General features: G+C 36.8%; 1 protein-coding gene across 1 annotated transcript; it reads right to left on the bottom strand.

The window, feature by feature from the left end:
- Positions 1–20,451: 20,451 nt before the first annotated feature.
- Positions 20,452–75,258, bottom strand: ADGRA3 (adhesion G protein-coupled receptor A3). The gene is made up of 19 exons (XM_036382267.2): positions 74,791–75,258; positions 60,316–60,387; positions 52,648–52,719; positions 50,718–50,789; positions 49,731–49,802; positions 48,161–48,321; positions 47,061–47,274; positions 45,975–46,139; positions 39,528–39,729; positions 36,256–36,405; positions 33,705–33,866; positions 33,221–33,424; positions 31,911–32,124; positions 31,582–31,790; positions 26,882–27,006; positions 26,226–26,349; positions 24,452–24,597; positions 22,219–22,314; positions 20,452–22,030 (listed from the first exon to the last, which is right to left on the bottom strand). The coding sequence occupies exons 1-19, from the start codon at positions 75,057–75,059 to the stop codon at positions 20,788–20,790; spliced, it is 3,972 nt and encodes a 1,323-aa protein (XP_036238160.1). The 5' UTR covers positions 75,060–75,258; the 3' UTR covers positions 20,452–20,787.
- Between the last annotated feature and the right edge of the window lie 54,680 nt (positions 75,259–129,938).

The following is a 129,938-nucleotide window of genomic DNA, read 5'->3' as shown; positions in this document are numbered from 1 at the left end:
TAAAACTCAAACTTTCCAAGAGAAATTACCTGTGTTATTCAGTCCAGAGCAAGAGATGTAACTAAATCTGCAAATGAAGTCAACAGATGTTCAAAGCTCTACAAGCTACCAGCCATGGTGAAACTATTTCATACCCAGCTCATTACACATAATTTGTAGCATGTCGTGAAGTACAGTAACAGTGAGTGACATCTAATACCCCTTGGAAGCAAGAGTTTGAAAGAGTTTCCCAGTCTGGACAGTGTTCAGTTTTCCTTGTGATATTCACAAAATTTATTAAAAAGCAAAGACACATTTCTTGGCCAGGTTAGGGCTGACTGAGAATATCAAAAACCCTAAAGCTGTCATCACTCAAATATAGCAGATGAAACATCTGTAGGATGGTCCTGCTTATATGCTATTTCCTTTTACCTGTTCCTCAAACTCCTATGTCTGGCCACCATCCTGTCAGCTTTGTGTGTTAATTTTGTTGTATATTCAGCTGGGAAAATGGTATTCAAGAATAATTGGGAAAACCTGATTTTAATCTTTAAATGAAGCAACCAATAGAATTCAAGCTGCCACAGAAGAAACAATTACTGAATGAAGGTTTTCTAATATTCCTCTTATTAGATCAGATTATTAATAACAATGGCTTGTTCTTTTTGTAGAAAAATATAAAAGCAGCAGGAAATTGATTCTTTGAAATAATCATGAAGTTCTGCCTGACAGCAAAAAAAGATCTGTTTCTCTTCAGGACAGATGACTTTAAATTTATGAATTATATCTATGCTCCACCCTTACCACGTTAGTATTAACACCTAGCTATAAACACCACACCCATAAATATTTGATACATTTCACCCCATAGGAATACACCATCAGATTTCAAAAGCAACTCTTAAGTCATGTTGTACATATTTGCAGTAGGGATAATAATAGTTAGCCAGCAGGAAAGAAAGATTTAATAAGTTTTAGAATTAAAACCGAAGAATACAATATAAATTTACTATTCTGTTCAAGAAAACATTAACATTTTATAGGTCTTTGGTCTTGTTTTCCATTTTCTCAGTTTAGGCTCCAGGCAGTTCAGGATGTTTGATTTATACCAATTACATGTGACTGCCTTGTGTACTCTGGAATGCTTGGAACAATAAGGGGATGTAAACATCTCTGTTTCTGAAGCAATAATAGGTTTCATTTCAAATATGTTCATTATACAGCACATGCATTGAAAGATAGATAAATCTGATTACTTTTTGTTTACATCCAACTTACAAGGTAGGAAATTGCTTGCCTCTTAGCACTCTGGTTGTGAATTCTTGGCAAGGGAAAAATCAAAGAAAAACAAAGCTCTGACAGGTTTTCCCTTTTTTTTTAAATATTAGAGACATAACCCAGTCAATAAAATACTTCATTTACCTGGGAGTGAATGTGTTCATCTAACAAAAATCCAACGTTAACAATATTGTAAGAATGGGCTATGCACCAGCTAACGCTGCTTCAATGACTCTTCTTCAATTCAATCTATTTCTCTATTAACTGGTAAAGAGGTCCATATTATTTAGATATTTATTTATTAATTAGATATTTATTATTTAGATATTTAGATAAAATCTACCTTTATTTTTAATCTTCTTATTATAAATGAAGGATTTGTATTTTGCTTTTTTAACACCAAATCCCCTCTTGACTGGGTCTCCTGAAACTGATTTTTTCTGCTCTGTGGAAAAGCAGAAATCAGACTGTTCTTGCTGGTATCTCTGCTAATCTTGTTCCCATATGTGGTCTTGGTGCCTCCCCAGCTCAATCATATTCCTTAAAACTATTCCCTCTTCTTCACACTCCCTGCCCATGCACACTCTCCCCCCTCAACACCTCTTTGTAAAAAAATAAAATAAAAAAATGTCTCAGCAGCCCTGTCCTTGCCTCCCATTCCTGGTGCAGGCTGGTGCATGCCATGGCAGGGACACACACAGCCTGGGCCCCTCATCTCCTCTGCACAGCAAGGAGAAGTGAAAAGCACCTTAAAGTACCTTCTAGAGCTTTCAAGACAGAAAACATGAATGCAGCAATGTCTGAAATTCCTTCCTTTCTCAGAATAGAGATATAGCAGTCCTGTGAGAGATCTCTGTCCTTAGCAATAATTGTTCCTAGATGTAAGTGGATACTTGCTTGTCTCAAAACCTTTCTGGGTTATGGAAGCAAGGAAAGGACAGCAAAAGGGAGTCTTATTTTGTTATTTCTTAATGAAGTTTCTCCAGTACTTTGCCTGGTAGGGAGACACTATTTCATTTTCCAGGTCTGCATGGAAGTAGACTCTGGTTGTTCTCCTGGAGCAGTGCTGGAAATGCCAGGCTTTGAGTGTGAGCCATTATCTGCCTCTGCTCTGTGACTGTGGTTCCCACCCTGGCAGTGTGTGTCAGAAGGTGCAAGATGAAGCATGGAGATGCTGCTCTTGCTGCTCAGAGCACACTCATGGAGCAGGGGTGAGCACCAGCAAGGACCATGTCTCACCTGAGCTGAACAGAAGCAGAGCTCCCAACAGAACCCTGGAGGTCTCCTCCTCTGCCCAGAATTGCATTTACAACTGCTTTTAATTGTATTGCACTCCCTTGTGTATCTGCTCCTCTGTTTTCTTGTGCTTGGTTGATCTTGGGTTCCTTTTCCTCTGGCCACAGGGAGGGGTGGCTCCCTCTGAGCACAGAAGCTTTCTCCTGCCAGCTGGTGTGAATTTGAGCTCCTCAGCCTGAGAGTAGGGACTGAACACAGCATTCCTGCTTCCTTGCACTCTGCTCTTACAGAGGACATTGCTGTTTCTGTCCAAAATACAACAGCCAGAACTGTTTGCTGTGTGTAATATGTCTCCACAGTAAATATTGTGCATGCTGTGAGGACACACAGTATTTGACACCCCAGCACAAAAACACCCACTAATTTGTATGAGTATTGACTCTGCAACAGCCAGGTATTCCCAGAAACTTTTAAATACTGCATTATTGTTATTGAAGCAGTAGCTGGAAAGAAGAGGATCAGAAAAGCAGAAGAAGGAGTGAGACCACATATGTACCAAACCCCCCAGATATTTACAAGGGACTGAGGCAGGGGGCAAGGGCTGGTGAACTTAAGAGAACAGATCAGCCACATGGCAACCTCCTGACTCCCTAATAACTTGAGGACTTGCTTTTTCACAAGTCTTATCAATGAATAAAATCCCCTTTTATCATCCATAACTCCAGGCTATTTGATTTGAAAATATTTTATTTTAACCAGAATTTCTTTTCAGTACCAGAGGTATAAGGCCTTTGGAACACATCCCCCTGTATATGAATACCAACTTCATTCTTTGCAGGAACAAAGATGTTCTGAACAGAATTAACTTTAGGAATTATTAATAGTGACTCATACTATCTCATAGTCACAAGGAAAATGAAATTGATTGAGAAAATAAATACTCAGCATAAGGGTTTATAAGAGCAGGGAACAGGACACAGCCTTTGTCACTTCATTTCAGATAGTTACTTAGCAAAAAGTGCATTGAGACTCTAGCTTGTTTTTCAGAGATTAAGTTAAAATACTTTTATGCAATTCATCAAGAGGAATTTTCAAAGGTCAGATGGCCAGCTGGAAAAAAAGTAGATCTTTTCTCTGAGCAGAAAAATAGTCCTGTCTAGCTAATCCACTAGTGATTTTCTTTTTGTGCTCCACAGCACTTAGGCTGATTTTATTCATCCTGTGTTTCTAAATGTCTGCAAATATGAAAACAAATGGTATGATTTTTTATAAAGGGAAACTTAGTATTATAATAATTCACATTTACCAAAGTGTATCAGCATGGTTCATGGCATTCCCCTTTCCTCTCATTCCACTCTGTTCCACAAACCTACTCAATTACTTAATTTAAATAATCACAAATTTCTTATTAATAATGTACAAGTTTCCCAAACACTAAATTGTCCTTGTTAAAAATATTAAAAACAGGTTAATATCCAAATTTCAAATGCTGAAAGGTCAAGTGCCCCAAGTGCTGCCTCAGGTGTTGGTGACTGTCACCAAGTTCCCCACAATGCAGACTGAAAGTGCCTGCTGCTGTTTCTTCTCCCTTTGGTATCAGCTCCTGGTTTGTTTGCATGTTTTGTACCTGGTTTCCACTGGCCATTCTCTGTAGTGACTGCACTGCATGCATTGGCAGTGGGAGGGTATTTTCACACTTCCTGCAGGGCTCACATGGGGTGAGATCAGTAGTGCTCTGTTACTGCTCTGTCATTGCTCCTCAGCAATTAATTGTGGCTCCTGAGGCTGGGCTGGTGCTTTCTGATTCCTCTGGACACAGCAGGTTCTGTTAATCCCGTCATAAGCCAGGCTGTTAGTTTGCTATGATAAAAGACGTAGATTTCAAATTCTATATTTCCTGATTATCAGACAATCCTTAAAGGCTACTGAATGACATATGCTAAAGATGACTTCACACGTACCAAGAATTTATTGTGTAGGAGTCTTGTGAAAGTAATGAACAGAACAAGCACTCATTCCAGCTCTTTTTCTGTATTTTTGACATTATAGTTTCTACTTTTTTTTTCTGGAAATAACATCTGGAGACTGCAGATTTAACTGTTGCTCAGTGTTTCATTATCATGACAAGTGTCTGAATTAAACAAAATTGACTAAAGGAGAAGCATTGAAGCAAATTGCATGACAGAATTTGGCTTAGAAGCCTGACTGTCTAATGCTTAAATTGTGAGAAATAGATTTTGGTACTGAAAAATCTTTTGTGTCTAGAAGTGTATCCTGAAAGTTTAAACTTGGAGAACTCTGCACACTGAAATGAGTTCTAGGAAAAGACAGAGAAAAAATGCACTGAATATGAGAACAGAATATTTTACTTTACTGTATCTGTGAGAACGAAGTTAAAGCATTGCAGAAAATAATTTGATGCCAACATCCTCTGAGACAAACCAGGAAAATGCTTCTGACCTGGTTTAGAGGCTCAGTGGAAGAGCAAGAGCAGTCACTTGGTTCTGTGGCTGCTCTCTGCAGCTCTGCAGCTTCACGTCCTGACAGCCCAGTGGCACATCTGCTTCAGTGGGCCTCAGCCCAGCTGCTTTAGCTGAAGTCACAATTTGTGACTCCTTTCTCTCTCTGCATTCCTTGCCAATGCCTTAGCTGTGATCATATTTTCTTCCTTGTGATTTCATCTTCTTTTAAATTAGACTAAGGTGGGTAGTGCAAATCCCACTGGACTATGCAGAAACATTTTCTGGCACAGTTGGTAAACTGGGAATTTTTAAGGGTATTTGTGGGAGGTGATGTTTTGGGGTTTTGTTTAACTTTGTTTTAACAGATTTTCTTCTCTCAGGTGATGTGACTGATGTGTCTGCAATGTCTTCAACACTGCTACCTCTCAATCAATCTTGGAGTCTCAAAGAATGTTTGCCAGTTCATAAAAAAACAAGTGTAGGATACTACAGAGGTTTTGCTGTAATCTTGAAAAACAAATGGTTCTCTCAACAGCAAAGCTTAAACATGTCTCAGAGGCTTTGTGCCTCATTGAACAGTATTGGTCCAGTAACAATATGGAAGGTCTGAACAGTTTTTCAGGCTGTTGGGATATTTCTAGGTTTATCTAGAAGCTTAGTCAATTCTCAGTATCTGCATTAAGTTGTTTGATTTCATCTGTGCTCGAACAGTGCAAAAATCTCCTGAGATATTCATCCCTTTTTAAGCAGAGAGGTCAGAATGTTCCATACAAACTGATACAGGTTAAGGTAGATACTTACCCAAAAGTAATGTGTCCCAAATGGATCTTTTTACCTTCTGCTTTTCTAAAAAAGAAGGGAGGTTTATGATATAGAAGATTATAAGAGGAGTTTAAAAGGCAGAGAGTATGAAGACTGAATTTCTTTATCTTCCTCAAGTGAAAAATTGCTTTAGATGCTAGCATGAAATTTCCCTGATATGAAAGCCTACAGAATATCCATAGGTCATCCCCTTCAAACATCTTCCACACCTCCAGAAAGGGAGAATGCTTTCCCTCATGCTACCTGCTAATTGCAAGCAGATGCTTAATTAGATGCATTATGGCCCTTCTCCAGGCTTGTCAGGCACCTTTAGCAGGAAAGGTAGAAAGACAGAGACATTTTACCATATCCACAATTGAAATTCTGTGGTTCCACTGGTTGCAAACACTTTTTGTGCCTGCTGGGACCTGGCAACCTCTCTGAACTACTACTGCCGATTCTTTGTCACCCATTTTGAAGTGCTGCATTAATTTGAGATAGCCCAGTAAATCATCTAGAAATCTTTAAGTTTGTTTCAAAACTTATTAACTCACTCTTTAGTAAGAGTCAGACTTGAAAAGTGCCTGCCAAAGTGGAAGGGTGTGACACTGAATGGGGCATTGCTGCAGGGTAGAGCACTGGCAATCCTGGTAAAGTAGCACTGAGCTGGCACAGCTTGGGGTGGCTGAGAGTCAGGGCTTGCCAACTCAAGCCCAGCACCTGCTGATGTAGTCCTGCTGTGTTGTTGTCCCAGACAGCATCTCTGAACAGTCCTGCCCAGAACATATTATGTGTGTATGCCATTGCAGCTAAAACTCCCTCAGAAGTCTGACCACTATATCCCAAATACCTCATTTTGTGATGTGGATGTGCTCCATAAGAGTAACTCCCCATGCTGCTCTTCAAAATGCTAGCCTTAAAGCAGCTGTCTTCTGAGTCAAATTCTAGTGGACAGAACACATTTGATCTTCTTTTCTTCTTCATAGGTTATCATTTACAGTTTGCCCCTTTCATAAAAGTATCTTTTCATTTTTTATCTTTCAAAAAAAGTTTATAAAACAATTTGGTAGTGCCATTTTATTACCCTGTCTAATTTTCTGAGAACAGTGCTGTTTCATGTGTTTCCATTTATTTTTCAGACTCTTCATGTTCCAGTGATTAAAAGAAGAGATTACATATCCAATGGCTTTATAAAGCAAACCCAATTTTTTTTAATAGAAAAGTCATTAAAATCATGTGTAAGTATGAGATAGACTCAAAAATATTCTGTTTTAAGGATTAGCAAGTGTTCATTCTGTGCATTTAGTCACATGATTCATTGTTACCCTTACAGTGTTTTGAAAGGGTCATGAAGATGACTTTCAGCAATACAAACCTCATACCAAACTCTATCTTCATATTTTAGTTAATATGCAATTCACATTCTTCCTGAGAAAATTTTGGCTAACATTTCAGAGACTAGCTTTGAAATTAATCTGACTTTTATGAGTTTTGAACAAGGAAAAAAAGGAAATTGCCTGCAATGCAAATATTTTCTTTAACAGTCCTCAGAAACAGAAGTATTAATAAACCAGATTGCAAAGTAAAGCAGAGGGACAGAATATTTTTAAGGATCAGTGAGGAAAACATTAAATTCTCTGTTCTGGTGCTGCCTCCAGGGTGCCATAGGGTCATTTTATCAAGTACAGAGTACCAAGTGCTGTGCTACAGAAGCCATCAGGAAGAAGATCTTGAGTTACCCTGAGTCAGATGTGAACTGCTCAGGAAGAGGCACCCCTGTAACATTCCCATTACAGTGACAAGAGGGAAAATCTCTGAAGGCATGTCTGGTTCTGTGTCAGTTGGTCGAGCCTTCTCAGGCAACAAATAATCCATTGCCATGCGACCTACGGATAGAAAAGAGAGGTTAGAGTTGTAACTTGATGGTCAGCTTGTCTGTGGTGAGTTCTAAAAAGACCTTTTTCAAACAAAATAAGAATTATATTAGTTTTCTTGGCAAACAACTTTATAATTTACCTAGATAAAAATTATTATTATTATTATTACTATTATTATTATTATTGTTGTTGTTGTTGTTGTTGTTGTTATTTGCATTGGCATTCAAATTCTCTGAAAAAATTCCTTCGCCCAGGAGTTTTCTCCTGGGAAGCTGAGAAGCCTCAGAGAAAAGGAAAACAACTTTTATCTCATTTGCTTCTCCTCTGTTTTGCTTATGTGGAATGTGTTTGGAGATTGTTTACCCACAGGTGATTGTTTCATTGGATTCTCTTGTGAGTTATTTTGACTCTTTGGCCAATCAGGGCCAAGCTGTGTTGAGACTCTGGAAAGAGTCACAAGTTTTCATTATTATCTTTTTAGAATTCAGTAAGTATTCTTTCTGTATTCTTTAGTATAGAACAGTATTCTTTAATATAATATAGTATCATAAAATAATAAATTAGCCTTCTGAGAATGTGGAGTCAGATGCATCATTCCTGCTTTCGTCGGGACATTCCCAGCAATTATTATTATTGTTGTTGTTGTTGTTGTTGTTGTTGCATTTAAGTTACAAATTCATATATGCATCCATAGTGCAAACCATATCCACCCTGACTTCTGCAATGCAAAATAAACCTGTAGCAGTTCTACTGAATGATTTCACCACACAGTTTCTTTCAAAGCAATTTTTGCAATGATACTAAATCCTAGAATTGACATTGTTGTTCTTAGGAAAATTAAAATGAGAACCTGAACCAGTAAGAAACAAGAAAATTTAAGGAAAGTTTTAACTGTTGCTGTTTTGTTTTAATTCATGTATTCTCTCACCTATTATTTTGGTCCAGCTAGCTTAGTGCCAGCTCTTTTCTTGGGGCAGTTCAATTTGAGACAATAGACCATGATCATATTTTTGTCTTCTTGGACATGGGCCGGAGGTAGAGAAAATTAAGTATTGCCAAAATACATTGTTCCTGTCCTCATTGCTGCTTTTCCTTAGCCAAGTAATAGGATTTACATTTTGGTGATTGCTCACGGGTGAGAGGTATAAAAATATTTTAATTAAACAATGAATCAAATTTTGGATGGTAGCCCTTCTCTCATCAAGATTAATATGAGACTTGACAGTGTTCCAAGGATTAGTGGTGACTTGGGAGAGAGAGCACCTCTTCATGCCACGTTATAGAGAGGAGGACAAGTCCAGGCAGTGATTCTGGGGAGAGCAGAGCTGCCCTTACACAGGTTACCCACACATTCTGCACAGATTCACTGACTGTGGTGTTTGCAGTAAGGCTACTGGGACAAAACAAAGAACTGTGATCTAGGAAATATTTGCATATTGGCTGCATATTCCTCTAGCTCAGCTCCCTGCAATATATCACACATGAAAGGATTTTATGCTGCAGCATGGAAAAAGTACACCCTGCAATATAGTCTTCAGAGCCATCTTCTGGGGAAAAAATCGACATCTGCCAATGTATTGAATATTATTTTATAAACAAAAAAGCAGCAGCAGCAAATAAAACTTTGATGACTTCTTAAAAAAATAAAAATACGAGAATGCAAGATGGGATTTTACAGTGTGAATTTTGATTCAGAAGCAAAGATATCCATGATCATTGTGGAAGTAATTTATTAGCTCATAAATCATCTGGGATCTTCTGAAAATATCCATAGGAAATTTTACATTCTTTAATTAACTACCAGGGGATATTTGAAAGAGGGTGAAGCTCATACATTTTGTACACGCACCCACACACATACTTGCATGCACACAACCCCTCTTTTAACTTGCAACAAATCCTAAGAAACTAGCAGAAACTATAGAATGAGTAGAATTATCCAGAGAATTTGTGTTCAGTTCTGAAATCAACAAACACAGGCTTTTGTTAGTCTGGACCCAAATTTCTGTTCTTTATTCTTAGCCCAAACAAAGCTTCTGTTCAGTAACAACAAAACCAACAACATTTCCTTGATATAGGTGACTGGTTTATTTTTTGTTCTTAGCTCTGTGCTTCATTGCTTATTTTTTATCTTAAGTTTCAGTGGCTTTTAAGGACACCTGAATATGTTTTCACCACTACTGTAAGACCTGCAGAACCACTAGTCTATCACATATACAACTTTATCATGACTTAACTGGGAAGGGTATGGCAAACATATATGCAATTTTGCATTAATGAGCAATTGTTCCAAAACTGTTGTTAGATATTATTCATCCGATGAATAATTGAAATGTCTGGTTTCATGCTTTAGGTGACTTAACATCAATTGACAGTATGTTTCTTGTATCTTGAAAGAAGTTTATGTGTAGGGGGATACAATTTAAGAAAATAAAGGTAGTATAGAAAGTAATTTTACCTCTTAAGGAGTTGCAGCTGAGCCAATTATTAGAGATTGGGAACAGGCCTGACTTTACCAGGCCACAGCTGTAGCCAATATGAAGGGTGTTATAAAAGAGTGGATTGGTTGGTTGAGGGGAAACTGGAGTCACTTGGCTGCTGTGAGAAGAAGGAAGAGTCAGTGCTTAGAGGAGTTGCCTATAAGAAATATTACGGAGGTACAAAACTCTAGCAATATGGAAACTTTGCAGTATAATGACAACATTTATGTGGTAAAATTTGTAATAATTGTCTGACTGCATGGCTTCAAGATTGGTATTACTTGGCTCAGCTGGTGCCTTCACCAGCAAATAATCCCATGAAACTGGCAGGACAACTCAAGACATAGGACACTCCTAAACAGAACTTAGAATTTACTCTTTTAGCTCATGCAAGATTGTAGGTACACAGTTTGTGGTGACTGGGAGTGGGGCTGTGGCCCAGCCTCATCCCCAATGGGCACAGCTGTGAGCAGCAGGTGAGCAGCATTGAAGGTCATGAGACCTGGAGTGCCCAGGGGCACTGAGCAACCACAAAGGGAACCGAGGGCACACAGGTGCAAGGCATCAACATGAGGGGTATGAAAGGCTGGGCTAAAGAAGGGCAGACACTTGAAGCTTTCTGATATGATATTTCTCTGTATGGGCAGACAGCTGAAGCCCTCTGAAGTGGTATGGTGTTACTCTCTAAGGGTTGAAGCCTTCTGATACTGCATGGTGACGCTCTGTGTATTGTGGCTGTCTTGACTGTGGCGTGTGCTGCAACACAAGATGTGTGTATGTATATGTTAAAATCCATTGTTTCCTGAGATTGTCTAAGGGAAGTTTTGGTTTCCTGGTGTTTCTTGATCCTTTTATGACCATTTCACTATTTTAGACAGAGTTTTAAAGAATGCTACACTTGTGTAAAAATGACCAGGAAAAGCCCAGAAGAACAAATTTGTTATGGTGTGGATTTTATGATAAGGGTTTTGTTATGGTTGCATCTCTTCTGAGATTGAAAGGTGAATATTTCAGCACTGTACTCCTTCAGGGGTGCTGGGTTTCACTGAGATGGACATTGAAATTATTCCAGAATCAGTGTCATTATATTACAGTTAATAACGTAAAAGAATGTCCTTTCATCTCCAGAAGCAATTTACAGCTTACAATAAACTGGCACATAAACTCTTCAGAAAGATCACTTTGGGCATTAACTTCTGCTGCACCTTAGAAATCTATTTAATCATGAGTCAAAATGTTTTTTCTGAGCAGACATAAGAGCCTGTGGCTCTTTGATTAAACTTATCACATTGTAGAGTGAATGTTAGAATAGCTCCTTAATACAGGTGCAGCATACCAAAAATACAGGTTATGCACATTGTAATTTTGAGGGAAAGCTTTGATTTTTGCTAATCTGATAATACAAGAATAGCATATGAGGGGTTATTTTGCTTTTTGCTGGTATTAACATTGGAACCAAAATTAAGCTTTAATACCAAGGCCAGCTGTTATCTCTTTCCTTACAGCTTTAAATGCAGTGTTTTTCTCATACATTTTAGGGAATGCTGATTTTTATTGATTATGGATTGCTTTAATTTATTTAATTCTCTGGCTCAGTTCTTAAGAGAAGATGCACATGCAAGATACAGATGTCAATTACCATAAATCAAGTTCTTTAATGCAATTGTTGTCTTTGGCAGGGCTGGGCAAGCAAGGCTGTTTTCTGTGTCTGGGATTCATAACTAGACCTTTTAAGTATTTGGGGTTTATTGTTCACTTGCTTCATAGGAGATCAGTGAAAGCATCAAAGTAATTGAATACATTATGTAAACCATAATACAATTATTGATTTGGGAATATATGTATGTTGTTGTTCTAAGAGGATTTCTGTAAGAACCCAAAAGCTAAGACTGGGAGTTTGGGTGGAGGTCACTGAGGTTTTTTCTAACTTTCTTTTTCTTCTAGTGCATCAGGTTTAGAATAGGTTTTCAGGGGTTGGTAGTGTAGGATTTTGCAAAGCTAGTAATGATACAAGGGCCAGAAAACATTACTTTGAAATCACACTGTTAAAAGTAAAAATAATAATAGGATTTATGAATGCAGTATTACTTGACAGTTTTCTCTGTTTTCTCTTTCTAATCACAGCTGCACTCCACTCACTCTTTTTCTCTGCCACCTCTATTATTGAAGCAGGCTTTAATTTCTGGAGATGATCTTGAGTGTGCTCATAAGTGGGAACTTTCTCCATTTTAATGTGACTGCAGGCAACTTTGAAAGTTTGCTCCCTGTTGAAATCTGTGGCAATGCTCTCTCCATGACTGAAACTGTGTGGCAGGCTTGCATTGCCTCCTTACTGTTCTGTTATTCGTCACATTGTAACTTCATAGCATTTATTTATTATGTCCTGTCCATATGTTTGTGATGAGTTTCTAAAATACATTACTATAATGTATTTTGCCCATGACTGATAGAAGTGGCACATCGCTAGCAACATAACAATATATTTAGAACTTTTTCTCAATACATTTTCTCCTCTATTCTCTCTTCTCAAATCTTCTGGGACCTTTCAGGCCCTTGAAGTTATTTCTGCACCAGTGGCCCTTAGGAGGTCGGGGAGGACTGGGAGAACAGTGGGCAGCAGAGTCTGGTCCTATTAACCACAGAGCCATGTCATAAATGTAAAATCTTTCTATAAGCCACATTTCTTTCACATGTTCTTCCATTCCAACTTCACCTATCCTTTTATGTTTCTTTGCTTCCTGCTCTTTTTTGCATTAATAAGTGGAGCACAGTTCTAGGAAATTTTTCTCTCCCCCCTATCAAATAGATTTGGTTGTAATGCTACTGAAAAGCCATAAGCATTATTTTAGCCTGAAGGAAGGAAATGTCACACAACTTTTAACTTGAAGCATAACCACTTTAGTTTTGTACTTGAAATGAGGAAGAGAATCTTTGCATTATTAAAGACCTGATTTTTTTTTTTAATAGCAAGTTTCCTTAAAACAAAGGCTGTCCATAGAGAACTAAACATTTCCCACTACTCTGGCTTCAATTCTTTATTCTTTGAAAGTATGAAGCCACTGGAGCTTATACTTCTGGAGGAACATAGGAGAGCTGAGACAGATGGAATACTGTACTCTGCATCTTATGCTCACTGTATGGAAAGGAGATGAATTTTCTTCCTGCTGAGTTTTTAGGATGCTGCTGTTCTGGGTGAGCAATACCTTACAGTTAGCAGGCAACCCTGATTGCCAAGGCTGGATTTGATCATGGCTAGTGTGAGACATCAGATCACTGAGATTCTACACCTGTGAAACGAGTTGGGGCCTCATTATCAAAAGGCACAGGGTACCAGCAGCTCCCCTTCAAAATGCCTTCCTGACAGCACCCTGACTTTGACTTCATCTGTACAGAACAGGCAATGGAAATGATAGAGCACAGGAGGCAAGATGTGAGCATTAAAAAGCATTCTTCACAGCTTTGTAGTTCTGGACATCTGTTCTGTAATTGAAAAAAAAAAATTGAAAAACTTGCCCTTATGCAAAAATGCGCTGTAACATGCGTTTTTGAATCTTTGCATATCTTGAATCTTTTCAGCAGGCACAGTTTGAACAGAACCAATTTCCTTATGGAGGTTTGTGTCTTTTTTTTTTAGTAGAGCTATATAAACAGCCTATTATGAATTATGTTGGCAAGTAGGCACATATTTAGAATTTCTGTCATGTGCTTTCAGAAATAAAAGGGTTGAGCTTTTTATTTTCTCTAGGTGTTCTTCTGTGCATTAAGAATGATGATATACTATTTGCTTGAGACAAGGCTAAGATGATGCTTGTTAAAAAGCAGAAACACTTAAGAAAAGTAAGAGGAATAATACAGCAGGTCTTAGAAACAGTTTCAGACAATCCCTCACATATCTATTTCAGACTCATAATGATACCATGCTACCAAAGGGCCCATCATCTTTACACAGGTGCACAGTTGTCTAACATAAGAAATACTGTGGCCTTGCAGAAATTTATCATCTATGCTTTAATTTCAATAGTATTGAATAAAGCTTTATAAAATGCTTCTCAGTTACATAAGGCCACCTTGCAGCAGAAGCCAGTATTCCAAGGGGAAAGGTGGGCAGGGGACTTGAGGCTTCTTGGGTTTTGCTCATTAGAATACACATCCTTAGGAAAAAAGATGTATATTGGGAACTCAGAAAATTTCCCATTAGGAAAGATACATGACATATGTGTTTGACAAGCTGAGTTAACTTGCTGAGTTAACAGCTGTTACCTATTAACTTCATGGGGGTGGGGAAGGGAAGAAGACCTCCAAGTGGGCAAATTTAAGATGCTCATAAGCAGCAGGGACCAAGTAATTTTACCGTGGTCCTAGGATTGTGGTAATTGCACTGTTCTAAAACATAGTGCTTTGGGAACACAGATTGCCCCTTGAATGGCTTTGGCCATTAAGTACTGTGGTATTTCTGGCACATAACCTTATTCTGAGTAATTTTTTCATGACACTCCTGGGTCTGCCTGCATGTTTGCAGACAAAAGCTTCAAAAAGAGGTTGGTAGGGGCTGAATTAGAACAGTCAGATGTCAGCAATTAAACTCTAGCATTATCACCATGTCTAGACACTAGGCACTCCTATGGCACCTCAGAGCAGCTTTATCTCTTGATCTTTACCACACTAAAGATATTTTTACCTATTAAGCTGTATTAAGATTTTGATCTTGTTACCCAAGCTTTCCTTTGTACATGAGGATACTTAGTCTTCTTCATTAGTCTCGCAAAGAAGTTCTTAGACTGGCTTTTGTTCCTGTTCTTGAAACCAGGAACACTGGATATAAGGTGGTAAATGTAACAGGCAAGAGGAACCACACCAGTTGAGCTGGTATCTTTTAATGAATTAGACTTTGCAAGCAGCTAACTTACATTAAAAAAAAAAAAGAGAAAAATCTCTAAGTATAGACCAGCTTTATCAAAAAGGTGGCTGTTGAAGGTGACAGGAAAGCTGAGCCATGAACTGAAAGGAGCAGCTGACACTACTCTACATGCTGTTATCATTGTTCAGCTGCCAGCATTTTACATGGAAAGATGCATGTCTTGGAAACAGTAACATGCAACTGTTCTAACTCCGAATGAGGCTTTCCTTCAAAGCTTGTTTGTGTCATCCACAAAGTTCAGATAAAACTACAGCTATGGGATAGCCAGATGACATTACTTCACAGGATAAGACAATGTAAGTCATCATCAGGGATGGTCCATTGACTGATGACAGTTCCCACATCCAGGTCATCTTTCAGCTGAGAGTACTGGCCAACTGTCTATGTCACTCCAAAATGGCAGCATTTTAGGACAGTCTTTTGGATTGTTCATTACCCATATGTGGAAGGAGCAAAGTATTGGTGATTGCACTCATTTTTGTTTATCAAATGTTGAGACTGTACTGGTCTGAGAAGATATTTTTCCATTTGGAACTGTATTTAATAAAGGTGTCCTTTCAACTACCCTCTTCTACTTCATATCAAAATCTTCCCTGCAAACACTACATATCTTGTAGTTACCAAGCCATAACTAAACTCAAGTACAGTTTCACTTGAAATCTGTAATAGTAGTACAGCTTCAGCCCATAAGAGCTGAAAATTAAACTGTGGCCTGATCCAGCTAAGTGCTATCTGTCAACAGAATTGACAAGTTCATGTATCACAGCTCCTCTAAGAGCCTGTCAAAGTTGCATGTCTGGCACCTTTAGAGATAAGCCTCTTACTCATTAGATGCACACTACACCTAAGTCTTTATTTTAAGTATCTTGCTCAGCAGCTCCAAATGTTACCAACGATGCCTCCTTCCCTGGGAAGGAAACTGTCCTTTCTACATGTTTCTATTTTACCAGCTGCATCCAATACAAACACCATCAGCCAACAGATGCAACAGAGTCCTTGCATACTGCACATTTTTGCTGTTCAGATTTGGATTCTGCCTTATAAAAACAACTTACTCATTTGTGAACTAAAGGGAAATTGTTGCAAAAAGTTCAGGAAGCTGCTCCACAGTGTCTCAACATAGAAGGGCTGTCAGGGAGGTCAGAAGACAATCTATGTTAATTTGAAGCTGGCAACAAATTGGGAAAAAGGCTGCAGGAGGAATATTTGATACTGAAACAGAATGATCACAGACAGCAAAAAGAACTTGTAAGAAAGGGTTCATTCTCTCAAGAATTACATAGTGATTCACACTTTAGGCCCTTTAGGCTCTCCAAGTGAGCTAAAGTCCTCCTCCTCTAGGTGAAAGCTGAAATTTACACTTAGAAGATAAAAAATTTATATGAAAGGTAAAAAAAATTATGTCTTTACTCATTTTATGAACAGTATGTCTCTGAAGCAATCTCTAAAATCAAGTCTAAAAATTAATCTCTACTAACATTTAGCATTCTCTTTCATTGACACAATTACTGGATTTGAGGCTATTCAGTGATGTCCCACTAGAAGAGGTATATCAAACCCTTAGTATATGCAGCAATTAAGTATCAAATGCAAAATTTCAAGAATCTTCATCTAATAGAAACTAAAAATTTCTCCTTGGTTTTATCTCACTAGTCTTGCCTCATCTATTTAATTACAAAGCTTAAAGAATATAAGAATTATAGGCACTATTCTACTGAGTAAATGCTGACTTCAGAGAAAATGCCACATTCAGCTAAGCACCTAATTTGTATACTCAAATTGTATACTTTGGGATTACAGGTGTTTAAAGGTTGTTTGGCTTTTTCATGATAAAGTCACATCAGCCATGTAATCAGCTGGCTTTGAGAATGTCAGCAAGCCCATTTCTGCACTGACCTTTTAGTTTCTGTCTTTCAGATCTCTAGAGCCATCCTCCACAATTCCATATTTTGTCTACAATGCATGGGGAAGCCACAACCTCAGCCAGCAGAGAAGCTGCTGTGAGCTCTGTGAGGGCTTTTCAGAAGTGGCCAGGTGAGTAGAGCAGGCAGATGGCTGCTTTCCTCACCTCTAGCCAAGGACTGCCACTCTCTGCCTGCTTACATGGAGCCAAGTTTCAGCTGTGATGTCGATGGGCTTGAAATACTTAAAATCTTACTAATTTGACAGTTTTCAAAACTTGACTGTTCTCTATAAAATAAATTGCACATTTGCATACATTCATTCACCATGTAATTTCCTCCTCCATCTTCCCGACTGTCCATATTCAACCAATCTGGGAAGCAAAGGTATATAAATCTAACTTAAACTAAAAGCAAACTCCTACAACACAACAGGTTCCCCTTTTTTGAAAGCAAGGATTAAAAATACAGTGTGTTCATTTAAATTAGATGCTTTTTTCATGTTTTATGTTAATCTTCAACTCCAAGGAGAACAGTACTTCTCACTGATGTCTATGCTATTAAGCTCTCTAAAACCTGGATACTGTGTCCTATAAAACCAACCCTTCACTTTGCTCAGGGATGTGAAAAGGCAGCAATACAAACCATCAACAGCTTCAGCAAGCAGCACAGTGCTAACAGAGCAGTGGTCAGAATTTAATTAAGTAAAAATGAAAGAACTTAATAAAAAAATCATTGTTTCTTCCAACATCTGAAGTGTTTCTTAACCTACGCAAAGCTTAAATTATTAGCATTGAAGGTGTTGATAATGGGTGAGATCCAATTAACAAAAGATGCCTTTGTCCAAATTAAGGTGCAAATGAGACCATATGCCAAGTCAATAGCATGCATTTAACAATTAACATGAGACAGAAAGATAGAAAATTCTGTGTAGACTTCATCACCTTCCAGATCTGAAGGGGCATACAGGGAAGTCAGAGAGGAACACTTTACTAGGAATTGTAGTGACAAGACAAGGAGTAAGGGGCACAAATTGGAAGAGGGGAAATTCTGGTTATGTATTAGGAAGAAATTGTTTACTCTAAGGGTGGTGAGATACTGAAACAGGATGCCCAGGAAGTTGTGGATGCTCCATCCCTGGCAGTGCTCAAGGCCAGGTTGGACATGGCCTTGAGTAACCTGGTCTAGTGGGAGGTGTCCCTGCCCATGGCAGGAGCAGCTGAAACTAGATTACCTTTAAGGTCCCTTCCAACCCTTAACGTTCTATGATAAAACCACCAAAACTTTTTAGCCATAAACAGGGTGTGCTTATACCCTTTTCCACTATACCCATGATGCTTTTCAAAGTCTGCCTCTGCCAGTAGTATGACTGCACAAATATATTCACTTTTATCATGGAGGAAACCAGCCCTAACTACTGCTTCTAGTCTCTCCATTCTTTTGTAGATAATACAAACTGCCCCCATAATAGCACTTTGTATTATCTGCTTTCCTTTATATATCTGATTAATGATTGTAGCAACTTTCTCATTGATCCACTTCCCATTTAGAAGGCCAAAATAAGCTTTTTGTGGTTTTGTTTTGGTGGATTTTTTTTTGCATTGGAGTGATTTAGGTGGTTTTTCATGTGAAGATTAATTACAATTCTGAAAATAAGCTTGCTTTACATTATTAGGAAAGTATGAAAAAGCCTGAAGATTTTCTGTTTCTAATTTTCCTAATAAGATACTATATTGAATATTCCCCCTTTTACAGAATCTAATAACCTGCCTTTCATGTTTCATTTACAGAAGTTCTTTCAATTTAAGATTCTTCATGAAAAATGCAGCAGATGAGAGTATCATTGTGTTTGTCAAGACTGTATCAGAGAACAATGTCTTATCATCTGAGCCAAAGCACTTGTTAGATGAAAAGCTATGTATATAGCAGTGAGTAAACTAAGCATGTTCATTAGAGTTTATCAGTGATGATTTAAGAAATATTTTACATTAATGACCCTGTCTGCACCAAGGCTAGTCAGAGTTTATTAGGTACTATGAGAAAAGCTTTTTCATCTCATCAAAACAGGGCAAACTATCAAGCTATGCAGAATTATTACACATAAAATTTATTTTAAAGGTGGGTTTCAAGAAATACAAGCAAACCTATGAAAAGGGGCAAGTGCTAAAAGCAATGGGAAAGCAGATTCTAAAGGATAACTGATCCTACCCTAAGTCCTTATCATATCTCATTCAGGTAATAAATAATCTATGGACTGTTTGAATATCTTTCATGTATATGTGAATTACAATTTTCCAGCACTATATTTTTAAAGATAAAATGTAGGCTTAAATTATTTGCATGAGTACATACATTTGTTACTGTAAAAAAACCACAGTATTGACACCTGATTAAATATACTGTAAGAGTACCTCAGTTTGAGCTACAGACTGTGAGTTGCTCCTAGCACATCCCCTTACTGTCTGCAGTTTAGTTTTCTTGACTTGTAGCATTTGGAATGGAATAAGATCAAGTTGCTGGTTTTGACTTCAAGGTCCAAAACGGCATTTCTGCCCCCAAAAGGAGCCCTCCTGTACCAAACAACAACCCATAAACAGCAATTACAAAGCAGTCAGTCAGTTGTCCAAAATGTGTAGATACCTTATCAAATAGATTTAAAACAGCTATTATATACTTTTATATTTAGTTAAAATTCTTTTCTTTGGTAATACCCATAAGCTCCTTTTTTTCTGAGAGTCTATCCTTATGGTAGCTGTAAGGTTGGATACAAGCTAAAAGCCACCTCTCCTAAAACCAGGAAAATAGAATAGCAATGAAAACTGAGTCATACACCTGTCAAAATGTTCCTGAAAGAATTCTTAAATGGTAACTACCCATGAGAAGTAAAAATAGAACCCAAACGCCAACAACACTGTCCTACTGCAGACGTTTGTACAAGAGGTTTGTACAAACTAATCAAAGATTAGTTCACACTGTCAGACTACTAGAGGCTGCAGTAAATCTGGCAAGCAGTAATTAAACATACCTGAATGAGTTTATAAATTATTTAACACAGTATTTGAATAGGGACAATGTTAGATCTGTATCATAACTCAGATACACTTAACTAAAACACCCAAAAGGGCCAAGTCTGAAGTGGGTACCCAACTAACCAAGCATATACAACCCAATTCTATTTGCTGTTTAAAGGCTGAGTTGTGGTATCTGTACTCAATTATACAGAAGCATGTTTTGCTATTTAATACATATAGCTTTAGCAAAATGGGTATAAGTGCTGGAAACAGGTACAACCTCAAGCACCTCTGCAACTACAACTTTAAATTGATCACAGCAGCAGAATGATACAAAATATTATCTTGTTTACACTGAGGTGCCAACAATCTAAGTGTAGAAAACTGTAACTTCAGTATTTTATCAGTAATAGAAGCTCATAAGTTTCAGATAATGAAACAGTAAAATCAATACAATATGCAGTGCAGCAGTAATTTAAATACCCAACAAAAAGGTGCAACTTTGGGCTGCTGGGGAAAATACTATTTATTATACATTTAAATACAAATTTGAAATGTGTTGTGGACACATCTGCAGGGTTACAGGTAAAAAAAAAAGTACAAAGTTGTGTTCTGCATCTCTCAAGACTGACACTTCAAAAAATTTCACAAAATACCAAACAAGAGTTCATCTTTGTAACAACAGCAAAGGTAATGTTGCATAAAAATTTTTGCTTGGCATATTATCTTTGTTCCCTCCCTGCATTAAGTACCTACAGTTTGTAAACAGTTTTAAAAGTGTTAATAGCTTTAAGGAATGTGTAATCACAGTTTATATGGATTCATCCCACAAAGAATTATAATGCTACACAGTAGTTTCATGTTTCCATAACCCAGTTCTAATATTACCAGTACTGTCTGCAGTGAGCAAAGGTCCATCCTGTCCACTGCTTTTCAGTGGCCCATTTTGGATGGCTAAATTTAAGCCGTAAGATTTTTGCTGGTTTTCAAGTTCGGCTGCTATTGGTTTCCTCAGAATATCTTTTTTGTTGTTGGTAGCTATTGTTTTCTCTGTATTTCTGCTACTTTTCGGAAGCGTACTGCAAGCATCACTGCTTTCTTGCTGGGACTGGTTATACTGACGTTCCCTGTATGCCAAATAGGCCCTTCTGCTCCTGGAGTGCCCTTCGCTGTTGCTCTGGCGAGTTTTGGGTAAGCCGTTTTGCACACTTCCTTCCACACTCGTGGGAACGTCGTAGGCATATTCCCTCAGCACTGCAAGCCTGCTGGCACGATGGCCCTTGCTCCTGTTCTTATGGTGCCGGCTGGGGTGTCCGTTCGTCCGGAACTGTACCTCTAATGGAGCTACGTGCATTTTGATATCATTATCTACTGAATGCTCAGTCAGACTGTTATCAAGTTGAGGACCTGTGTTTAATGGCAGAGAAGTAGGGTGGCATTGAGCTGCTGCAGCTTGTAAGTTAGTTAGTTTACAACCTTGAGACGAATTTTTTAGGCTTGAGGCACTTTTATTTGTGCATGAGGATTCTGCACTACTGTTGGTGCATTTTGGGGCCTCTCCGTTGGTTCCACTGGAACTGGAGGGTGGCACATTTACTTGCACTGAATATGTACTCCTTCCTGGGCAGCACGTTGTTATCCAAGCATGCCTGACATCTTCCCTGTTAATGCAATGGTGCACCATAAGAAAGGCACTGAGGCTTAAACATGTCACTCCAAAAAAACAGCTGAAGATCAGGTCCATAGGATAATACAGGGAGATGGACAGAGCTCCAAAGATCCACAGCGTCACATACAAAACCAAAGTAAGGCCCACTCCCAGAAGCTGTGCTGGAAAACTGTGCTCGTTCTCCAAAGCAGACGTGGACACCAGGGACACTGACAAGGAATCCTGATGGGCCAGTTCCCCATGCTCATTGGTGGCCAGACGCTGCTGCTCCTCAATGGGCTCCTTCAGCTCGTATTTGCGTTCAGGGTGACGCTTTAGTTGTACGAATATGCTGAGGAAATACATACAGTTTATGAAAATTATAAAACTAGCAGGTCCATAAAATGCTCCTAAGCTAGGTTCCCAAGCCATCCAGCAACTGCAAAAGAAACAAAGCAAAGAATAAATTAATACCTTGCACAAGTTACTTATGCTTTTTTCAGTTCATTGACATGATCTTGTCTGTGGTATGTTTTCAGAAAGAATCAGAATTAATTGCAACAAGTATTCAGAGAAAAGAAAACTTAAGAAATCTTAGGACAAAGCTCTAACTTATAGGGTACTTACTAAGGTGCATTAGGTCTACTGCCATAATTTCGGATGTTTGCTGCAGCTGTTATTCCACAAACTATGATAGGGATCCCTCCACCAATAAGGTAGAACCTAAAAAATAAGACAAATTTAGTAGCAGCTGCTTAAGTGAAATAGATTTTAAGTTACCATGAGGGAAATTAGAGCTTTCCAGGATTTGGGAAGCATACAAGCTCTTTATGAAACTAAATAGGGTGAATCAGGTTTAGGCTTTGGCAGTATCAATTGTTTTTTAAGTCTTCTTCACTACAGTTTTTCTCCTCCTGCTGTAAGCTGCCTCTCTCTCAAAGCTGCTTGCTCCCACCTCCCACTCGCAGACACTGAACAGAAGTATACAGTGCTAGAAGGAAGAAGCAAAAGCACTCAGAAGTTGTAAACTGCTGGAAAAGAATAAGGAAACTTAGAATAAAAACACTAAGTGGTTTTTATTAACACTAATTTATTTTAAATCCTGTGTTCCAGAGATGAACCTGCCTAATATTATATACACTGTTAATTGAAATTGTTTTGGGTGCAGGGGTTCAGCAGATAGCAGGTTGGTTTTGGTTTTTTTAAAATTTTTAATGGAGTCTCTAATTTTACAGTATATACTTCCTGCTTCCCTGTGGTGGTATTGATGAAAACTTTGAAGAAGAAAAAGGGCCTATGTTGTTGGAATATCTCACTTTTCATTCTGATTTGTATGAATTCACATTCCATTCATTAGTGGCAGATCAGTAATTACTGATCAGCAGTCAAATTAACAGCACTCAGTCCTGCAGCTTATACTAATTCACTCCAAATTCAGATCAGAACACAAAAGTGCAAACTCTTACTGTGACATGCGGATGAGCATTTGGTTTTTATCAACAGGGACACCTATTACCACCTATTACAGTGGTCCTGGAATTTTCCACTGCATTTCTGATAATTCACCAGAAATTACTCTTGTCTCTTTTGAGACACAAAACAACAGTCTAAAGCAAATTATGACTTTTTTGGAAATCAAGATACACTGAATTTATTATTTACTTGATGAATCCTACAAAGATCAGATTCTGACATTGGTTTATTCTGTATCTTGATGCAGTAATCAGGAGCTGGCCAGACAAACAAATCTTTATACAAGTACTACATTAATGGCAGTTTTATTTTGAACCTAAGTTTAAAAGACAGCTGAAAAAATAATCTTTCTGTGGCCTTTCCATACAAAAACATCACATATCTATCTGACTGAGAAAATTCCTGATCTGCAGGAAGCTGGACACTGAGTAAGTCTGAGAAATATAAAACCTGTTTGCTCCATTTTTCTCTTGGATACTTGCCTCCAGAGCTACTGCCAGTGTCAGAGATGAGGTGCTCAGACCTGAAATGGCATGTTCATGTCTGTGCAGAGCTGAGCCTGTGAGGCTGGTAATTTAACTGCAACGTTTTCCAAAGCAGGAACTTCATAATAAATGATAATGGATATAAAATGCTTGTATGTAGCATTGAAAATGTTACTTGAAAAGAATCAGAAAAGCACTTCTGTTTTTCTGCAGTCCCTGTACGTACAAAATCAAGTTCTTTAAATATTTGCCTGTAACTAATCAAAGTTAATCAACTTCTGCCACCTGGTGGAGAATTTCACAGTAGCAGTTTTTAATTAATATCCAGAAGCTGAGGAGGCAACATGAACAAGGTACGTCAGTATTTTCTAATAAGAACACTGCACATATGTGAATTTAACAGAGAATTAGTTTGTCTCATTTCTGGGATTTCAGAAATCAAAATTTTAGGAGGAACATCACACAAAGAACACTATTTCCATTTGATAATGAGTGACACTACTATTTTTCAAGTAATTTGTAAACAATCTTTGGAAAATATATTTGACTTTATCTACTGAAATTGCAGTGTTAAATTGTGTTAAGAGTTCTACACATTCTTTCTTCTGACAATTTAATGGGTTGTGTTGCTGTTTAAAGTCCTAAACAAACCTTCAGTGGTGATGCTGAAACACTACTGATTTTTAGTTTACCAATCAGCAACTCAGCATTGCATCTGTAATACACTATGACCAATAGTCTTTCAGCTCATCCTCCTTAACATAACACTGAGGAACAACAAAATCTAAAGGAACTTTACAGACCTGGAGAGAACACAAGGGGAGTGACTTTTTACATTTTCTAGTCAGAATATAAATGTATATAACCTGGGAAATAAGGAGCCACAGAAACAAACAACTCACCTCAGCATTGGCCTGGGTGGAGGAGGTGGCTCATCAGGATCTTGACACCTTTTTGCTTTTTTGGTTACCTGCTTGTAAATATTACGAGATGTCACTCCCAGCCACAGTACTGTTGCAAGAGTGGAATAATGGAGAATTATCCCAACCTTAAAACAAAAACAGACAACAAAAAAAAGAATTAACCCCCAAATATTTCCTTTCTACTAAGTTAATACAGAAATCATTAGACTCACAACTCACCATAAACCTGAAATTTTCAGAAGCTCAATTCAAGAGAAAAAAACCCTCTTATTTTATATGATCACTCTATCAAGTGATTGTCATTATATTTTTAAACAAAAGCAAAACATTATAGTTTAAAACAAAAAAAAATATGTAATGCAAACCTTTAAAACCTAGTAACAGGAGAAAAACACTTTCAGAAGTGTACATATCAATCATACACTTTAGGAAACTGTATTTTACAAAAGACTTAATTTAAAATGTCCTGTGTTAAAGATATTATTCAAATTGAAACAAGTAAGGGAACAGCAGACTTGTGATACTGTGATAAGTATGAAGCAGATGGCAAAACACAGACAGCCAACACTCATCAGCAATTTTGACATAATGCAAAGAAAAAGAAAGTGCATTAGATATTTAACCTGCCCAAACATTAATGCAGTCTACTTCACAGTGGAATCTCCTTATCCTCTACTGCCTTATTCCCAAGCCAACACTGCCATGACAGCACATGCACGAAGAAGGGGCAACACTTTAGTTCCAATTAAGCTGACTACAAGTGGGTTTTTTGCCTTTTTCAGTCATCAGTAAAAACACACAACTCTCAAACAGCCTATCTGTATCACAAGATTTCTTCTGGAGGATTTCTGTCTCCAGGAAGGTATGAAAAAAGGTGTGTGTATGTGTGCACACACATAGGAGAAAGATCAGGATAAGTTCAACTGCAACACTTTGAACAGTCAACGTAATAACTCCAGTAAATTCAAACAAAAAGCGTTACAGAATATAATGGTGAGGGATGTGTAAATTTTTGTAATCACTGGATTAAAACAAAAATTAAAAATTTCACTAACATTTTTTGAAAACAGCAACTATTGTTATACTGAAACACTGCAACTGAATTGAGATGGCCAAATTTTAGGAGGGCAAATCATTAAAAAGAAGGAGTCTCAATAAAGCATGGAGGCTTGAAACACTTCTCTCCCCTCCCCTTCAGTTATACTGAGCAAATGGAAATAGATATTTTAATACCTGTGAAAATCAGATCTCACATGGCCTGTAAAGGCCACATACAGGCCTATAAAATAATTTCATAGTAAGAAAGTCTCAAAACCAGAAATAACCAATAAAGTTAGTTTCTGTTGTAGCATTTTGGGAAAAAATATCTGTTGCACATTTTACAAGGGTATGTAGTGATAGGAGGAATGACTTTAAAATGAAAGACTGTTGATTTTTATTAGATGTAAGAAAGTTTGTTTTTTTACAATGAGGCTGGCAAAACACAGGCACAGGTTGCTCAGAGAGGAATTAGATGCCCCATCTCTGGAAACATTGCAGGTCAGGTTGGATGGGGCTCTAAGCAATCTGATCTAATTGAAAATGTCTGTCTTTACTGCAGGGGTGTTGGACTAGATGACTTAAAAAGCAAAACATTATTTTTTTCTAGATTTGATATTTTGATGAATGCCTATACAGCATTAGAGTTCTGTAAGTGGCAAGGAGGGCATATTCATATATAAGAGTACAAAACCAGTAACAAAGTTTTACTTACCGCTTGGCAAATACTGGCATTCCTGGTCTGAGTTATGCCTCCAATAAACACCACACATGTCAGGAAAATATGAAAGCTCAGGTTAACTAACATATGCCAGCTTTTAACACTGATCCTGATCACACTGTTAAAAGAAACAAATTAGACAATATAAAACACAGCTACAATACTATTTTCAGAAACTAGCATGATATTCTTGTGATAAACAACATATAATTCCTCTTAATGATTGTCTGACTACCACATGCTTTGTAATCAAATATGATCTTAAATTAAAACACCCACCTATTATCAACTTTATACATCTATTTGGGGCCCGAGTTAAAAATTTTAGGATTCAAGCTTTCACATCAACAGAAATGTAAAAGGCTGAACAGTTTGTTAAATTCTATCATTATTATTGAATGGCCTCCTCTTTTATCATTCATGAAGCAAAATGAAGAATTAAAGGAGAGACATGGTTATCACAGCTAAATTATCATACTCAAGAAAGACAAAATAGCTACTTGCATAACTGTTAGTTTGCATCAACAGATTTTATAGGGAAAAAAAAAACCACTGAAAGCATTTTACTATATCATGCTCTTACAAAATAGAAAAGGTAGTCCTAATCATGATCAAACTCATTTCCCTAGTCTGGTAATTTTGATTCCTACCTGTGATGGTATATGTAACTGACTATGATCATCAACAGGCACATCAGCAAAACCATGGCAGTGGCATAAATTACTGGATGCAGAAGGTCAGCTGGCTGTGTATATAACTCGGCTCCAGTCAAGTCCTGACAACAACAACAAAAAAAAAAACATTAGACCACTGTATCTATTTTTTGAGGGTGAGGCAATGACAAGGGGAACACAAGAAGTAACAGACACCTTCCAGATGAAATGTCTTCCTTCCTTTCCCACTGGTCCCGAAACAACTCTTCAATTATTTATTTGTTATTTCTGGGTTTCTTCTGCAATTATCTGATGTTCTGTCTGACCTTTATAAATGCAGTCACAATTCTTACAGAGCAGTTCAACTTCATATATTTTTGAAGATACAGAGAGGTCAGCAGCTTAAAGAAACACACCATTTTCTTCACCTTAAAATATTTCTATGTACAGACGTAGAATAACTGTGTGTTTCAGTTGTGATTATCTTCTTTACCAGCCCAAAGAACATCACAGACAGGAAAATGTTGAAGGATCTACATCTGGAATGGAATGACCCCATGCACATAAAAACAGAGGCTGGGCATTGGACTGATTAGAAAACAGCCTGAGTTGGTGGTAGACAAAAGCCAACCCCAAGTCAGCCATGTCACCTGTAGCCCAAGGCCACCGTTTGCTGTGTGAGCACTGACACAGCAAGTGGGTGAGCTGATCCTTCCCTTCTGCTAGCACTGAGAGACCACCCTGCAGAAGTTGCAGTTTGAGGCTCCCCAGCAAAAGACAGACACTGACATACTGGATGGAGCAAGTCTAACAGATCACCAGGATATTAGCAGTGTATCCTGAAGCATACACTGTCTGAGGCTGAAAGTGATGTCTTTTATCCTTAAGAAGAAAAGAGGGGATTATTGTATTAAACTACCTACTGGGATGGTATAAAGAAGACCAAGTCAAACTCTTTCAAACTCTTCTTGGAGCTGAACCATCCACTAATGAAAGGAACTGACACTACCAGCAACACAGAAAATTCTGATTAGACACAGGAGAAAAATTCTGAAGTGGTCACATACTGCCCAGAGAGACTGTGTCCCTGGAGATACTCAAAGATTGAATGAATGTGATCTGGAGCAGTAAGATCTGACTTTAAAAGCAGTCAAACTTTGAGCAGGTTAACTGGACCAAATGGCACCAGATGTTCCTACCAGACTGCTATTCTATGATTACTGTTTGACCAGAATAGATAGTTGATAATTCTAAGAGAATTCAACAGCTCCATAGCACCAATTAACTTTTCTGAATTCACCCAGATTTTAATTTACTCAGAAGAAGAAATAATTCTGTTTAGAAGCAGTTAAAATCTACTAAAGTTCCAGCAGTGGGGAGGGGACACAGACATGACATGACAACTCAAAAGAAACTGTAGCACCTAGCACAAAATACACAGTAAATTTTCTAACTATGATTAGTGAAAAAAATCAATTAAAAGTAATTTTTTGGAATGGACAGGATACAGAAAAAAATCTCTCCCTTATGATTCTGAGTAAGTTACTCTTAAACTTCTGGAGTTGGCAAAGTTCAAAAGTGTCCTGAAGAAAAGGAGAAAAAATTTAGCATTAAGAAAGAACAGTAAAAGATTGGGAAGAAGTTTCAGTCAGTTTTGAGAAAAAGCAGTGATATTTTTAAGCCTAAGAACAGTAATCTGATTTCATGGACAGGAAAAGTGTTTTTGAATTAAATTAAAGTCAACAGTCTCTTCACCATACCTTCAATTGTTCTTTCATCAGAATATAAATTCGTTATTCCTAACTAACTCAACAACCTCATTTCAAACTAATTTAATCAAGTTGTCAGTTTGATTCTTATCTATTTGGTTTTCTTTGGCACCTGGCAAAGGATCATAAGAATTTTTGCTTCAGGCAGCCAGTGTCATCTGATTTCAACACTACCCATGGCCTGGTTGTTATGCAGCTGGGGATCCCTGAGAACTCCCTGCTGTTACAAGCATAAGCAAATATTTAGTCACACCTGGCCCACGAGTACCACGCAACACAAACTATAGGGCAATTCTGCTTGCTGCTTCCAGACTGGTGCCAGGTATGTATTGGTGTGAATTTTGAGAATGAGAGCTACGAAATCACAAGATTTACAATAATTTTCTAAAACTTGTGAGGAAACTCAGTATATGCCTTGCCTAGATAGCTGAGGTCTTGACCCAATAGCCAATGGAATAAATCAATGTAATTCTTTATCCATTCCACTGACATTCTTCATCTAGTAAAAAGAGTAAGGGGAGCAAATAATGTTATTTCTGAGCTAAACTGATCCTAAATAATTACTGAGTAAAAAAGAATGACAGTAATAGTAGAGATGGCATTAAGAATACTGGGGAGTTTATAGTTAATTAGCAGAACTCTTGTTTCTTCTCAAGCACTATTGCTGGGTTTTTTTCTTCTGTTCAGTCTGTAATAATGAGTTTTCAACCAAGCCTTCTGCTTATCTCTTCTATTATTAAACAGTGGTGAAGATAATCTCCAAATAAACACAAAGTTTTACAACTGCATCTTCCTAATCATTAGATCAGAAAACCAGGCAATCAGTGATGTGTTTCCTTATCAGAGGACTTCACCTTCTGAAATGTATGAAGAGGGTCAGTACACTACAAATTCCTTTCTTCTACACATATAGGTACTAAAGTAAAGTAGATGAAAATAGAGTGAAATAGCTCTGGTTAAGTCATTCACCATCCAAGCCAGGATGATGAACCACCATGTTTGGGTCCCTCCTGCCTCTGCTGTTTCACATATTTGATGTTAATGACAACTGCTGGATTAAAGAGCAAACTTCTAAAACTGAACCCAAAAGAACTTCCTCTGAGCCTGAGACCAGAACCCAGACTTGCACAACATGATGGAAGTCTAGAAATGAAATAGGCTATTATGGCTTTTTTGGTTAATATATGGATAGGCATTATGAAAAGCTTTTTTAGCAGCACAGAGACATCCAGAGTTTCTGCAGTGTATTATCTGTGTGCAAAAAACATCTGTCAGATGAGTGTTATTCTGGGCCCCTCCTCTCCAGTCCCTACAGCCTAACATTTTGGTAAGTGGCTTAATATTTAAAGAATACCAGTTTTGAGTATACAACAAGACCTACTGACAGAAAAGGAAGAAAGCTGTCCCTTTCTCTAACTTGATTTCTGATTGTTAACAGTTCACTCTACAATTCACAAGAGGATACAATTCATATAATCTTCCCATGTGTTAATTCAGACCTAGTCTTCATAGAAGCAGATTGAGCATGCTTTTCATTTTTCTTCCTCCAGGTGACAGAAATGTGACCAATTTAAAGCATAATCTCTCTTTACATGCATATTATACATACAAATGAATTTTATTTCTGTTTTAACAAATGCTGCCAAATTTTAGGAAATTATTATATATTTTAAAAATATCAAAGAAACGAACACTACTTGTAAAAGTTTACTTGACTGCAGAAGTTTAAAGTAATTTAAAACACTACCCTCAAAAGTAAATTGAAAAGCTGCTCTCTTAAAGCTCTTTTAAAAAGCTTGGCATGTAAATCAATTTTATATAAGTTTAGCCTGGTAATTACCATTTTATTCTCTTCTGAGGAAGATCTTTAAAAATCTGAGTTGCTAAAGAAAAATATCAACTTCTAATCCACTAATCATCATAAAAGAGTGCTCTTTCTTCCATGTGTGAGTACATAAAAATATATATTTAATTCCACATGGAACACGTTAACTAGCCCAAAACCCATGCCAAATTTACATTTAACAGTATTTCCTAAATCTCGTAATATTTCACTCTACTACCAGTCCATCTTATGTATCACATTTTATAATTTAGCATCTGTAGGGATTACTGACGAGCAGGGTAGCAGTCACCATCTATAAAAAGGGAAATTTCCCAGGCCAGACTCTAGAATTAAGAATTTTGAGAGCAGACAAAGAAGAAATTCAGCTTCCCAAGTGAGGAGCACTAAAAGAAAGGGTCTCTTCTATCACCATGCTTCAGAACTGGTTAACCATTTTATTGATACCTATATGCTTAGACTAGATTTTGGATACTATTTTTCAGCAGTATTTTAAAAATATTTTTTATAGTTACTAAGTGTTTTGATCTTTTTTCCATTTCCACTGATGTCTTCAGGTAACAGACATACATACTAGTGAACTAACAGTTAATTTGGAGTAAAATAAATGTCTTTGGTTATGGATCACAGAAAAAATACCTGGGAAACACTCCTGGTGAACTGACAAAGTCAACAAATCTAACACAGAGAAGGTAGTTTAAAAAAGAGCAGTAACAGTTGAAGATAGCCTGTCATTCAGAGACTAAAGTTCATGAAAGTTCCTGAATTTGATTAAGTAACTCATTAAAATGTCTTCCTATAATACTTTGCATATGAAAATTCTTTTTTCCTAGCATATCCAGTTGTTCATTAATTATTTATTACCCAATTAATTACACTTTGAGATATTTCTGCTTAAACCTCACCTAACCTCAACGTTTACACCAACAAAAGTAAAAACTAAAGATGTATTTATTATGTCTAGTTTTATGTGAAATGGAGCATGGGAATGCTTGTTTTCCTTAACTCAAGAAAAAAAACAAACAGAATTGTATCTTGAAACATTTTTAAGTTCCAGAAAGAAATTGAATTCCCAAGTGTCATACCATTAAAACAGCATAGTTGCTGAGGGAGTGGCACTGAATGGTGGTAATATTTTCATCAGACAGAAGGATGCGACAGCCATCAGATTTCCATCCCCCTTGTCCGTTGAGGAGATCGAAGTCCCACTGAGCTGCAACAGCATCTGCTCCGTGTGCAATGCGCCGCAGTGTCACGTTGATAGGAACGTGGGGACTGGCTACGTTTAACCCATCTGTTACAAAGAAAGTGTATTTGAACATACATTTCTCAGCATGTAACTAACACATTAACCAAAATAAGGGAGTCCAAACTGTTTACTAAAGATCACAAAAAAGTAATAATAAAAACAAACCTATCTTGGTAAGAATAACTGGAGTCACAACTGTACGACGTTTCCCATCGTCAGCTAGATTTGTTGAATTTCCTGTTGCTGGGAAAAGCTTTCCATTGCGAAATGCAATAAGCTGAAGCTTGTAGACAGATTCATCTGCTGGTCTGATTTCTCTTTTTTGTTTTTGGGTGAAAAGAGAAGCTGGCAACTGGATGGAGGCCTCTACAATTGTGTTCTAGAAACAAACAGTTTTTAAAGTTCAAAACCAGTTTTTTTAAAGTTCAAAAGAGAAAACTATGTTCCTTACAGAGATTAAATTAGCAACTCTTCTATATGTACAGAGTCAGAGATGAATGCATTTAGCAGACTACACATTGTGACGAACCTATTTGACAGTGTTTTCAAGTAATCCGGGATAAAATAGCTTAATCAGGTTATTAAAGCCTTAAAACATTTTTAAAAGAAAAAAATGTTAAGATTCTGCAGTTATCTTACTTGTTACAGAGAGTAAAGTTAAAGTTGGTATCAGTAAAGTCTTATGAGAGTTTTTCAAGACTAGACTATTAGCAACTAGAAGCAGCAACCAACACAAGCAGAGAGAAATGCTGCAATTGTGCACTAGTACCATTCAAAACAAAATGCTGTGTACGAACAGGGTGGTTTTACTTGTATATAAATGATACTTGAGTGAGCATGCATATAATTTCATAGAATTACACAAGCATAAATTGTAATATACATCCTGCAGTGACATTCAAGCAAATTAAGTGCTAAAAACAAACTGGTGAGTTGGGGAATATAACTGAAAAAAATACTTTTACGGAATATGAGGAAGTGTTTCCATTTTATACACACCCATATAGAGATGTAATACACTTAGGTGAGTGTGTGTGTGTATATGCACATGCACACACAAAACTATCTTCTACTTCATGCTTAATTACAGTATTACTCTGAGCAGAATATTTCACATTTTTAAGGACACTGCTAATATCTGATTTAATATTTAATTAAGGTGAAAATACAGAAAAATAAAGATGTATTATTACAAATTAGGAAGCGTCTCAATTTCCATACTTATGAAAAAGTCAGAAAGGATCTTTCAACTTACGAAGTTACAATTAAGAAAACGACACCTACTTATTAAAATCTGTGTCCATTAAAACAGCTATTTTATAATCAAGCTTTATTATCCTTTATCCTTTTAATTCTTCTCACAGTCATTTTGGATTACATAAAAATGCTAATTTAAACTTAGTAACAATAAATTTGCTTGCCAAATTATTCATATATATTATTACAAATCAGTAGGGAAACAAAGAGCATCCCACCTTTAAAGCCAGGCTTGATAGTGTATTTGAAACATTGCACTTAAAGCTTAGTTGTTTATCTAGATTTCCATCTGGGTCCCTTCTCCCATAATCACTGAGTCCTGTACGGTCTGATGTAGCCACTTTCTGAAATACGGTGCAAGTCATCCCAGTGAAACCAGCAGCCTTTATTACATAGGCCTCAAGAGCAATATTTGGAGAATACTGTAACAACAAAAATCAAACATGAAATGATTTTACACACCACAGACAGGATAACAAATAATCTGAAAGGGATTCTCTGTCTTCACAGAAAAACACATTCAGAAAACCATCTTGGTTTATCTGGGAGGTATAAATGTTTTCAGAGTATTGCTCTACTCCCTTCAGAAATAGTAGGCATTTCAGGTAATGCCAGCATTTATTAAGAAAAATAAAAAGCTATTCAAACTCAAGAGCATGCAAAACCTCTTTTAAGTAAATACAGAAATAAATTCATGCTTACAGTAGAATAAACTTGAGCTCCATTTGCAAGCCGATACATAGCAATTTTCTGTAGACACTGTACAATTCTGGTGCAAGCCTTGGCTTCCCTTTGTGCCATCCACAGAACACGTTCATCAGCCAACATAATATTACTTGCTATGTCCACCATGACGTCGCCAAGCTAACATGGAAGAGAAGTGAGACTCTTTTATAGGAATGAAAGCATTCAGCAGGTAGGGTCATTGCCAGAAAACACACAGTGAGTTGGCAGCACAAAAAGCACAAAGAAAATGGTTGCTCCTATTTCAATCACCTCATCACACTGATACTGAAAAACTTTGACTTGGACACTTACTCCCACTGAAGAAAAATGTAGGGCCAACTGAATATGTCTGTTTATATAGTACTCAGGAAAAAACCCATGATAAATATTTTATTAAAAGGAAATGGAGCAATACTCCATCTTCTACTGTACTAAATGCTTAAGAGGACCATTTACCATCAACTTGGAAACCAAAACTATAAATCAACTAAAATACAGTTTGCATGTATGATAGAAGATAATAGGAAAACAGTAAAACAGGCAAAAATTAGCATACAACCCATCTGTTTTGCTTCCTTTTAGCAAGTCAAACTTTTTTTTAATTGCTTTCTTGTTTGTCTTCAAATTTGCATGACCTGTTTTAGGTCACAGGTTTACATGAGAGAGACAGCAAATATCCATAGGTACCAGTGCTGCTTTCAAACCATCAATTACATTGTTTTAAGTTTACAGTCCTTACCCTGCCTTCTGTATAAAAAACAAATAATAAAGGGAACTTACTTATTTAGGCCAATCTACCAAAAATAATGAGCAACATTGACAACATTGACCTATGCCTGATTTTCACATTTAAGGAGCAGTGACAAATACTGGACCAAAAGCAAAGATGAGTATAATTTTTAGTTGAATTGACCAAAATGCAATTGACAGTGCCTAAATTTAAGGACTGGAATTTTCAGCTTGAAGAGACAAAGGGTAGGGTGAAGAAGGCATGTCCTTTACTATGCAGGCTTCCCAATTTTATTTTCCCCAATATTACTAATAAGGAGAGAACACAGTAATTTGCTTTCCTCTTTAAAAATCTTCAAATATAAAGGCAAGAATTGGAATGAAAAAGTATTTGTTATTTTGAGAACTGGCTCTCTGAGGAACGTAATTTTCAATCAGTAAAAATTCTTGTAAATTCCTTAAGTAGCATTTGCAGGCTGTAGTCCTTTCATTAAATCTTTAACAACAAAGTTAAATTAACAGAAAGTATTTGTCATGACTTATTAATACTTAAGAAATGGTAACAAGTTTTACACATCAACACACAGTGACTTTAGAATAAACCAGCACAATTTGCAGAATTAAAGTTGCTTCATGCTTTTAAAATATATTACACATAATTCTTTCTCCTACTTATCGAGGTATGAGCAAGTTTTTCCAGCTGTATTCTAAATAAAGACAATCTGCTAAGAACTTTCTGAACAATTGTCTTGTTGCTTCTGATATGAAAGAGCTAATAATTTGTTATTTATTGTTCTAATCTTTTAAACAGCCCTTTTAGCACAAACTAGGGAATGAATAAGAGGATGGTATAACTGAATCAATATGAATAACAGGTTCAAGAACAAGTTCATAGAGTAACAACCTGAGAAGAAATCAAGCCTTATTAATAGCTACTAAAATTTTCACATGAATTTGTACTCATGTTCTTTAAATATACCAGCAAATCACAGGCTAGCTTTGAAACAAATCCACTGAGAAAAAAACCCCATTATCTAAGATAAAAATCCTCTAAGGAGTTCTTCAAAGGATGTAGAACCAGCATTTATGGTTTGCTGGAGGGTGGACAGGGAAAATTTGGCTTTTTTTTATGCACGAGTTTAAACTCGAGGCATTGTGGTCTCCAACTTCCCAACATGCACTGTACAGTGAGATCAATATAACCTCTGTTCAGCAGTGAAACAGAGAGTTTCAACCCACTGGTGGGACTATTCAACTACTTGCATTTTTCTCCCCAAAAATGAGCGTTCTCTAAGATTTTGTTTTAATATCTTATGTTATATCCTGCAAGACAGAGGAGTACTGAAAACCTTAGAGATATGGCTCAATACTGAATAAAGACAGTCTATCACAGTGGAAGGGGAGAAGATAAGTCTTGTTTTATTCATTATTGAGAGGATCTCTGAGGCTTTCATTATATGTGTTTTTAGATAAGAACATACCAATGAAAACCTGTGTGACCCACTCCATATTAAATAAAAACAGACTTACTGTACCTATCTCCCTGCTCCAGTGCTGACCAGAGGTGTTACTCACATTACAGGTCCAGTGAATGCTGGATCATCTCAGCGCGAATGCAAAGTCTGTGACCATGGGTCAGCAACTTCAGGGACCTACTAAACAAACAAAAACATGGAATAGAATCTGACAATCCACTAACTCAGGGCCTGCATCTAGTGTTGGGAAGATCTCACTGCTCAGAATACTTAAGGACAAACACTTTAGTTATCTTTAGAGTGATGGCAAATTATCCAGTTACCTCTTTATATTTTTCAGCAAATCTTCCAAATTTCTCTATCATTTCAGCCACAAAAATAACATCCATTTTATCAGAAAAATTTGCTGCTTCAACTGTGTAAGCCAAGAGCTGTCTTGCTGTTGCCACTGCATTAGTGAGGTTGAGAGGCATCTAAATAGAGAACAAACATGAGCATTTTTAAAAGAACAAGATAGAGACAACACTTCACCAATTAATAAATGAGGATTGATCCAAAGAGAAGAACAATTCCAAGAGGGCTCACAGTGTTTTGAGTAGCTAAGGACCACCACCTTATCTGTAAGCAAAAACATTTCCTACAAGCCAGAGAACTACTGTTTGTATTGGCAGCCAGGAACTGGGATTTGTGCTGTTTGTCCTAGAAGGGAGAGAGGTATTACATCAAAAAAAGGAAAAAAATTCCCCAAAACAGTATTGTCAACTGCTTATTTTCATTTTCACCGAAGCCAAGGCATGACAACACAAAGCTCTTTAAATATAGCAAGAGAAGCCAAAACCAATTCAAACACACCACTGCCACAGCATTCACTCTCAATTCTGTAATTATAGGAAACATTTGGAATGGCATACACACACAAAAAACAAGACAGATCTCACTATGACGAAGGTCATGATTTCACTCCTGAAACAAACCCCATGCTGGAAAATTCTTCACTAAATAATACACAACATCCACATGTCTGCGCCAGCAGGAACCAAAAATGGGAAATTTTACATAGTATACTGGAAATCTGTGCTAATGTTATCAGCTCATGTTCAGATGCTGTTTATCCATGATAATCCAAACCACAGAGGCTCTCTCTCTGGTTTTTGGTGTGGAGATATCTAGTCTGCCCTACTGAATTTGAAAAGTGCCACCTAAGCACAACTATATATCTGTCCTTGCCAGTCTTAGCACTTGTACATAAATTCCAATGTGAGTAATGGAAGTTAATTTTTTTGTCAATTTGCTGAAAGTTATGTATTTAAAGTGCCAATAAAGTTCAAAGTCATAACACATACTGAACAAAGATAACTTTTAAATTCAGACACTCTTTATGATTTCTTTGAACTTTTTCTCTAATCATGAATTTCTTGTCACCTAAAACTGTACTTGCTCAAGACACAAACAAGAACAGCAGAATATGAATGCTCTTGCAGAATGTTATAAAGGTTTTATTTTATTTTACATGTGAATCTTTATTTGATTTAAAATGCTTGGCAAAATTCTGATGTTCAAAACAGCTCAACTACCTTTGTTCAAAGGCTATGAACATGCTTGTAATATGATTACATTTAACATTAGTCTCAGAGACAAGAAACTTCTGTGCAGAATACTGCTAAAAATTCCAGGCCTACTACACATAAAAAGAAGGCAATTTTCATAAGTCAAAACAACTCCCAAACCCAAAACATTCCTCTTCTCCCTTTAAAAGAAGTTCAGCATAGAATAGAATACCTGTTTACATTTATTTTTGAGTAGATAATAGGAGGTTATCTACTTCACACATGAAAATTATTCTTCTGCTTTTCTGAAGATACCAGTCTGATGCTTACACTTTAAACTTCCTAACACAAAGCTGGCAGCATTTTTCCACAACCTGAAAATTGTTGGCTAACCAAAAAGCAGTTATAAAAACCTTAAGTTATATATGCTCTTGAGCATCTGGGCTATGGTAAATAGGCAGGAGTGGCATTGAGTTGTCACAGACCTTGCAGAAAAATACAAATTCCCAGATGAGGAAAAAGCAAACCAGCAGCATTGAAGCTCTATTTAAACTAACACTCAACCTTTCTGTGTCCCAGAAAAAGACAGAGTGATCCCAGCATCACCTCTCTCCTGTTAACCAGTCAGTAAGAAAGAACATTTGAGCCCTCAAACCTGTTTCATGTGACCAAGCCATGGCATACACCTCTAGTGCTAAGAATATAAAGGAGTAAAGCAAATAGTTATGTCAACCTTCAAGTTTTTCTTGGGCCAGAACAGGCATTCCATTTTTTTTTTTTTCCTTTTTTTTTTTCCTTCTCACCCCTGCCATCTCTGTTGGCCAGCACTCAGGGGTCCTCAGGGAACCAGAGAAGGAGAATAAAAAACAGTGTCAACATTATTAAGTACGGGAACACAGAGGGAGCAAGTCAGCCCACCTTACATAATGGGCAGTACAAATTTTTTGCCTCAAAAGAGTTAGCCCAATCAACTGGACATCAAGATCTCACTGTGTGTATAAATCTAAGGCATCTCAAAGGGGAACATACCAGTTTAGATCTGATTGCCCTGGTTGGGGGCTGAGGTGCTTCAGATAGGTAGTGTGAAGTTTTCCCTAAAAGAATGTGAGATGAACTGGAACACTCCAAACCCACACAACATGTAGAAATCCTACCCTGGGCTCAGACAAGCACCATAGCCCCATGTTAAACTTAAGTGGTGCTACCAACATCATCATCCAGTGACCAAGAATTATTAATAAAAAAACAAACAAAAAACCAACCACCAAACTCCAAAACACCACACCAAAAACTATCTCGTATTTCCATGGTTTCACCTCTTGCATGCAGACTAGTGATCTGACTGTACAAGTTGGAAAACAAGCTTAAACCAGAAGTCCAAAGCTTTATGGAGTAATTTCCAACAGAGCACCTATACAGACAAGGATGGGTACATTGCTGCAGAACGGCATTTGTGGAAGAGTGCATTAACTACATAAACCTCAAAAGGAACTTGTAGCTGAAAAATTTTGTTTCATAGCTACAATTTAAATTCTAGAATGCTCTCTTGAATCCTGGTAAGTACTACCAGATAAAGAAGCCTAGTTATTACTTACTACTTTCACTAGTTAACCCTTATCAATCACACCAAATCTACCAAAGGTTTACAGTAACAAAGGCAGAGCAGAGATTGACTACTCTCTACCACTATAATGAAAAGAGCTGTTCTCATTAGGGATTAAGCCTGCCTTGTTACTTTATAGCATGTGGGCATAACAGGGCATCCAGCTGACAAAAATAATCACGACAAGCCATTCTCTTATGCTTTAGATAAGTACAAAGAATAAAATCTTCCTTGCACTTTCAATCTAGGGCATTCAAAACAGATACTAAACCAAGCTTTTAACCTAAACCTACAAGTTTCAGTATTATACTCAGAGGCATGTGTCCACCATAACCTATCTAGACCACCAGTATTTCCAGCTTGGAGAAGATAAAGGGTCTTCTGAGTTTTTATTCTCATTAATCAGGTTTTCATAATTTGGTTTTTACAGAAATGCACAAATTACCTGATTGAACATATAAAGAACTCGAGTCACATCATTTGCATACTGGCACCTGGAGTAGTCCTCGTCTGCCCAGTACCCTCCCCTGTCGCATCTGCGCCAGGCTCTTCTCTCATCTTGGGAGTTGCCAGGATAAATCCCACTGCCAGCAGAGTAACGTGTACACAGCAGGTATGCTGTGATGCCTGCCAATGTTCTGGGCCACCTGGGGAGTCAAAAGGGAAAAAAACCCCTCACATTTAGACAAATTTACATGACAAGCAAATAAAAGGATTAAGCACTACAACATGAAATAAAGAGACACTCAAAACTAAGCCTCTCTAAACTATTTAAAGGGCCACCTTGGCTCATCTTCAGCATTTTCAAGCTGTTCATATTTCTGTCTATTAACAAAATGAGTTCTAATGCTAGTATGTTTTTTTGAATTCTTTCATGAGGTTTCAGGTGGAGAGAAGAAGGTGCTTATAAAACAACTAAAAATAATTTACAATTTTTTGATAAAAAACCTTACATCTGTAATACTCTGATCATTCATTAGAGCAGAACTGATCCAAGGAAAAAAAATAAGAATAGAAGAAAACCATGCCTGAATTAAGGTGCAATGCTGAGCAGACAAAAGGGACAAGGACAAGGAATGGCAATCAGTCTGCCTGCCCCTGCTTTTGGCTCTCTACCCTGTTATATGCATAAGCTTATATGCATAAGTGCTATTTTATCATTCAGAGCACTAATTTTTAAACTTGAGAAGTAAAAAGAATACATACCTAAATTGCAGAATGCTCAGTATCTCAAATTTAACAATCCAACATGTAAGGTTTAACTAAAACTGAGAGCAAGTGGGCTTCACTGATTCATCCCAGGCTTTCTGTAGTCTCATTATGTCAAGCTCCTTTAAGAGTCTTTAGAGCTAACATAGCTTTTCTAAATTTTAAGTATTTCAAAGGGCCTTGTACAAAGCATTCGAGTCCAAAAATTGGAACTGGTCAAACAAAAAGATTTAGTAGATTACACTGTGATTTTAAAGTTTGCTTTTATATCTGGACTGCATTATAGTAAATGGCTGTTTATTCACTACTATCATCTAAATTAAGAAATGCTAAGAACATATTGATATTTGAAAAAAAAAATTGTCTGTTGTCTGCAGGAAGATGAAGTAAACACCTTGAAAGATGTTCCACTTCCAGGAAATTAAAAATTTAAGTTATATTGCCAACACAAAGAAACTGAAGAAGTCAGTTTCTCTTACTGAAGATGCTAGAATTTATCACAATTCTTCTTTCTGAGAGAAGATAATTAACTCCAGAGATGGACTAAGGCAAAAAACTACACTTCTCAATTATTTTAAGTGATAGAAGATGGTAACCTTTTAGGGTATACTAGAAGTCTTCTCGATCTTAAATTCCCATTTATTCTTAATTAATTCATACAGAATAATTAACATGTAACAGTAATATGTTCAGTAATGGAAGAGAGACAGTTCAGGCCATTTTGACCATTACTTAAGTTTGGGCAAGAAGTAGCAAAAAGATAGTTGCTGGTGGCATCCCAGTATTACACAGGTCACTGCAACAACCATAAAAGAATTCTCAGTCAGTAAGAGAACTAATGTAAAAGACTAGATGATAAATACAACAAACTAAACTAGGAAACAAGGACTTAAATTTAACTACCTTTTGTAACAGCTTTGACATTACAGATCGGCTTTCCATATTGAAGTGACATAATTTCATTAAGAAATGGAGATTGTTATTATGGTCATTTCTAGACTATTTGAATACTTGAAGAGACAGAAGATTATTTGAGTATCCAGCAGAGCTTCATCCAGCCCAGCAAATATTAATTCACACACACTCAGAGCCTCAGCAGCCACTTGAAGAAAGTAAGAGAAAAGTCACCATCAACCAACACCGGAAAGTAAAACTTATACCAGATTTGGTGACAATGGAGGTAGTTAAAAGAAAGAAGAACAAAATTTAAAAATAATTAGCACAGATTTTAAATGCCTGGAATCATAATGAGGTATTTCAGAGAATGTAAATTAACTGAAAGAACAGATATAGATTTTGTAATGATAGCAAAAAGATTTTTACACCTTTTCAACTGCAAAAAAGGAAAAAGAAAGGACAAAAATCTTCCTCAGAAAGAATTTCAACAGTATTGTTGTGAATTGCCACAATTCCAGTAGTATCCTTAAGTGCAATGTTACATGCACCTCAGCAAGGTAAAATATCAGACTGGATCATGTCTGGCCAACCCTGCTCACGGAGAGAGCAAGTTATGCATCTGCTGGGAAGGGAGGGAGGGACAGCAGGATACAATACATGTACACTTATCCAAGTCTCTGAAATGTCAGTAGCAACAAATTGAAATAAACTCTGATTCAACACAGACTGGAAAAGCAAGTACAAAGATGAAATACTTCTGTGCTCCCAATTTTTATGTATTTATAATAAGCCTTCAGAGAACCAAGCCAAAAAGAAAACAGGCAGATGAGGACAACTAATAAATCAGCTGGCACAGCTGTTACGAGACATGCAGGCCCACAAATACCTTGCATAATACACTCAAACCTCCACTTCTAGAATGCAAAGTCAGGTTTCCAGAAACACTGCCACTGGAGTACCAAAACATAATTTCCAAAATCATTTATCAATGCTGAAATTTTTATATTAAGTTTCGACATCAAAGATGCCACTTTGAAAGGGATATTTGTCTGTCTTTACAGTTTTCTAGAAGTTGTATTTTTCCAAAGCATTTTCAGTAGAAGTGTGGTCAGCTCAGTTTTCACCGAATGTATCACCTTACAGACTGAGCGTCACATGGCCTTGGAATAATTTAAATTCTGTGGTCCTGACAGAGGTTTTATGACACAACCTCCAAGAAAAATATTTTAACTTAAATATGGCACATGCTGTTCCTTTTCTCACTATTCAAATCTAGTGTTAAAGAAGTAGAAAAAGACAAAACAGAGTTTCTCTCTGGTTTCTCAGACTAGGACTCAAATGTAAAACAGGTTTTTCAGGAGAGTTTTAATTACTATGCTTTTAAACAAGTAATATTTCTAAGCTATATATGTATCTTCTAGAACTTCTATAGCCATCAAACAGAAAAAAAATGAGAACACTACTTCAAAGGTTATTAGATTATCACAAGGTTATTTGCCTTTTCTCCCTCTTCTTATCTCCACTTTCCCTATTTTTATTACCACTCTCTTTCATTATTGTCCTTTCATTCTCCCTGAGTTTACTTTGCATTCATGTCCCTACACAGGATTTTATCATCTTTTGTCATGATCTTCTCAAAAGAATACAAGCAATACCAGGTAGCCTTTTAGTCTGCACTCCCTTTAGAATAAATTTAGATATGTACAGAAACATTTTACTGTTAAGACTAATGTATTATTTGTATAATGATTTAGAAAGCTTTCTACTAAACTGGACATAAAAAGGACAATTTAAAACTCAACAGCTCTGTGCCATAATCTCACATCACAAAAACAATACAAATGCACAGCACCATGGAGAGAAACACTTTCAAACCACAGCATCTCTTAGCCTCTTTCCTCTCCCACACAAAAAACCCCTTGCACAGGTACAAGTTTCTTTGCAGCCCAGTGGTGAAAGAGAGGGGAACTGATTTTAGCTTTAACTACATTTCCCTTATTCCCTAGTTTTGCTAAATGAATGTTAAGCTGTACCACTCTCAGTCATGAACTGTTTCTTCCCAATACCTGCATGACAGGAGCTAAAGAGTCATTCTCCAGTTTCCATGAAGGAAAGGAGGACATCCTTCCAGCAGAGCTCAAAAGGTGATTAATTCTTACCATGCAAACAAAGGCCACGTAAATTTGTATTCTTAATTTCTTGTGAGTCAAAGCTTGAATATCTTTCACAGTTCACCCAACTGCTAGCAGAAGTGCCAATCTGGGCTGTATTAACACTCTTATTTCATTACTCTGTATAATTAGGTGCTCAAAATTTATCACATATACATGAGTGTAGACAGCTGTGGGGGAAAAGATGGTTCATTTACGTTTAAGCACTTAATTTCATTTCAGAGGGGGGAAAAAAAAGGCAGACCATGACATTATAAAAGAATCCTTTCTTTCATACATATTAATTCTGTTTTGAAAGCATTAATTTCTTACATGAACAGTAACTTGCAGTTACAAAGTTACAATGAGTTTTTATATCATAATTTCATTAGCTAACAGATAGTCCAGTCTCTTTTTATTACATCTTAGTAAACCTCTAAATTCAGCATGACAATTACAATTTTAAAATATATTACACCCAATAAGTAACACTGTTCAAAAACATAATTCTTATATTTAAAAAATAATTCTATCAACTACCAGCATAAAATCATGCTAAGAACAACAGTTAAAATACTTCCACTTCAGTAAATCCTTTAACATGCAAACTGTATTTTCAATTTAATCATTGTAAAATACTCAGGGAGTTTATCTGAGTAAGACTTAGAATATTTAAATTAAAGAAAACATATTCCAGGATGGAGTTTCTGCCTAACCTTTGCAAACTATGCTGAACTAACACCAAGCCAAAGACATTGAAAACAAACACCCTCCTTTTCTACTCTTTGCTATCCCATCTCTGCAGGGATAAAAATCTAGATGCCAGTTTTGAAACACCATCCAAGCTAAAATGACTAACCAGTTCCAACTAAAAAAACCTATAAAATCAAATACACCTAGGATCATTTACAGCCATCTGCTCAGAACCATTTTCTCACTAGTCAAAGCCTTATTTCCATATGCTCTCAAAGGTGAAAAATTACTCTTTATTATTATCTACCCTAGCTACAAGAGGAAGTCTGTTATAGTAAACCCAGACACAGTGAACTTTTTGATAAGCTGAACATTTCCTGAAATCTTATTTCTTTCTACTGAATTCCAGAGGGGGTAAATCCTATTACATTGAACAGTCACTGAACAGCACAGGTTAATTTAATGGAAAACACTTTGAAATGAGCCTTTACCATCTGTTTTCACCTCTAATGGCAAATCAAAGAAGAACAATTCACACTAGTATCATAAAAAAATGCATAAGTGATTTAAATAGATGTGTTCTTTGATGAATACAACCTGTGTCTGTTTGACTTTCTTCGCCTTTTATCTAATGCAGGAAGTTCTCCTTTTCTAATGTAATGCTGCAGTTGAAACCACCACAGTGTAAAAAGACAACATGCACAAAGTTACTTATCTAAATAATTCCTTACAATGTGAAAGTGAACTTCTTTAGTAATTCTAAATTGCCTCTGTACAGCAAGCGATCTTAACACTAATTCCTTTACTAATGAGGGAATACTCAACACTTCTCAAATTGTCCAAGTGATGAACATAAAGGAGATCAGCTTGGAAATAATGCTCTCAGACAGGACTTTAAGTGATTTTTTGCTACAGCTGGAGGTCTTCTGCAGATGAAAGCTTGTTTTTCCCTCCCCCCAAAAACTATGTCCCTGCAACGTGGTTGACCTTACTTTCCATTTCTTAATATAAAAAATACATGGTCTTAGATCAGCTATATACAAAGAGCATGACTTTAAAAACTCTAATGCACACAGGGAAAGGAAAAGTTTCTAACTGTAAACAAAAGACCAGCAGAAGATCAACACAGACAAGCAGCATAAGAAAAGTGAAATGAGTGGATAAAAGCAGTTTATACAACATTAAGAAACCCTATGCACCATAGTGAACACAATGCTATTGCAGACACTAATTCTCAGTAGGAACTACTGCAGGGAGGTAAAACACAGAGTAGTCATAAAGGGAATTACCTTACATATAGAGAATCTATACAGAAGCTATCTGTTACAGCTGGCACCTCCAGGAGTAACGTGTTGTTAGAGTGACCAGCAGCAGAAAGATCAGAAAAGGGAAAACAGGTGAAGAGATAAGAACAAAAGATAAAATACTCTGCAACACTCAACACAATGGAATATCACAGCTACCTAACAATCATTAAAAGCAAGCAGCACCTCTCTTATCGTTTAATACTCATAGGGGGGAAAAAAGATCCAAATTATGTTGCATATTTCTTAAATATTTGTATATTTTACCATATAGGAGCAGAAGGCTTTTAAAAAGAGAATGATAACCTGGCAGAAATCCCCCTGTCAGTATGTGGTATAACTTGATCTTAGAGGTAATCTACAGAGCTTTAATTATTTAAATAACTTCATTTATATACTTCAAGTATCATAGGTTAGTTTCAGTATCTTTCAAGGATGTGTTACCTTGGCTCAGAGTTTAACATCAGTATACTTTGTTGTGCTTCTGTCGACACCCAGTAATTCAGAACAGATAAAAATCTGTTACACACCATTTACAAGCAAACATCCACATGGGCGCCTCTAATGCATAAAATCTTAGTTAGAAGCTAAATTAAAGGGACTTTTTTTACTCAGAAAAAAAAACCTGAGGTTACTAACCTGAAATCCCCTTTATTGTTCACAACCCTCTCTGGAGGGCAGTACTGTGCAGAACTTTCTAACACCACAATGTCTACTGTCCTTGTGTTATTCCCACGTCTGGTTTGTACATGACAACCCCAGTTTCCCGTGGAGCCAGCCTGAATGTTCGAGATTGTAAGTGCACTGGAAAGATAAAATAAAAGAATAAATCAAAACAGTCTTGCAATAACATTTATGCAAGCTTTTACCAAAAGATGAATTAAGTACAGAAAGACAATGGAAGAAAAATCAAATTACATACAGCTATGAGTGATCTTATAAAACCAGAGCTATTTACATCTCAAAGTACTGTAATTAACGTAGAAGTATTTATTATTCTTCGGGCTTTTAGTTTTTCCAAGCTAGGAAACAAAAAGAACAGCCATAGGAAAAAGTCCTAAGACTTCAGAAAGAAGAGAGAAGTCCAAATTCCTCAAATGTTATCATTACTATTCAAGACAAAGTTTTTTAGTTGTTTAGAAAGGCCAAACTAAAATAAATTCCCAAATGCATAATTTGTTATAAACATTGACACTCTAATTTGCCAATACAATTACAGGATATATAGCCACTCGGTAGATGCTGAATAAGTCAACAATCTGCTGCAGGCAGAACAAATTACACTTTTAGATCTCTGCTGGAGAACAATATTAACAACTGTGGTGTGCTCAAAAGGAAGAGTAAAGAATCCATGAGCAATTCAGTTAAATGCCTTGTTTCCAACATTTTTGTAATTTTAACATTCCATGAAAAAAAAGGTATCCTACGACAAACATATTTTAAATTAATGCATTGGGTGAAACTTGCAGAAAATTAAAACTCAACTGCAACTTCCTCTAGCTAATCCTATTTTAAGCATGTAGGTTTGACCTACCAAATCTCTAGACCTCCTCCTCCAACTTTATTGTTAATAGGAGATGTGGGAAGATTACTTCCCTACTAGAGATGTTTCTGTGTACATGTTCCCTCAGTGAGGGTATGAGAGGGCCTTACTGTTATGGTAACAGTCACTAAATCAGAGCAGAAAGGAAGAAGCAGAAAATAAATTTCTCACTATGGATTCACCTTGCAATCAATGAGCAGTTATGAATCATATTTTTTTCAACAAAAATACCCTGGGACTCATCAGTTTCCACTATCTTCCCATCCTGATACCACAAGACTTGCATGTCTTGATCAATATATGAAGCCATACATTGGAAGGGCAGACTGTCTCCTTCAAAGACCACCTGACGATGAGATGGAGTCATATAGAAAGACGGTAATTCAAGCGGTGGTTCTAGAATTCAAGACATAAAACCACAATTAACAGCAATAATCTGCTATAGACCTAATTTTCAAAAGAGGAGACAGATACACTAAATGAGTATCAATTATTTATATATCAATGTGAAGCTGCATCGGCCAAGAGGCATATAAAAACTACATTTACTGCATTGGATATTGAAAAATACAAATTATCATTATATTCTTTTTCAAAATGTGTATTTCTTTAATGTAATATATTTCAGGACTCTTTTGTTAGCCCCTATCTAAAGGAGTGAAAAACACAAATTTGAAGGAAAAAATTAATTATGCATTTTGGTTTTTCCCAGTTTTTCACCTGGACTTGAAAATCACAGTAACATATGAGTTTTTATTTTCACAGTTGGAATAATTCCAATATAAAAAAACGTTAAGGAAGTCGGTCACAGTTTTGTCACATAAAGAAGGCTAATCAAAAATAGAATCACCACACAGGAAAGCAACTCATAAAATGAACATCTTTTAACTTTAGAAATTTGGGGTTAGAATAATTGATGTATTTGAAATCACACAGCTAGACCTATGAAAGAAATTATCAGTTTCTGATTCCTCTTGTGGCATTTAGGTAAAGATCTCTGAAAAATACAGATTAGCTGGAAAAAGGAGTTTATCAAGAGAGCTACTTATCCTTAGTTTCTACAAACTAACATCCACCATCATCAATTTATTTATTATTCATTTCCAAATGCAAGCAATAATGAATCACAACTCAAGATCAACCTTTGAAAAGGAATTTGTTATTACCACTGTTATTCAACTCTTGAATATTAGGGAAATGAAATAAAGCGAAAAACTCGGCTCAATAATATTAGAACATGGAATGCATTAGAAAACAAATACCAGTTGCCTGCAGTGCTTACCACAGGTGAGAAGCTCCTGCTTAACACCAGTCACTGTCTGTGACTGAAGTGACTTGGGATAGGCACACTTAGTCTCACGTACAGTTATGTTTCTTTCCTTTAACCACTGATGCATCCACAGTATGTTGCAATCACAAAGAAGGTAATCAGTTTGAAATTCTCTGCAACAGAACACAGGCATTTACAGTGACACACTGCAGAATTCCAAGGTCTGAAAGCTTAACTTTAACAGTTGTGCCACGCCTCTCATTGTCAGCAGGAAAGCAACAAGTAAAGTCCAGACTACAGTGGATTTGCCTGCCTCTACCTACAGGAAGTTACTCTATCCCTCTGCAAGCTGTACTCTGAGAACAAAAGGACATACTCCCTCAGAAAAGGAATCTTCTCCATAAATATGAGGAATATCTAATATCAGTACATGAAAATAACACTGGTAATTTCTTTCATGGAAAGTGTTCATGCTACTTCAAGTGAGCAATAAGAAAGAATTGCTTGAATGCGCACCGTCATGACCTAAGAAGACACTTAATTGCTTCAATGTAGTGATCAAATGCTTTAGCAGTAAAATCAACTGAAATAAAAATAGCTCCTCAACTATTTCTCTTTTCAGAAGCACTATTCACACAATTTCATTCTGCTTTACAGGAAAATCATAAGGCTTTTAATTGACTCAGTCTTCTCTATATAATTCAGTACTTTCTAGTAAAAAGATATACTAAATCCCCTATAGATGTTAGCTGAAGTCAGCTAAATTAAGGGATTAATTAATTAATTTTATCTGTTCAAAAATTAATATTTTATCTGTTTAGAAACAGGTAAAAATGTAGCAAAACATATGGCTATGTCTACACTGGTTTTTACCTCTAGTGAAAACATTTTCTTTCTCTTTTTGCAAATGTCTAGAGGATAACACATCACAGGCAGAACATTACAAACACTAAATCAACATTCCTATGAAACCCCATTTGGCATTTCCTCGCATGAATTCCTCCAGATCAGTCACTATTTTAATAATAATGAGTTATATCCAGGTTCTTTTGTCATTTCTGTGGTGTTGTTGAATAGCAACCTTTATGCAGACAACTAAAATATCAGGAACACCACCTTATGAACAATTAAAGGGATGAAGGGAGGGAAAGAAATATTCTCCTTTATAAATATAAACAAGAAATTAACTCCGTGTCAAACTCAGAAACCAAAGCTTTTGATTAAGTCACAGAACAGTGAACCAACTGTCATAATTACCAGGAAAAAGCATAAGCTAGTCATCAGCACTTTTTTTAATTTACTTTCTTTCTTACACAAGATTACAACTCATGAAACCAAGAGAGAGCAAAGGAACATGAGGCTGATATTTACCCATTGTTATTTGTAACAACACTATACTGCTCATCAAGGTCTAAGATCTTGCACAGAAGTATTTGGTTCTTTTGCTATAAAGGTGTAAAATGCTATTTATTTACTATAAATTAATAAATGATACATATAGAATAAAACTTTTGGAAGCCCAGATGAGAAAATGGCTTTGTTTTTTCAGAATAATGTAGGACGAGATGCAGCAAGTACTTACAGAGACTTTAGTGAACCAAGATGATCAAATGTTCCCTGTGTAAGTGTAGAAAACAGATTTCCAGAAAGATTCCTGAGAAATAAAAGTATGTTCATGATTTGAAATCATCCTCAGATAAATGACATGTGAAATAAAAAAAAAAACTTGTCTTCAATATAACTCTATGTTTAAAAGTTACAAGGTACTATTACAACACTGTAATTAGTTCACAAGACTATAAGAATAATAATAGCCTAGCAATAGGCTCTCTCAATAGCCTAGCAAAAATCTCCAAATAAACTGTTCTTTAATACTCTTGGTTTAGGTGAAGAATTTTTAAGATTGGAAAAAAAGTAAATGCGGAGACTTTACTTTTATTTAAAGCATCAACTGGCAGATGTTGAGCACAGATTTCAAGAAGTGTAAAATTAATTTTGTTGTTCACAGTGAACTGCTGTCTTCCTATTAACATGCTCTAAGAAGCATGTTCAATCTATCAGAATGCTTTTTTAAAATATTATCCATAACACTTTCTATATATAAGTGAAAAAACTGTATGTAAGAAACTAACAACCAGGGCAATGAAATATTTCACAATCTTACATGTTATCCTCTTAAAGTAAATGAAGGACTCTTCAAAACATGCAAGACTGCCACCAAAACAGACTGACAGCAATGCCACTGTAGAAGGCATGGATACTGAAAGAGTCAACAAGGCTGAAATATTTTTTTAAAGGAAATATTTTGTACAGTCTCCGAGTCTCCATCTCAGCTACACATTCTAAGAAACTGGAAAACAGCTGCAAGGCCAACAGATCACTGAATAGCCTGGTTTGGGTTGGCCCCAGCACTTGTTTTTGAGCTTGCTACTGAGTCACAAACCACAACCATAGGCATTGGCTGTCTTTCAAGAGCACACTTAAATAAACTACTCCCCTTGAAACAAAGAAGGTTAACTTACACAAGGCTAAAACTTAAGTGTATTTATGTAAAACAAATTATACTTACAATCTAATAAGGTTTACAAGTCCTCTAAATATATCTGCATTCAGGCAGCCTATTCGGTTATTAGTTAAGTCTCTATAAATAGAAAAAAGGAAAAATTGGAACAAGCTGGTTTATTTCCAAATGACATACAGTCTGCTAATAGAAGCATTGGAACAAAAATTCATGAGTAACAGATTGCACCACATGCATATTTGGTCTTTCTCAGGAAAACCCAGAAGGTACTGCTATATGGGTGTCTACACATGCACACAGACTCCTTAATCCATCTCTTAACTAATTATAGTTTGTCCATACACAATTGAACAAGTCTAGACTTACCAATAAATTCCCTTAAACAGGCTTGGCTTACATCCCTACCTAGTAAATTTTCATATTTGTGTAGTATTTATATATGTGTGTGTATAAATATATATATACACACACAGAGAGAGTACCTCACTTGATTTTTAACATATCAGAGACCTATAATAGTGCATTTATTATACATAAGACCATTTCTAGAATTATACTTCAATAAATACTTAAAAGTTATATATTTTTCAGTATAGATCCTGAAATAAATGACCAAAAATTCTTAAAGTAATAAAAATTAAGCTTGCAAGTAATAATGATCCAGAATTAGTCCTTCAGTTTTATTTTTAAGGTTTTCAGAAGTGCAATTACCAACATACTTTCCTTTTAAGTGAGACAGATCATCTGATCAGTTATAAATTAACATATATACTCTAAAAATTTAAGAAAGAAACAGGGCAGGGGAGGTAGTACCAAAAATCACTAACACTTAAAAGGTGTAACAATATTACAAAAATCTGAAGAGTGCTTAAAAAAAGAAAAAAAAATAATGCTGAGTTTTTATTTTTCAAGTTTGATCTGGTACAGAACTTTCACAGCCAACACATAAATCTCCCAAAAATATGTTAATGGGAATGTTGGCAAAACCTTATATAAAGCAGCATAAATAGTACTGTAACTTCAGTGTAGTATTAATAGCAACTCTATGTTCCACTGTGACCTTTGGAAAATAAAAATCACGAGTTTAACATTCAACAAAACAAGACTTGATGGAATCAAAGCTCTGAAAAAGTCCACCCAGAGAGGTTTCAAGCCACTCAAGTACAAAAAAAAAGGAATACAAGCAACTGTCAGAACAAGGGAGGCTGCCAAGCCACAAGCAGCGGATGTTCTTCAGTCACAAGGCTGAAAGCAGACTTTGTTTTATACATGCGTGTATGCGATATAAAAAACATGTATGTTTACAAAAATTCAGAATTTTAGAAGCATATAATAATCTATTTAGGCGGGTGGAGGGAAACAGAAATATATATAGCTTATTTAGCAAGTTTGCAAAAGTAGAAAAAGCAATTTGTAACAGTACACATAGGAATGTAACTTGTTAGGTAGAAACAACTTGTAACAGAACACAAGAATATAGTTGCTAGGTAAAGGCCATAAAGCCAAGATATATTGTGAAAACTCAGTAAAGCAAGACTCAAGTATCGTAGAAAACCGATAAAGCAGAACCTTTTACTTAAGGAGCCAGCAAAAACCAGGCTCCTGGCCAGGACAAACTGACCTGAGAGTTAGCCAAACCTCCACTGCGCCTGCCCAAAGATGAGGTCAAAAAGCAACACCTGAGAAAGACCTCTTACTTCACCAAGAAGGCCCTGGCCCACGACCACCAAAGAAGACTAATTATAGCATGAAGAGCAACGAGGTGGAGAATGGGCAGGGAATGGGCAGACAGGGAGGTGTGAGCTTGTGGGATCAATGTGTAGTTAAACCTGGCACCTGTCTCACCAGGTACATATATATATTCAACTTTTTATATATAATAACTTTGCTGTCTAAACTTCCAGAAGCTAAGACTTACTCTCCCTGAGAAGTTTTTTATTTGTTTTGTTTAAACTGACTAGCTAGATATGCTACTTACAGTCTTTTCAAAGATGAAAGTCCCAGAAAAGCTCCAGGATCTATGGTGCTAATAAGATTGTTCTTAAGATCCCTGTGGAGAATTAAGACACAGCATTTACCAGAAATTACACTTTAAAACAAAGATATTTGTAAAGATACATGTAACTTGTCTCAATTTGCTTGAGAACCTCAAAAAACCCCCACCCAAACCAAATTGCCCCCCCTTCCCGCAAACAACCCAAAAACCAACCAAATCACTCCCCAAAAAAACTCAGAACAAAACACCAAGCAAAAAACTCAACAACACATTTTTACTTTCTCTAATACAGCATCTTTCAAGATTGGAAAAATCTGTATTTTACCTACAAGGAAGAACAGAAACAGCACATGTATTCCATTAAAAATTCTATCAGTTTGCATCACATGAAATTATATAGCCTCAAAGATACTTTGCCACAGTGTGAACAGTTTACAGCTATGCAGAGACACCTGTTTATTACACAGTATGATACTGTCTAGCACATGTTGTTTTCTGTAGCCTATCCAATTTTCAATACTTCAGTAATGCCCAACATCTACCAAAAAAAGCAAAATATGATCTTAAAAATACACTGAAGACCAAACACTAAAATTTTCCACTTATGTTGCTGGCACAATAGCAAAGCCCTCATTGAGAATCCCAAATACAGATGGTGAAAAAATTTCAAAGCAAATTTCTAAATCTTAAGTTTCCAGAGACCATAAGGAGAAATGTAAAGTAATCATTAAATTAAACTGTTTTATTAATTGTACAAGTGATATAGGAGTTGTAACTCCTAACTTGAGATATTCTGTAGATACAGCTTAATTTCAAAGGTCACAGAAAGCAGCTGATAGCACTTTCACAGTTTTGAACAAACGTTATCACTGCATGAATGCTAAAATTACTTCCACCTCCCTAGTCACACTTGATTTTTACTTTAGAATTATCTGAAACTTCACAGGTGCTTATTACTATATGTAAAGTTTCTCACTCCTTGGTCATATCCAAACATTCTAGATTTGAAAAGAAAAATAATACTTTCATTCAAAAGTAGTGATTAAATTTGCAAGAGTAGAAAAAAGATCTCCTACATCTACCACAACATTAATAATTCTGCTTGAAAGAGAACTGTACAAGAGGATTACATCTACCATCACACAGCTATACATGATTAAAAAAATAATTCATCCCAAGATTTCACAACAGAATTTCCTTCAGACAGATTAACAAATCATGGTACAACAGACAGCATCACAGCACATGGATCACACCTGAACGCTCTACCTAAACATCTGAAATACTTGAAATACGTTAAATTCACCTTGCAGTAAATTAATTTTCATATACACACTTCTCTTAACTTTATTTTCTTCCCTTGCTGTGGCAGCAGGAACTGCCAAGTACTTTCAGTGCAGTAGTACCAGGAGCATGAAGAACTGGCTCTTTAGGCATATAACACCCTGGAATACCAGATCATGGCAAATCTGAGACTAATAAAAGGTATTCATCACTCATTTACCATCAATCTTTGATGTAGGGAAGAAAAATTACACTTATTCTTCATATTTCAATTTTTTATTTAAAATTGTGTAATTCCCACTTAAAACCTCACTGATGAAACCACTGAGGGAGAAAAACCTTCAACACATGCCTTGGAAATCCACTAGTCTAGACTATCAGGGCTCTTTGATTTCACTCCATAAATTCAAAGAGTACTCCCTGATACACCTCTTTCATAAATCCACTGCAGTGGGTTCATATCAATTAATGTCCAACGTGTTAAGACTTTTCTCAACCTGCAACTACAACAGACGGGGAGTCTGTTTGGTTGGGCTTTTTTACCCTTTGCAGTGGCAGTCCTTGGGTAGGCACTAGCTGTATATCAAGCTACCAAAAGTATTTGCAGAGGAAATATGCAGAGGAAAATTTGTTTTGTTGTGAAACAAAAGAGATACCAAAAGATCTCAAAATTAACAGTGCTGACATGTCTAGCAGCTCCTCAGAAACAGAGAACGATGTTAATGCAACATAGGCTGGTACAACCACTGGGATTGCAGCATGTAGGACAGTTTTTAAATGAAGAAACTACAGTGGTGTTAAACCAAAAGACTTTTATTTCTCACATAAAAGAGAGGTGGGGGAAACAACCTTACTAGAAAGTTGTGTTTGGCTTTCATGTTTTTGCTGGTTTTAACACCAATGAATACATTTATATAAACTATATTTTAGCTTTAGCAAGAGGAAATTAAGCATTTCAGATGTTGATTTTTCTTTGGCAAAGCTCAACCAACAAGATGTACCTACAGACACATATTTGCCCAAATGGAAGAAAATCTCTCTAAAAAAATGCAAAAAAGGATTTGAGTTAGGGTAACATCATTTATATTATACTAACTTTATCTTCCACCATCAAGAATCCTTCTAAAAAACAAAACAAGGAAAACAAACAAAAAAACCCCAAACAAAAAAAATATGTCATCCCCCCCCCAAAACCCAACCAACCCACCCAAAAAACCAAACAAAAATCCCCACCCCCATAACAACACAAATCACAAGCCAGGCAGTAGAGCAATCTTACATTGAGAATCTAGTAACAGATTCTTAATTTTCTCCTAAATCTAAGTAACACCATATATAAGGGGTTCCCCATATTTATCAGTGAAGGCACTAACAGATGTTGGGAGAGCAGAAAACCAGGTTTCAAGGGATGCTTTAAGGTCAGTCACGTATTCCAAATTCTGGCTCAAATTGCAACTAAATCACGTCAACTGCTGCACTGTTACATCCAATGAAGGCCTGAAAACCTCACAGGATGCAGATTTCACCATCACACAACTCTGTTTAACCACTCTCATGACAGAAGATACTGTTGTGTCAAATTGGAACAGCCCTTTATCAAAGCCATAAAATAAGTGGACAAATAGCAATTCCCCAACAGAAATTTTTTTGCACCTTATGTTCTTGTTGAGATGTAAAAAGTATCTTAATGAAAGATTACTTATATTTAAATATGGTTTGCTATGCAAAAAATACCTTTTAATTTTATTATACTTTGTAATGAAACCTTTCAATAGCCAGTTACCTATGATTTAAAAGTGCATGGATACATAATTAAAAATTTACTGCTTTCTATCTCAGCACAATGAAGACTGTCTTCATTATTAATAAAGCATCCTGCAGTCACAAACTATGCCTATACATACATATTGATATGTATACATTATTAAGTTTTCTTACCTACCACTGGATAAATTATCTTTTCTTCCTTAACACTACTTGAAAGTAAATGTTAGACAGGAAACATATTAGCTACCATGGACTCTTCCTGTATGAAATGCTTTTTCAAGAGGGAAATGAAGGAAGAACAGGAGTTAAGAAATTACAGAAAGAGTAATTTCTGTAATAATAATAGTTATACATTACACACATTACAAAGTCAGCCTATCCTTTCATTGGCTCTCCGTGGTGTACATTTTGTGTGGGCAAGTCAAACAAATGCTTATGACTGAATTTTTACATTTCCCAGTACTACCCAGTGGGTCAGGTTGAAAGGGACTACAGTGGGTCACTGATCCAACCTCCTTGCCACATGCAGTCACCCCAGAGCACACGGAACAGGATTGCATCCAGATGGTTCTTGAGTATCTCCAGCGTAGGAGACTCCTGGGAAAGCTGTTCTATCTCCTGTCACCTGCACAGTAAAGAAGTGTTCTTCCTCGTGTTCAGGTGGAACTTCTGTGCATTGGTTTCTGACTGTTGCCTCTTGTCCTGTTGCTTGGCACCACAAAAAAGAGCCTTGCTCCATCCTCCTGCCACCCCCCCTTCAGGTACTGACAGACATTGATGAGCTCCCCTCCCAGTTGTGTCTTCTCAAGGCTGAACAGGCCCAGCTCCCTCAGCCTGTCCTCGTAACAGAGATGTTCCAGTCCCTTCAGCATCTTTGTCACCCTCCTCTGGGCCTGTTCCAGGAGCTCCATGTCTCTCTTGTACTGAGGAGCCCAGAACTGGACACAGAACTCCAGATGAGCTTCACCAGGGCTGAGTAGAGGGGCAGGATCACATCCCTCAGCCTGTTGGCAATGCTCTCCCTAATGCACCCCAGGGTACCACTGGCCCTCCTGGCTACAAGGACACTGCTGGCTCATGGACAATTTGGTGTCTACCAGGAGCCCAAGGTCATTCCCTACAGAGCTGCTTTGCAGCAGGTCAGTGCCAGCCTGTGCTGGTGCTTGGGGCTACGCTTCCCCTGGTGCAGGATCCTTTGCACTCACCTTTGTTGAATTTCAAATTAATATGAAAACAAAATGGACATTAAAATACTTGGCATCTTTTTGTACAGACACTTTCATTACCACTTAAGACATTTGTTAAAATTGTTGACCTGGTTACTCTTATTTGCATACTTTTTTCCTGTAAGAATAGACGTAGACATAGCATAGTCATTTTCTACTCTAATTAACATACATTTTACTTTCCAGTAAAATTAAGCTTCTATTTTTGTAAATTTATCACCCTCTTTACAAAATAATGCATTAGCGAATTCACATTATCATAAATTAACACATCTGTAAATATTTTTATTAAAACTATGACTTATTATGTCTACCCGGGGCTACCATTTTTAATGTACTTGCTCATTGTTTTATTTGTTGCTTGTATGCTCCAAAACTTACACCTTTCAATAGTAACACAGAAGAATTATCTGATGTGGATGAGGTCAAGTGATAACACGTTTGAGTAAAATGATAACCTGAAGTGCAACAAGTTGCCAGCTACAAATACCATGTCCCCAAATTTACTAGAAAAATTAATACAATGACAGAAACCATTTAAAAATATCTACATTTTCATTAAAATTTTCAAGAACTGAACAGGAGAAAAAAGGTTAGTATGTTAACAGATGAATTATAAAGTTGTCAGTATTGATTAAAATTCAATCAATTATTATGCAGATACATGTTCCTGACATATTCCTCTGATTTATTGTTCTGAAGGCTTTATTTAAATATATTACAGAATCACTAGGTTGGAAGAGACCTTCAAGATCATCAAGTCCATCCCAGCCCTAACACTTCAACTAAATTATGGCACCAAGTGCCACATTCAGTATTTTTTTAAACACATCCAGGGATGGTGACTCCACCACCTCCCCAGGCAAACCATTCCAATACTTTATCATTCTTTCCATAAAAACTTTTTCCTAATATCCAACCTAAACTTCCCTTGGCACAGCTTGAGACTGTGTCCTCTGGTTCTGTCAGTGCTGCCTGGAGAAAGAGACCAACTCCACCTGACTGCAAACACCTTTCTGGGAGTTGTAGAGAGTGATAAGCTCCCCCTTGAGTCTCCTTTTCTCCAGGCTGAAGCACCCCCAGCTCCCTCAGTCGTTCCTCACAGGGTTTGTGTTCCCAGCCCCGCTCCAGCCTCGTTTCCTCCTCTGGACAGACTCGAGTGTCCCAATGTCCTTCCCAAACTGAGGGGCCAGAACTGGACACAGCACTCGAGGTGTGGCCTCACCAGTGCCGAGTGCAGGGGCAGAATGACCTCCCTGCTCCTGCTGGCCACACTGTTCCTGATCCAGGCCAGATGCCCTTGGCCTTCTTGGCCACCAGGGCACACTGCTGGCTCATAACAACACATCTATAATCTCTGCCTGAAAACCACTACAGTGAAATGACAAATGTTTTTCCTATCAAGTGTAACATCACAAGGAATGAACAAAGAAACATGAAATGCATACTGAATCTCCCCCTTAGTAATCAGTAAGGTGACGATCATACTGTGTGAATTAACTATTTAAATACTGAGAATTTATTTCTGTTATCTCCATTTCATCTCTTAAATTAAATGTGGGGAAAGGAACTTCCCTACAAAGCACAAAACACTCATAAGGAAACAAGGGAAAGTATGAGTAGTAAGACAAAATAAAAATAAACGAGAAAATGTCAAAAAATGCAATTTTGAAGGCATGCAAGTTATTACAATGAACATCAGAAAAATAATTTGAAGCTACTTAACAATGTGAATGTTTAAAATACTTACTGTGACCTTCAACTGTTTTTCCTTTTACTACTGATTATCTATTTAAGTCTGAAAAACTATTTTAATTACAATAGTAGTTTCAGTCCAAGGTCACAAAACATTTAAAGAGGAAAAATTTACTGTGGTTAAATATCTATGTCTTTTAAACAAGTCTTGCAGGTACAAAAGGAAAAAAAGAGAAAGTACTATCATTAATAATTAGTGTACCACACTTGTTTTTCCTCCACTTATAATGAAGACACCTGGCCATTATTAATCTTTTGTTGATGCATTAACTCCTACAATAGTGCACAATAAAGAATGTTCTCATTCTGATGAGACTACCATACCCTCTAAAACACTGCTATCCCAGCTCACTTTAAATGCTCAAACTTGATGCCAGCCTTGCTGCTTTCTTTTCCTTTTCATGAAGATATTAAAATAACCTAAAAAAACCTTACAAATGACAGGAGTTAAATAGAAGAAAGCTGCATTCTTATGATTTTAAAGAAAATTAAGATTTGGATTATTGAAGAAAACTTAAATCATTATCTCAAACTAACTAGAGTTTAAAGTATTTCCTGTCTGAAAACTGTAATGAGTTTCAACAAATAACAACCATCAGCAGATGCCTTTATTAGCTAATCAAATGCCATCACTGCTGATAACCTTGCTTCTTTGGCACAGCAACTTACTTCTACAATAAAGTTCATCTGCCTGTGAAAAGATGCTTTCTTCTGGTACATGGGAGAGGGAATGGTAGAAGTGTTTGAATTTATTTAGGTCAGGTGACTGGGATTGGAGCCTTTGAGTTTTAGAGGAAGAATAAAATACTTTTAATTCCCTGAAGCCAAAAGCTGTTTGGAACTCTTCCTAGATGCTGTGAGATGATTATGAAGCTGGCTACTTTCCCAGTCAAATGGCCTAGAAAAATCCTTATCTCTAAAGTGTACGCTTGCTCCCAGGTAGATCAACCTGCCAATCCTGACCTTCTACCAGCTGGAAAAAGGCTGACTGTAAGAGAAGCTACAATGCTGTTTCTTATCTCATAGGCAATGTATCATCTGTAAGGGAAGTGAAAACAGGAAGCAAGAGATATCCAAGAAGTTACTCCCATCAGACTCAATCCCATCCCCCTGTACCTTTGGCATATACCAAAGCTGTGAAGTAAGCAGTAAAACTCTCAAAATAAATGTCAACAACAAATCTTTAATAAATCCAGCCTCTCTTAGGGGCTCTAATACATATGTTTCTCCTGCAAATATACTTTGCAACTGTTCAATAAATGGTTTGACACTTAAGAAATTAAAGAAGTAATTTTCTTTACAACACAGTGTTTGCATAATGAAACAACCAACAAAGCAAATCCAGCCATCATAACATTCCAGTAAAATTCCCACTGAAACTGCCCTCTCACCTGCAGGTGAGATCATCCCTTTTTTGCTGTTATGTTATTTATACTGTTGAATAATTAATTCATTCATATTAAGAGAACACTATGTTAACTCTTCAATCACAAAAAAAAGACATCAAAATAAAGCACAGATCCCTTATTTAAGACATTCTGTTCTTAGAATTATTAATGAAACAAACAGTATATCACTTGATTTTTAAAGTGAATATAGCTTTTCAAGAAGTACTTACAATCTTTCAAGAAGGTGTAATCCAGAGAAGGAACCGTTCTTCAACTCTGTTATTTTATTGTTACTCAAAATCCTGTAAACAAAACCAATCAAGAACAATGTATTATAAGTTTGGTAACAATTTTTTTTGCTACAGCTTACACTTCTTTTGTAACTCTTTGTTTAACAGCCTGTATCAAACTACAATGCCTAGCTCATTTTCTTGAGGTGTATACAAAAGCACTACTTAAATATTATGAAGGAGAAAAAAAAAAGCTTTGTATGTCATCTGTTTTAAGCACCATGAAAGCTTTCATATGTAACATCTGACAGGAAGTACACCCATCTAGGATTATCCTAATATGACCCAGAAGTGGTGTAGTAGGAATTAAGCATTAAAGAACAAATCACTACATTCAACATTCTTGTCTTCTATACCCATTTTGGTTTTCCAAACTAAGCAGCATCCTGTCTTCTTCCCACTTCCTCTGCTCCCCTTTTTAGCCACACACACATGTACTTCTCCCAGACTGTACTACCTTTCCCAGCCATCCTTCACACATTCATCCTATTCCTCAATGCAATCTTTTTAAAACATCTGCAAATAAGCTCAACAAGCACTCATCTATCCTTTCTTCTCCTAAAGGACAACACAACCACAAGTTCCTTCTTCCTTTGGAATAACTGGATCAGGTCGATCCTGCCAAGCACCCTATTATCCCATCACAGCCATCTGCACAGATCACAGCAGATCCTAATTATCCTCAAGGTAGGAATTTCTTTGTATGGCTGATATTTCCTCACTTAGAAGGACCTGCTTTCTACACAACCACATAGCTCTCTCTTGGACAAAAACCCAAACCAAAACAAAATAGCCTATTTTCCTTTTGACTCATGTCAAATTTTGGCATCTACAATACTCCTTACAAAAGGGTTCGCAATACAACTCTCCAATCCATAAAAAATGCTTCATTTCACTTGTTCTGAAAACACCTCCTGCCAGCTTTATTAACTGTTCCCCACTTCTAAAAAGTGAAACACACAGTAATCAATCCACTTACCCTCTTTTTACTATGTGCCATTATGTACAAAACTAGATGTCTTTTTTCCATTTGTAAAAATCTATGTTTTACTTAATTATTCTTTACACAAAAGCCATTTGTGACACCTTAATAATTTCTGAGTTCTTTCCAGCTTTATTACACTAAAAAATTTGTGAGGTAAGACCACCAGACCTGAAATAGTACACAACGCACAGACAAGTCACAAATCCACATACTGGAATAATGACATTCTGTTTCCTACAATTTCCTTAGCAATTCCTAACATATAATCTGCCTTTATCACTTATGCTAAGAATCTAAGATTTCTAGTCAGCTCAATGCCCATCATCTTATATAAGACAGCAGAGGCTTTGTCCCCAGTAAATTTTTCAATTTTTTACAGTGTGGCTGCTGCTGCCATTTTATTGCCCAATTACTTTCACAAACTTCTTCCAAAATTCTTCACTTTATACTCATCCTTATTACATCAATCAACTCACTCAACTATGTCAACCCCTTACTCACACTGTTTTACAGGTCATTAGGAAGTAAGTTGTGCATTACAGTTCTCTATGACTCCACTCCACTGAGAAGGATTTAGTTCCACACCCTCTTCTTATCCTTTAGCAAGTCAGCTGCTCATCTGATGATCCTCCATTTAAGACTGACGTACTTTTTTCATCAAATGCCTTTGGCAAGGGACAGACACACCTTTTAGAAAACCATGTTTCATTATAACAGCTAGATGAACCTTGTAAATATTTTGCTGACTCTGAAGAGCTCCAAAGGACTGTGAGGAAGAGCTTCTCATTACAGAAGATGTAAATTTCCCATGGTACCTTTATCTTTATCCAGGTATCCAATATATTTATTATAAGTTCTACTGATTTTTCAACACAAACATCAGACTTGGAACCATGCAAATGGTGATGCACTTTTAAAAATAAGCATTTGCTATCCTCCAGTCCTCAAAAATCATGTTCATTCTAAGCAAGACTTCAGAAATTTCATCCCCAAGTTCTTCTAAAAGCTCTTCAGTCACACCATCTTGTCCTGGAAATTTATTCACTGTCAGATAGTTCCACAACTTCTGCTACAGTCACCTCAATTTCAGACAGATCCTCTATCAAATGCATCCTTCATATCCAACATGTCCCCACAGTTCTTCACTTACACCAATTACATCTTCAGGCTGGATAACTACTTCTACACTTAAATGTGCCACACTATGAGTCCACCACATCTTTCAGATGTCTTTTAAAACAGCCATAAACCAAACACACACACACACATGCACTCTTTCCTCCAGTGCATAAAATTTACTACGTAATGACAAGGAATAATACTTCAAAACACACAATGAATAAGATTAAACTAAAATAGAGATCTAGCAATCTACAAAAACAGCATCATTTTGACACAGCTGTATATTACACTAAGTAGTTTTCTTCTCCAGGCTTCTCAAAGACTACCTCAAGTCTCTATAGTTTAGACAAACACAGATCAGGCATTTTTTGTCAAAAATTCTGGCTCTGACAATTTCTCTTTCTCATCTCACATACACAAAGTCAAGACAGTTGAACAAACTGTTTGAAAATCCTTTTATTTCCAGCCTGATGGTAAGAAGGTTTAAAAATTCTTAAAGTTAACCTTAAATCATTCAACAAAGGTAACAAGTTCTGATGCTAAAATGAGGAGATTCCATTCCTTCTTCTCACCTTCCAATCATACCATGTATTTCTGCAGCTCATGTCAACCCATCCCTGGTGCCCACTGCTCCACAAGCTGCAAATGTTAAACTACACATTTATCCAGGGCAATCCCCAGGAGACTGATTTATGTGTCAACTACACAAGAGTGATCAACCTCATATCCTACATGGTCAGATAATACCAGGTGAAGACTGATCACAGGAATGGTGGAAAGGAAGAAGGGGAAAAAATACTTACAAGTATACTGAGAAATTGCTATTGTATTGCTATAATGCCTGTAACATCTACTGGAGTGTCCGTCAAGAGCATTTGCTCTTGTGAAAACATAGTTCTGTACTCCAATACATTAAGCTACCTCACAGGAAGAAAATAAGGAATTTTTTCCCTTGCCTGCAGCTGTGATAAACTAGATGAACAAAAGAACCAGTGCTGGTTTTTAAAAACACACATAGAAACCAAGGAAGCACAGGTACTCTTAAAAAATGTACGTGTATTTCAATGACTCTTTCCATCAAGAATGGCACAACTTTTAACACAAAACTACTAAATACATTTGCAAGAGTGCAAGTTTGGTAGTAATAATAATAAACATCATCTACAAATTGGAATGCCCAAAAAACTAGTAAAATTTAACCTGAAGCATTAAAATTACACATCCTAAAGTCTTTCAAACTACTCCCCATTCTACTCAAAAACGTTTCAACTTAAATAATGAATTTTACTTGTAAAAATGGCAGGTACTGGGTACATTCACCAGAAAACCAAATAAAGTATATCTCTACTTCAACATCCTTCCTGGTTTCAGAAATGTATGCATGAAGAAAAATAGTAATTATATATAAAGTAAATGAAGGAGCTTATAAAAAATCATTAATAGTTAATGCAAACTGAGCATAAGGCATAACAGCAGCAGCAAGAAAAAAATGCATACCAATTCCACACTTCAGGAGAAATTAAGGAAAAAAAACCCATGATGTTCACAAGCAAACATTGATCTAAGTCAACACAAGCAAGCAAATTACAATCCTTAGTAGTACAGAAATTAAACTGTATCTTAGTTACAATTTACTTCATCTAAAGATTTATTGATATACCTGTGTTTTTTCCAGAAAAATAACTTGTTCAAAATGGACCTGGAACCACTTCAAAAGCAGCTATAACTGACTGAACTAAATTTAAACTAAATAAAAATAACAGTTCTGTAAGAAAAAAAAAAGTTTTCTGACATTGCCTGTAAAATAACAGGTCTAACGTAGATGCCTTTGAATATCTGGGTACAAGGTAAATTTCTCTCTTGAGTGTGATTTACAAATTACAGCCAGACTGATTAAGTATTTTCTCTGCAGAGGCTGTTAGTTGTTCAACCATAAAGGTTTAGTACAATAAATGATAGATTTTACAACACTCAATATAACTTAAAACACTTCATCACCCAAAAATGTTGTGTAATCTTAAAGAAATGCAGTTTAAAACTTGCTATTAATATATAGTCTATACATTATCTGAAGTATTAAGAGATGTGGCACAAGAAGACAAAATGTAATAAAGCATCCACCTCAAAGTAGATGTTTTATAGTCACTTTCAGTTTCTGTGCATTAATGTACAATGAAATGATGGACTATTATGTACCACTTAGGCAAAGGATATTATTTGTGATCAATAATAATTCTTAGTTACTAGTTTAAGACCATAATTTTTCCAAAGAGCCAAGTAATTCTGAAAATATGCTAACTTTTCCATCATTAAGAAGTCTAAAGAGAAAACAGTAGAGAGCTACCATTGAGATGAGAGCTGCACTCATCCCCATCTTATTCAACTCTTTAACAAATTACTTTGAAACATAAATGATGTCACTGAGGATTCACAAAGGGGTTTCCACAGCCCAATGTCACTGTTGCTCCATATTTCCTATGAGCTCCATATGAGGTTTTTTATTTTCTTTTCTTTTAAATAATCAACAACACCTGATTGGAACAAACACATTTTGCTTGTCCAACACTTATATATCCGAAAATAAAATGTGAAACTACTGCAGGCAATGATAGTTCCTGTGTTAAAAAAAACATGGCCATGGAATTAACACTAAAAAACCTGGAAGAACGAGCAGCTAAAAAGTAGGTTCTAGAAAGAATTATGGACATCTCAAGTCACCTTACAACAAAGCATTTCCCTCTTTCTCTGAGCAGAAGCTCTGAGAGACCAAGAGTTAATCTGAAACAATGTACCTCAAGAAAAGAAATGTACCAAACCCCTCAAACCCCCTTAATTCTCCCCAGCTTTTCACCTATTCCAAGAACATTGCTGAAATGTTTCTTTGTTGAATATAACTTGGATCAAAAGCCTGTTTTCCATTTTGCTCCACAAACTGGCAGACAACTTTGAAAAAACTGCAAAGAAACTCAACTATGACTATTAACTTATTGGCTAGACCTTTAGCAGTAGATGCTCAGCATGCAAAACATAAATGCAGCCAAACCCAAAGTCTGTTCTTTGTACTATAAGGAATTTTAGCAATAGGTACCAAAGATGATGTCCTAACTTTCCTTTCTCATACAGAGGGAGAATAAAATCACTGCTGGATCCATTTCTACCATTAGAATGCACTGAGTAGAAAACGTTTTGTTCTGTGAAACCATTTTGGCTTGTCAGCTATAAAACATCTATCACTAAGACATCAGTGATTTAGGCAGTAATTTAGAATGCATGTCCTAACATCACAAATGAATCCTAATCCAAAGAATATTATTAAAACACACACACATGCATTAACACTATTACCAAATAGTCAAAAAGGCCACTAAGAAGCCTGTATGAAGTGTAACTGTTAGCTGAACACTGAAGTAGCTTCCAAAACACATTTTAAAAGACTCAAATGGAGAGCCAGGAAATAGATAATAAATCAGATCAATTCATGGTGACTGCGTACTCTAAGAACTGGGAAAGTGGCCACCAGCAATAGTCAGATTAAAATAACCATCTCCAAACAACCAAGAAAAATGCTTTCTGCTGAAAGTTGTGAACATGGAAAAAGAAACACATTTCTCAAAGTTTTTCTTGTAGAAACTGTGATTTAACAAGGATATAAACCCAGTATTTTTCAACAGTTAGTATTTTGCCTTCTAGTGAGTTACTGGTATCAAAGCAAAAGAGACCTTGAAACCTAGACTGAACAGAACACAAACTGTACTTGGTTAATAGTAACTCTGAAATGAAAGCACTCCATAAGCTTTATACAGAGAAAGACCTATTATTAATTCCAAAACTCTAACAAAAGGAGACAGTATTTTCCAATTCAACAAAACCATTACAATTAAGGAAGCTTAGCAATGAAACATTTGCAAAATAGAAGTTTGCAACACATAAAAGATTTCCTGCAATATTTCATTATTATGCATATTAAACGATATTAAAATTGTAAACTAAACCTCCCAGAAGTAATGAAATTACAGAATTAAAACCGTGTCTACTTATACTGCTCCATTTTTACCTGGTAATGTGCTAAATTTATATCATCTAATGAGGAATCTTGATTTTTCCTACACAATCCCTGGATTGTTCAAGCAGCGATGCCCACTATGCAGTGCCATTAAAGAATTTTTTTCTTGATATTCAGTATGCAGCAACACACTTTATTTATTGCTTTTCATTAAAAACAAACTGTTCTTAAGGACAGAAATTATTTCTAGTGAAAAACACTGCCAATCACTGGAGCAACACAGCAAGTTTTCTAAGTTTTAATAGTACCAAATAAAAATCATCTTAGAAAAGGACAGAACAGAGGGGCAAAACAGAATGGGAGAATGAGCAGCAGCATTGCTGAAAATCATACTAATTTCAAAATAAATTATTGTGAAATTACAAAATTACCAACCAAATTTTGCTTTCTTTCCTGTACTTATGCCAGGTTCAAAAGCCTACCATGAAGAAAATTCAGAGGACACAGCTACACCCTATTTCTTCCAACATTAACTCTATGTTGCCATTTCTAAAGGAAACAGAAAGCACTGAAGTCTAACCCTTGTGACCACTTCATTCTAGAAAGCTTCCTCAAAGTTCTCTCCCCACTGGTTAGATCTGTAGCACCTGCATTATTTTAAGATATCATGATCAACTTTTTCTGTAATAACTGTCTTGGTTTACTAACTTCTGCTCCCTCCTGATTTTCCCACTTAGCTACCAGCTGTGTAAGTTTTAGGATTAGCACTGATTTGCAGTTCAGTGCAAGTTCACCTGACCCCAAAAAAATCCATACATACATGCAAGAATAACTTTCTTCACACAAAACAGCACACATGGATACCTTGCCAGCCACTTCCAACTTTACCTGCTATGGCAAATAAATTAATAAATTCTCTGTGTCATATCACAGTAGTACTAATTAGAACATAGATTGTCACACCCAGTCTCACATGTATTCACATTTCCTACCAGGTGTACCTGCTCTCTATGAAAGTGCTTTGTCTAGACACGTTAACAAGCACTTCCTGTCAGCTGCTGGCACACAAAGATACATTTACAAAAATTTATATCCTAATCCTACAGAAGTAAACAGTTTTTGGATAGCTTAGCTCCCTGAACTGACTAGGCATGGAGCCAGACAAATGCTAGTACTGCAGCCAGGGAGGGGAGGGGAAAAACCCACAAACATCCACACAGCGACAGACTGGGAGGCGAAGGTATGAACACACCAGCTCCAGTTTAGGCTACGGTTTTAGCGACAGCTGGATGCTGATGCAACATTCCCCACACAGGGGGGGAGATCTCCTCAGCCCTTGCATCTCATCATCCCTGTGTCAGGGAGAGAAGCTGAAGGGGATCTGCAGCCCACAGCCATAAGTCAGGTCACTGCAACCCACAGAAACATGAATGAGTCAATCAGCACACAAGTTAATTTGAGAATTGCTTAAAATTCCTGTTAACATCAGAGGCTGTTATCCTGAAACAACAGTCCGAGTATTGGAATAAGTTGTCCAGAATGTCTGACAGGACACTTTTAGAAACCTAAGTGTAATTTGCAAAAACTCTGCCTGATACTCAGTTTCAAGGTAAAACATACTCTATAACAACATGGGAGAGCTACTAAGGAGCTCTTGTATCTGACAGAAACAGCTCAGGTGGAAACAGCACATCATGTGGACAGCACCAGAAGAACTTTCCTGGACTATATATAGTGTTATACCACTACCATTCCTCATACGACCCATCTCTCTTACTGGCATAGAGATGTCAATAATGTCTAGTAATTTCAGGGTAGCTGCTGAATTTCCAAGAATGTTGCTGATCCCACATCAAGGCAGTTTACACTCAGCCTTTAGCACCTTATTTGCTCTGCCTTCATTCCCTCTTGAGGTTTCCAGTTTCCCACTGCCATAATTGACATATCAATTCAAGGAAACCCACACTTCCATCCCAACTCCCAGCAATAGCCTCCACCTCTTAATCCAATCTTTCTGTGTTCATTCTCCCTAGACTCTAACCTCCCTCCCCCTACCTTAAAGCACCTTCTTTTCCTAGATTGAGGTGACATAGCAGAGGGCACAGATTGTACTTTTAGACAAAACACTAGAAGACAGCACAGTCCTCAGCCACCTGGAGTCTGGATGAATCCTAGAACACACTGTCCAGTGCAGAAAGAACTGTGGAATTAAGCTGCCTATTTCTTAAACATCTTTAATCAGTCTGCATCTATTATGTTTGGGTTTCTTCCCTCTCCCCAAAAAGCTTTTGGTCTATCTTACCAAAAAGGTCAAGTTCCTACTCCAGAAGTGAAAACTCTGCAGCCCAGCCAAACCTGGCTGACCAGCCTGGATCACACACAACCAAAGCAGGCAGTCTGCTCCCTGGGGACCCAAAAGCTCCGCACAGCAGTGCCCTGGCATCTGCCTGGCCCCAGGGCAGCCTGGAGATCTGTGGGACAGTGCTGTCCCCCACCACTGGACACAGCCTGCAGCAGTGCACAAGGATCAGCCACAACACAGCGATCCAGTAAACAGTAATTCATACAGGATATGATCTCTAGCACTCTAGAGCAACAAGGCATTGCAGTTTTCACTGCTAAACACCCAAACAGTGAACACAAGGGGAAAATTAAATTCTCTATTTACGTAGTAAATTCAGCTATTTACTACGTAAAGACTAGAGACATTTGATAGATTATATAATTTTTAAAAATAAATTTAAAATTCATTATTCATCTAATTACAGAAAGAAAAACAAAATTACTCACAAAAACATACTTTATGTGACTGATGTTTTTAAACAGTTTATTATCACTGATGAAAAGAAATGCTCAACTGTTTTTAATCTTCATGGATTAACTAGTAGTACAAAAAATGCATTTACACTGAACAGATTCAAAAATTATAGACTGTAATGGTGAAGACAGACTATATAAGGCAGTAATGACAAATCCATGAACCTGCAACATATCTGGTCCATGCAAAGTACATATGGGAACCATTAAATTCTGAAAACTCTAAACTTGCAGCTCCATAGTTGTTTTAAATTACAAAAATAACCTCTGAAACATGAGCAAACTGCAAGCATAGAGACATAAGAAGTTATTAGTTCTTCATCACTGCAGCACAAATTCTAGTTCCATTCTTTTGCTCTTGGCATTAAATAAAAACAAAAATTTCAGTATCTTGTAGTTCTGAAGCAAACCCAGGAATACTACTGATCAAAAAAAGACAATAAAATAAAAAGTATTAATTATGAAGATTCAAATCTGCCTTCTTGAGGCTAGAAACAGCATAACACATTTGACATTTAATAGTCACTTTAGGGCTAATTGAAGGGCTAATGAACACATGAAGAGCATCGCTTAAATGGGTATCTACTTAGGAACAAAGGTATTGGGCAATTTTACATTAATATTGTAGCTCTGAGAATTTAAAAAAAAAGTTCCACTACAGAAATTTGCTCTCCAGAGTTATGCACAACTTAGCTCTGTCCTTATCCCTTATTTTCAACTCAACAGTAACCAATAGATAGCTCTGATGCAAAACCCGAGTCCCAGGCTTGTTAAAACTGCTACAGTTGTATCTGTGGTACAGAAGCCATATTTTTAATTGTCTCATGTATTTATTCAAAAGTAAAATCATCTCATTGAGAAAGGCACATAAGATAATTTTAAAATGCTTATACAGAAGAGTATTTTTATTAAAAAGAAATATGAATCAATATAATAATTGAATATTATTGCATGAAGACTATTGCCAGTTACAAAACCACCATGTATGTTAAAGTCATTACTGCAGCACTTCATGAAATAGGAAAACACTATTCAATCTTGACAGTGTATCCCAGTGGACACATACAAGCCATGCAACATGATGTCTTCCAAAGCTGAATAATTTTTCAGATAGAACTAAATATTGCTATTTAGAAGAAAACACTGTTCATATTGTGACATCAGAATCTTCTTGCAATAAGTGTACATAAGAGAATACTACACATACATATCTTGTAACAATCTCACAGCAATGAATCCATGTGGAAAAGTACATGCAGAAAAGCACAAAATTGGTTATCTTCTCAACAAGGTTAAAGACACACAAAATCTGACAGAAGTATAGAACACAAGCCTATCAGTAAATTACACACTAAGGATTTTTAGGAGTCAGATGTCACTGATACAGAGGCATGTACATGTACTTGTGAATTAGTACATTGTGGCTACAGTTCTCAAGTACTATCTCTGTACTGCCCTGTGTTCATAAATAAGATGCATTTTGCACAGCCTGTGTATCCACTGGCCAAAGAAAATTTTAACTTTTAATGGGGATTATTAGAACCTCGTACCTTCAAAAATGGTATCACTGCCCAAATTATTAGTACTCAGCACCTTAACAGTCTAAAACTGACTATTCCAACAAAATAAACAAAAAAACCAAACCCAAACCAATAGCTATCAAGAGTGTCATCAAATTAGTAAATAGAAATGTACTTTAAAACTTTAAAAGAGATAAACTTCCACAGAGGATATTTAAATTACATGACTCAGACACAATGTAATAACAGATTACAATACAAATGGCTTCTTGCAATATCAGTGACATTTTGCTTCGAAACTTTATAAATTTAAATTTGTGTCATAAACAGAAAAATTGCACAGCTATTTGGAAGTCCAAGTAAGTATGCATATGAGCTTCTTAATGGATGTAGTCTGATGTGATTTTATTTAGGAGCTGGATTAAAGCTGTAACGTTTTAAAATGTTTCCTAACAGCAATCCAGTTAAACGTATCTTTGAAAAGCTCTGAACATTAACCCAGGCAAATGCTCTGGCTTGTAAATCCTAACACTTTTTTAAGGGCAAACACTGATACTCCTGTGCTCCTATGAGGATATGTGCTTAAGCAAAGTTGTTTGCAGAGCAGTAAGCCTCCTGATCCAGAAATGCAATCCCTTCCTGAGTACATATGCTTTTCCTTTATTTAGATTCCTGTTCTAATAATATATGTAACAGGTAAATAATATTTGCAACAAATAATAAGTTTCATGGGCTTGTCTTCAGTGGACTTACACATTCTCTTCCAAAAAACAATGTAATGGCTAATAGCCAATAAGTTCAAACAAGTATCCACCATCATCATTTGAATTTGCATCAACAAACAACAGCAGCAGATATTTAATCTCAGGCTTCTATTACAAGAGTACAGGGCATTCCTCACTTAAATCATGGCAATGGCATCATGGCAATGGCTTCAATACCTACTGAAATAAAGAACATGTCAGACAAACCACAGTTACATTCACCCTGTTTTGGTATATTCAAACCAAAAGCATCTCATCTGTCTGCTTAACCTACAAATGTCAAAGCAATCGATGCTGTGCCTGTAGATACACCCTTCATTTGCATCCAAATCAGCTGTTATTATAAAATGCTAAGAAAAAAGTCTCTTCCTTAGCTAAAAATGAACTTGAACTCACCTTGGAATTTGACCTAAGTGCCCCATAAAGCAACAGCTAGTTCTACCTGGATTGTAAAGGAAAACCAATTTACAGTACTGCTAGAAATCCTACACATTACTTACTCTGCCATAAACACGTTTCCATACTTTAACAGTCCTCTTCCCGTGTCTGCTTTTCTTCCTCAATCATGAAACAACCATATCTGCTTTTCCTCCTCAGTCATGAAACAAATTTACTTCATCTCTTACCAGCTGAAATCAAATTAGGATTTTTTTTCTGAATTGTAACTGAAGATTGTCATGATACTGACCTAAATTACTGGGACAATAACATGTTTTGTGGCAAACACAAATTAAGTGACCTTGCCCAACTTGTATCATCATTAACCACTAACTACAATGGTGTGCAAGAATGAAAGAACCTTGCCAGCATCCTCAGATGCTACTCACTTATCCTAATTTCCACTATTTCTCACTTATTTGCTCACTTTCTAGAGACTATTGTCCTCAAAAGTATTTCACTGGGAAAAAAGAAATGGTAAATGCTAAAGGCACAGTAGCTAATCTGCTGAAAATCTAAGAACTTGACCAGTGATAAGGAAGAAACCAGTATTTCCAAAATGCATATAATCACTTCATTTGCATCATTCCTAATTCACTCAAAAAACAAGAAGTTATATAAAGCTATATAGGTCATTGTATTTAAAACTGGTTTGTGCTAAATACAGTCAACATAAAAGAAAATTAACTGAATTAAAATGCAGCTGATATACACAAAAGTGATCTATTTTCAGCTACATATCTCTGCAGTGATGCAATAATCCAAAAAGATCTAATAGAAGTAGTACTTATCTTAATAGATGAATCCCACAAGAATCAAGATAACTCAGGGCAGTTTGACTCTAATCAGACAACTGTTCACCAAGTGCTGCAATTTTAAGTATCAGCTTGGCAAAAAAACCCCATTATTTTTGGCAAAAGATTAGATACCAATTAATCCAGGCACTACCAATCAACACGTTAGTGAAGTGGCATTTGGTGACAAGCCCCACACAACACCAACACTTTCAATCTAGGTTAACATGGATTTGGTAATAAAAATTAAAAAACCAACCAAACACAACAAAACAAAACCTCAGAGAGAATGGAAAGCCATGCCTCAAGAGTCAACAAACAGGCAAGATTCTGAACCTGAACACAACAGCTAGGTTTGGAAAAAGGAGGTAATTGGTTTAACAATCCTTGTTTTATATTTAAGCAAAATTTTGAAGTGTATGTTCATTAAATTGCATCAACACAGTTATGATATCTCCTACAAATAACAATGAAAAATGACATTGTTTCTTGCTATGTCTACTAAAAAAGTTCAAATCAGAAAAATGTTTCAGAAGTTGTTATAAATTTCAAAGGCTAATTAATTGAAAGCTACTAATTAGTGTATGAAGATATGCTCTAGATATTTAAGGAGTATGAAAATCAAGATGAAAGATGAACCATTCTTCCAAATTCTTCTGTCACTACAATGATGAACAAAGATCCACTCACAGCAAGGCTGCTGTATTTGGAATCTGCTTGTCTTTCACAGCAATCATAGCTGTGATTCAAGTTTTTTGAACCAAAAGAACCCCACAGTGCACTTCAGCATATCAACCATACCAATATCTACTTGTATCAAAATTTTTATGGATAATACCATACTCATAAGTTGTAATCAGCTGCAAAGCATTTGAGGCCAACAAAGACTAAAAGAGATTTGCTATCAAACTACTGTCACTTCTACTTTTTGCCTTGTTTTCTAATTCAGAAACTTCAAGTAGGAACATCTATAATCATTTCTCACAAGTAATTTAGAAATGTTGGCTGAACCCTTGCAGACAAGTAAGAACAACTACTTTAGCCTTATTTAGCTCCCATTTTTTGCCTTCCCTTTTCACACCTCACTAAGACTTCTGGAAGAACACCGTTCCTTGGTGTGTCAGTGCTGTCAGTGCACACAAAAGCAGCAGATTGTTGTTCTCATGACAGCACATTCTGTACTTTTTAAATGTCAGGTTACTGGTAGATCTTTCAAACCCGCGACTTCCAGTTAAGTAGATAAATATCTTAAACTAGAACCTATATTTCAGTTCCTTTTCACTGACTTTCACTGACACTACTTGGTTGCACTTGAGTCTTCTCATGGCAGCACAGGCACAATAAGCCTCTCTAAAGAACAGGCAAGGGTTTCACTTTGGGAACACCCACGGATGAGATCAGGCTGAGCGATCTTATCCATGCCAGCGGGATTGGACCAGCAGATCTGGAGATCTCTCTTCCAATCCAAACCATTCTATGAACTTCTTTACTGGAGTCACGTCCCAGAAAGGAAAACAACTTGCAAAGCCTCTCTTTACACGTGCACGCTTAAGTTCTAAAGTAAGTGGCAACATACTTTTTACTTTGGATTAAGTTGCATATCCTGTTTGAAACTTGTTATTCAAATGGATAAGCACGAATTGCCTCCGCACAAAAACAGCCCGCCTACTGAGGGATGAAGCAGGGAGAGCTGGGGATGCTGCTCCACGGAGGGAGCTCCACGGGACGGTGCCCCCCCACCAGTGAGTTACAGGACACTTCGCCCCTTTCAAAAACGACCACCCCGGGAAACTACCGGAAAACATGAACAGTACATCCGCTCCCGGGGCTTTCTCCAGCACTGGAGGGGAGTCACCGACTCTCCCACTCCCCCCAGCTCACCCCATTTCACCTCGGACCGGCGCTCCCACTCCCCCTCCGCCCGTCCACGTCGCACCGAGGCTGCCCACCCCCCACGCGGGACGGTACTCACAGGGTGACCGTGCGGTTGGGCAGCGCCTCGGGAGGCAGGACCTGAACGAGCTCCAGGTTGCTACAAACCACCTTCACCTCCGCCGGGCCGCCGGCCGCCGCTTTGCCGGCGCTCTTGGGACGCCCGTCGTACTTGCAGCCCGGGGGCAGCGCGGCGCCGCCGCCGCTCAGCACCGCCAGCAGCAGCACCAGCACGGCGGGCACGACCCGCGCCGGGCGGCGGCGGCGGCGCGGCGGGCGGCAGAGAGCGCGGCGGCCCGGGGGCAGCATGGCAGGGCCGCGCAGGACCCTGCTCCGCTCCTCCCGGCGACGGACGGGCCGGCCGGGACAGGCCGGAGGGAGGGAGGGAAGAAGGGGGCTCCGGTCCGCCCTGGCCTAGCCCCGCGGGGGCGATGCCGCCGCCATGCGGTGCCGAGGGAGCGGCAGGCGGGCGGGAGCCGTGGCGGCCGCGGCCGCCTTTGTGTGGCGCGGGTCGGGCCGAGCGCGGCGGCAGCAGCGCCGCCTCCCGCCGGGGCCGGACCCCGCGGCACCGAGCGCGCCCGCCGGGCCGCGGCCTCACTGCGCAAGCGCCGCGGTGGTTACTGCGCCCCCGCGCATGCGCGGTGCCGGGCGGGGGCCGCGGCCGGGGGCGCGGGGCTGGGGGCGGCTCTGTGGGGACCGTGCCCTCAGGGGCAGAGCCTGTGCGCTCTCGCTTGCTGCAGCCCTGTGGGGCCCTGTGACTCTCCGTGAGCCCTGTCCTCCTCGATAAAGTGCTTTGGTTTCCCTCTCCTCTGCTTCCATGACTTGGCTCTTGCCCTACTGCTCCAGTTCCTTAGTTTTACAAGGACTGTTGCTGTTCTAGCTTCATGGAGGAAAGATAATCCCCTGCCTAGTTGCTAAATGGCTTCAAAATTCATAACGCCAAGTAAATAGTACTTAAAAACATTTTTCCTCAAATTGGCCCTGTAAGATGAGGTAACCAGTTATTCCCACTTGATAGCCAAAAGTTATTTGATTATGATTTATCTCAACGATACAAAAAACCCAATCACACAGATACACACACCAAATCCCACCTACCTACAATGTGTGTTTTCATTGCACACTTGAAACCACTTTCCGGAGTGTAATTGGGTCATGTTCTCACATTTCTCTGCAGCCAGGACAGCCAGGCACGAACACTTCCATGACAATGACAGCTGAGATCCTCAGTATGGTCTTTGCCTCTAGTAGGTGTGAGGATAATAAAATAACTGTTACCTAACAATCAAATTACAAGAAGTGGCAGGACCTACTTAAAATTTTAAGACAGATTTTGCCGAACCTAAAGGAAGTTCTGGTAACTAACCAAGAACTCACAGTGCCCCATCCTTTGAGAACTGGCAAATGGCACCCTGCAAACTACCTGCTATTACACAGAAACCTCATTTTAGATATTGTCAGTAACAGCTGCCAAAATGAGTCTTACAAAATCTCTAACCTAAGATGTCCTTGAATAATGCTGAACACTCAGGCTGTAACTCAGTTTTAACTGTAACCTAACAAAAGATTCTGGCAAACCATTGGAGTTGTAGATTGGAGCAAAAGGAACAAGATTACAGTAAAAATTCCACAATTATTCTTTACTCCTAGACTCTGTGTCTTCTTACAAATGAAGATGAAACATGTTCTAAGTAGTGAAATTTTTGACCAGAATGCAAAGAAGACACTGGTCCCTGAGCTTTAATATGATGTTTGTGTGCCACTGAGTCACTCAACAGGACCAACCTGATCTGCGTGAGATGTGAGGCCATTGTTACACTTGAACTAAATTAGGTCAGACACAAAATGCAAAGTTGACAATGCTTTTTTACTCTTATGCTGCAGTTATACTAACTGCAAGAGAAGAGAGGTCTAATTAACACGAAATTCACCAGTGTACAGAAAATTCTTTCATTTTGGGCTCTGTTTTAAACAAATTCAATTTGTACTGTTAATTTGTGTTGGATGGGTGCTTTTCATCATAGAAGGTTATCATTTTTGATCTGGCACCAAGAGTTGTAAAGCTGGATTAACTAAATCAAACCATGGCCCAAGATACCTTTTCCCTCAGAATAGTGCTGGGTTAAACAGTTCATCACTTTGGCTACCTTATTCCCAGAATTTTTACCTACATCAATAACATGACCCGATTCTCTTCATGGCCACATAAAAAGCTTCTGCTGGGTGATGGATCAGCATGGAGATAGGGCATAAAACTGGCAGTGGGAGCAGTAAATGCCAGTTTAGACTATTGATTCAACCAGAATTTTGGTTTGGCATCACCACAGCTTCCACATAGCTAATCAAGAGATTGCACTTCAGTGCTACTGAAAGAAACATTCTCATGTTTTTCTCAAGCTACTTGCTTCTCAACCTTGTCTTGTGCTCGTGGCAATGCATGTTTTGATCAGTTGTATCAGTGAGATGATCCATGTGGTCACATAATCCAAAGATGATGATGATGGAAATGGTGAATGTGGCTTCTGGTGTCTGTGATCACAGCCCATCATAATTTTCCATTCTCCTAAAGTCCTGAAGAGAAAAATTTCTTGTACTTCTTTTCATCTTAATGTCTTATCCAATTCCTTTCTAATGTACAGATTTGTGCATTAATTGCCCTTGAGGGTTCTGAACTATTTGCTCTGTTCTTTCATCTCTGCTGAAACCACTCCTGCTAAGATATCTCACTATGGATGCCAGTTGCAAAACTATGATTTTAAACTATGCCTCTGTTTAAATGCTACTATGGGAACCTACAAGTCTTGCACTCTGTTGATTTTTCTTCTTAGTTTGACTGCTTCTGCAGTGACTCTAATTCCACTCTTCTTTACCTGTTTTCAAAAGGCTTGAAGGCCTCAAGCACAAGTCTCTTGAAGGCTTATCCTTGTCCCTTCATCTTTCCTCTTTCATGCAAATTACTGCAACTTCCATTCTGTGCCAAATATTTGAAAATGTTTTTTCTTACATTGACTCAGGAAAGGCCTTAATCCAAAACATATGTCCCACAGGAGTCACTTAACAAGTTTCATGTGAGGGTTTGGGGTTTTTTGAACTGCAGTATACCTATGTCAAGTTTATTAGGTCACTACTTTTATTGTAGTTGTTGTGGTCTAAGGATATAAGAACAAAGCTACATAGTATAGCTGCTTCAGAAACCAGAAAGTCCTGTTGCATCTACCTTTCAACTACCTTACCTTTAGGATATATGCCCTCACTCTTGCTCCACATGCTGTAGTTACCTGATTGTTCAACAAACCAATTTAACCACAAAACTTTTTTGTGTTTAGTTTTCTGTCAGGTTATTGAGTTCAGTCAAGGCAGGAAAGGGTTAAAAGAATGTCAGAACTGAAGAGGGGGGTGGGAAGAGAGTGAAACCTCCCACCTGGGCAGCAAAGTAAGTAATCTTATGTAACTTCAAGAAAAACAAGATTTGTAGGGGGACAAATACCTTTTCTTATAATAGCTGATATAGATACAAAGAAAGAGCAAGTTGTTCCCAAAGCTTACTGGCTATAGCTGGGATAGCAGCTACTTTTAAATATCACTTCTTTCTGCGATTCTTGCTTCTTTTTCTGCGCTGAAAAATCTCAGGACTTTCTTTCCCTCAATCCCCTCATCCTCCACCAGTGTTGGTGATGTTGTTGGTGCGGGCGATGCTTTCTTTGTAGTGAGCCATGTAATTTGAACTTTTTTGAATGTGTTTTTCTTTTGGATTGCCAACAAGCACATTTTGTCCAGTTCTGTGGTTTCCCTTCCCTCCATAAAATTTGCTGCTAATACATTCACTTTAAATTACTTTTCAAAATTGAATGTACTAATGGCAAATTTTATGAAGGGATGGAAAACCACAGAAATGAAAAATTTTCCTCCCTTCTTTTTAGTCTACTAATTAGTAACTTTTTCTATCCAGTATATATAAGAAGAAGGGTGTGGGAAAGAGAGCAAGGCAACTAAATTCTTATTGGTGATTATGTGTAAACGAAGGTAGCCTTGGCAGCATTTCAAGTTCTTAATTTGTCCTCAGGTCAAAGAGATAAATAGGAACATTTACATTATGTCTGTCTTTCATTCTGATTCTTTTCTTTGCTTACTTCTTTTTTTTTATCATCTGTTATTTTACATCCCTGCATATTTTCCTGGGCTATCATCACCTTCACTGAAACGGTTACTCTCTAATTCTTCTCTCAAGGGACTCCCAGGCTACCTCTACCTTCATATCTTATGGGGTTTTTTTCTCACTGCCACAGAGTTTTTTTTACCAACCACATTTCATGGATTGGGATATTATCAGTTACATTTTGTTTGCTACAGCAATTGTCAAGAAAGAGGAAGCATTTGGTTGCCCTCAGCTTTGTCTGCAATACTGTGGTTATTTGATATTCCAAGTACAGGGAGGTGATGATAACTGCTGACACATGCTGGCTTGCTGTTGGTAATCACTAAATCTAAGCAGGCACAGAGTCACCTTTGTACAACCACTTCTTACACAGCTGCAGGTTGTACTACTGCACCCCTGCCTCTGTCAGCCAGTCACTGAGCTACCCCAAGCTCTGCTGTGTGAATTACACAGGTATTTCCAGATGCTTGGCTAATGTTTTTCAGGCTGGACATTCTCCATTTGTTCTCAGACACAGAGATATTCTCTGCAGCCACTCTCCCATTTGGCAGCAGTCAGTGGTCAGAGACCTTCAGCTTTAGTAGTATAATGGGGAAAATGGAGTTTTTAGCCTCTGTTGGGAGTCTGAGGAGAAACATTATTTCCCTCTACCTATGTTGCTCTTTAAGCAGACTTATTTCACCAATACTTTGGCAAAATACCAAACATTCATTGACTTAGTTTGTACACTTCTTATAGAAAACTTTTTTGAAATGTTTAAAAGACTGCTCTCCAAGCTGCTTATTTAGAGATCTCTGGGTTTGGTTGTCAATAATTCCAAATTAAGTTAGAATTATACACATAAATTTTGTATATTAGAACTTGAAATACCACCAGATTCACTTCCGTGAAGAGGACAGTCAGTCCTTGAATATTTTCATGCTTGATTTTCATTTTCTTTGCCATGACTGAAGGAAAAAACCCATTCTGTCTGGATTCAGTAGGCTCATACAGGGATCTCACTCCTCCTCTGCTGTTTTAGACTATAGTTGTAGATGGAGCACTGACTTTGAAACACAGTTCCATCCCATAATTTTAGAAATGTGAACGGCTCAAAAATATGTAAAATATGTTGTATGAGGTTTTTTTTTTAACATACAAATTCCATTAGCACTTTTTGTGTATTTAGCCTTCAAATAATTGTTTCATATAATTTTGAAATATTTTGATTTTCTATATATCTTACATAATTCCTCCCAAAAAATAAAGCTATAAAAATATATATTTGCATGGAAGAGGAAGAGATCAATATAGTTTTCATACAACTGAGCATTAAAAATTTTCTATAATGTGTAACAGTCATTCCAATCCCTTTTGAAATATTTTCATCTGTTAGGGACATTACTCAGCATTAATGTACTTACAGGTTTCTAAGCAATAATCTGCTAATAAAAATGGAAATAAAATAGTTTTCCTTCTACTCCTTGTCATACTTTGTTATATACTTCAATAGAGGTTACAATGTATGTAGGTTTCAAACACTCAGAATTGTGAGGAAAAATTATAAAGGAAAACAAAAATCTGGACTACTTCATTACTAACATAGCAGTGCTTATGGCTTAAAAGAAGGTGATGGTGTTCTGAGGTGGTGGTGGTTATGTCTAGGTAGATAGATGGGTATTACTGTTGTGTGAATAATGCATATGAAAGAAAAGCTGTCTGCTGCTTAAGCAATTCAAATGGTTCAGAAGTTAAGCTTCCTTAAGAGGAATAGTTTGAAGTATTTCCTTTATTCCCAAATCTTTTCACCTTAGATTTTACAGAACATTAGCCATAGAAAAGTCCCAAATTTATTGGCTGTATATTGTTGCCTGAAGCAAGAGATTCTCTTTTCTTCCCTGCATGATATCTTGAACTCAGGGAGAAAACTTAGATGGAAAAACAGGAGGGAAAATGCTATTGTGCTAACAAAGATAAAGAAGACTAAACTGGCCAGAAGCATGTGACAACTGAGTCCCACATTGACACAGGACTGTAGCTCAGACAATATGCTGCAGGACTGAGCCAGGCCTGGGCATAGTCAGAAAAGCAGAAAGGGAGGATGATAACAGTCTCCCCTGGACTCACGGGTATGCCCACAGCGATGGAGCAGGAGCCACGGGCACACTGATGACAATGAGTAAGATATTGCCTGTGAAACAGGGGTTGTCAGTACCCAAGATGCATGTCCCCTGTGTGTGGCACACGGACACAGGGCGCAGCCCTACCACGCAGAGATGCAAAAGGAGCAGTCAGTGGATGGGAGAAGCGCCCTGCCTCACTGTGGCACTCCTTCGGAACTCAAACCCATACCTTGCAGCAGGTGGAGCCACAGCAGTAGGTTATAGCTGCCTGTCTGCTTGCAGAGCTGTATCATCAAAGTGATCTCTGTGGCACCCTCAATTTCTACACAAAACTACAGTCTAAACTATCTGCTGTGAGACTTGTACTGATCTTTTCTCCCAATACGTTTTATCCATAGGATTATTTATAGTTCTGGTAAACAATCACAAGGCATAAAAAATTAAAAAATAGGAAGCATAATAATAAATAGCAATTAGTACATCATTAAAGTTTTTCTTCCCAAGACAGGAGGAAATGGAGAAAACAATGCATTTTGATGTCAACATCAGCAAAATTTCTGGATCTTGCTCTTTGAGTACTTAATCATCCTGACATCTAGGCACTTCCATGGGAGTTTTGGCAGTGAAACTATCCAGGGAAAACTTTTTGTTCAAGCAGGCGCTTCAGACTGCTTGCCTTTTTTTTTTTTCTTTTTTAATAACAATATTTTTAAATATCATGATTTTATCACGATAACACAGCATAGGAAACATAATTCAAATTGTGTCTTGTAGGCAATTGAGATTCAAGTCTTAATTTAAACTTCATTAAACAGTTAGTATATATAAAACAAATAGCAGCTATATACTAAAACATATTTGCAGAGTATTATGGCAATGCAATAGGTCCATATCAATTTCACTGTTATGAATCTATTACATAACTTTTAATCCTTGGTGAGTGTTTAATAATCAGTATTCATAAAACATACACTAACTGTCCTATTAAATCTAAATTAATTGTGGCTCAGGGAACATTAATTTAAAAGGTTGCCTATTTTCCCAGCAGATCTGATCTTTGTTTCATATTTTTCCATTAAAATTAGTGTTAAAGACTGAGTTTGTTTCATTTAGAATCTATTTACTAGGTGCTCTGAGTACCTGTGAATTACATTCTGCTAAACTTCTCTGCTAATAGCAATAATAAAGACTCTCACCCATTTTATTCCAGTGTAATTAGCATTATCTGGAGATAATAATGATAATAAAATATCACATATTTGTATAGGAAAAGCAGTCCCTATTGGCTGAAGGAGCTGACATTCAGCAGTTCATTAAAACCAGTGAGTCAAAATTTGTCAGTGGGATTTGCATAATTCTAGTTTGCAAAATGACCAACTCTCAGGAACGGATGTCAAATTAAAAAATTTGGAATGCTTTTCTTGTTTAAATGAATCATGATCCTCACAGTGATGACCTAAAAGTGACTCTATCCCTTGTCATCCTCTGCAACAAATGTTAGAATCTGCAATAACACTGCCTGTAGACCTTGATGAAGACTGCATTGCTGTGAGCAATAATTGGCATCAGAGTGTTTTGGTAAGAGAGCTGAGATATTTCTTCATTGGAGAAAGGGTCAAGAATCCTTGAAATTAATGTCAGAAGAAACTGTTCAGTCATATAGTCTAACATATAAGAAGCCATCACAAGTCCATATTGAACTCAGTGGATTGTAACTGATTCAAGCTTATGAAGATATTTCTGAGAACATCCAAAGCTAGAGAATTCATTGCTTCTATTAGTAATCTATTTCTAGTGATTGTTCACCTTCAGTTTTAAAAATCAGTTGTGCTTTTTTAAAAACCTAGTAAATAAATAAATAAATAAATAAAATATATTCATTTTTATTATTCATTATGATATATTTGTATAAAAATTTATTATTTCATTATTATAATATAATAAGTAAATAATAAAGAAATAAGGACATTATTCAGTACTCTTTATCTAATTCGCAGGAATTGTATCAATACATTGAAATCATAACTTCTCACAGTCTTTTTAGAGCCAAACCATCTCTGTCATACAAAGGCCTTCCCTTCTGTGGATCTCTGCTCCCTCCAGTTCCCAACCCCCATCCCCCCAAAAACAGTTGCCAAAGCTGAATACAGCATTCCAATACTAGCCTCATCAATGCCATATAACTTCTTTGTTCCTATTTACCATTATTTCCCATTACTGTGTTTTGTTTTTCTGTGATTGCACATTGAAAATCAGAAGCCCACTGAACTGTCTGTTAGTTTATGGATCTACCTTCAGTTTGTGTGGTCTAGATACCATGCTCATATATACCTGTACTGAAAACACAAGGACGTTTGAGCAATTGCTGAGCTATCCTTACACAGCATCAAGGACTTTTCTTCTCACTCCGCCCCATTAGTGAGGAGGCTGGGGGTGCACAAGGAACCAGCAGGGGACATGGCCAGCACAGCTGACCCCAGCTGACCCAAGGGATATTCCATGTGCAGTGGCAGCATGCTCAGCACAGACAGCTGGTGAGAGGAGGAGAAAGTGAGGCATGTTTGGAGTGATAGCCAATGTTGATGGTGCCCTGCTGTCCTGGAGATGTCTAACTAAACATCTGCCTGCCCGTGGGAAGTGAAGAATTAATTCCTTGGGAAGTGGTGAATTAATTCCTTGCTTTTTTTTGGGTGGGCAGCTTTTCCATTAAACTGTCTTGATCTCAACCCATGAGTTTTCTCTTTACCTTTCCAGTTTTCTCCCCTATCTTCCACCAGGGCAGTGAGCAAGCAGCTGTGTGGGCCTTAGGTGGTGAGCAGGGTTAAACCATGACACTCACATAAAGCCAGAGATTACATACCTTTTGTCTCTTGCCATCTATTTCTTGCTATACAGCCTTAGCACTGATGTTGTAGTCCTAGCCCTAGTTTGGCTGAAGCAGTGAACTTTAATCTCAGCTGATTCATACCTGAAGACACTAAACAAACAACTGACAACATTTTTCTTCACTGTCCCTCACACCCTGAAGAAATACACACTCACAGAGAACAAGAAGTACAGGAATTAAGAGCGTATATGGTCTTGTGAGCTGATGGTGAAAGGGACCTCACTACTCCTCTTTAAGCAGAACTTTCTCCTTTGCCCATTAAGTCATTGGTTAATTGAGCTAGATTTTATTAACTGTGCTATTGCTTACTGCACAGTTTAATATCCATCTATATTTCTTTGCCTCTGGAAACCAATAGGAGGCTAAAATTTTATTACAATTTAAAAGAAGAGAATAAGTGAGGGTTGAGGAAAAATGAAGAAGAATTATAGGCCACTTTTTAACTTCAATATCTGACAAATAACTAGAACAATTAGTAAAGCAAGAGCAATCAGTATGTAAACAGGTTGAAGAAAACACAGTGATAAATCGGTAACACATTTGTAAAAAGCATAAATCAAGTGAAACCAAACTAATTGGTTTCTTCTATGAAGTAATAAATGCACAAAGCAAAAGTGGTAGACAGAATTTCTTAATATTTGTAAAACACTGATCCTGGTTGCACAAGGCATTCTCAAAAAGAAGTTTAGTTGGATTAAATAGAACCATCACAAAATGAACACACAGGTAAATAAATCAAACACTGGAAAACTTTTCCATTGAGCTGATACCTGGGAGTAGATCAAAAACACTTTGTACAATCAAACATCTTACACAGCTCAATTTGGACATGAAGGGATTTTTTTTCTTAAGTCAACCCTCCCCCACAATAAAACAGCATCTCATATAAGAAACACCTAAATAAAGAAACTGAGCAGACCAGCAAAAATGACAGCCATTTTGGATCTATGCCAGCACCAGCATAGCTTACATCAGCATCGGTTTTCTGCTACACAGCTGAGCTGCTTTATTTAGATGCATTAAATATTCCAAAGCATATCTAAATAGAGCTTTGGTTGCTGTAGGATTATCTCAAATTTATTTATTGACGTTGCTTCTGTTGACTGGTATTTCTGTCCATTCATCTAAAATCACAGGATTCATGAAATGTTTATGCCTTTTTGTTTTGACTGAGTGAAAAAAGATGTCTACTGGCACTACATGTCTTTGGGATATTTTGCTCTGTTTTCTTTATAAAAGCTATTAAAGATTCATATGATTATTTACTTGTTTTCACCACAGCAAATAGTCATGCTGTTGGCAGATTTGGCCGTGTGGTGGTTTTGCAATAACTGATTTTTGATGAAGAGGAAAAAACTCACCTATGTTTTTTGACAACTAAGAGAATGTTTTGGCTTTTAAGAATACAGAAACATGTTCTTGTCCCAAAATCTCATGTGTTAAGAGGCAATAGATGATAGAGATATAAGATCCCAAAATATCAGTGAGAGGCTCTTTAAAGACTTACAGACAGCAATTGTAGCAGGAACATCAGCTCTCTCATCATTCTCATCACTTTTCATTGCAGTTAGAGGAAAGCAACATTTTTAGAAGTCTTAAAGGATGATTATCAAGTTAGTTTTGCAGATTCTTATGAGACAACCTTTCCAAGTTAAGGGTAGCACACACCTGAACAGCAGCTGAGCTAATCAAGTCTGACAATGAAACACAGCAAATGTATTTTAGTGTTGGGATAAAAATATAATGATGAAAGGAGACATCAGTTGTAAAAAAAAAGACTGAAATGCAGAGCACAGAGAATAGGCAGATGTAATGAACAGTGTTTTATACAAGAAAAAGCAAATACTATAAATTGTTAAAGAGTTGATTTTGTCTGCATATAGACTTTATTTTAAAGTATAATGAATATATATATATATGCCACAAATAAAATCCTAGTCAGTAAAACTTTTGCCACAGTCATTTCTACACCCTTAATGTAATCCAGATTGCATTAAAGTTGAAAAAAATGCAAAATTGCTTCTGACTTCCCCAGGAATGGCTTTGCACTCATAAGCAGTGAGCCTTCTCATTTCAGTCAAGTACCACATGACTTGAATAGTTAATTTTAAAAAGGGCAAGGATACAATATCATTAGATAGATTGGGGTTAAAAAGTTATGAGCTTGTATTTTAAATAGTAGAAAATTACTTCACTGGGTTTTTTTCAGGGAAAGAATCACATGTAAAGATGCAAAGATGAAGGTAACTTTGTTTTCCCTCATAATGAATGCTACCCCTAAATGTGTGTACTAGTACAATCATAGTATTGTCTTAGGATAAATTTAAGAGTTTAAAATACATAATTTAAATGGAAGAATTTAGGGGTTTTTCCCCTTATAACTCAATTTCTACTTAGACATCTTCACTTCATAGAAAATGGCAGCGACCTTTAACAGCATACAAATACATATTAGATTGCAAGTCCTGCTTTCTGAGAAGAAAATAAAGGATTCATGGAACATACAGAGGAGAAATGTTGCTTATGATGGGTGGAATAGACAGTAAACAAGAGTGACTGTGGAGTTGCTGCTTTTGGAGGCCCACATGGCTCAAGTTGATGCAGTGTGAAAACAGAAGACATGAGATCTTTTAAGTTACTCTCAGCAGGCTGTAAGGGCATTTTAAGAAGCCCCCACACCACTATCTCTTCTTTCAGTGGAAGCAACATGCCAGGAATGCTTTCAAAAGTTGCTGGGACTAGTAGTACACCCTATCTAATGTCCCAGTTTTTACATTCCAGGTAATTGTAGGATTTTTTTTAGATGATGTTTTTTTGAAGCAGCGCAATGAATGGTGCAGATTTACATAGCCTCCAATGTTTACAATTCTTTGTTGTGAGTTATAATGGATAGAGATGCTTCTACTCTAAAACTGAAACCATTTGTTATAACATACCTAAACAAATTTATTCAGAAGTGGCAATACTTTCACTTTAAAAAAAACCTAACGGCTTCTGATATAGGGAGGTCTAATCAGAGCTTAAAATACATTTTTAGGAATGTTTCTTAGAAGATATGCAAGGGTAATCTTTTCTTTTTTTAATTGAGAAGCTGTAACATAAATATCTATGTAGAAACACATACAGATAAGTAGCTCTCAAAGTTTTCAAGTGTTTTTGAGATCTACCCCACAGAAGTGCATTAGGTCACATGCATGTAAGTAAGAATGCAAATAGCAAATGTTAAGATGTGAAGATACATATGCCCTTTCTGAATGCCTTCAGAAAAAAGAAAAAAAAAACAACAACTGTATAAGGAAATGAGAGTTGTGTGATTCTCTGAAGGTGAAGAAATTTGAATCACAGCTGTACAGGAAATTTCAGGCTCAGATCCTTACTGCTCTCTCCAGTTGCTAGTTTACAATGAAAAATATTAATACTTTGAAGATTCTTAACCCAACTATTAGCATAATTCATTTTCAAAGATGTACCTCCTACAAATCTCTATCAACAATTTTTTTCCAGTCAAAGAGATACAGCTTCTTCTGAGGTGTAGCAAAAATACCATTCAGTGGTCTGCCTTGCAGCTATCTAAACCAAGAATCAAAGACAATATCTGAGTAAGACTAGATGGTGGGAGCAGGAAGATTTTTAAAAAGGCAGAATTTTATTAATGGATGAAATTTAACCAAAGGAAATAGTACAGTTATTTATTTATAATTAGTAAGATTTTAGATAAATATAAAATATAAACAGGAATATTTTAAAAAGGCGGAATTGTATTGCTGGATGACATTTAACCAAGGGAAATAGTACAGTATGTATGATCTCAGCTCCACTGAGACTAGTCTAATTGCCATTTGCAACCTGGAAGACAGCTTTTCTAACACAGCCATGGGGGGACATATGGCTGGATTCTTGTGGGACCTGTGTCCAAGATATGCCAAAACCCTATAACACTAAAAAACTCTGTAATACTTGCCCTTGCAGATACTGCCTGTGGGAGAGGCAATCTATAACCCAGCTCTGTACAGTGATGTGGCCAGGGCAGCACCTAGATCAGTACAAGCTTGCCACCCAAGTAGTTATATGAGTCTTTAGTCAGTTGTACAATTACTATCAAAATAACAGTGCTATCAACATATCAACTGGCTAGCTGAAACTCAACCTCTGTAAGTACACAGAGCTAATCACAACCTTCATTAGAGAATAAATTTTCTACTGGAAGGAAGACATCACTCCTGACAGGTTGAGATTGTGTTTCCCCAAAGTGCCTTTTGCTCAGTTACTCACTTTGCCTAATTTTAGATAGAGTGAACTGACTTAACTTCATGCAATTTTCAGCTTTTGTACAAAAATTGCTCAAGCCTTCTCCAGCCCTTGGCATAGGCTGAAAGTTCATTTGCTCACTGGGAATTTGTGTGCTTTCTTCTGAAGATGCTGATTATTGCCACACACAGAATACTCACATAGTTGGATGCACTGAATCTATTCCAGTATATCATACCTTATGATCCTAGCTGATAAACAGGTTCCACTGAAAAAGTACCATGAAAATTCTAAAAGAAAGTGAAGGTAGGATGACCTTCTCAGGCCATGACAGCAGGTGTAGGGAAGCAAAGCTGCACAAATTTCAATTAATTAATTCATTCATGACACTGGAAAAAAAAAGTAGTATTGAAAGTACCCGAAGGGACTTCAATTTATGATAAATTAAATTGTTCTATACTAGTATAGTAGGATCTTGCCATATGTTTTAACAAAACATTACCTTGTTTGTGTTCTAAATAGGAACACTTACCCAAATTTCATATAATTGTAGATCAATAGTCTAATTTTACTAGGTTTACCCACTTTTTCCACTAGATAAATCCCTTTATCACCCTCTATAGAATTATGACCATGGCTCTTCATTTTTTGTAATATAAAGGGTAGCTCCTCCCACACAATTTTTGACAGCCTTATGAAGCTGAGTTCACCTAATGCCCAGCCCTTGCTTTCTCAACACCTTACCCCGCCAGTTTATGATGCAGTCAGATTTTATGTTACTCTCTAAGGAGAATAAGCATAGAGTTTGTATTCATATAGTTTGATTTAAGCTAAGAGCATAACCACATTTAATCCATTTCATGTTGAATGATCTAAACCTTTGTGATTTTGGAGTCAGGTAAAAGTGCTGTAAGTATTAGCAAGTTTGTATTTCTGGTTTAAAATGTCTGGGCTACTCAACCTGACACTATGCATCTGCCTTAGGTAGCATTTGTCAATGCAAGACCCTCATTCTCAACATTTGTGCCCTAGATAGTTTGGCAAGTCATTGTATTTGTATCTTTGGAGTATGCTTCAGTTTTCCTAGGCTCTTTTCTGAATAGAGTATGTACTATCAGGAGAACTATTATTTCTTCATAAACAATGCCCATGTTGATGACTGTCTTGTTTATAAAATTTACCTTTTTTATAGTCAAGCACTATATTATATAAATGTGAAAATAAAATGCTTATTTTAGGGTCTTAAAGATGCACAGCTGAAGATCTTCTTCCTTTCCTAAATGCAAATGCTATTAAAATCACTTTTTCAGCAATTAAAGAGCATTAGGTAGACTTTCAGTTAATATAAATTTACCTCAAAAATGTATTCATTGCTCTCTTCAAAAGTAAAGCCCCAAAGCAAAATACACACAGTTGCCAGAAGCTTTAGTCAAAGCTAAAATTAGCCATGCTGATTAAGTGGATTTTGCATAACCTTAACTATTAATCCCTCATATTGGTCTTCTTTTCTTTGAAAAATCTTTAAGTACCAATAACCTAAAGGTTTATAGAGTCACTTTTTAATACTACTTAGTTAAGATTTAATCCTTTGTATAGCAGTTAACATTGGCACCATCTTTTAATAGCGCAAGATTTCTAACATGCACTTGCTGAACAAAACAGGCATTTTCCATTCCAGGGAAATAATAGCAGTACACATAGAGCAGAAGAACTTTGATTTAAAGAATTAAAAAATGTACTTACAAGAGATAAAATGGAACTAACAGTAAATTAATCTCTCTATTTTCACCCTTTCCTTAAATAGTATTCTTTTCATGCTTAATTCTTTCCCTTTCCATTTTCTTTAACTCAGCTCCTTATTTTCTAACAGCTAGATTGCCTCCCATCTTTACCTGGCTAAGCAAGACATAAATTACATTTTCCAGAAGACCAATAATGAATTTGACTCCAAATCTTTTTTTGAAAGCAACCCCTGTTTTATAGACACTTCTGAAAAGCTAAGATAGTACTGAGTCCTGGATCATTCTGTTGCTGTCAGAGGGAAATTAAATTACTGCCTTTAAAAGTTGAAATTGTTCCTATTTTCAGAGTAGGTCAAGGAGGAGTGAAGTAAGTTGTTCTTCATAAAGTGGTGTGCCTTTGCAAACTTTGACTCTTGTTTGGGGCTGGTCCTGCTAACAGAGGGTGCTTTCCCTGAAGATTTATCCCACACCTTTTGTTTCAGATCTGCTCTAGGCTAAGAGTGCAAATATCACTAGCTACCCAAGCTCAGCCGACACCTGGAAGCTCATTAGTTTATCATAACTCCTTTGTGTGCCCCAGCCCTGCCTCAGCATTTCATAGCATTTGCTCATCTGCCTGGTTTTTTTCACAAAAAGTAATCAACCTTCACATTTTGTAATAATTTGCATTTTCTGATATTTATTTTTTTAGCACCAATAATTTGAAAAGGGTTTGGCAGCACCAGCAACCCTGCTTCCTTCACTTTAGAAATAAACAGAAATCCAAAGGGGGGGAAAAAAAAAAAAGAAAAAGCTATTACAGGTAACTGGTAATTATAGCTCACACTTCTATTTTGCCAGTCAAACAATTTAAAAAATCAATTATAAGGCAAATTAATTGAATAGTAAATATTTTTGCTCTTTTTATATCAGCTAAGGTTTTTTTTTCATCTGTGTTTGAGCATTAATTCATTAATTGTTTTAAACATCACTTCATCAGCAGTAAACTCAAAGCAGCTGACAGTTGTGTTTTGTTTATATATTTGATCAATACAACCAGCTGAAAACTTTCAGATCATTGATCATGTCATGTTCTGCTGAGTAATTGGCCAGCAGAGCTGGGTGTTGGGAAACTGATGACTTAGTGGTTCAAAGGTCATTCCAACTGAAGCTGGCTAAAACAGACTTTCTTTTCTTTTTGTCTTACTCCTTTACAGGTGGTCTTCTGGATGATCTGTGATCTCATCTCTAATTGTCATGATACTTTTCCTCTTTCTTAAGACAGATTTTAAGACATATTGTTGTTCCCTTGATCACCTTAGACTGCTGTCTGAACTGCATTGCAAAAGTACTAGCAATGGTATTCCAAATGGAGAGGATAGTGACATTTATAGGGTTTTTAAATGTTTCCTTTCTGTCCTTTTCAGCTATTTATGACTGTGTCAAGCTTTCACCTTCACAGCTGAAATTTCTCAGATATGATCATTGACCACAGGTCAGTTTTATACTAGTTCACTTATTAAGTTTGAGGGAAAAAAAAAAAAATCTAGTTTTGTGATCTTAACATGTAACAGTTTGCTTTTCCTCACATGAAGGGTTGTGGATTTTTTCTTACTGAGCTTTAAGTAAGACTCATACCTGACGACTTTGAAATTTATCTTAGAGAACACTTAGTATAGATATGTTCTTTTCAGTGCTTTTTTACCAATCTATTCCTATTTGATGGATTTATTCAGATTGTCCAAACTGTATTTCTATTTAAGTGGTATGGACCTTGTTTAGAAAGAAACAGAGCTTTAAGGAACAAGTTAAATTATGAAATTGCCAATGTTTGGAAAGTTGAATTATTTTCTCCCCTCTTTATGTGGTTCCTGTCTCAGAATAACTCCATGCAAGCATTTATCTCACTAAATGATGCAGTGACATTGCATAGGAGACAAGCAGCCAGGAGAGATTGCACCATGGCCAAGGAATCACAAAGAGACACCGTGCCTGCAGAAGTGCCTGTCTGAGCAGAATGAATGAAATCATGGGAGGTTACACGTATCAAATGCTGTGAGTGGGATAATGGCATTACTCCATAGAGTTCCCTGAATTATGGTCAAATAGCCAAACAAATTTTTCTCCCTTTTCCAGCCTTAAATAAAAATTTCCTTAATTTTCTTAGTGATGAATAAGTATGCAAGCATATTATTCAAACTCTAATGATTGTTAAGAGGATAAATTTTAAAGTGCTTTAAGTGGGCAGTGACAGAGATAAGTCACAATGGAAAAGCATAGCAGTTTTTTGATACTGTCCAATGGAAAAGCTATGGTTTTCAGATAGGTTTGTCACTTCTGTTAAAATTCTAGTCCCATAGTCAAATACTTATCCATCTTCTTAGTAGATTGTGATCACAACTCTCTTCAAAAGCAGCTATAATTATGTCTTTTATAAAATCACCTCTTTCCTTTACAGATTCACAGGAGAAATTTGAATGATAAAAAGGTAATCTTTAATGTCATTACAGTATTCCTATTTTAGTTTGTTGTGTACAGAACACATGCCTTTAATATTTCCTTCTCCACAGAAATTGAGATTCTATAGTATTGGCTTTAATAGGCAATCATTCAACTTTTAAACTTTTAAGATGAAAAGTAAATTTAGTACAGAAAACTTGCTATTGCAAAGTTATGGATGAAAATATATATTTCAGCATCCACTCAACAGTACATGCAGGTTGCTGCAGAGAAGAGCAGAGCTGAGATACATGGGTTTGGGTTTCAGGTCTTGTTTCTGACATTTTAATATTTCAGTCACAAAGCTCCCTTAATGTCAGTTTTTGAAGGAACATACGAAGTTCCAAATTCAGTTGCACATTCCAACAGACATGCTTGCCAGAACAAAACAGAATTGTGTATTTGCTTTCAGTGTATACCTCAATATGAAAGACAATTAAAGCTAACAAAAAACTTCTAGCCTTCCATTTTTATAGTTATATATTGTAAAGTAAACATCTATCTGCATGTTTCCTTAGCTTTTCAGAAATGTGCTCAGTGCCAGGTAATTGTGCAGTAGATATGAGAAGGTACAGATAGGTATGGTCCTCTGGAAAGGATATGTGCCTGATGAAAGATCTAAATGTTTCCTAATCCTGATATTGATCTTTTGTGTGGCCTTTGAGAAATCATTTCTCTTTTCATTAGAGGCTCTTTTCTCCTGTGTAGTGTCTTTTCAGGGGCAGAGAAAGATCTGTGCATAACAGCATTATAATCCATTATAATCTTTTTGCACTGAATGCTTCCAGTACTGTGGCAGTAAACAATTGGTATGAACATACTTTCTTTTTTTAAAATTTTTTTCTTTCCTTTTTTTAAAATTTATTTTAAGGATTCTTTCTCTTTTGGCAGGGTTATCCCCTATGTATTGTGTTTTTGTTCCATTGTTTCATCTGTGAACAGTTTTCATAGATGTCCACATAAAACTGAAAACAGCATATTCAAGGGAAAAAACTGAAAAAGTTTCAACTTCGTATCACCTTATTTTTAAAGAGAGGAAAAAATAGTGCCTAGAGAAATTAATGGCTATAAAGTATTCCAGGGTGATAAACAGGTATAGTGATAAACAGAAGTTACAATAATCACAAGATCTTCTCTTAAGAAAGTATTCCCAACTTGCTCTGTTATGCTGACATTCTCACTGAACTATTGTAGGAGAACAAAGATAGTGCTCATTTTAAACCTTCTCTTTGAATAGCAAGGGTACAGCTAAGGCACTAATCCAGCTGGATAACAATTGCAAGCTCTATAACCAATAGCACATGACACAAAGCATGATGAATGATACATATTTTGGATCTGTTCTAAGCATCAATCCAGGGCTGTATTCTGTAACTGCAGGAAAATTACCAAACCTGCAGCCTTTAGAAAACCCTTAGAAATCTTATATATAGCATGAAGACTTGGCTAATCTTGAATAGGAGAAGGAGAGTGAAGTAAAAAAAAAATCCAAATCCCTTTTGCAATACCTATTAACATCCCATGACACAGTGGAAGTTCAGCCATTTTGAAAGAAGACTGCAAAAGTACCTTTAAACATGTCAGTTGCAGTCATATGAAAAAAAAATATTTTGATGGACAAGACAAAAAATTTTGATAACATTCATGTGTTATTTCCTCCTCTTTTTATTTTATTTCAGTTCTTTTTCTTTTTTTTTTTTTTTTTTTGTGGTGAAAGTTAAGACTTGATCCAACTGTCAATGACTAATGGAAAGCTTTTGTTGATTTTGTAGAGCCTGTGTCCATATAGAGTCCAAAATGGAAACCTTTGTGATAGAATTTGCATTTTTTCCACCGTATCCTGGGGAATTCCAGACTAAGATGTTTAAAAGGAGGGAAACAGTGAGTATGGAAAGATGAGGTCTAAAAAGAAATTACTATGAATTTTTTTTTTCCCTTACAGGTGAAAACTGAGATTTAGAACCAAGATATCTTGTCAGAATGCAGCATTATGGCATACTTTTTTTCAAAAAGATACCTAGGATGCCAAGAAGAAGGGGAAAAATAAAAAAAGAGGACGTTTTGGGTTCAGCACAGGGTAACCAATATGTGCTGCTTAAGACGCTCATCTGGTTATTGAGAAATGCATATTCTAACCTGTCTCAGGCAAAACAAGAACCAGACCCTTGCAAAAAATTCCTTTAAGACACCTAATAACCATTGCATCTATTCTTCATTGTTTCAGGCCACAAGTCTGGCTGCCTTTTTCTTTTCAGTCTCAAATTTATATGAGTGGTATGGATCAGAGGCATCTAAAGCATGAAATTACTGCTGAAAGGAAACAAGATAGTTTAGCACTCTAGGCACTGACTGAGGAGTGGATAAAAACTGGGACACCAATGACACATTCTTGTCAGCTTACCTCTCTTGCCATATCTATTAAGCTTCCATAAATTTGGACCCACTGTAAGCCTTGGAGAAGAAATACACATTATATAAGCTCAGTGGACAACTTGTTAATGTTTGGTTGTATAATCTGCCAAAGATTCTGTCTGCTTTGAGAATGCTTCAGCCCCCAACATCTTTTCATTAACTGGATTGGACTGCTCCTACAGAGCTGGAGCAGGCTCCATACTAGAATTTGGAGGCCCAACAAAAGTTCCCCCGTCATTCTCCTGCTACTGCCAAAGGCTGTGTTTAAAAAAAATCCAAAAGACAAACCAAAACAAAACTGAGGCTAAGATCATGAATACAGGCCAGAAACAGAGTATAAAATAATTGGTAATCAGTAGAGCACAGTCTGCTGGAGAACTTGGAACTCAACATAAAGTTACTCACTCTTTGGCAAGGAAACAAATAACTGCAACCACCGGCAAGGTCCACATCAGAGGTAACAGCTTTCTATTGCTACAACTTCTTGCCTTGGCTCAGACTGAGAGGAGAGTGATGTGGGTAGCAGCACCACCATTGGACAGATTTTAAATACATTTAATAAGCTGTGATATGTATTCTGCTAAATAGTGGTTATTCACAACATCTGCTTTTCAAAAGCTAGAAAATAAAAGGTTGCCTTTGTTCCCCTGCCCCAATCTATGCCATAGATCATGATGTAGTCTTTTAATTACCTAAACACAATTTTTTCTACATATCTCCATGGGAATGTGAGGAACCAGAAACATTTCTAAGAGCTCAGTATGGATGTGTGCCAAATATCCACATCCTCAGAGCTCTCTAACTGTTGCCTCCTATTGGATATTGATCACTCAGCAGCCAAAAACTTCCATACAACAACCATTATTAGTTCTATTCACCAGTTTATTCTGAAGGGCAGTCAAGAGAGAATCAAAGGAGCTTGATCTAGAAATAAACTTGCTTACCCATAAACTCCACTTTTTTTGTTGTCTGATTATAAAATTCTGGAGTATTTTGTCAGAAGGGGAAAAATCTGTTTGATTTCATCTACTATGTCATAGTTCAGTTTACTCTGTGCCAAGCTAAACACATAAAGAGCTTGAATTGAATGAGACACTGTATTTACCCATGTGATTTCTTTATTAAGAAAACCACTTTTGTGATGGTAAAAAAGTCAGTGCTGCCTCATGATGCCTACTATATCCTTTAATATTTTTTTTAAATATATGTGTTGAAATCAAGAAATAGAAAGCTATGTTAAAGAGTTGTGTTGATTTTTTTTAAATTTTATTCTATTAGATTAGCTTCAGAGTCAGGTATATATTTTGTGGTATTTCCAGAATAACACAGTCCTGAGATATCACTGCACATCTGTAATACTGTTTGGAAGTCTATATAAATATGTGTGTGTATGTATGCATAAAACTCAAGTTGTTTGAAAAATAACCCATGTTTACTGAATTTCAAATAGGTATTTGAATTAATTTGTCAAATTAAAGTACTGTTGTACATCTCCTTTTCCAGGTGCAAGCAAAATAGTGCTCACTACTATTTTGCAGGATGAAAAGGAGTACAATGGATAGTATTTCTTGCAAAAGGAAAAAATATTTACAGGATAATGGGGTAGCACAAATCTTTTGGAAAGAAATATCAACTACTGTCTCTCATAGTGTGCTGCCATTTAATAGTAGATGGTTCTATATTGCTGATACAGGGAAGTGAATTTTATGTAAATGCACTAATATAATGGGATTTCTTAATCCTGACTGGTGGAAGAAGCTTTTCAAGCATATTTGCTGAAGTCATAGTCAATGTCATTAGTCATAGTCAGTGACTTGAGAAACAGAATTTCTGGAAGAAAAAGAAAATGAAAGATACAGTTTCAGTGCTGTATAAACTAGTTGCACTATTTCAAGCTAATTCTGAAAACAAATAGTGGGATTCAGCAGGACTTTATGCATATTATAAATGTTGAAATAATTTTGTTTTGTCAATATATCCCCAATATAAAATTGGTCTGGGCAGAATCTTTTCCTGGTTTATTCTATGATGGTGTTAAAATAACTAAGAAGTATAAAAAAACTCCAAAAACAAATTAAAAAATACCCCCACCACAACCCAAACCTTGAAAGGAAAAAATATACAGTAAAAATTGTTACAAAATTTTAGGTTATTAGGGCTTTGGTGAGAAAACGTGCATATAAATGAAAAAAAAAAATAAAGGTTTTTGTGATAATTCAGTTTTAAAAACAAGTTTATCTGATGGTGTTGCTTTTTTGTGGTCTCATGGATGTTGCTTGAAGCATTTCCCTTAGTACCAGTAGGTGTAATGTCTCCTTCAAGTCATATTCTCTGGTGCCTGGCACCTGCACCAGCTTTTCAGGCTTTCCACCATGTTGCAGCACCAATATTTATTCAGCCACATATTCTCACCAGCGTCAGTTTTCTTTCAAATTTGTTTGGCTCTGGTTAGTGATCTCCACAGACATTGTGCCTGTAAGTATTCAAACATCTCAGCAATGTCTTCACCCCCTGCCATGTGATGTCAGCACACGTCTTGTTGATGGCATGTGGGGTCAGAAGAAATTAAAAACATTCCTGTGCTAGGAAATATGTGAGTTGTGAATCTTAGAATGGGAGAATAATATAGACATCATATATATAATCCTTCAGCCATAGAAACCAAGTAACATGAACAAGTTTCTAAGGGTAAATATGATTTACCTGGTAAGAAGGGAGACATTTCAGAAACAGCAAAACAAAAACATTTTCAAATCAGCTATATTTGACTTCTAGTTTTAGGCACTTAAATTATGTTCCAGAGGATAAGTTACTAGGATTTCAGAGTGTACCTAGTGTAAAAAATGAGGCATACTGATTTTAAAGCAGAACTAAGTAAGTATGTCCAGTGAAGAGTCTATGTACATGATTTTGAAGATTTAGCTGTGTAGCAAAATAGCCTACAGATTCATGGCATAAACAGGGAAATTGTGCCACTTTCAAACATGTGTAAGACCTTGCCTTCTATTTTAAAAACGTTAACAAGTTTAGCTAAGATCATTCAGAGGTCTCTTTATAACCAGTTGCAGCCAAAGTGATAAGTTGCAGCGGATATTTTCCAGTGAAATCATTTTTAGCACGTTTGCCAATAGGTAGCTCTGGAAACATCTTGAAACTCTCAGTTTCTAGAAAATTTAAGCATCTCTCCCTGAAACACCAGTGAAAGGGTGCTGCTCAGAGTGCATTCAACAAGGGGGCCTGAGGGCCTGCCTATATTTCTGGTATTTTTTGTGTTGTTTTTCATATATCTATCTCTTCCTTTTTTTTAATGCTGATATTTTTGCATGATGGCTCATTGTTTTTAAGCTTGTTCACCTAAAAGATGAGTGATCCAGAAGTATGGAACAGCAGGACTTGCCAAGATATAAATGAATAGAGCATGGCTTTACATGAAAGGGCTTTTGCCAGGTTTTCTACTGAAGTGTGCAAGTTTAAAGCTGTGGATCAATGCCCTGCTCTGCGCACCCAGTGTTGTGTCACAATGCAGTGACAGTGACAAACTCCTGGGCAGACAAGCCCACTTTAAAATACTGTAGGGAGGCACTCAGCAATAAAGAACAATTGCCTTCAACATCCAAGAACTATCAAGGACTTCTGAAGACTGATGACCAATATGGAATATCACTTTACAAACTTACTATACATCCTAATGCTGTTGCTGTGCTGAATTGCTGAGACTTTTTCTGTTTCAGGGAGTGATGTAACACTAGTTTGGCCCTCCACTATAGTTTGTGTAGAGTTATTCCCAGCAAGATTAATTTGTGTGAGCTCCCCAAATGCAGCTGACTTGCTCACAACTAGCTTTAGGTCTCCAAGATATTGTGCCCATATATCTGGTGTTGGAAAGCTCATAGCGGCTGGCAATCCGTTGGCAGTTTCCTCAGGAATATAAAAAAATTCAAGCTTCATGATTCAATTACCAGAAGCAGTGGGGGAATATTTTATTTCTTCAGTCTTGGGCTTTTTTATGTGTTTTAGCCAGTGGCTGACTGTTATGTCATTCACTTTATGAAGGACAACACTGTTATATGAATGGCTTAACTTTTAAGTTATCTTCCAGGAAAAGGTTCCATAGCTGTAAAATCACTAACCATCTGACTGATTGTCTGTTTTTCCAGTGCCCATGCTGTACACAGAAGAGAACTGATGGTTGTAGAGCTGCTTTAAGATGAGTCATTATTTGTTTACTTATTCTTTAATAGTTTTGCCCAAATTTCACAGTTTATATCTACTGCTCAGTTGCAGATTCCTGCCTAGTTTTCCTGATGTTCTTAATTTTAAATCTCTTCCAGCATTACAGCTCTCCAGATTTTTACCTGTTACCATCTGTTGATTTTTTACCAAAATATTATTCATCTGTTTTCTAAATGGAATCTCATTGCAATATTCTGCTGGTGTTTCTAATCTTCCCAAGAACCCTTGAATTATTTCTCTATTTTCAGCAGTGTGCTCAGCTCCTCCTAGTTTAATAGATCTGCAGATTTCATTAATGTACCATTTACTCCCTCTTCCAGCTCATTATTGAAGCTATTAAATGTGATCAGAAGTAATACTAATCTTTGTGTACTGCACTAAATGCCTCCCTTCAAAGTTATTGTTTATCATTACCCTTCATTGTTTGTCATCACCCTTCATTTCAGTCAACATGATAGTTCATTTCCAATTTGATTTAAGTTTGGGAACAGAATTTTGACACACTGGTGATGGGAGAAGAAAGGCTAATCAACAATCCAGGAGAGGTTCTAATTAAGGCTGAATTTGAAGAATCAAAGTTATGAGTTCTCTACTGCAGCCACAGTGTAAGACAGTATGGGGTCTCCATAACTTAACTGAGAACACCTTGCTAAAGCCCAGTGCTAAAATACCTTAAAGAATACAGTATATGGCGAAAAGTCAGACATATGACAGTATATCTTCTGCTCTCTATTCATTAATTTTGTATTACTATTTAAAAAATCAAGATTGTCTGGCAGACTTCAAAGTGTTTTAGTAAATTTGTTTCTCAATAGCTGCTCTATTATGTTGCCAGAGAGAGAAGCTAAATTTATGAGTAGCAATTACAAAGAGAACCCACAGAAGATATGAACTTCTGTCTTTGGCTGCTTCAGAGACATGGAGTCTTACTTCCAAAAAGGTATATCTTTCTACAGGTCCATGCATGGTGTAAAATTTCAGGAACAAGATTTTAATTTTCACCATCCCTTCAAAATTTAATTTCTAAGCTCCATAGTAAATACGATTAATAATAGGAATAGGATATTTATAATAGGAAACACCAATTCAGTCAGGAAAATCTTTTGACAAGATGCAATTCTTCTGATAATAATTAACCCCACATGAATTGAAGTTCAACACCAAAATCTATTCTTTCACCTTTGTACAATATCTCACATTTTGTAAAGTTAGTAGCTAACCTGTATTATCAGGGCTGATTGCTCCTGCTTTTTATTGATTTGACAAAGATATCTTTGTCCAAATACATTTGGATGCTGTTTGTTTTTTCTTATGCATACTTGCCTTGAGCTCATTTGGTTACATCTGTGCCAGTGCAAATGTAAAGGCCTTAAATATAGTCTGGAAAATATTGCCTCTAGATAGAGTTTAAGAGTTCTCTTTAAGTTTTATATAGGTATATGGATTGAAAAAAAGCATGGGACAGTGAAATAGTGAAATTTACACTGGGGCCAGATTATTTGTTAGATATAGGGAAAATTTTGTTAGAAATAGGGAAAATAGCAGGCACATACTGCAGGGAAAATTATCAGAGTAAGAAGGTGAGTGCATCCTTGAAGCCATGCAGAGGGCCTAAGGAAGACGTAATTTTATGCCACACCACTGCAGTAAGGAGTGGCTTATGAATTCAGAAATACAACCAGAAGTGGGATCACAAATGTAGAATCTGGGTTGCCAGAAATGTTTCATCTTAGTTGCTATCAGTGCAGCTTCTCTGAATTTTGGAAGCCCTGCATCTTTCAGAATCTGCCTACTTACCTGACATAAGCTGGTATCTCATTACTGTGAATCTATCTTAACCTCTGAGGCAAATTTTGTTCACTCTCCCCCAGACTGCTTATGGAATATTTTTCTCCTACTCAATCTCTCTCAAAACCCATCTCTGTTGATTCCTGATAGGGAATCAGCAGGGACGCTTTTTAGCCTTGTTTTTATGCTTAAGCCTTTTTAGAAAACTTTTTATTGGATTTTTATTGTTAATCCTGTCTGCCCCTCTCCCCTATTATTGAGTTACATTTTTATTATATCTCCTGTGAAATTGAATTGTGTTATTCTCAGGGAAAAATTTAATGTTACTTACATTTTCAAAGGTGCCTACCAGTAACATTTAATGATGTAAAAAATAAGCATTATTACTCTGGTCCATTAATACTTACTAATCATAATTTAAGGTGGCCCTGGTGAGTTTTACTGGTAACTGTCCTTATCTTGCAGATGAAAGCCTGAATATTCAGCATCAACAAGAGAACATTGATTAGTTCATTTTATCAGGTTTTGATCACCTGTATAATACACATGAAGGACATGCATTTTTGCCTAGACTATGTGTCAGCATGTGTTTTGGGAACAAATTAGTATGTTGTGCCTCATTTCCCCTTTGTTCCTTTGTATTCAAGGGGCTTTTACCTTTCCTATGAAAGACACTTGAGGAAATATATGCCTACTGTGAAAGCCCAAATTATTTTGCATTGCATCTGCACTGTCTGGTTCTGCAATACTCATTTTGGAATTAAATCAGCTTCCCTGTGTCTCTACAAAGGAATTTATTTTTTTCTAAGAAGCTGATTCTTTTATTGTGTGCATTCTTGGCAAAAGTATGTGCATTGACAGTCTTAGTGGCTTTCCTATGCATAGTAAGGGTTCTTATTTTCATTATCAGAGGAAATGTCAGTTACCTGTGTAATGCTTTGCAGAAGCAGGTCCTCACCTAGAAAGATCTCAGTCAAGAGAGTTAAGTGGAGTAAAGAAGAAGAATGGCAGTGATATATTACAGCAGTCCAATATGTGCCCATACTGACCTTGGCAAAAGTAGTGTGGGTGTAGTGTCACAAAAAATGGGGGGAAAGCACCAGTAAGTTAAAAAAAAATAAAAAAATTAAAAATTGCAGTAGTGCCATCTAGTGTGCCAGGTGTTGCAGTTTCCTGGAGAGGGACAGTAAACTTCTTTCAACCCATCCCACTTGCTACCTGACTCTCCTCCTGCTGCTGCTCCCTTTTCAGTCTGCTGACAGGAGAGCAGTAACAACATTGACAGAAGGTAGAGGAAGAGACCTGAGGGCTGTTTTGCAGATGCTGATTCTGGCACACATGCCATAAGGTTGTCATTGCTGCTCTAAAAAAATGAGCATCCACGGGGTTTTAAAGAAGGAGAAAGATAGCTGTTCTGTCTCTTCTCCCATACAAATCTTGCTCGTCTACTCATTGGTTTCCACTGCAAAACATGTAATGGCTAAAATATCCTTTTTCAGCTACTGCAGGCACATTTTCTTGGTGTTGGAAGAGGAAAAAAAATTTGATGCGAGAAAAGAAGAGGGACTGCTGGTTTTGACACTTACTGGTGGAAATTATTTTTTGCCTGATGGCTAAAGGACTAATATTGAATAGAGGGTCCACAAAGTATGGGGAGGTGAGAGGCAAGTGAAGGGAAAGAGGGATCTGCTTTGCATATTAATTCTTTGTATTAGGAGGAGCCTTTTTACCGTGACCACCCTAGTCTTTCCACTGCTGCCTTTTCCACTTTTACTGGTAGCTGAACCTCTCCACTTTAATCCCAAGATATGCAAAGTGCATGTCTTACCCTTCAGTGTGTGAAGCTGCACAGGGTTTCTTTTTGTCTTCCATATAGAATCTGCTTGTAAAAAGTGGAAGAGTGATCAAGCCAGGGAGTGTTGTCTGCAAATGAAACCAACATCTCCACAGCACATATAATGCTGTGTATTCACCTGTCCTCTGCAGACAGTGCTGGAGGATATTGCTTTTCCAGTTGGATTTGCTTGGGGTGCAGCTACAGCAGCATATCAAATTGAAGGTGTCAAATTTTAGTTATCAAAGTGTTAAAGAAGTTTTAAGTGAACAAAAAGTCTGGACCCAGGAAGGAGAGTGTTTGATCTTTGCCTTGTTATGTAGACACTACTTCTGATGCAAATCCATGTAGCACTTCTGTTCAAACACTTCTGACTTGAGGAGTAAGAAGAAGGTAGAAGACATTTCAAATCTGAGAAACATAGCTAGGTAATAGAAATGGAGCTAGTTATTGGGGGGAGAGGGGCGAGGAGAGTAGGAAGCAGTCACGAGTAATTTTTTCATCTACTTATTGCGTATATTGTTTCTATAGAGCTAGTTCAAGTAGATTGCTCTTGGCTATTTTGAAACTGGGTGGGAGAACTGCCTCATCAGACATCAGAAAAAGCCTCTCACAAGAAGCCTACTCACAAGAAGCCTTCAGTTAGAAATTCTTCTCCAAAGATTATGAAAAACAATGAACTGAGAGGTTAACAGTTGGACTTGTGGGGGATGTCCCCCAGGGACATGTGTCATGATCCCAGCTGAATAGAGGGACTGATGAAGGGATTTGCCCAGCACAATATGAAAATATGTTGCAGATTAGGAAATGTAAACACATAAACACAGAGACACCTGCAGCCATAACCCCTCCAAACTTTATCCTTTCATAAATCTGTCTTTATAAACCTTCAAAATACATACAGACCTGATTTTCTCATATTATACCCTGCAGCATACAGACACTTAACTCCCATTGATTTCAGTACCTAAATGGGAGTTGTAGATCCTAAATTGTCTTTGAGGATGTAGCCTTTAGTTCTTGGTTATTGCTGAAATTGAGAGCACTTGCCCATGCTCAGTACCTTTTAACGAGCTCAGTTCACCTAATAGACTGCACAGCTCGCAGTTCCCAGGGAATCAATATTCTGGGCCAGATTCTAACTCGAGTCCTGCAATGCACATAGCTCTTCTAACTAATTTTTAAAATGTGAATTGTGTGTGCATTATAATTTCCTGCCTTTTGAGTGGCTAGATGTGCAACTTTAATGTTCTCTTAATGTATTTTTAATGAACTTTCTTAAGGCTTCTGAGTGGGGAAAACATAAAAAAAAAATCTATAATATGGTCTAGACACTACTCAAATGACCCTTTTCCTGCAGAAGTAAGAAACTCAACAGGGAATTCCTTCTCCTGAAAGCTTCAGAGGCTGTGCAGCTTCCGACTTAGAGACAGAATGATTGAAGCAATAGTTCTTGTAGAGTCCAAACTCAGTTGCCAGTTGCTGTGCATCTCACAAGATACACAGTGGAAGAGGCACGAGCTGACAGGCTACTTTATTTTTTACTGTCAGCTATGTATTTATGCACAGCACAACCTTCTCCACTCTGTATATTTCAAAGCGCTAAAAAATCATACCAATTGTACTCTGCATGCTCAAAGTGCAGATTTCAAAGGTTCATGACTCAGTCAAATCAAAATCAATTTGCACCAGAACATTCAAAAGCACTTCTTCTTACTGAGGGCCATTTCTATGCTAAATTCTAACTCTCTGCTTGATTTTTTTTTCTTGAGGAAAAGTTGCAAAAAAATTCATGTAATGGTAAAAGTGTTTTTTTTCACCTCTTTCATATGCCAAATAATGGAACTGCATTAATTCAAACAGAATTACACTTTTTCATCAGAGACCAGGTCAAGAAATTTTCACTCCCAAAGGTTAAAGGACAGCTGAATTAGAGGAAAAGTGTACTTGGAAAAGTACATGAAAACTTATATACTCTTATCAATAATATTCCTGCTTTAATAGGAATAGGAGCTTCACAAGTTGGAAAAGCATTGCATTTCTTTCTGTTGTAATAATTGCAGAGTATGGAAACATGTATCATAATAATTTAGATTATTCATTTGATGGCGTGTCACGTGCTGATTTGGTATCCAATTCACACATTTTGAGTGTAAAATCAGTTCCTCATCACTGTCCTTTCCTGGCCCCAAAGCTCACTAAATCTCCAGTTATTGCCTACACTATGGAGTGCTGTTTAGCATGGAAGTTTCTGAGCAAGCTCAGAGGCGCAAGCTTGGTTCCTTGAAGTGGAGCAGAGCTCTCTGCAGACTAATTGTGGCTCAGCAGGATGTGCTAGTGTATCTAGAGCTTTCTGTTGCCTCGGCTGGATTCCTTCCTACACTCCATCAGGTGGCTCAGACGCACGATGCTGTACAGAGAAGTCTCTCTGAACCGTGTCAGGAATGCTTGAAAGTGGGTCTGTTTGCTCCAGCCCCATCAGGGCTTTGCAGTGGCTAATGACCACTGGAGTAGTACTGCTAGTCTCTGCTAAAAATCAAATGCTTCTTCTCCTCCTACCCACTGCCTTTGCCGGAGGAAGGCAGACAAAAAAGACGGATCATTCAGCCTCTGCTCTGGATGATGATTCTTAACTGAAGGTGTGTTAACTGCCTGTTATGGCAGCTGTTTCTGCCCTTCATTCCAGCCCTACTGAAAAAAGAGCACTATCAAATCAATATGGTGCAGGAAGCCTGCTCTTAAAGGCTTCAAAACTCTAGGTACCATCAAAGAATTACTGTTATTTGTTATTTCCTGCACTTCTCTCAGATGACTATTTATTTCAGCAGGCATGTTTGAAATTTGAAGCAGGATATAGAAAACTTGCAGTATTGTGTTTTTCTGAGGAGCATACAGAGCACCAAGTCTATCATAAAATCTGAGATTAAGAAAAACTCAAACTGTCTGGATCTAAAATTTGACCTACTTTGAAGGTTGTCCCATGTAAAATTTAATTTACTGACCAACCAAATGTAGATGTATGGGTGTTCGTGTGCTGCAATAAAATTCTGTAAAGACCATGAAATGTGACAATGATCTCCAAAAAGCTAGGTTACATAAGTGATATTACAGATTTTAGTAAAGCTTTAAATTAAGTGTCTTCAATATGCTTAACCTTGCATTAAACTTAGATTTAATAAGACAGATGTATATTAAGTAGTGAATATACTTAAGGGAGCAATCTTGCATTGGCAGGGGATGGACTCAATGACCTCCTAATAGTTCTTCTCCATCTCTAATTTCTATGCTACTAATTGATTATTAAAACACTTTTATTGAGGATTGATATGTAGCTATTATATAGTTATTAATCTTATAACCCAACTGATATTTAATTTATACATAATTTTAACACACAATGTCATTTTAGTTTTTAAAGAATAACCCTGGAACAGTGCATTCAGTGGGACTCTGAAAAATCTTGGTGGCAAATGAGGTTGGCCATTTTGAGGTTAATTGCAATTTAATGATTAAATCACACTTTACAGGGGTTTACAGTGGAAAGTAAGTTTACAGATCTCTCCACAAAAAAAAAGTAATGTTTGCCTCAATTATAGCATGGCTCAGGAAAGACAAAGAAACTTCTAATGAAGAGAGGTGCATTTATTCAAATTAAATATTATATGTTGTTAGATCTCAGACAACAGCTAAACTTTGACTATTTTAATGGTAATCTGTGTATCTCAATTTTAGAATTGTGAAGAAATAACCTAAAACTCTGAAACTTTGGGGAAAATGGTGCAGTGCTTTTGAACATTCGAAATTAATTTCTGTGAATGTCTGGCTAAACAAAAAGCTGAAGTTTTTTAGAGCTGTGTTATTAATTCAGCTTGTATATGCCTAGGGCCATGGCTCATAATGGCATTCCTTTCTTTTTAACAAACTGTCAAGATTTTCAAAGGACATCCTGAAAGCCATAAGTGCCTATTTGTTGGATGTATTTCTCATACCCTAAAGGCTTTCTTTGATATGGACTGATCTTTTACATTTATGGATGGAAGTTGCATTAGAAAATGCCCTTTGTGAAAACCTGTAATATCTCAAGAGTGGAAAACATCTGATTTTTGGCTAAGGAAGTATGAAGAGTGTTAGAAGTCTGAATGTTTTTTTAAAATATAATTTTCAAATAATTAGCAGCAAGTAAAAATATGAATAAATGCAAAACCTAATGCAAATGTAAAATAATGCTTGAAAGTTCCCAGTTACTTTAAATAATATAAGGAGTGGGTAGAGAATACATCTCAATTTGCCCATGGGATTTGCACCTACTTTGTGATAAATTATTTACTTGCAACATATGTCTTTTGATGTCAAAAGTGTAATGACCAAGTTTTGTTTTTCAAGCAGAAGGCTGGAATGCAGATGGAAAGGGCCCTAATGTCTGGGACATATTCACTCATCAGGGAGGAGATCGAGTTTTCAAGAACCAGACTGGTGATGTAGCTTGTGGCAGCTACACTCTGTGGGAGGAAGATTTGAAATGTATCAAACAGCTTGGATTGACTCATTATTGCTTTTCTCTTTCCTGGTCACGTCTGTTACCTGATGGGACGACAGGTTTCATCAACCAGAAAGGCAATTGTTTCTTAAAAATAGAAGGTTGCAGCTTTAATTCAAGGTTATTGCTGCAGTCTGGCATAATTAATCCAGTATGCTATTCTGCAGTGTAGCTTTGAAATTGCAACTTTTTTTCAGAGTAATTATAGGATGATTTTTTATAGGTTTGCAACAACTTACTAATTAATATTCTAGATCCCCTCGGATAGCACAATCTTTTGGGATAGGATTATTATTATGTTTCCTATGTATCTTTTTGCTTACTCCAGTTTTTTTAATTGTAGCTCTAAATCATTTTGCTTCATCAGAATGTTTATACTTACTGGGATCCTAGCCATGAGAATATTTTTGGATGGCTTACAATAGACAAGTTATCTCATTTGGCAAGTGCACTTAGATAGCTTATCAGTATACTCCAATGTGCTGAACTTCACATTGACTATTTTGCATTAAGGGACATACTTTTCCCAGACATTTTTCTTTAGCATATTAGAGAGGATTCTTCAGACTGATAGGAAGTATGTTTAATTCTCTGGCAAACAGAAGCTCTGAAAAGATGAGTTTTCACATAAGTCTCAGCAGGCAGTGTGTAAAGGGATAACAGCACATAAATAAACTGGTCAGATTGCTAGAAGTCAGATATAAAATTTGTTTCACTTCTGATTAATTTATTTTAATTCCATCGGTGTGGAGTGGGAGACAGCTTAAGGTCACTCGCTAGGAAAAGACAGGAAAGGGCAGTTGTGCCTGCAAAACAGAGGGAATGGAAAAAAGAAGAAATAAAGAGCATTGTGAAGAATAAAAGCAACTGAAGCTGAATCAGAAACAATGGGAGAATCAAACAAGCTGGCTGAGATTTCTTGTATGCTGGGAGGATAATATTCCAAAGAGGAAAAAAAGAAAAGTATATTTGAATGAATTTCTGAATCTCAATTCTGCTTCCTACTCCTCTGCATCTTGGTTCAACCAAGAAGATATATATCTTTATACTTCTAGGGTAGTATTTGCCTTGGCAATTACTTTCTTCTGGTTTGGAGACTGCAAAGATGGAAGGCTACAAAGGATAGGACTTCTTAGAAAATACTCTTCAGGTTATCCTTATGTGTGCTAGGGTGGTAACAGCAGAAGCAATCTTTTTCTGCAGAATTTTGGTCATGGAGAGCTTGGCTGTTCAGTAGACAGCAGTCTGTCCTCTGCATCCTGCAGATCAAGGTTTTCACCAGAGAGTGGAGGAGCCTTTGTTTCAAGATTTCAGAAAAGAGGGGCTGGTAAATCTGCTGTAAACAGACCAACCAGCCATTTTTCCCTGCAGAGCATGCCAGATACATGTGCCAGTATCCCAGAGAGGCTTGAATTGAAGGTTTTTCTTTGCCACCAAAATTTACAATACATGGCCCACTTTCACTGGCACAGCTTGTCTTTCCCTCAGAATGCTTTTTGTGGTGTGTTGAATTTAAATTTGGCTGAGTACTTGTAGCTTCTTTACTGATATTCCTTCAGCTGGGGCTGCAGGCACTGTAAAACCTCAGCAAGCTGCCTACTGAATGGGCTTTGTTATTTAGTTGTCAGAATGGGAGATAGCAAGCAGACATTCTGAATGCAGTTGGTAAGGAAAGCTAACATTTTGACAAAACTCAGCTGTAATTTCAGAAAATGTTCACTTGATCCCCAGTATAAGCAATTGCCTGATTAATATTATGAACTTTACATTTAACGAAAGGGCATTGGCAGAACTCCAAGTAGGCCAACTTTCATTAGGCAGGAGTTCACTTCTCCTGTGCAGTGATCTGTTGAAGCAATTGTAACTGCATAGCATGGAAAGGCCATCATCTTCTATATAAACATTTTTTGCAAAGAGCATGTGAAGAATTAGAAAGCTTAAAGCAATGTCCTTTCAAATAAAATCATTCACACCAACTGATTCACTACCAATTTCACACCTAAGATGTAGGACATTTGAAAACCTTTAAAACCATTCTGTTTCTGACTTGGTGGAGGTAGGGTCTTTTAAAGCAGTGATGTTGTAGATGTATTGTTCCTAAGATGTGTCAGGCTTTAGCTTAAAGCTTACACCCAGTTTTTAAAGTATTTTTGTACAATTATTTTTACCCCAGAAAGTGCCCTGAGAAGAACAAGTGAGCTGCTAAACATTAGGTGTCAGTGCAGAAGAAGACAGAAGTTGTAGGCAAGGGGATATTGAGTCTGTGAGAATTTGATGTTATGTCTCACTTCAGCATGAAGGTAGGGAATCAGAATGGGGAGAGAAGATAGAAAGGAGAAAAGGACAATCCTTCACTCTCTACTGACAAACTGCTCCTTAATATCTGTAACCCCAAAATTTTGGGTTTTCTCCACAAAACCCTTATATACACACTTCCTCAGAAGAATGTTTTCCTCTGTATTTCTGCTTCTACCTGACTCACAGATACATCCAGACAAACTAAGTCAGCTACTCTGGAAGGTATGAGACAACCTGGAAATTTGACTTGACATTCACATTTTTCAGGCTCGCAGTCCTATTTCTCTTCCTTTTCTAACAAAAGGCATAAATCTTTTCCAATATAGGTGTTTAATTGAGACGTAAAAAATAAATTATAGCTAGTTGCACTTAGATGTTCTAAATGGTACTGTATAGCTCATAATCTGAAAATTAGGATGAGAAATGCTAGTGTCTTCTATGTAGGGGTTGAATATGAGAGGACAGGATCCTGTAGCAGCAAAGGAGCTCTTTTTTCCCAGTTTAAGCTTATGTAGTAAACCTTGTAGTCTCATCAGCAGAGAGCTAATACACACCCAGTCCCTCTGAAGACAAATAGAAGCCCATTCAAAAGTTGGAGAATCAAGATGTATTTGCTGCTAATTGCTATTGCAAAATGCAAGAATTTGCTTTTCAAAATTTAAGTTCTAGTATATTCCTTTCTCTTTTGCATGGGTGCATCCTCAGGCACAGGCACATATCTCCTCTGAATTTAATGAGTTTTTCTGGTGCTGCATTGCAAGGAAAAGCAAACTACATGTGAGATTTATTGTGAATTACTTTGTAAACAATCTTATTGAGTCTTGCTGTGCTAAGGGATGTGTATACACCTGTTTGTTTAGAAGAAGTCACTGTCTAAATCAGGGGTTCATAATTGATTGCTGCAGTAAATGTTGTCTTAAAAAAGCTATTTGGCAGGAATCCCTAAGATCAGTCATTTGAAGTTGGGTTAAGTTGAAGTCTAATTCTGTCCTTTTAAGAAGAAGATAGTATGGCATTCTGTGTTGGCATTTTCAAACATCAATACACAGTAAGCTGAACCTGAAAATACCAAGGAATATATAATAGAAGTATGAACAAATTTCCTGCTTTGGATTAAATAAAATCTGTGGTTCAGAAACTGTTAAGAATAATGATCTAAGCCATACATAACCTCCTAAGCATACCTTTTATTAACCTTTGCAATTTAATCTTCCTCCTCCTACTTTTTGCTGTGTTTTCTACTTTTGTAGACATTTCCCAGTTCTATGTTTCAATGTAGCAAGGCCTTGGGATAGCTATTTCACAAGCATCTATGTGTTATTAAGGATATGTGGTAGTCTAAAACCCACAATAAATTTATGAAATTTAGGTTTCTGAGGTTATTAAACATTTTGGTATATTTAGCCCAAGTCTCTGAAGCAAAGACTGCCTGATTTCTACATTCTATCAGCATGAGAGAGACCTATTCCTGTCTGGAGCCTCTTAGCTTAACAAATAATAATTCAAGGCCACTGTTGGCCTTTTCCAATTACTGCAGTAAACCAGATAGTTCAAGTAAAAGAGCAAGCTAATTGATACTCTTTGAACCAGAGCTTATGATGTGTATTTCAATATCTAGTGTTTTCAGAAGGTTTAAAAGCAATACAGTTGTGTTTGCATGTAAGCAAAATTAAAAATGCCTATTTGAGAGCTTAAAATATCCTGATATTTAAACTTACAGTGACCTCTCAGCAGTGTAAAAGTCGTCCTTTAGGAAACCTATTCATGTCAGCCACTGCTAAATCTGTACAGTAGGTGAATTCCTTTTAAGCCTCTAGAAATACATCACCAGTACTGGCCAGCTTTAACAACACATCCAGGAAATTAAAGTTGATCTCTGTCTTAGCAAGAGGGGACAAGAAAGGTTAGAAGTCATGAGCTTTTAGAGAGGTGAGCTAATTCCTTCTTGCAGTCAGAAGGACTGAGCAGTCTGCAGCAGTGGCAGTGTAAAGGGTGAGAGATGGTTTCTCAGATAGGCCATTGTCCAGCCATTCAGGCTGGTGGCTAAAGAGACCAGTGCCTCAAACTCCATCTAAAAGCTCGTAGAACCCAATGAAAAGCCTTAAATATAATATAGATCTAATGAGTGAAATGTTGAACTCACACCATAGCAAAATGTTGAATACGGTGACAGTATCTTTGTCCTGATGCTGGCACAGTGATGGAGAATGGAACATTCTGGAGGAAACAGCTAATCCAGCTAACAAAGTTCAAAACATATAAGATCAGCTTAGTTACCTTGCTGAGTGTGGCACTGAAGTTTTTAAAAGACAGTTCTCAAGGAGAAAAATTATTTCATTAGAACAAATCTACCTGGGAAGGCTCTCAAGCATCAGGCTTCTTCCAACACACTTGTATCTTGCACATGCAGTCAGGCTGCCATTCAGGCATTTAAATGAAAGGATTATATTTTCATGTGACCAGCACCCATCAGAATTATGTTTTTTCCTGGGAGTTGCTGTCCACTGATCTATTTTGAAAATTTACATCCTCATTTCATGTGCCTGGTTGGAAGATTTTGTGTGCTGAGCATTTTTGCCAACTCTAGGGTCTTGTAACAGTTGTCAGCATGCACTTGAGAGAAAATATTTGCATCTCATAATAGAGAAAATGTGCAGTGAGGTTGCTTCAAGTGTTAAAATGTAACAAAGTTATTATTAACCCCTTTTGTTTCCTTTAATATTTTCAGGAGTCAATTCTTACTGCAAAACCATTATGGACCTGGGAAATGGCATCCTGCTCCCTGTATCAGTTTGGTTTGCCTTAATCCTCAAAAAACAGAGGTGACTGGAAATCTGAAGGCATCATTGGCAACATCAATATTCATGTAAATTATTGCTTCATAACATTTGGAGATTGAATGATCATTACTAATGGGCCTTATGTTGCTTTAGGTGGTTGTTTAAAAGGTATAGCCCCAGTATTGGTACCAGAGCTTACAAGGCAGTTTTAATGTGTAAAAACTACTGCTAAACGATGATGCAGTTGTGGTAACATTTGGAGAAAACATTTTGGAATTGTGTCAATAGCTCAGATTGATAGAACCTCTATGAATTCTGCAGAAGACTTTTTAGGAGCCCATCTGGATGGCATAAGATACTGTACAAGATATAAATAAACAAGTCACCTTGGGATTTGTAATTTAATTTTTTCATACTGGCTATAGAGAGTAGGAGCCTTAGTGTTTTCCTATTACCTTTTTATTTGATATCTGTTTTACTATTTGAAATGACACACCAGTGTTATATCATCTTTTGAACTCCAGAAATTATCTTTCTGATGCTAGCAGTAAGGCTTTCCTGGCATACATCTACTCCTGGCAAGGAGACGTGTGGTGACTGCCAGTACGAGGGGTTAAGGAGCAGTGACAATAAGCAGATGCTAATGCAGGAAAGATATTTTAGTCTTCTCATTAAAATAAGTCATTTCACTGTCTTCATGGGTATTTGCACAGTTTTGCTTTTCCATTGTAAGTCATAAAAGGTCACTTCATGGAAAATTAAGTTAATAGGGTCAGTGCAATTTGATGAAAACTAGTTTTAGTTTGTAGCTTAGAAAAGATAGAGGGTAATGCATCTGATTTTATGGGCTTTCTTACATCTGTTCTGAATAAAACTTTTGCTCTCTCTTGTTCTAGGATACATACAATAGCCCTATAATTTACATCACTGAGAATGGGTTTTTACAAAGCGACCCTGCTCTACCTGATGCTAGTCAATAACAGGAGTATTTCAGACTGATTTTACAGAAAATTTTAAAAGTCAACGTTTAAAATGATGAAATATCAGTTGTGTAAACCTAATATAATTTTATCCTGTGCTTATTTGCATTCAGCAATGACCAATGATTCTTGAAGCTAAAACTTATGTAAATCAGAGTAAAGTGGTGTGATTAGAAAAAATGTTTAGCTGAATGGAAAAAAAGCAGTTTTAATCTTGGTGTGGAAGCAAAAGAAAAGGTGCTCCATATATACATTGTTGCTAAACTTATTTTGTAAGGTCAAAGTTCTTCATTAAACAGAGCAACCATGTTAAAAAGTGCTTATCATTAATGCTTCTTATTGTGCAGGATGTAAAGTTGAGTGATGTAAACCTAAAAATCTGATCATTGCATCTCATTATATCCTTACAGAATACAACCTCCCACACACAGTGAGGTTTGTGCAACAACTAATTCCTGTACACAGCCATTAAGTCATTATAACTCAGCTTCTGCCTTTGTATCAAGGTGGTCAAAACTGTTCAACACTGGCAAAGCTCTGTTTTTATGCTTTACCTATAGTTTTTGTATTGGCCCCATTTCCAACCTTCTGGAAATTCCTTTCTTACCTCTCTTATTTTGGTAGTCTTCTCTATAGTAATTTACTGGAAGTAGATCTTCTCACTATGTAGCAAGTGAAATACATTTTAAGATGTCACTTCATTTAGATAACAGTTAGTATCCCTATTGTATTTGTCCAAAGTGATCACAGTCATGAAAGTCACATCATAGTTCAATAATTTTTTGTGGCCACTTTTATATTATAATGTTTAATTCTTACTTTTGCTTTTTAAATTCTTTATTTTATCCTTACTTTTGTTAAAAAACTTTTTCACTTAAAAGCTGTCTTTCTATCTTCTTCCTTTTAATTTAGAGTTGCAATATGCAAAAATCCATGCCAACTACCTCTTTTTCTACAACTGAGTAGAAGATGTACAGGACCTTTTTCCAGCACTGAAACCAATTGATAGGTTCTCCTTCTGTCAGAAGCAGACTGGTCATCTACCAGCTGTCTTTGGAGAGCACCTCCTGGGCTGTTCCATATCTGACCCCAAGCCATGTCTGGAACCTAGCTGGCATTGGACAATAGTTTTATCAAGGAGTTTTGTTTACTTTTAGGTTTGTAGACAAGATATCTGGATTTGACTTTCTCAGAAGATGCAAATAAATTAAGAAACACAGAGTTCTCACTGTTCAATGAAATGGAATTAATTTACCAAATCTAGTTGTTTTGACAATGTTTTAGAATGTACAACGGCTTTTCCTGAAGTAAATATTTAGGGTAGGTCTGATGAATCCCACTGTAATGCATTTGTTGACACAGTTCTCTTTATGCATAGCAACAAATAAATGGGACTAGCCTGGAGGTAGATGCTTATTGGAAGATATCAAGAGTTGAGTAAAATTTGCCTTTACCATTTTTTCAGTCCAAAAATACTTTTAAATGTGCATGTGGTCTGAGTCTAATCAGTGCAACCTTATACAGGTTTAGTTATAAATGCAGGTTGACATGAAGTTTATAATTTTATCCAGTAAAATAGCATGGTGGAATGCTGGCTGAAATGGGTCCCTCTGTATAAAGATAATATAGCTCTTAAACCCATCAGCTGCAGGCACTCTATGAAGAAATGTCAGCAACATTACCCCCATGTGACTTTGTGCCCACTACCCTGAGTAAACATTTGTCAAGGCCACTCCACATGTAATGACCCACAAATGAACAACCTATTTCAAGTTTTCAGCTCAGATTGATGCAAAGCAGGATAGTTAAAGATGTTCACTTTATTCAGTGCTTAAATGCTTAACCATTTATTAAGTGTTACATGAAGCATAACTGTTTAATTGCTTTGCATACAGTGTCTACTCTGTGATAATTCCTTATCTTTTGAGCTAAATTTTGAAATTATTAGTACAGACTCATTCATGCAAGGGCCTTTGAGTCATGACAGGAGACTGTGCAGATTCTGCTGTGGGACTTAAACATCTACTTACTTTTTTGACTAACCAAGAAATAAACATGCTTGACTACAAAGAACTACTACTATCTACAGTTTGTTACTGCAGTTGTTATTAGAAATATTTTACTATGTTGTAATTAGATTGATAGTATCACCATTTAATCTTTTTTTTTTAATTAAAACCTTCCTAACTTTTAAGATACATATTTACACCGGTTATCTTAGTTTTGTCATCTAAAATTTTCAAAATAATAAGGATCTTCCATTTTCAAGATCTTGTGTTTTGGAAAGAGTTATGCTCTAGTACTCTGAAAATCAGAGCACTTCAATGCCTCTCAAGCTACATGTCGTACAAACTCCTAAAATTTTTTCAGTCATCAGGACCATTTAAATGACATGATTTTGGAGGGCAGGTGCTGTCCTTAATTGGTAAATCAACAATGTCAGAGAAAATTGAGATTTTTATTTTTTAGTTAGTTAAAAAGACCAGAATGAGCAATGTAAATACGAACTAGGAAATAGAGAGCAGCATGCAGCTACTATAAATCATATCATTGCTATTATAAATGTGTACAACTGCTGCCATGCTGCTTCTGCAATATATGAATAGATAAAAACATCAATATTTTAAGAAATGTGGATATACATATTTAGCACCTCAACAGAGCCATAAGCATGCATGGTGCTTTACAGATAAATGAAAGTGATGTCTTTTTACCCCAAGGAACTGAAAATCTAATTTAGATACAATGCATGAAGAGATGAAGAACAAAAATCTGGATGAGAGGTAAAAAGAGAACATGGGTCAGAGTAGTCAAATGCTTTTTACTACAGTTGCTCTTTCTTAATTTTATGTAATGTATGTTAAGAATGACATCTAGGCCAAAGATCAAGGCTGCCAAAAAAGAAAAAAAAGGTATTTGAAAGTACTTAGTTTTGAAAAGTGAAGCCTTTTAAGAAAGATAAATGTAGTTTTATAAAGTCTGTGGAGGAGAGCAGTGCAAATATGGTTAAACTATTGCCAGCTGATGGAGAAGAGCAATGAAGGTATTCCATAATCTGGCTGGTAAAAGATTAGTAATAATGCTGATGGGGAGGAAAAAATGAATTAAATGAATTTTAGGTTGCAGAGTGCTGCAAGAAGTAGGTCCTGGAAGTTAGTAGAAATAGAAAGTAAAGAAATTGAGGATGCTATGATGTGATGTGATGTGAGCAGAGGCAAATAAGAGGGAGATGAGCAAGAATAAATGTGAACAAGCAGGACTAGATTTGGAAGTAAATAGGAAACATATGAACATTTAATTTGGATTCAGCTAGAAGGTCAGCAGTAAGAGATGCAGGGCAAAAAGGAGAAATGATTGTGAGGAGAAAAGGATGGGTAAAACTCAAGATTCAGATGGTGTTAATTTTCTCCTTAAATATGCTTGAATGAAGCAGAAGAGAAAATGAGATACAGAGAATGCTGACTGCAATGGGAAGTGCAGAGCAGAACTAGAACTGACAGTAAGCAATGTCGTGCAGCTAAGATTTTAAAAATTGAACTTCAAGTTAAATGAAGTCTGTCCTGGATAGCTTTTTGTGTCCTTTTTCCCTCAGACTTCTAAGAATTGTTATAAAACCTTTTATTTATTGTTGTAACTGTACACTCCAACCTTGCTCTCATGAACTAAGCATTTAGTCTGTGTTGTAGGTACTTATAAGCCTGCTTTTGCTGCATTCCCTTGCACATAAAACAGTGAGGTTATAATGCAATACTCTAGTCCATGAAAATATGATTTATTGTTAAATTAAATATGAATGTCATAATGTGAGCCCCTTGGGTCAACTATAAGCTTGAATGTTATTGAAAGAGCTGCAGCAGCAGCTCTGTTTCTTCATTGCTGCTGACAAAAATGCCTCTACAAATAGAATACAACAATGCAGACATATTAAGGAGCCTTGGAGATGTGCTGTCCCTGGCATAACATTGCCATGTGACATTTTCAAGAACTATAAATACATTGACTGCATTATAGTGTAAAAGTTAAGAAGCTTTGCAGTAGTCACTGCAGAAGCATTAAAATCAAGCTGAATTTGTTGCGAACGCCATGAGGGATTCAAAGCTTTTAAAAACCCAAACCAACACAAACAAAATAAACAACAGAGAAACTCCTAAAATCACAAAGATATAACTGGGATAGTACAATATTTTTATCAGTTTTTAGTGTAATTTTAAAAGGTCCAGAAGACAGAGTATGATTCCATAAAGTTCCAGTTAAATGCAGTATTATAAGTCCCCACTGTGGTAGGAGCAGATATAATTTCTTAGAAAAAGTATCTGAGACAGTTTAGACAATAGAAGTTACAGTTACCACTTTGTAGCAATATTTGCTTGTTAGTCAAAGTTTATATATAATTTTTTCCACATTAATCCTTTAATCTGAATAGTTTAACCAGTGAAAATGAGGTGGTTTTTTTTAACTCTTAACCAGCAGTTTTGCAGCGCAAAATTATGAAAGAAAATTTTCTTTCTCCAATATGTCCTGTGATCTGCCATCAAAATTTTCTTCAGTGAAAAAATACCCCACAGTTTTGAGCTTGTGAGCTCGTGTAGGGAAACTTTCTACTGGAATCAGGGTAATAATTCATATCCTAATAATTAGGGTTATGGGAAGCCTGGCCAGTACAACAAAAGAAGAGGATCTCTGCAACAAAGCTTTGTGAGTGAATTTCTTCATTGCCACTTTCTGGATTTTGATTAAATATATATATATATATATATATATATAAAGACAGATTTATGCATTAGCTTCTAGATGTCTCTGGATTGATCAGCTCTCCCTGGAGGAAAGGACTGTAATAAACAGGAGCTTTGTGTAGAGTGTTAGAAAGAGGAGAGCTAGACTGAGTGGTGCAGCAGCTTGTTCAAGTTTTGGGGAACTGGGATCTAGCCAATATTTCACATCCTCACACAGTACCTGGGATGTGCTTTGATTCAGAAGTAACCAGCCCCCAGTGAACTATTAGTTTTCAAAAGAATTAGCAACTGCAGAGCAAGAATAGCTCCTGCTCTGCAGAGGGGAGATCCAGTGTAGGAGGCTTTAGTTCCCTCAGAGAGGATAACCTAAGTAATTAGGCACTGTGGATGTTGTACTACTGCTAGATAGCTCATGATTAAGTCCCTGCTAGAAACCTCTTCAGAGAATCAGTTTTGTTACAGACATACTGTTTCCTTTGCTTAGCAGTACTACAGGATTGTTGAAGTAAAATTCAGGAGTTTTCAGTTTCACTGCTGTTTGCCTTAGTTGTGCAAGCAAAAACTGGGGATCCCAGCAGCTAACCAGTTTCTAAACTCCAAATCATGGCAAGGTGGCCAAAAAAGTTATAGGCAATTACTGCTCACCTGCACTTTAGAGAGTTCCTGCAGGAAATTATTTTTACATGTAAAATGTAATCCCCACATCAGAAGTAGCTACTGTAGTTTTTTGATTCTGTTGTTTTTGGATTTTTTTATTGTACAAGATGAAAGACAATGACAACTCTGCTGGAAAAAAATTTCACTAATAAAAATAAAAAGGCCTTTATGATGAATAAACAGTCTTTCATGAAAATAGTGAATTTAAATTCATCAGATGTGGATATCACAAAACATCATTGAGTTTGATATCAGTTCTAAGCCCACATGCTTCGTATGGAGTTACCTTTCAGAAGCAAATGTACTGAATCCACAGAGATACATCATTAAAAATGCTGTGGTAGTGTTGTGTCTTTGAGACAGCTTTTAATTTATATCTCCCCCTTTTTACGATAATACAGCTTTAAAAAACTCAGGGCCCTTAAGTACCTTCTAAATGCTTTCTTAGGATTACATACAGGCTCACTATTAGCAAAAATTAAGTTAATATGTAATACAGTTTGGCTAAGCTTTTTCACATAGACATGTATCTTTCCTGTAATTGAGAGATAAGTTCAGTTTACTAGAATAAACATGTGTATTTAGATATCTATCACTTCTTAGGCATGGATTTATATTCCAGAAAAAGAGATTTTTCTTTTAATTTACAACAGGAAACATATTTCTTCCTAGGGCAGAGCATATTACCAAAAATTATGAAAATTTGTTCAAAGGGTATTACAAAATTTGAGAGAAAGCTATTAAATGTTGTAGTGATGGTACAAGTTTTATCCCAAGGTGTTCATATGTTCCTGAGTACTTTCCATGGGATGTATTAATGCTCTGCTTCTCATCTGGCTAAGTGTCTGCTGTTGACCATTTAAGTAGATAGACCTGTGAAATGATCATCCTTATGTTCATTTGACAATTAGTGACAAATGGATCTCTTCCAAGACATATTTTTATAACTGCAAATAGAAGAAAAAATGAGAAGACAAACTTAGTTAGGATATACTGTGCTAAAAAAACAACAACTGTGTTTTGAAGTGCTTGGGTTGGTAGCTAATATATTACTATCAAGCTTCCAAGCTAGTTATTTTTCATTATGTTTCTGTGATAATAATAGCTCATCATTTGATTTCATGGGAGTTATTGTCATTCTAAAGGGCTGCAAATGATATAAATGCAGCTGTACAGGGAATATTACAATGTCAAACGAAGAAGTGTCATTGCAGATTTGTATATGATCTCACAATGTCAATATAAAAGGAAAGAAAACATTGATCAATAGAGCACAGTATCAGAAGTGATTGGATATAATGCAAACAATGCATTATCTCTTATACAGTCTTGGTAAATGAAAATACAACTTTCAGGCTATGAAAACAGTGCATTGGGTTTGAACTCAAGAGTGCCTGGTTGTTAAAAGCCACTGCAATTTTTACTGAGTAAGTATATGCCCCTCCATGCATTAACACATACGTTCAATATGACCTACTTTATAATTGCTGTGGGAGTTTGCCTTTGCATTTTTTGAGAGCTCTCTCTTCAGATTCTCAACCATAGCATGGCATTAGCTTATTTGCATTGAATCAATTTTGCTAAGGGTTCTCACATTTTTATATAAAGAAGTACTTAGCTTTGTTACACAGGGAATGAAATATCTTGATATCAATGTTAAACTAGGGAAATGGGGGTAGCACAAGTTCAGTGTAATTTAGCTAAGGTCAAAATGCAGATGGGATAATAACAGGAATAGTACCTGGATTTTTCTGCTCTCCTGTTCTTACTCTGTATGTGCAATGTCACATTCCTGCTAACAGACATTTTGAAATAAACATACATATCAGAGGATATGAATATGTACCTGAATGCATGGTTTGCATCTTTCAAAAACTCTAATGAGAAAGTCATCTGGTGAACTTGCATAGTAGCTGTAAATTAAATACAGAATGTTACTATTTCAAACATATTAAGGACACTTATCCCCATTGAAGCAAGTCTGATGTTTGAACAGAAGATTTTTGAGGAGTTAATAATTCTATTACATGGTGGAATAATTTGCCCAGAAAAAAGATGAACGATTATATTTCTTGGAAATAAAAAATCAAATTATCAAGTAGTAAAATAAGTGCAAAGCATTACACCTCTATAAGAATGCTGCATCTGTCTGGATATAACACAAGTTAAAATATATAAATTGGAAAAGAACCCGCAGCTTTTACTTCTTCATGCTAGAATAACAGAAGACTAACTACATGATGATTTTTAGAGTTCTCTAACAATTTATTTTCAGAAAAAAGTAAATATAAGAAAATGAAACTCTTGAAAGAAGAATCAATTTTATCCCATTCATGATAAATGCTTAAAAGTTTACTTTTACATTTCATTTTCTTACAAATGAAATGTAAAAGTGAATTTGTATAATTTACAAATAATATGTAAATTTGTATAATTTGAAAATAATGTAACAGTTAAGTGTATTTCCTTGTTATTCCCTGAAAGGAGTCCTCTGTTGCTGTGACTCTTTTACTTTGTAAAAGTAACACCTGAAAGTAAAGACCTTCCTAATATTTATAGTAATTCTGTTTTCTATTTTCAAATTGTGCATCCTAGAACATTTACACAGTGTAGCAGTGACTTGTAAGTATGAGAATATAGGGCTTTTGCAACAATCTTGAATTAGAGAGAAAATCCAGAGGGAATTGGACTTGTGTGGCAAGTATTTGCTAGTGTTGGCTCAAGGGATTAATTGTCAATCAAAGGGGAAAAAATTCCTCTGCAATGGCTGTTTGCAAAACAGGGAAAGAATGTCTGCAAAGGTTCCTCCTCTTGCATCTCACACCATGTCTCCCCCATTTCAGTGTTTAAGGAGCCTTTAAGCCATGTTAGTCTTCCTTTTTTATTCCCTCAGTAACACTATCGGGTTAGGCCGAGCAAGACTTTTGAAATCTTAAGAAACACCCACTGCCTTCACAGCTAAAGTGTCATTTTTTTATTGATGTTCTTTGTGTTGCCTAATTTGTTGGTATGGAAGAATAAAGTTTATATGGACAGCTGCTATGGGAACTTTAGTAAAGGGCTTAAGCAACAAAGAAAAGCTTTGATTTTTCAGAAACAATCAACTGTGTGTGTGCCTTAGGTGTTTCAATGTTTCTATAAATAAGTCAGAAACCAGCAACAGTATTACAGTGGTTTGCACTCTTCTTTCTTGAAAGTATAAGAAATTATATGAAACATAATTTTATAAAGAGAGTTCAAAACCATGTTTTTATATACTGTGTATTCTTTATAATGGATTCTTACTGATTGCTTGGATGATTTTTAAAAAGTGACAAACCATTGCTTGTGTTACTGCAGATACAGGGTCAGTGAAGAGCTCAGGCAGTACACTTTTGCCTGGACTAGTATCTCCACTGTACTATGCAGGATCATGCTGCAACAACTAGAGCTGTCATGCACTTTTCAAGTTTATTCTTCAGTCACCATACATTGTAAAAACCAAATCTACAGATCCTAAAGGAATGAATAAGCATGGCTGAATGAAGAGCCAGAGACAAATGCTTAAGTCCTTGCAGAAGGGGAGAAGAGTGCCTTTGGCTTATGCAGCTTCTGAAAGTCATTCAAAAACTCTCTCTTGCACTTGCATGCCTTTTATATCTGCAACTCAGACTGTTGCCTCTGATCTCAACAACCAGCTTTATGCTTGTCTGGCAGTCTTTTTCTTATGAGCTACCCCAGCAGTTAGGAGCAGCTGGGTGCATAAGTAAACAGTCTCCAGGTTCTGCATCCTGTTCTTTACTCAACACCTCTGTAAGCTTCTAAAAAGGATCTTTCACTAAGAAATGCAATTTGCAGAGCTGAGTGGGGCAAAATCTTTTGTGTCCCCTCTCAGGTGTTGGCTTTGCAGAGTGGGAATTAGCTTCAATGCTGGACCTGCATTCTGAGACTTCAGTAATCCAGTGCTTTTTAAATATAGGTTACAACATCTATTATTGCCATGGAATCCCCTTCCAATTTACATTCTTTTGTGCAGTTTTTCTGTTCCTATTTGGCTATCATGGCATTTCCTTTTTTTTTTTTCCTTTTTTCCTTTTCCCTGCTTGCCTTCTCCCCATTAATCCTGTGTTTTCCAGCAGGCAGATGCTGATTTTTCTCATCCATGTGTAATCCCAATGAAATTTTCATTTTCCATATTTTATAGTCTGCTGCTGTTCACCTTTTTAAACACAGGCAATAGCAGTCCAAGGGAGAATAATTCACTAACCTCCTGGGGAAACTAAAAATGATCATAGTCTAGCAAGTCAGTCTTTAAATGTCCTTTGCCCATTCCACCCTCCCCTCTGCTACTCTTTAAGTATTTAAATCTGCCCCCTACCAGTCAGACTTCCTCACCAGATGGTGCCTTCTGACTAGCTCTGCCTTTCTTCAGAGGATGAATAAGTACAGCAAAGAGCATAAGGAACTGGTGAGACAGCTACTGGAATATTTCATCAGTGCTAGTGTCCACTTCTTTAAAAGGACAGTGAAAAATGGCACAGAGCTCAGGAAGGAGCTGCAAAAATGATTTGAGGGCTGGAGAAAATGTCTTACTGGAGGACTCTAAAAGAGCTCAATCTGCCTAAAAAAGATTGAGAGGTGTCTTGATTACAGTGTACAGGTACCTTCATGGGAAAAATATACCAGGTACCAAAGATCTCTTTAATCTGGTGAGGAGAAGCATAAAAAGAGCCAATTTCAAATGAGAAATCAGACTCATTTTAACAGTGCAAGCAATTAAATATTGGCACAGATTACCAGGAGGTCTGGATTCTGTACCTCTTGCCTTCACATCAGGGCTCAGTGTAGTTTGGAAGATACACCTTCTTCAAATATGAGTTTTGGATATATACCAGGGAAATTAATGAAATTTAAGAGCCTGTGATTCACTGAAGATAAACTAGATGACCTTATGATCTCTTGGTTTTTAATTCTATAAATATAGGAGTGCTGTCGGCAACAACTGTTCATGAATCATTAAAAGAAATCTGGTATGAGGTGTACTCTGGCAGTATTAGGCACTGGTTTTGTGGAAGTAAATATGCATAAATAATTATTTTATTAGCCTAAAGACAAAGCTAAAACAAACAAACAAAAAGGAAGGGAGTGATCTAGAGTATACAATTTCAATATTTAGGTAATTTTAAGTTATTGCAATCTTTGAAGTGAGGACAATTTGAAAAGATATACCTCATTTTGTAAAGAAAAATCAAATATTTATTTGGGGAGATTTTAAATTTGAATATTTATATTTTCCCCAATTTTTTCTTTTCTGGCTGAAAAAATTCTGCCCTCCTTTTGCCATAATTGCATTTACAGTATACTTATTTTCAATGAGAAAACCACCTGAGGTTCTTCCAGAGACATAGGGAAACATACTCCATACTATTAATTCATTGGTTGTTCTTACTTGTTCTCCTCTCTGAGAATAATTCTCCTTTATGCAGGCAGTGATAGGGTTTTAAATGATGTAATCATATATTGGTGCAAAATGGTAATAGCTTTGTCTTTAAAGATAAAGATTTTTTAAAAGGTTAATTATATTCCACAAATTGTTTTAAAAGTAGAATGTTAATATTATTGTAAGAGTGCAACTTGGAAGGCATTTTCCCTATCTAATATATATCATTTAATCTCAATATTCTTCCTTCTTTTCTTCCCTATTGCTACTGTTTCCAGGTGCTGTGCTAGGTATTTTTTTTTCTTTTGTGTTTATTCATACACCTGTGAATATCTGTTTCCTCTCCTCCAGCAAGATATCACTTAGTCAGGCCATGCATTTTTATCTTTTCTCTTGGTCTTAACTCATAATTTATTTTTTTCCATCTCTTGATACCTTTTGCTTTTCTTTCAGCTTCATTCCATTTGTCACTTTCTCTTCAAACAAATCATACCCAGAACATGAGACTGTACTAATAACAAGTGTTACAGCTTGGTGCCTGATCTGACAGGTAATACATGTTTGAAGTAAACTCTGATGCAATTTTATCTAAGGAAAAGGCAAGGAGCACTTTCAGAGGTAAGACTGGAAAAGTGACAGAGGAAAAAATATCAATCCCCTGTTGAAGGCTGAGTTGTAAGTAGCATGGTTTAGTGGCTGAAGCAGGAAGACAGAAGGTCTCAAGAGTGGCCACGGCAGGTGAGATGGAAAGGAGAGGTAAGGAGGATAGAGTGCCAGCAATAAGCCTTAGCTGGAACCTAGGTTAGAAATTCTGCTCCAGCCATCATGAGATATTAGGTACAGAAACTTTATGAGTTTTTTTTTCACCTGGCACTCAGGAGATGTATTCTCACACTTCATATGTTTTACTGGTATTATCTCATGTCTTTTCACCCCCTGTATAGTGGTAAGCAGCAGCCATCATCATCCTCTCCACCTAATCTGCTGTAAATCTGCTCTCCTTGCTTTACAGCATTTGGATGACATTTATCTCTTCACATTGGCCAAAAAAAGCATCCCACATTAGTGCAGCCTTTCAGTCTAAACCTCCACCTCTGTTGGGTCATGGGCACTCATGATTCAGCCTGGATGTTCCATCCCCTGCACATTTTCGCACATCATGGGCTATCCCACAGGATTTTAGAACTCTTGGAGAAGTTCATCCTGGACAAATAGAAAGAAAGGACATAGGAAAACACAAAGGTAGATTCCCTTTCCGTGTACCCAATGTAAGCTGAGCAGGGAAAGCCCTGAAGTTAGAGATCAGAGTTCTTAACTGTATGTCCCTAGTAATAGGAATTTTTCTGACATGGCAACTTGATTATAATAGTATGTGGGGAGTGATGGTTTATTTGTTTATGTGGTATCAGTTTTTTACTGTTTTTTTTAAATAGATCAGCTGTAATCAAAGGCTAAAATGTGTGTGTGCCTCTGCACTGGCAGTCAGCCTGAGCCTTTTGCCAGAGCTCATGCCTGTTTACCATTAATTCTCAATAAGTGACAGAATAATATACTCAGTATATTCTGTGCATGGTCTGTAACTGGAGGTGGCAGTGTTCTGCTACATCCTTTCCATAGTCAGTTTTAGTCATGGGAAGACCATTTTAATTCTCTCGGTCCTAATCTATGCTTTTAAATAAGTAAACTCTGTGCACCTGTATGAGAGTTGTAATAGAGAAGATTATTATGATATGAAAAATGTCTTTACTTAAACAAAAAGATTTTCCAGAACCCTAGTTTTATTCATTTATAAGCAATGTTTATAAATTACTAACAGAACATACAGTGGGATAGCATCAGTTCTGTGTGCAACAAAAACAAATCAGGTAACAACAGAGACATCCCTCTTTGTCACAGATAGCTGGAGTGTGACTATGCTGCATCGTTGCTATAGTTATCCAAAAGATTTCAGATTAAAAAAAGCAAGCTGGACACTGTGAAACCAGCCCCTTGTTTTAGCCTCCTACCAGTAATAACCAGAGCCATGCTGAATAGTTGATGTTTTTACATTCCAAGGGTGAGAAGCAGTTCACTCTGTGGAGCAGTGAACACTTTCCTCGTCCTGCAGAATTTCATGAAATTTGAGAGATTTTAGAGAAGCAGTGGAGTTGCTGGAGGTGAGCTGAAGAAGAAACTTTGCTATAGCATCCTACTCTCTTGCACTGGTCCCAGCTGCAAAGATGGCACAATATTTGTATTGATTTTTTTAACAGCCAAACCACTGTATGTACCTGAATCTGTAAAACAACAGAGTATTGATCTATTACAGAAAATGATCTATTTAAAGTATCTATTCTCTGCTAGTCTGGGGTGCAGAGAGAGATCTATTTGCTAGTGTAGCCTGGCAGATCTGCACTACAGCCATAAGTTTTCACCATCTGGGTGTAAATATAAACCACTACTTCTCCTTAAAATAACCTAATATTGCTTAAATCTTCCACCACCCATTGCCATATATATATATATATATATATATATATATATATATATACACACACACACACACACACGCACACACACACACACACATATATATATATACACACATATATATATCTGTCTGTGTGTCTTTGTAGGCATCTGAAACAGAAGAGCTGCCAACAGACTTGGATTTTTTTTCCCAACTAGCAATTTGTTTAACTGGTTTGCACTGCACCTCTGAAATTATTTCACTCAAAAGGACACTGTGGATGTTAATTTAAAAGATTCATTAGGGTTTTAATAATTCCTTAGAGCCTTTAACCACAAATCTGTTTCTATACCAAAAAAGTTTTTCTTCTTGTCTTAATCCATCTGTTTTGGGGAAGCCAGTGCATGTGCTGCTGGACTGTTAATTGTGCTTCTCCTTGTCCTGTACCTAGCTTAAAGAAAAAAGTATATGTTTGATAATGAGGAAAAAATACACTAAAATTCAAATGTTTCTTTTGCAATGAGAAATTGGAAATTGGAACTGAAATTGAGCCCTTTTGTCAGTTCAGACATACCTGATTAGAGTGTGGTTTGTGTAGTGCTGGTTGGATCTCTCAGTGTGATATGGTAAATCTGCCCTTCTGCTACACAAGTGCAACCTTGGAGTCTCCATTAGGATGGAATCTGTATAGCTGGGACAAATTTTTCTAGTTTACCTAATTGTGTATTTGACACTTCTGTGAGTGCTATTGTTAGACAGCAATCACAGATTATGCTGAGTTGGAAGGGACCCACAAGGATCATTGAGTCCAACTCCCAGGCCCACAGTGTCGTCTCCAGGAGTCACACCAACATCATCCAGAGGCTTCTTGAACTCTGTCAGGATTGGTGCTGTGACCACTTCCCTGGGGAGCCTGTTCCAGTGCCCGGCCTCCCTCTGGGGGAAGAATCTTTTCCTGACATCCAAACTAAGCCTCCCCTGACACCATTTCAGGCCATTCCCTTGGGTTCTGCCACTGGTCACCAGGAAGAAGAGAACAGTGTCTGTCCCTCCTCTTCCCCTTGTGAGGAAGTTGTAGAATGCAATGAGGTCTCCTCTCAGTCTCCTCCAGGTTGAAAAAACAAAGTGACTTCAGCTGCTCCTCATATTCCCCTTCACCATCTTTGTTGCCCTCTTCTGGATGCTCTCCAACAGCTTAATGTCTTTCTCATATTGCAGTGAACAGAACTGCACACAAGAATTTTTGTCTGAAGATGACTGAACCTACCACACAGATAAAATTCCATATTCCAAAATCAGTAGGAGATTTACTTTTAATGTCAATGTGACCAAAACCTAATTATATATGAAAATACATTCCATTGAGTAGGAGGTTCTGAGTCCCATTATCCTTCACAAAAAGGAATTAATGTTTGGAATCTCAATGGATGTATAGAAAACCTCTTTAGATGTTTTTTGATAGTATTTCCTAATCCTATCTGCATATTTCCATACAGAGAAACAGAATTCAAGTATTTAGACTTTCATAAAGTGTAAAAATTGTAATGCTGTATGGCATCTTTATGTCATACATCTGTGTTAACAACCCAGATTGCCACTTATATTACTAGAATTTTGATTACCTTTCATTGGTCTTTCTCTTGATCTTTTTGTTTATGCTGTTGAAATCTAAGCCTGAATCTAATCTAATTCCATTGTTCTTGTCAATTTTTTCCCCTTTGTGTTTCTGTAAAATTTGCTAACTCAGTCCAGGTATAAGTCACAGTCATACACATGATATTAAATTAATGTTCTTTTTTATTCTCTGGATTATTAAACATCCATTTAAATCCATATATATCATTTGCCTGTACATGCCATTTGCATGATTGAATGTTTTTTGGTAGTGAGACAGATTCTGTATATTGTAATATGTCAATTCCAGAACTTTTCAGAAAAGTGTATTTCATAATTCTCATTTTGTGGTCCATGAGGAATCTTATTTTTTTGAATAAGTATTGATTGCATAGTACAAATGTGCAAGCCCATAAAAGAAATAAAAGTTTATTTTATTCAGAAAGAATAAACATGGTTGATGATGAACAAGAGCATGAATGGCAAACCAGTAGGAAAAAGGTACCTCAACAAGTGCAACTTAGTAATTGTCCTCATTCTAAAATTAGGTAAGTGCAAAGGTTTATGTGCAATGACTTCTGTAAAATCAATATGAAAACCAAGATTTGACATTTTCATTTAAAGTATGGGACACTTTCCATGGGTTTCTTGTCCTCACAAATTTCTGTGAAATTTCAATTTCTGTGAGTATACAATTTAATATTGCCACCTGTATTGGTAAGGAATAGCAATATCTCCTTAAAAAGACCACAAAGGGACAAGAAGAGATCAACAGGAAATAAGTATTCTCAGCAAATACCATATACTTCCATTTTGATTATTATACTAAGGTCACACTAGGCAAGGGAGATTATAATCTTCTCTCAGATTAGAGAGCTAATGCAGATGAACTCGGGTTGGATTTGGTCCAATTTTTGTTAATAGTAACATCTTAAAAGCTGGGAAAATTTCTGTAGACAGTCTAAGGCAGGGAGAACAGAAGGTGTTTTTTACAGAATAATGACAATCAGGTTGTCATGGTGGGACACAGTTCAACTGAGAGCATTCCTACCCTGTCTCTAATAAATTAACCCTCCATGCTGGTACGCATTAATGGACATGTCAAGAGTTTTGGTTTAGAGGGTTTTTTTTTTTCACAACTGTAAGCTCTACTATTGATTTCTGCACAGTCAGAGCTTGAGGTCAATCTCTTTACCCATGCTGGATAAAGGGCAGCTACAATACCTGTTCTGAATATTCATTATCCTGGCCATCAAAGGCCATATCTGGAGCACTTTCCATTTAAGACTTGGAGAAGATAAAACATGCAGAGTTATGATAAACAGGTTTATTACATTACAGCCAGGGGTTCCCTCCATTATTTCCATTATTAATATGCCAAGTAGTTAGTTGATAATGTTTGCGTTGATACTTACAAATCTTCTTGCTCTGCAGATTTTAGTGCTGTAAAGCTGTCACTTTCAGAACAACCCTTTAAAACTGCTGTTCTTGGGAAATTTTCACTATTTTTCACTACATGACTGATCTTCAGTGTTTAACATCACAGTGCAATTTGAATATGAAAGGAAAAATAGAGGAAAGTGGAAAATACTTAGCAGTACCACTGTTTGAAATCTCTGAGCAATCACCAGTAGACTTCCAGTATTTCATAGCCACAAAGGGGAGATCAGCTGGTTCTTGAATGAACTGCTAACATGATGACTTAAATCTGACTCAATGTGCTTAAAATGGCCTAACATTTACTCAGTACCACCAATTACAAAACTCCTTCTTACCTGCCCAGATGTGCTTGTCTGTCAGATAAGTAATTTATTCAACTGTTTTCATTCCTATGAAGCTAT

The sequence above is a fragment of the Molothrus ater genome, chromosome 4 (assembly GCF_012460135.2).
Source record: "Molothrus ater isolate BHLD 08-10-18 breed brown headed cowbird chromosome 4, BPBGC_Mater_1.1, whole genome shotgun sequence".
Lineage (NCBI taxonomy): Eukaryota > Metazoa > Chordata > Aves > Passeriformes > Icteridae > Molothrus > Molothrus ater.
Note: the sequence above shows the minus strand (reverse complement) of the source record. Positions and strands in the feature narration are given on the sequence as shown.

What these genes read in the sequence shown, in the direction of transcription:
- ADGRA3 (XM_036382267.2), bottom strand. Translation starts at nt 75,059, where the DNA reads ATGCTGCCCCCGGGCCGCCGCGCTCTCTGCCGCCCGCCGCGCCGCCGC. An exon ending in CTTGGTTCACTAAAGTCTCT is followed by an intron (nt 48,322 to 49,730) that starts GTAAGTACTTGC and finishes GTTCTGTTGCAG; the next exon opens with AGAATTTCAAACTGATTACC. An exon ending in GAGCTCAAGTTTATTCTACT is followed by an intron (nt 33,425 to 33,704) that starts GTAAGCATGAAT and finishes TTGTTGTTACAG; the next exon opens with TATTCTCCAAATATTGCTCT.